The sequence below is a fragment of the Phoca vitulina genome, unplaced genomic scaffold, assembly GCF_004348235.1.
Source record: "Phoca vitulina isolate PV1807 unplaced genomic scaffold, GSC_HSeal_1.0 scaffold8, whole genome shotgun sequence".
Taxonomy (NCBI): domain Eukaryota; kingdom Metazoa; phylum Chordata; class Mammalia; order Carnivora; family Phocidae; genus Phoca; species Phoca vitulina.
Window position 1 is genome coordinate 63,330,796 of NW_022589711.1, and position 144,179 is coordinate 63,474,974.

The 144,179-nt window shown below is 36.6% G+C and overlaps 2 protein-coding genes across 3 annotated transcripts; one reads left to right on the forward strand and one right to left on the reverse strand.

Annotated features, from left to right (window-relative positions):
- The first annotated feature begins 21,131 nt into the window (after positions 1 to 21,131).
- KCNMB3 (potassium calcium-activated channel subfamily M regulatory beta subunit 3) lies at positions 21,132 to 28,457 on the forward strand. The gene is given in 3 exon segments (XM_032407164.1): positions 21,132 to 21,379; positions 25,182 to 25,380; positions 26,773 to 28,457. Coding segments are annotated over 3 exon segments (846 nt in total). The 3' UTR covers positions 27,172 to 28,457.
- Positions 28,458 to 35,243: 6,786 nt separating this feature from the next.
- PIK3CA (phosphatidylinositol-4,5-bisphosphate 3-kinase catalytic subunit alpha) lies at positions 35,244 to 119,934 on the reverse strand. Of its 2 annotated transcripts, XM_032407166.1 has the most exons (22): positions 119,462 to 119,934; positions 109,389 to 109,580; positions 72,167 to 72,594; positions 71,418 to 71,627; positions 69,817 to 70,067; positions 68,959 to 69,204; positions 68,148 to 68,233; positions 54,466 to 54,571; positions 53,794 to 53,946; positions 53,569 to 53,703; positions 49,770 to 49,894; positions 48,803 to 48,884; positions 48,327 to 48,491; positions 48,001 to 48,104; positions 46,427 to 46,598; positions 43,803 to 43,909; positions 43,162 to 43,283; positions 42,254 to 42,332; positions 38,263 to 38,433; positions 37,592 to 37,709; positions 37,332 to 37,483; positions 35,244 to 36,513 (listed from the first exon to the last, which is right to left on the reverse strand). In XM_032407166.1, exons 3-22 carry the CDS (start codon positions 72,516 to 72,518, stop codon positions 36,243 to 36,245), a joined length of 3,207 nt encoding a protein of 1,068 aa, XP_032263057.1. In that variant the 5' UTR covers positions 72,519 to 72,594; positions 109,389 to 109,580; positions 119,462 to 119,934; the 3' UTR covers positions 35,244 to 36,242. The 2 variants fall into 2 exon arrangements, with proteins under 2 accessions (XP_032263057.1, XP_032263058.1); XM_032407167.1 differs by lacking the exon at positions 109,389 to 109,580.
- Between the last annotated feature and the right edge of the window lie 24,245 nt (positions 119,935 to 144,179).

Consider the following 144,179-nt stretch of genomic DNA (forward strand, 5'->3'; position numbering starts at 1 on the left):
TTTGTAAGTTGTGGATGACATAGCAGGCCTTGTGCTAGAGGCTGAGGACAGGGATGAGTAAGATCAAGTCCTTGTCTTTGAGGAGCTGACAGTCTAAAGGGCAATTCAAGATAAGAGGGCAGATGATTTCAATCTGATTTGTGAGGGCCATAGTAGGGTAAAGTCTTGGGGGATGAACACAAGCTGGTCAGACGAAGGATAGGGGCAGGGAGGGAACAGCAAGAACAAAAAACAGGAAGGCATGGACACGGAGTGGCATGGGACCAAAGCAAAGCAGTCTCTGGGCCACATAAGGCTCTTGAATTTTAACCTACAGACTGAGTGTTTTCCGAAATATATTTTATTTATTTATTTTAAAAAATATTTTATTTATTAATTTTTAGAGAACGAGAGAATGCATAAGCTGGGGGGGGGAGGGGCAGAGGGGGAGAACCAGAGAGAGAGAGAGAGAGAATCCCAAACAGGTTCCACGCTCAGCTATGGAGCCTGACGTGGGGCTTGATCTCACGACCCTGAGATCGTGACCTGAGCTGAAATCAAGGGTCAGATGCTCAACTGACTGAGCCAACCAGGCATCCCTCCAAAATACATTTTAAAGGATACTTGTTTTGTGATGATAATGACTTTTGCATAGTAAAAGGGTTTTATGATTAGCTAATTTGGGGGAACACTGACTTAAAAGGCAGTATTAATACTGTCCAGTTGGTACCCATTTTTCCTGAGCTCTGTGCATCATCCTGTGATAGGCAGGGGGGGACACAGGGAGAACAAGACATACTGTCCCATGCTCATGGGGCTTGCAGGCCAACGAGGAAAGTAGGAATTAAACAAATAGCTACAAATGATATGTTAAGTATTTACAAGTGAGAGAAGTCCCAGAAAGAAGAATGTGTTATAGGATACAGATAGAATGGTTAATAAGAACAAGAATTAACACTCTTTTAGCCCATGCCATGAACCAGACATTGGGTTAAAGGCTTCACAAGCATTATTACATTTAAACGAAGCTAATTGGGACAATATGCTAATGTGTGTTTTGCATTTCCTAATGCTGGACTAGTAATAGGGCATTTCCCAAGCAGATTTGACCATGAGATGGTTTTTTCATAGAACAGCCTTTCAATTCTACGGCAGATTTGGCACGGGGAGCCATTGAGGTGTTCTCAACCACAGAGAGATATGGTCAGGTTTCATTTTCCAAATGGCAGAAAACATTTACTTTGTGATCTTGGTGACTTGGAAGGGGGCAGAAATTTTAGAAAAAAGTTTAGGAATTGTCAAACTTGCCAGTAAGACAGAATTACCTTCACTTTTCAAAATACTGACCTATTAAGTCTGAGTTTCCTAAAGCAGTCTGTATTTTGTAAAGGCTCCTGGGTACACAGGAAACTGGTAACATTTGTTGCCTCTGGGGAGAGGTCTGGGCAGCTGCATGACAGGGACAGGAGGAAGACTCCTTATTGCAAAGTGGTGAGCCACGGTTACATACTACTGTTACAGAATAAATGTGTGAATTAAAAAATCTTTATGGGTGATCCAGATGTAGACAGGATGGAGAACCACTGGTGGAATTAATTAGTGAATTCAAAATGAAATGATGTGAAACAAGTGATTAAAATTTCCTATTACAAGTAAGATGTGCTAGATAGGTTTGATTATTAACCTTAAATGACTAAAGAAAGCAACTTTCTATGAATGGGGAAGGGAAGTCAGAACATGAGGGGTTAAAGAGACAGAGAAAGGGGGAGTAGAGGCTAAAGACTAAAATTCTCTGGTGGGCAGAAACAGGTGGGCTATCGGAACTCTGACCCTTCTACTCACTAACTGATGAGCTGTGGGACTTGGGGGACTTGGGGACTCAGTCCCCGCCCCCCCATTCCTCACTGTAACATAGGAATAATATTAGCTGCCTTAGAGGGTGCTTGGAAAATCAAAGGAAACAATGAATGAAGGTTTTACACACACACACACACACACACACACACAAACACACACACACAGCATTTAGCATAGTGCCTGGCGCAAAGTGAGAAGAGAGGGTAGACCTGGACATTTTTGTAAGGAGAATGGAAGATGGAAGTTATAAAAGTGGAGACAGATCAAGATCTTGCAGGGGATAGAGAGGGAGGCGAGCGAAAGTGCAGGCTGAGAAGGTTTCTTAGAAAGGAGAACCCTCTTCCTCTGGGAGGGAAAGGAAGGAGAAGGTGGGCAGGTAAAGAGGTGGCAACAGAATTTTCAGGAGGGAGGAGGGAAGCTGAAGGAGATGAGGCAAAAAAATCTTACTCCTCATTTCTGCAAAGAAAGAGGCATGGTGGAAATTTCATAAGATGTTTCAAATACTCACAATATTTGATGCACAAAAGCCATGTTTTTTTGGTTAAAATAAATTGGCGCCAGTCTGCGTATCTGATGAAAATATAGGCAGCCTCCCTACTACGTCATCTCTCTGCTTCTTCTTTTTCAATGTGTTACCTCCAGCACAAATACCTTCAAAAGGCCATTTATTCATTCAAACCTTTTATTTTGAGCCTACTGTGTGGCAGGACCTGGAAGACCAGGGAGGTCCACACAACAAGGATAGTGCAGGGTGGTAGGGATGAGGAGGGGTGGGGAAGAAAAGCACAGCTTAGCTATTCTTATGTCCAGTGTGTGAACTTAGAAACTCAGAGAAGGCTGCGTGTTTGCAGTGCAGGAATTAGGTGGGTTTCTCTTCGTATAGCACATTGAAACTGACTTATTTCCCCAAATGAGCCAATTGACATAAGGTATAAATCCACTTGAGTAGACATGTTCCATGTGGCCCAAGAAAGATGCTGGCACACTGTACCAAAAACTGTGGAAAAGAGTATGCTGAATCAAGCTTAAAAAATAATTTCTGCCACCTAATTGTCCACTTTCTTAACAAGGACAACCGTAATGTTCAGTCCCTTCAGACCCAATGCCTCCTTCATAGCAGATAACTTTACTATTCTGAAATGAGATTCATAGAGGACATAACCTGCCAATACATTTAAAAAATAACATAATGCCCAAACTTTATTATATAGGAAAATTAAAGTTAAGTAACTTACCATTAAATATGTGATCCTCCATGTAAATACTTGAGCATGGCTACATCACTAGTACAAGGAAGGCCACAGAGAGTGACATCTATATGGACAATCACTGTGGATGTGGCACCTGCAAACATAGGCCAATTTGGGGATTTTATTGTATTGGTAACTCAAATACCAACTCAAACAGCTTTGCTGATGGTGATGTGATTTTCTAGAATGTGAAGAACTATTTTTTTAAAAAAAGATTTATTTATTTATTTGAGATAGATAGAGAGAACCGGGGGAGGGGCAGAGGGAGAGGGAGAGAGACAATCTTGAACAGACTCCCCACTGAGTGCAGAGCCTGATGCGGGGCTCAGTATCAGGACCCTGAGGTCAAGGCCCTGAGATCATGACCCTGAGATCATGACCTGAGCTGAAATCAAGAGTCAGAAGCTCAATCCACTGAGTCACCCAGGCACCCCTAAGATGTGAAGAACTTTTGATGAAGTTCTGAACAAAGCAAGTACATATTTCTCTTAATTTATAGAGTAGATGCATTTTTGGAAAATTCAGTGGATATTGAAAAAAATGCAAATATACTCAAACATAGATACTGTGTGTTTATATGTAAAATGAAGTTAGGTTTTAGCTCAGATCATTATAAACAGGCTTTTCATCTACATGAATGTCTAGTGGGACATGGAAAGTTCCATGGCACTCAGGGCAATTCTTTGTTGTGTGGGACTTTCCTGCAGAACTACAGGACATCAGCCACATCTGGCTGTTCACTCCAATCATGGGGACAACCAAGAAACATGCCACAGATTTCCAAAATGCCCACCAGGGGGTGGCACCGAACCACTGTGGTGGAATACGTGAATGTAGTTGAACTCTGCACTTAGGAGAGGCTCACTAAGTGCTTGTTGAATAGAATGATTACGAACCTTGCAGAGCCTCACAACCATCATTTTGTTTTTTGTTTTTTGCTTTTTTTTTTTTTTTTAAAGATTTTATTTATTTATTTGACAGAGAGAGACACAGCGAGAGAGGGGAACACAAGCAGGGGGAGTGGGTGAGGGAGAAGCAGGCTTCCTCCTGAGCAGGGAGCCTGATGCGGGGCTCGATCCCAGGACCCTGGGATCATAACCTGAGCCGAAGGCAGACACTTAATGACTGAGCCACCCAGGTGCCCCGACAACCATCATTTTGAACTTTAATTCACAATGTGGAGAGGCTGTAGCTATACATGGAAGATCTAGACAAGGAGAGCCAAATGTTCTTGTCTTTCAAGCCTACCCCAATGGGTTGGAAGTAGTTGCCCTCAATATCATATACAGAATAATTTTGGGGGTAGTGTCCAGCTTATTCAATTGTTTCAGCACTACTTACTGGGCATCTATGCTAGGCACTGTTCTAGGAGCTAGAGATACAGTAATGAATAAAACAGACACAGATTTGGGCCCTCATGGAGCTAACATTTTGAGCTCAGGAAGAGCTGACAGTAAAGGTGTCTGCCATGAGATCAGGAACCCACTAGCCACAAGTGTGTCTTACTTGAAACAGAAGAGTTACTGGAATCACTACTAATCCAGGAACTCTCCTGGAATTTTATTTTTAAAAAATTCAGTTTCTAATACTCGTTCATTTTCCTGTCATTTGTCTTTTTCTTCTCAGAAAGAGAAATAGAAACAAAACAAAACAACCCAAACAACTTCTAGTTAATTGATAATTCTGATTGAGTTCTCGTGAACACAGTTATTCTATAATTTGTAAGGTTGTATTAGAATTAATGAAGAGATATCACTTGCCAAGACATGGAGATTTGGTCAGGTTGGGAACAAGAATTGATTTGAAAGTAACTAGGACACCCCCAATACCTAGCAAAATTTGTGAATGCCCTCTCTGTGTGAAGACCTGGCCACCAACATTCTTGGGCAAACCTTAAGAATAAGACACATATCCCCAGCCACTGGGTGAGGACCCGCCCCATATTGCTGTGGTTTTGTGATTTGGGGGTTACTCGTCCTCTCTGAGCTCTGTGGCCTCACCTATAGGGATATGTGAAGTACTACCTCTTCGGGTCATGTGACTGAGCAAATAATGTTCCCAAAGCCCTGAGCATGATGCCTAGTGCAGGGTGATCATTACTCCCGGCAGATGCGGGGTGAGGGTGGGTGGTTGGTTCTCTTCTTTCTAGGTGAGTGGGGCTACTCATCAGCTCATGTGGGGACTTCTTACATTCTTGTAACTCCAGGAGAGGAGATCACATTTTCTTGCAAACAAACTTATGGTTTCATAGATTTCATTGAGTCTTAAAAGTAGAAAGTACATTAAATCATCAGCTCCAACCCCCACACTGTACTGAGGAATAAGCTGAGATCCAGGGAGGTTGTGTGATCTGGGACTAGACATAGTGTTTAGTTTTCTAAGGTCAGGCCTTCAAGACCTAATTAACCCATAATGTGATGTGGGGTTTTCCAAAGTATGAATGTAGGACCACCTGTATTAGAATCATATGAGGAGGGGCTCCTGGGTGGCCCAGTTGGTTGGGCATCTGCCTTTGGCTTGGGTCATGATCCCCAGGTCCTGGGATCCAGCCCCATGTTGGGGTCCCTGTTCAGCAGGGAGTCTGCTTCTCCCTCTGCCCCTCCCCCTGTTTGTGCTCTCTCTCTCTCTCATATAAATAAATTTTTAAAAATCTTAAAAAAAAAGAATCATATGAGGAGCTTTTTAATATGCAGTTCCTGGGTCCTACACCCAAACTATTTTATCAGAATCTCTAGAGATGGCACCTGGTAACCTGCATTTCATAGCAGGCCACACTTGAAGTCAAGTACCACTCATGTAATGATCAATATTGGTCATTTATGATATTATAAAGTATGCCCATACCCAGTGCCACCTGAAGACTTGGTCACAGTGGATTCGAAATAGGAACATAAACCTAGGGCTGTTGAACTATCTAACAATTTCAGCTATTATTTCTATTAGTTTCTGCTTCAATTATCCAGTGAGTTGTCTCTATGCCAGGATACGCTCAGTTCTGAGGCTCCTTGAAATCGCATAACTCAGTGTGGCTCTCTGCTCTTGCAAAAGCCCAAGAAATGACTCAATACATGTAAAGCCTTAGAACTGTGAGGGGCTCACACTAAGTGCTCAGTAAATGTTAATCATTAGTATTATTTCTCATTAGAGCAGGAAGAGCATCTGCAGAGAGGTGATGCTGGTTTCTCAGACATGAACTTCGATCATAGGATCAGTGTCCATTTGACTAGCAAAGATGGTTGGAGACAGTCATTAAGATAAAGGAAATGGAAGATCCCATCAAGACTCCCTAAGTGCATGGTACAGATCATACTGCCTTGTTGTTTTTACCTGTGAAGAGAATGTAAGATCAGATATGACTTTACTTTTGACAGTTTAAATTGTTGTGTGCATCAGCAGAAACTACTCATATTGGAATGATGGTTCAGTTAGGGATTTATTTATTCTCCTACACACAAATACACAGAGAACACACAAGTACATAGGCTGTTGTATACTTTTTAGGTTGTTGTAAATTATTTGTGCGTATCTCAATTTAAAAAGAGAGATACAGTGTTCATGAACACGGAGAATTTTAGCCATAAAAGAATTCTTAGCTGTCATAGGTAGTATGTAATTGAGAGAATGTGAAAAGAATGAAGAAGTAGTTTCTCCAGCATGATGAAAGAGGAAGGTGGTTCTTTTTTCCTTGAGCAAAGCATTTGTTAAATGCAAAAGAAAATTACTATGGACTCTGGAACCAGGAATCCATGATGCCAGCATTTTGCAATGACATCCTCTTTCATCTATAGATCTCACAACAGTTTATAGACACTAATTAAGTCTCACCGTACTAATACACTTCACACCGAGTTTTCTTTACTTCCTTTTTACTGAGGAAAACCAGGGCAGTGAATGTTTAAAGGGTTATTTGAAGTTACAAAGCTGGGATTTGAACCCAGTACCCAAAGCTTCTGGCCCAGAGAGGAAGGGGACCCACATGGTGGGTTTGACAGTTGACTCATATAGCTGATATTTTGTGGAGCAGGAAGTGATCTCTGGCAATTCTGAGAGGAAGGAAAAAGCTTGGAGCTCTGGGATGGTCTAGGGGACCAAGAGTGGGGACCAGAGATCCTGATGTACAGCAAAGGCACAGGTACTGATGCCTCTTACCACCACACTCCTTCTGCCTTACTTGCCATGCTCCTGAATAGACACAGTGGGATTGCAGTTCATACTGACTACTCTAGATTTTTGAGAGTGTGAGCCTTGAGGGAAGTATGTGTGTGCCAGGGGGGAGTGGCCTGGTATTGGTGGGCAGAGGTGAGTCACTTACCAAGTGAAGCCGCAGTAGGAGGGAAATCAAAGGGCAACAGGTTATGTTACTCCCTCTCACTTGTCATCTTGGCCCTCTTTAAAAAGGAAGAGAAAACAAAGCACAGGATAGGTCTGAGATCAGTCTCAGATGGCCAGGTATGACAGCTACACCTCAGACATATTCAGGCCCTGACTTGTCCAGGACCTAAAATAAATGTCTGGGTCTATCAGAACTCTTGAATGGAGACTAAAAATAATTTGAAATAATTCACTTTCTCTCTCACTACCCTCTCGAGATGAATGTTTAAAGATCATGCAGGAGTATTTTCACATAAATGGAATAAGCATCAGAAAAGGGGGATGACCAGAAAGCCCCAGGAAAGGCAGATGCAAGTGCTGGGAGCCAAGTAGGAATCTCACAGGCTCAAAGAGTATTATGTTTCTGAGACTGAATCAAATCTGCAAAAATAGTAGCAAATTATTTACCTCTTCGAGGAGAGTTACATACCAATTTGCAGGGGAATTTATTAGCACATCTAAATCTGAAAAAGAAAGGTTATAGATTTACAAGGCTAAGTTGCAAGTAGGGAGCAGAAGGGAAAAAAATTAGTTGCTATTAGTTTTTATTCCAAATTGCATCAGTTCCTCAGAAACAAATAGTTTATAAAGGGCTTAGTCCATAACTCTAATAGAAAAATAATACAAATCAGAAGTATATCTATATATATATATTTCAGTAAATAATATTAAAATAGCTATAAGTAGCAGTTAATCTGGCTATATAAACATGGATATTTACAGACAAGATTATGCTTACATTTTGCTCACACTGATGTTTTGGAAAATGGTAAGATGATATTATCTTTACTAAAACCATACAGCAAAAAAGGTCTATCTGACAATCTATTATCCAGTTTTAGTAAGCTACATTATAATGGTAATTGATGTTCATGATTTGAGGGTATTGAAAGATCTCCAAATGTCTTCTGGGTTATCAAAGAAAGATAAAATGTTATTTCATACAGTTCTTTAAAACTTTGATATAGTTTTAATGGTGAGTTATTTTATGGCCCTTGAAAATTTGGGAAATCACATATGGCATAAAAACGAATTCTCTTAATCGGAACATGCAATTAACTTTCCCTAAGCTTGCACTCTAAGAGACAATTTGTGAAAAAAGAAACGTGGTCAGGGTAAAACATTTCCTCTTATTATAAACCTTGAACTGGGTATGTCCCTCACCCATTACATAGGGTCCCTTGGGCCTCAACTTTCTGCAAGCAGTTGGGTCTCTATGGCAATGCACCGGGCTGCCGAAGCGGAACGCAGGGGACAAGGCGGAGGCAGGCGCTGGGCAACCATGGGGAAGTCTGGCTGCGCAAGGCTGTGCAGGGTCTTCTTGAGCGTCTGGGCTCGACTGCTCCGCCTTGCCAAGAACCTGCAGAAATCCTGGGCCCGCCTGCCTCGACTTCCCTCCTCTCCTGGTAAGCGGGCTCCGCACACCACCCCGTGGCGCCCTGGAGGCGAGGGTGCTTCTGATGCCTGCCTGCACTGGGACTGGTGGCTCCCGGTGGGACCCCACTTCCGTTGATGCGTCAGCTTCACCCTTCCTGCACCCTCAGAGGCGATGACTCAGGTGAAAGGAGTCCATTTTGCCCAGCCCGCTGGTCTCATGTAGCTGTTCAGCATCCCCGTTCAAATTACACTCCAGGGTGGCCGGCGGCGTCAGGGGAGGTAAGTCACCACTAGAATCTCTCTTGCTGAGTAAGTGGCTGAAGGGTGGCCATGACGAGTTGGCGGTTAGGTTTGGTCTTCATCCTCTGAGGGTGCCCACTTGCCCTGCCTCCCAGGGGACCCTGGGGGCATCTTCCCCAGAAGTCCTGACATCAGGGGGCTGCAACCTTTCTTGTTGGTTTCCTCCTCCATTTGGCTTGCAAATTCCTGAAGGCCAGGGACCTTTTTTTTAACTCACCTGTGGTTCCCTGGCACTAGAACATGGCCCAGAACAAGTTTGGTGCTCAGTAAATATCTCTTGGTTGAATGAAGGGTCGAGGACATTACCACCAACATTTGGTTCCCCTGGTGAAGCATGCTTGGGCCCTGGAATCACAAGCCTGGATTCAAATCTCAGTTCCACCCCTTAACTAGCTATATGACTGTGGGCAAGTCATATAATCTCTGTCTGCCTCATCCCCTTGTCCATAAAGTGGGGATAGTAATAGTCTCTACATACTTTCTATGTACTACTCTCTACACTATTCCATTACCCTCTCTATTTTAACCATTGTTATTAACCATCCATGTCTACGCCTTAAGGAAGTGAGATAGGCTATCTTAAGGACCTTAAGGACCTCCCCAGAGGAATGCAAAACAAGGGGACTGTGAGCCTTAAACAAAGCTACGGTCCTTCTGTCTGCTTCTGGGTTTGGGCCGGTGGAGTTGTCAGAACTGGATGCCAAAACTGAGAGAGGAGCCTTGCCTGAGGGTGTTTGAGGAATAGAATATTAAAAGCTTGCCAGGGGGGTACATTTCTCAGCCAAGTTCACACACTCTACCTGGAAATGTGGATGGTTTGTTAGTGGCTCAAGTGGAGTTGGGAGCTGAGTTGTGGAAAGAGTAAAGACCACAGTGGTCATCACAGTACCCACTTCCATCATCCTGTGATGACATGCGTGGGTATTCGAGAAACGAAGGAAAGTGAGATAGAGGGGTTTGGGCAGAGGTGAGGGTCGGAGGATGAAGACACAGACAGATCAAGGGGGAAAGAGAGGCAAAAATACTTCTCTCCTTGAAAGGCACTAAATGCTTTTCTGAAAAGACAATTAAAGCGAATTACTATATGGCAGAAGATCAAATGAACAGGCAAGGGAACAAGTTTTAATGCCCTGTTCATAACACAATTAACTAGATATTAGAGCAGTTGTGTTCTCCCCAAAGCAATTCAGTCTCCCATTTTCACTGGTGAGATGCACAATTTGGATTATTGCCCTTGCCTCTTGCTGAACTCAATGAACCATGCTGACTTTACTCAGCCTCGTTTGCTGTTTCAAAAGAAGTTGTTAAACAATTTTGTAATTAAAAAATAGGAGGATAAAAATAATTACCCACCTCTCCTCTGTAACACAAACAAATTACAGGGAAATATGAATTTAACATCCCAGTGCTTAGAAGTTACTTGCACGTGTGAAAGGAGTGCCAGACGAAGTACCAAGCTTTGATGAACAGCAGTGTCTTTCTAAGGAACACTCCTTGACAAGTTACAGTGTTGGAGGGAGAGGCTGCTGGTTTTGGCAGGGATCACAGCCAGAGAAGCATGTTCAAGCTTTTGAAATCATTTGCCTGAGGCTAAGCCAGAAGGTGCCTGGAGCGATGTGTGCGAAAGGGCTGGTGGGAAAGTCAGTTCTGTCTGCAGGGAAGCCGCCGAAGGGGGTGGGTACTGCCTAGACTGTGAATAAAACATCTCCAGGTAACACATTGGTTGGAAGTGGAAATATATTGCTGGCAATAAGGAATAAAAATGCTATTCACTCATCTCACTGGCTAGAGAGCAAAATTAGATCATTCTGAAACACTTTGAGGTCCTTGGATGAAAGGCGCTTGTAAATACCACAAAGTTAATTACAGGGATGTTTATGGTCTCAGAAAACTGGAAAAACCCCAATATTCAACAATAAAGAAATAGGTAAGGAATTTATGTCATATCCAATTGATGGAATATTATGCAGCCAATAGAAGGGTCACAAAGAATTGCTCATGATATAAGAAAGGGCTTATTATGTTAAGTGAAAAGAGAAGATTAAAAAAACCCCACTATATCCAGAATGATCTCATTCTATTTGAAACAATATAGAAGAGGGGGATAACTCAGTAAGTGAATAGAAATTATCTCTAAGTGGTAGAATTGTGGGTGATTTTTGTTCTCTTCTCTCGACTTTTCCACATCTTTCAAGTTTAATAACATGAGCATATAAAAAGTACGTTACTCTTGGGGCGCCTGGGTGGCTCAGTTGGTTAAGCGACTGCCTTCAGCTCAGGTCATGATCCTGGAGTCCCTGGATCGAGTCCCGCATCGGGCTCCCTGCTCGGCAGGGGGTCTGCTTCTCCCTCTGACCCTAACCCCTCTCATGCTCTCTGTCTCTCATTCTCTCTCTCTCAAATAAATAAAATTAAAAAAAAAAAAAAAAAGTACGTTACTCTTATGAATCCTTTGACATTTCTTGAGGCTTTCCTACGGCTCGGTTTGTGGTTAGGTCTCATAACTGTTCCTTATATGTTTGAGAAGAATATATATTCTGTAGGGGACAGTATTCTATATTACCATTTAGATAAAGCCCATTACTTATTTTGCTCAAATCTTTTCCTCACTGATTTATCTGGTTGAGCTATCAATTACTGAGGGAGTGTGCAAAAATTTCTCATTTGTCAGTGGATTTTGTCTATTTCTTCCTATAGTTCTTCAGTGAAGCAATGCTATTAGGTACGTATAAATTAGTATTGTTAGCTCTTCCAGGTGACTCTTTAATCAATAGCATTACCTTCTTTACTTCTAAGAGGCTTTTTAACTTGAAGGTTCACATCAGCTTGCTTTTCATTAGACTTTGCCTGACAAACTTCAGCCTTTCTACATCTGCGTGTCTCACGTGATTTCTCTCAGCATATTGACAATATTCCTGTCTTCTGGTTTCCATTCATGTTATGGAGAAGTGAGATCTCAGCTGGTCATTCCTTTGAGGTTGATCGTGGTTGCTTTTAAGATTTTCTATTGTGGGGTCTGTTCAATATCTCTGTGATGGGTCTAGGTGTGGGTTTCTTTTTATTTTATCCCACTGGGCTTCTGGAATCTGAGGACTGGGTTTTCATCAATTCTGAGATTTTATTATCTTTTTAAAATATTGCCTCTGACTTATTTCTCTTATTTCTGGAATTCTGAATAGACCTTACGTTAGATCTTTCCTATTTATTTTCCATGTTTCTTCACTTCTCTTTAGTATTTTCCATTACAGAAATTCTGTGTCTTATACTCTGGCTATATTGCAGGTCCATCTCTCTGTTTACTAATTATCTTTTTGGATGTTTCTAATCCACTGTTAAATCTGTCAATGGAGTTTTTATTTAAATTATTTTATTTTTCATTTCTAGAAATTATATTTGATTCTTTTAAATATTGGCCTGGTCATATTGCAGAGTCTTGCTCTTTTTGATACTTCTAATCCTTTCTTTATTTCTTTAAACATATCACAGATACACTTTTATATACTGTCCAAATACCTGAAGTTTTTTGTGGATCTGAACTGTTTTTTCTCACTCAAAGGCCCTTACTGTGTTTTATGACTTTTGAATGAGAACACATACTCCTTGAGACTTCATAGAATTCCTTTGGGGCCTAGATTCAGTAGATTGCCTTCTCATTTTATTGAAGGTTCCCTTTTCTGTGCAGAAAGCTTTTAGTTTGATGTAGTCATGTTTGTTTATTTTTGCTTTTGTTTTCCTGGCTTTTGGAGTTAGATCTAGAAAAATATCATTAAGACCGATACTAAAGAGCTTTCCACCTGTGGTTTCTTTTAGGAGTCTTATGGTTTCAGGTCTTACATTGAAGTTTTTAATCCATTTTGAGTTAATTTTTTGTATATGGTGTAAAATAGTGGTCCAGGTTTATTCTTTTGCGTGTATTTGTCCTGTTTCCCAACACCATTTACTGGGGAGACTGTCCTCTCCCCACTATATATTCTTGTCTCCTTTGTAATAAATTAATTGACCATATAAGCATGGGTTTATTTTTGGGCCCTCTAGTCTGTTCCATTTATTTATGTGTCTGTTTTTATGCTAATAACTTTAGGTTTGCAGCATAGTTTAAAAGCAAGCAGTGTGATAACTCTAGTTTTGTTCTTCTTTCTCAAGATTGTTTTAGTTATTCTGGATCATTTGTGGTTCCACACAAATTTTAGAATTATTTGTCCTATTTCTGTGAAATATGTCATTGGAATTTTGATAGGGGTTGTCCTGAATCTCATTGCTTTGGGTTTTTGTGGACATTTTAACCATACTAATTCTTCTAATCCATGAGCACAAAATATCTTTCCATTTATTTGTTTCTTCTTCAAGTTCTTTCGTCAATGTCTTACAGTTTTCAGAGTACAGGTCTTTCATCTCCTTCGTTAAATTTATTCCTAGGTATTTTATTCTTTTTGTTGTGATTGTAAATGGGATTGTTTTCTTGATTTCTCTTTCTGATAGTTTGTTACTAGTGTATAGAAACACAACAAATTTTTTTTTTATTTATTTTTATTTATTTTTATTTTTTTTAAAGATTTTATTTATTTATTTGACAGAGAGAGACACAGCGAGAGAGGGAATACAAGCAGGGGGAGTGGGAGAGGGAGAAGCAGGCTTCCCGCCGAGCAGGGAGCCCAATGCGGGGCTCGATCCCAGGACCTGGAATCATGACCTGAGCCGAAGGCAGACGCTTAACGACTGAGCCACCCAGGCGCCCCAAAACACAACAAATTTTTGTATATTAATTTTGTATCCTGTAACTTTATTGAATACATTTAATAGATCTAAGAGTTTTTTTCATGGTCTTTAGGGTTTTCTATATATACTATCATGTCATCTGCAAACAGTGACAGATTTACTTCTTCCTCTCCAATTTGTATGCCTCTTATTTCTCTTTCTTGCCTAGTTGCTGTAGCTAGGACTTCTAATATTATGTTGAGTAGAAGTGGGCATCCTTGTTTTGTTCCTGATCTTAGAGAAAAAGCTTTCAGCTTTTCGCCATTGAGTGTGATGTTGGCTGTGGGCTTGTTGTATATAGCCTTAATTATGTTGAGGTACTTTCCCTCCATATCTACTTTGTTGAGAGTTTTTATCATAAATGGATTTTAAATTTTGCTGAATGCTTTTTCTGTATCTATTGAGATGATCATATGGTTTTTACCCTTCGTTATTTAACGTGCTGTATCATATTGATTGATTTGCAGATGTAAAACCATCCTTGAATCCGTGGAATAAATCCCACTCAATCATGGTGCATCATCCTTCTAGTGTTTTGTTGAATTCAGTTTGCTAATGTTTTGTTGAGAATTTTTGCTTCTATGTTCATCAGGAATATTGGCCTATAATTTTCTTTTTTTGTGCCGTCCTTGTCTGGTTTTGGAATTAGGGTATTGCTGGCCTCATAAAATGAGTTTGAAAGTATTCCCTTCTCTTCAATGTTTTGGAAGAATTTGAGAAGGATAGGTATTAGATCCTTGAATGCGTCGTAGAATTCACCAGTGAAGCCCTCTGGCCCCAGACTTTTGTTTGCTGGGAGGGTTTTGATTGCTGTTTCAATCTCTTTATTAGTAATTGGTCTATTCAGATATTTTATTTCTTTATGATTCAGTCTTGGAAGATTGTCAGTGTTTAAAAATTAATCCATTTCTTCTAGGTTGTCCAATTTGATGGCCTCTAATTGCTCATAGTAGTCTCTTATGATCCTTTGTATTTCTGTAGAAACAGTTGTAACTTTTCTTCCATTTCTAATTTCATGTATTGGAGCCTTCTTTTTTTTTTTTTTTTTTGTAGCTAAAAGTTTGTCAATTTTGTTTATATTTTCAAAGAGCCAGCTCTTATTTTCATTTATCTTTTTTATTATCTTTTAAAAAAAGATTGATTGATTTATGTATTTATTTATTTATTTTAAAAGATTTTATTTATTTATTTGACAGAGAGAGACACAGCGAGAGAGGGGACACAAGCAGAGGGAGTGGGAGAGGGAGAAGCAGGCCTCCCGCTGAGCAGGGAGACTGATGCAGGGCTTGATCCCAGGACCCTGGGATCATGACCTGAGCTGAAGGCAGACGTTTAATGACTGAGCCACCCAGGTGCCCCTAGTTAATTTATTTTAGAAAGAGAGAGCACACGTAGTAGAGGAGGGTCAGAGGCAGAGGGAAAGAAATAATCTACAAGTAGACTCCCCGCTGAGCACAGAGCCCAATGCGGGGATGGATCCCAGGACCCTGAGATCATGACCCAAGCCAAAACCAAGAGTCTGCCGCTCAACTGACCGAGCCATCCAGGCGCCCCTTCTTTATTGTCTTTTTTGTCTCAATTTTATTCATTTCCACTCTGATCTTTTTTTATTTATTTATTTATTTATTTATTTATTTATTTGAGAGAGAGAGAATGAGAGAGAGCAAGCACATGAGAGGGGGGAGGGTCAGAGGGAGAAGCAGACTCCCTGCTGAGCAGGGAGCCCGATGCGGGACTCGATCCAGGGACTCCAGGATCATGACCTGAGCCGAAGGCAGTCGCTTAACCAACTGAGCCACCCAGGCGCCCTCCACTCTGATCTTTATTATTTCCTCCTTTTACAACTCTGGGCTTTGTTTGTCCTTCTTTTTCTATTTCCTTTAGGTATAAAATTAAATTGTTTGTTTCTTGTTTCTTGAGGTAGGCTGTATTTGCTATGAACTTCCATCTTAGAACTGCTTTGGCTGCATCCTGTTGATTTTGGTATGTCTTATTTCTGTTTTCATTTGTCTCTAGGTATTTTTTTTATTTTTCCTTTCATTTATTCTATGATCTAGTAGTTATTCAATAATGTGTTGTTTTATCTCCAAGTATTTGTAGTTATTTGTTTTCTTCTTTTATTAAATTCTAATTTCATACCATTGTGGTCAGAAAAGATGCTTGATATGATTTCAATCTTCTTGAATTTATTGAGACTTGTTTTGTGGCTTAACATGTGATCTATCCTAGAGAATGTTCCATGTGCACTTGAGAAGAATGTATATTCTACTGCTTTTGGATGGAATGTTCTATATATGTATCTATTAAGTCCATGTGGTCTGATGTGTGGTGTAAGGCCAGTGTTTCCCTACTGATCTTCTGTCTGGATGATCTAGCCATCAATGTAAGTGGGGTATTAAAGTCTTCTTTAAGTTAAGTTAAAGTTAAAGGCTTCTACTGTTATATCATTGCTGCCAATTTCCCCTTTTTAGGTCTATTAATATTTGCCTTGTTTTAGTGCTCCTATGTTAGATACATATGCATTTATAAATGTTGTATCTTCTTACTTGATTGACCCCTTTGTCATTATGTAGTGCTCCTTTCTGTCTTTCATTTAAGTCTTTGTTTTAAAGTTTACTTTGTCTGATATGAGTATAGCTACAACAGCTTTCTTTTTATTTCCATTTGCATGGAATATCTTTTTCTGCTCCCCAATTTCAGTCTGTGTGTGTCCTTACTTTTGAAGTGAGTCTCTTGTAGGCAGTATATAGATGTGTCTTGCTTTTTTTTTTTTTTTTTAATCCATACAGACACTCTGTATTGATTGGAGAATTTAGTATGTTTACACTTAAATTAATTATTGATAAGTGTGTACTTACTGCCATGCTGGTAATTGTTTTCTGGCTGTTTTTGTAGTTCTTCTCTGTTCCTTTCTTCTCTTTTTCTCTTCCTTTGTATTTTGATGATTTTCTTTAGTGTTGGGTTTAGATTCCTTTCTCTTTTGTGTGTGTGTGTGTGTGTTTACTATCAGTTTTTGCTTTGTGGTTACTATGAGGTTCACGTATAACATCTTATGTATATAAGTCAATTTTTAAAAAGATTTTATTTATTCATTTGACAGATTGAGAGAGAGAGCACAAACAAGGGGAGTGGCAGGCAGAGGGCAAGGGAGAAGCAGGCTCTCTGCTAAGCAGAGAGCCCAATGTGGGGCTCCATCCCAGGACACTGGGATCATGACCATGGCCAAAGGTAGAGGCTTAACTGACTGAGCCACCCGGGCACCCCTATAACAGTTGATTTTAAGCTGATTGCAACTTTAATTAAATTTGAACACATTCCAGAACTACTTTTTTACTCCCCTCTCCAGAGCTAGTTTATGTTTTTGATGTCACATTTTACATGTTTTTATTTTATGTATCTCTTAACTAATTATTATAGTTTTAGTTAATTTTACAACTTTATAAGTGGTTAATTCACTACCTTTACTATATATTTACCTGTTCCAGTGAGATTTTTTTATTTTGTATGTTTTCTTGTTATTAATTTGTGCCATTTCTTTTAAGCTTAAAGAAATCCCTGTAACATTTCTTGTAAGACCGGTTTAGGAGTGATGTACTTCTTTAGCTTTTGCTTATGTGGCAAAGTTTTTATCTCTCCTTCAATTCTGAATGATAACCTTGCTGGGTAGTATATTCTTGGTTGGAATTTTTTTTCTTTCAACATTTTGACTCCCTCCTGGCTTGCAGTTTCTGCTGAGAAATCTACTGATAGCCTTATGGGGTTTCCCCATGTACATAACAATTTGCTTTTCTCTTGCTGCTTTAAGATTTTCTCTTTACTTTGAACTTTGGACATTTTAATTATAATGTGTCTTGGTGTGGATCTCTTTGGGTTCATCTTACTTGGAACTCTCTCGACTTCCTAGAGCTGGATGTCTGTTTCCTTCCCTAGGGAGGTTTTTAGCTGTTATTTCTTCAAATAACTTTTCTGCCCCATTTTCTCTTTTTTCTCCTTTTGGGACCCCCCATAATGTGAATGTTACTCTACTTGATGTTGGTCTCTTAAGTTGTCTTCATTTTTTAAAATTCTTTTCTTCCTTTTGCTGCTCTGTCAGGGTGAGTTTTATTGCTTTGTCTTCCAGCTTGCTGATGTGTTCTGTTTCATCCAGTTTGCTGTTGATCTCCTTGAGTATATTCTTCAGTTCCATTATTATGTTCTTCAGTTCTGTGACTTCTGTTTGGTACTTTCTTATAATTTCTCTCTCTTTGTTGAAGTTCTCACTGTGTTCACTCATTCTTCTCGTTAATTTGTTGAGCATCTTTATGACCATTACTTTGAATTCTTTATCAGGTAGATTACTCATCTCTTTTTCTTTTTCTTTTTCTTTTTAAGATTCCACCTATTTATTTGACAGAGAGAGACACAGCGAGAGAGGGAACACAAGCAGGGGGAGTGGGAGAGGGAGAAGCAGGCTTCCCGCAGAGCAGGGAGCCCGATGCGGGGCTCGATCCCAGGACCCTGGGATCATGACCTGAGCCGAAAGCAGACGCTTAACGACTGAGCCACCCAGGCGCCCCACTCATCTCTTTTTCTGAGGTCTCATCTTGTTTTTTTTGTTTTTTTTTATTTGGAAGGTATTTCTTTGTTTCCTCATTTTGCTTGACTCTGTGTTGGATTCTATGTATTGGGCAAAATAGTTCCTTCTCTCAGTCTTGAAGGAATGGCCTTGGGTAGGCGATGAATCTTCTTGTTCACCCTTTCCCTAGCTCTTGGTTGTCTCTTTGTGGTTGTCTAAACTGCCCGATTTATTCTTTACGTGTCCCAGCTGTTGAGGGTATGTCAAGACCTGTTAGTGTTCCAAGGGGAGGAATTTCATTTAGCACTTAGCTTAAGGCTGATTGGAAGACCCTCAGACCCTCAGGCAGCAGCTGTAAAAGTATGCAAATATATACAGTCCCTTGGGGGCAATTGGAAAACTAGCTGACCTTTAGACTGGGTGATTTAGAGGTGTCTCCTAGTTGAGAGTTGCAAAAATTAGGGCTCCAGACAAGTGTATAAGCTCCTTTCTGGGAGGTCTTATTGAGCTATAGCAAGACCAAGAGGGTGTGCAAGGATTGTGTCTCCCTGCCTATGTTCCCTGGGAGTGCCTCTTAGCCTCTAGATGTATGGGAAACCTGAAGCCTGTACTTCAGCCTGAAGCTCCAGGCTAAGTAAATAGGCCTTTTTTACAGGAAGATTGTGTGTTTTTGTCTGCTATCTGTGCATTGCCCTGGGGTGGGGGTGGGAGGTGGCCTGCCAAGAACTCTTTCTAATTGTTACATTCTTGTGGAACTCAGGAACACCAGTGTCTTGGCCACCAGGGTCAGGTGATCAAAGGTTGTCCCCTGTGTGGATGCTGTCCATGCACACTGAAATTATGCCAGTTTTGCATATCAACAATTATACTTGGGTTTATTAAATCAATATATTGCAAGTGCCAAAGAGACCTCATAATAAGCCTCTTCATGCATGGATTGCATGAGTATCTTACAACCAACCTCCAGGATGACTTACAATATGAAGCAACTGAAGTCCAGTTTCAGAACATGAAGGAAAAGACAGGGTATTGGGTACTGGAAGCCTACAAAATATCCAAATCTTACTCCATGGGTAAAACTCTTCTCTTTATCATATTTGTTTATGAATTATAAATTGTACTGCCTCAAATTTCATTAAAAAAGTTGTTTTCCCTGCCCATTCTCTGAGGGTGGAAAGATAGAGGGTGAATAAAATATCAAAGGAGATTAAAAATCCTCAAACCACATCCTTGATTCCCAAAGTAATATTAACCCGGGAGTGCTGCCATCCTCTGAGGCTGGTGCTTCCCACTGCAGGCTCCTAGAACATCGTGGATTTCTTGACATTCCCCTCACTGTCTTTGAATTCTGAAGATGTTGCCAGGGAGAAAAGGAGCTAGGGAAAGGAAGGGGAAGGATGTGGGATAAAGTATAAAATATACTTTTGGAAGAAAACAACTAGCAATTTCCTTTACAAGGTTTTTGCTTGGCTTTAAATTTTAGTAAGCTTTTTATGCAGTTTGATGGTGTCTGAGTTTCTACCATTATAACTGCATTTGTTTGGCTTAAGATTTTGTTAAGACTCTTAAAGTGGAAATACCTCTGGGACTCATACGCCTACTGAGCAAGGAACTGCAAATCAATGACATTGACCACAGGAAGTGGTGGGACTATGGCAAATTGGAGAAGACATGCCAGTCCATAAGGACAGCCTCTGCTTAGCTTGGCCAGCTGTTCCTAGGCAGGAGTGTGGACCTTATGATTTTTTTCCAAAAGTTAGTAATCAGCATTTTTATGAGAAATTTCACAATTTTTAAAGTGTTAGCAACTAATCCCACATTAAAAAAACACACAGAGAAGGCCAACAAAACACATCTGTGGGCTGGATGCCGTCCATGGATCACCAGTTAGCAACCTTTGTTTTGGACTTGACTGTTCACTGGACCCCCACTGTGAAATAACTTATCACATCCTTTGCTGGTACAGAGCAGAAAGAGGGAGAGGAGACATGTAGGGCCATTCACACAGAGCTGTGAGGGAACAGAGAGGAGGAGAAGAGGGGTGAGGGGAGAGAAGACAGAAGTGAAACCTTCATTATTCTGAATGGACTGGCCATGGGCCACCAAGCCCCATGGTAGATAAGCTGCCTTTCCATAAAAAAGAACAATATAAAAGAACAAGTCAAATCCTACTATTTCTGGATGTTGTTAATTCTGAATCTGAACTTTTTGAGTCATTCTTTACATGTGGAACTCATAAAAGAATGTAAAAATTATTTTCAGGGGGAACGTGCAGTATCCCTGACAGATAAGCAAGTTCATAGCACTTATTTACATAACACAAATGAAAACTACTTATAGGTAATTGTTTTCTAGCCCTTGATTAAACAGATCTCTAAAGACTTCCTCGGGCTCCCTGCTCAGTGGGGAGCCTGCTTCTCCATCTCCCTCTGCCCTGCTGCTCCCCTGCTTGTGCTCTCTGTCAAATAAATACATAAAATCTTTAAAAAAAATAAAGACTTCCTTACTGTTGCGTTATATGTAAAAATATTATGTTAATTATATTTTATAACACATAATTTTAGCTTGTTTAGGTGGGCTTTTAATCAAGCTCTGAACATGGGATTTCATTTATTGTTCTGAACCTGATCACAACCCTCAGGTGGACGGCAAATGGGATCATCCTTCCACCCACCATGAGTTAGTAAATGTTCCCATTTCTCTATGAGCTTATTGAAATCTCTTCTTCCTACTTCCTCCAAAGGACAGCCTTTTCTGTCTCAGGGAGGAATAGAAATATAGACCACAATGATGGAGACCTCCCAGATGTGCACAAGAAGCTGCCCTCCAGTGCTGGAGAGGACCGAGCCATGCTGCTAGGGTTTGCAATGATGGGCTTCTCTGTCCTCATGTTCTTCTTGTTTGGAATCACCATCCTAAAGCCTTTCTTGCTCAGGTAAGAAGCAGAGAAAGGAGACCCAGAATTTTCAATTCAGATCAGACCAAGCACAAAGGTAGAGAAGAGGCTGGCTTTGGCTTCTTCAGCCCTCCTGATCATTGTCTAAGGGAAAATAGAATCACCTGTTTGTCTCTCAGTGCTGGCAGGAAGCGGGGTAAGAAAGCGAAGATATTCCTTGGCCACTCCCCCTCTTCAGTCTGAAAAATACTTTCGACAACTAATCCATACATTAGATATGCATGTAGGTAATAAATTCTTCCTTTAACAAGCAGATATCAGGGGCACCTGGATGGCTCAGTCGGTTGAGCGTCTACCTTCGGCTCAGGTCATGATCCCAGAGTCCTGGGATCAAGCCCCACATTGGGCTCCCTGCTCAGTGGGGAGTCTGCTTCTCCCTCTCCCTCTGCCTGCCACTCCCCTGCTTGTGCTCATGCTTTGTCTCTCCATCAAATAAATAAATAAAATCTTTAAAAAACCCGAACAAGCAGATATCACAGGGAATAGTTAATTTAAGTCTTTTACATGAGCACAACAAAAGTTATTTGAGTTTTTTGAGTTTGACAATGTCTAGCACATAGTAGTTGCTCAATAAATATTAGTTTCCTTCCTTTTGTTTTAATTGGTTTCCTTATTAAATACATCTAATAACAATTATCATTTATCAAACATATACTATATGCCAAAATATACTATATTTTATCCTATTTAAGTCTATAGCAAACCTATGATGGTACCATTATCATTTTAATTTTCATTTTATAAATAAGAAAGCTGAGACTCAGAAAGGCCAAGTAACTTGCCCAAGTTCACCTAGCCAGTAAAGAACTTGCCTGTCATTTTGATATAAGACTCCTTGCCTCCTAATACTTAAATGAAGTTTGCAGCAATAGGGAAGATGGGAGATTTCATTAGGGCAGGGGAGGAGCTGTATAATTTTGGAGGATGGCTTACACAACATGGGGTACTTTGAGGGAGGGCAGTACTGCATAGGGGAAAAGCAAGGGGCACTTTCCCTTTGGTTAGCCAAAGAATGATAGAAAGTTGGGAGAATGGGGAGAGGGAGGCCTAGGAGTTCAGTGAAGAAAAAGGGTCATAGGATAGGAAGTAGGTGGCCTGCTTTTGTTACTTATCGGATTCATCTCCTGCCATTCCTAAGTTACATTATTAGGGCAATAATGTGGAGGTCTCCATTGCTAGAGCACATAGCGCCACTATTAGAAGTGCCCAGGAGGTTTTTCCCTCTGCTATTAACACTGGGAGAATATGTTCTTCTTCTGATCAACCAGCTTTTATTCAGTGGACACCAGGAATCTTCTATGTAGTTGTATTTCCTTCATTGCTTTGGCTGCTAGGAAGCTCAGAGCCAAATTTGTGGCCCAGTTCTCATAACTTATGGTCTGCAGGATACATGATTGTACCTCACTCTTGATTTCTAGCTTTCTACTTCCCTTTCCTATTACTCCATCATATATATATATGGGGGGGAGATCTGTATCTATATCTACCTATCTATCTAGCTACATTACACATATCTATGTAAACTGAATAAAGTGTGTGTGTGTGTGTGTGTGTGCACATGCACACACACACACACACTTGTGTGCAGGTCCAGGTCAGATTATTTTTAAAATGTGATAATTTGGGAGATGGTTCAAGGATACCTTCCACAACCTGATGCCAAACTGTGGCTTATATTTACATTTTACTTTCCTAAGCATTTCTGGAAATTGTTTGCTTAAAGTAATTAAGTGGATGCTTAAGAGTGATGCATTCTCCTCTGTCTCTTGCCTTGTGATCTTGTGGCACCTCACAGACTGGTTTTGCTCCACAGAAGATGACCTGGATAGCTCGTACCTGTCCCCACTCCCTTAGACTCTCATCTCTCAATCCAATGATGGACTTTGCCTGCTTGTAGACGCAGACACACAGTGTTATTGAAAGAACACGCTCATGTTTTCAGCTCTAAATACATCCCTGGTTCTACTGGAGAGGACTGGCCCGGTCCTTGTGCATGGGAATTCAGAGAGCTTAAGTTCTAACACAGATAAACAGGCAACTCTGAAGTATGATTTTAAGATACTTAGTCTAAATAAGTACAGAATTTAATTTTGTGAAAAAGCAAGCTAGTGTTAAACCTGTGAAGAGAACCTTATTTTCCATATTTGTATTCTCACTCGCCCAATATTTTGTTCTTCTTAGGCTCCATCCAGTGGTTTTTTTATGCCCCGGCCTTGAGATTATTTTAAACGGCACCGTCTCCCGAGTTTATTAAAGAAAATGCTTCCTCATGACCAAAGATCTCAATGGGAGTGCAGTGTGAACCTAGTTTCAATGAGGGTTTTCAAACATTGACTTCAGAATTTGCTAATCTCACTTCTTGTGTTTAAGTCGCCAGGAAATAAACACAGGGACCCACCTACATGTGTGAGGGTGCATGAGGGGCTGGTCCTGTACATTCAATCAAGCATTTCCTCTCACGTTCATTTACCCTTAGATTTGTCCTCTAATCATTTCATACATATCTGTCTTTTCAACACCACCACAAAATCTTCATGGGCAGGAATTTTGTCTACCACTTCTCGTAGCACCTAGAACATTCCGTGTGTGTAGTACTTGTGCGAATTCTCAAAGGAACGTTTTCCAAGTAAAACTTAATTCAGTGTAACTTATTGAGCCTCTACTATGTGGGAGGCATGGTGCTTCATGCTTTGAGCAACATAAAGATGAATAGGATGTATCCCCTAACCTCAAGGAACTTACTGATAGTAAAAACATAGTAAGCTTTTTTTTTTTTTTAAGATTTTATTTATTTGACAGAGAGAGACACAGTGAGAGAGGGAATACAAGCAGGGGGAGTGGGAGAGGGAGAAGCAGGCTTCCTGCTGAGCAGGGAGCCCGATGTGGGGCTCGATCCCCGGACCCTGGGACCATGACCTGAGCCGAAGGCAGACGCTTAACGACTGAGCCACCCAGGTGCCCCAAAACATAGTAAACTTTTGAATGAGACATTCCTTCTGTGATTTCTATTTGCTCTTTGGAAGTAGAGAGAGTACATGGAATTATACATTGTTACTAGGCTATATTGACCAAGGGCCACATTGACTGTGGTTGGACCCCTTCCAAAGGCACATTTCCATCAGGACAATCTTGAGATGACGAGGCATGAAAGAGGATGAGATTTCTGAGTATGTGGTTACAGTAATATCTGTCAAAGCATGGCTTGCCAAATACCTGCATCTTAAATACGGCTAAATATAGATTCTTGGGCTTCAACTCAGATCAACTGAACCCAAATCTCTAGGAGTGAAGCCATAGAATCCACAAATTCTTCACTCTAACAAACTTGCTCAGGTGATTCTGAAGTTTGAAAACCATTGATCCAAGGGTTGGTGCAGTGAGAAATATGCCAACAGGGTCATAATTGAGATGAAACTTAGCAATTTGCTGTTTATCCCCTTTCTCAATGTTCTCCATGTTCCCTAACCCTTATGTACCTTCTGTAATGGTTCTACATTACCTTGAAATAGACTAATGCCTTGGGTTATCACATTAGAAATATAAAACTAGGGGCCCCTGGGTGGCTCAGTTGGTTGAGCATTTGACTTTGGATTTCGGCTCAGATCATGATCTCGGGGTCTTGAGATGGAGCCCTGTATTAGGTTCTGCTCTGGGCATGGAGTCGGCTTGAGATTCTCTCTCCCCCCTCTCCCTTTGCCCCTCTCTCCACTTGCTCTCTCTAAGAGAGAAATATAAAACTAAATTTATAGAGGGTGAAGATAATTTTTTTTTCCAACTGAAGCACTCAGAGAGAAGAATCAAACTGCACTATCATCCACACTCATATCATGGATGACTGGATGGACTGTGCTTTCACCTGTGGTATGGACTGCTGAGGCCAGGGCAAGTACCCATGTCTTCAGCTGTTTGTGAACCTCACGCATTCAGGTCAGAAAGCTCTCCTACATTATAATGAAGAAGCTGTCCAGATAAACTCCAAGGTAATGTAAAGTTCATGTAATTAAAGAGTTCTAATTATAGCCTTCCTTCCATGCCAGACTGTCCCCAGCGGAGTGCAGTCCCCAGGACCATCTCTGGGGATAAAGCTGTTTCCCTCCAGTGAACGCCTCTACGGTGGTCTAATCAGGATAAAGGAAGCTAAAAGCATTCTTGAGGAAAAAATGGGGTATATAGAATGGAAAGGAATTATTCCAATTTCACAAACTGGTGTCTAGAATTTACAGGCTGAGCCAGTGAAGAGAGTCATTTGTGGGCAGTCTTACTTTTGGAGGTCCCACTCTCCATCATATCAAAAATGTTAAAATGTACTCACAACCCACCTTAAATCAAGTAAACAATTTTTCGTATCAAAGAGATTTAAAGAATTATTATAATTTTGATTTTAATAGGTTACTAAATTGGTTCATATGTTTTTAGTGTATATTTACACCTAACTATGAAAATTAGGTTGTATTAGATTAGTTGACATGCTATACTTTGTTGTCTTTACTTAGGCACTAATCCATCTGATGATTTCTCTTTTCTGTTTTGGATGCAATAATTTTTAAGGTCTCAAACATTTCTGTAGGCCCTAAGCCCAGTGCCATGAATGCCTAGTGGATATGCTGAAAAACCTCAAGCTTTTTTTTTTTTTTTTAAAGATTTTTTTTTTTATTTATTTATTTGACAGAGAGAGACACAGCGAGAGAGGGAACACAAGCAGGGGGAGTGGGAGAGGGAGAAGCAGGCTTCCCGCTGAGCAGGGAGCCCGATGTGGGGCTCGATCCCAGGACCCTGGGATCATGACCAGAGCCGAAGGCAGACGCTTAACCATCTGAGCCACCCAGGCGCCCCAACCTCAAGCTTTTTTGAAAAAAAAAAAAATCACCAGCTGACAGATCCCTTCACTGGTTCTGCCTTCCAGGAACCAAAACCTATGTAGGACCCCTCTCTGTGGGCCTAGGGCAGAAGTCACAACATGCTACCCTTTAGGGAAAGATTTTACTATGGGAAATCAAGACAACTAGGCTAGAGGCATTCATAGGTGTTGAAAGCACATGGTGAGTTCAATAGATATTTGTTGAATGGACAAAGACCGAGTGCCTGTATGTGGAGGGAGCATTGTCCTTATGAAGCTGGTCACTGCCTCTTCAGCAATGTCTGTATTTTAAAGAATTCCTTCCCACATTTCTGCTTAGTGCCTGGAAATGGCCATTTCACTTGGTGCCCTCCTGCCCACCTTTCCCTATGAGCTCTGCAACAGTTTTCATCACCTGAGATTGAAACTCTCCACGAATAGCTTCAGTTTGAAGCTCTTTCAGAATTAAAACTGTTGTTTAAATGCTTGGTTTGGGGACAGCGTCCTCATCTTTCTTCCTCCTCCATATTCCTAGTGCGTTTACACACCCAAAGGCCACCGAGACAGGAATGATTTGCTCAACAGTGCTCTGGACATAAAGGAATTCTTCGATCACAAAAATGGGACACCCTTTTCATGTTTCTACAGCCCAGAGAGCCAATTGGAAGATGTCATTCTCATAAAAAAGTATGACCAAATGGTTATCTTCCACTGTTTATTCTGGCCAGTGCTGACTCTGCTAGGTGGTGCCCTGATTGTTGGCATGGTGAGATTAACACAGTACCTGTCTCTACTGTGTGAGAAATATAGCACTGCACACAGAGATGAGGTAGGTGGCAAAGTACCTTATATGGAACAGCATCAATTCAAACTGTGGAGTGTGGGGAGGAGCCAAGAAAGGGGCAGAGAAATCTCACGATGGTGGCCAGATTAATTGAGCACTTTTGGCCTTGGGATGCTTGGCAATTTTTGCGCCTGAGGACCTAATGGTGCCTGCTTGCAGACTAACCATGTAGAGGCAATTCAAATTAAGTATGATATTTCACATGGGAAACAACATTTTTAAAAAGCCTCATTATGTATTCCATCTATTCTATAAATACACACAAACTTTTCCTCTACCCCACATTTCTTTCCACGTGAGCCAAAGCAGCACTTTTGTTCCTTCACGGCAACATGGGCTCCAGGTAGCTGTGCTTGATCTAATTTCGGCTCTCGTGGAACCCGTCGGTGTGGAGTACATGATGAGGGCATCTACCTACTGACCACTGAACAACCAGCCTCGCTGTTGGCAACAGAGTTCACATCAAAGTATTTCTCAAAACAATCTTGGTGAAGAGCAAGTCATTCACTGTTCGGAAGAGAATAATCTGGTAACTTCAAAAAAATGTGGGCCTACCATTCTACCTCCCCATTCATGATAAAGGAAGAAAGCGGCTGCCTAGCAAATTCGCTAAGTTTAGAGCTATTCATACTTAACCTTGCCATGTACCATGTAATTTTGCTTTCAGCCACATTTTTCTAATTATGCTTTCCATAAGCTCATTTTATTCTTTGTGCACATTCTGGTGGGAGTGGGAGAGACGGCCAGAAATGTGAAGCAGGGAGAGGCTGTACTGGATGGAATTTAACATTCATGTCAGATGATCCGCATTGTAGACAAGTCCCACGTGGATAGTCAGCAAATGTCCGTACTTTAATTAATGACTCAACGTGGTTATTAACTAATGAATGTCACAAGGCTCTCCCAACAAGTGCTTTCCAGAGTAAGCTGAATAGGAGCTGAAAACAGAGTTTGTTCTGAAAACCTATGTGCCTTAAAGTATCTTTAAATTTTACTACGAAGTCATACATCACGGACAATAGAAAGAATGAGACTTTTGAAGCAACTTTTATATGCAGATGTAATCAAAACAGAAATTTTGCTTCTAAGTCAATTATTATGCCTTTCCGCAGTGAATTTCAAGTCACAAATGACTAAATAGACTGGATAATTAGAGCAATATTGACTTGACAAGTAATGAACAATTTTGGTGCTTTCTCCTCTTTCGAGTGTGGAATGGTAGAAAAAAACATGTCTCAGAGGATTTTATGTGAATTCGTAGGCCATAATTACAACTTTTCAGGTATGTATCCTTGGGCAATTCAGCTGAACCGAAATGAAGGTTCAAGCCTTTCTCTTCTCATTTAGAAAATGAGGATAATCTCTTCCTTCATGGGGTTAAGGAATAAACAAGGTAGAGTATGTAAAACACCTCGCTCAATTTCTGGCGTCTAGTAAAAGTGCTCAAAAATGTTAGTAGATAAAAAATTGTTTGCTAAGTTTCAATATTCAGCCAGCCTTATCCCTCTTTTGGGTATATACCCAAAGGAAATGAAATCAGTACCTCCAAGAGATAATCTGCACTCCCCAGTTCAGTGGAGCATCATTGACAATAGCCAAGATATGTGTCCATCAACAGATGAGTAAATTGTGATCTTACACACACACACACTGAACACACATATACATGAGGTATGTATCTACATACAATGGAATATTATTCAGACTTAAAAAAGGAGATCCTGCCATTTGCAATGACATGGACAAACCCAGAGGGCATTATGTTAAGTCAGACACAGAAAGGGAAAAAACCTGCATTTCCCTTATATGTGGAATCCAAAAATGTCAAATACATAGAAGCAGAGTAGGATACACATAGAGTAGGATGGTGATTACTGGGCGTTGGGGAAATGGGGAGATGTTAATTAAAGTGTACAAACTTTGTTATAAGATGAATAAGTCTAGAGATCTCATGTACAGCATGAAGACGATGGCAATAATACTACCTTGAGTACTGGAAATTTGCTACGAAAGTAGATTTCAGGTGGTCTCATCACACAGATATACACACACAAAAGGTAACTAGGTGAGGAGATGATACATTGATTAGTTTGACTATAATTATTCACTATACATGAATATCAAATCATACTGTACACCTTAAATATATACAATTCTTATTAAAAAATAAAATTCAGTCAGCCTTGGTACCTTTCATTGGACAGCTGGTTATAAGGGCTAGTGTAGGGAGCTGGAGAAGAGGATTCCTTCCCACCTTCTCTTGGCTAAATATAATATACATTTAAGGTCCAGAACATGCTGTTTAAGAGGTTGTGGTAAATTATTTTGTATACCAAAGACTTTCCTGAAATAAAATAGATGTATGCATACATATTTTAAATCATTTTGCAAATTGAGAGTCTATAGATTACTTAAGGGCACGTCTTAGTCCATTTCTTAGTTTGATACGCATCTAACAACATGCAATTCTTGGGATTTTTCTCCTAACAAATTCAAAATCACTGATTTAAAACCTAAAAAGTGAAAGTGTGAAACCTGAAATGTTTCAATTACTACAGTTTTCCACTCACAGAGTGCGGCTACTTGGTTCATCTAATCTCATCTCAGGAAAGAGAGACATTATGCTTGGAGAACAAAGTCAATTTAGAACAATGTTAATTCAAATTCATGCAAACCATTTGGCAAAGAAACAAAATTTAAGCTATTACTTGCTGTTAATTGCTTAGAAGTACAAAGTATCAATGTCCACATGTATTACTGGTTCAAGAAAAGCCCAGACTCCCCTTTTGCAAGGTTTATGATAACTGAAAGCAAAACCAGTTTGCTTCTAGCCTAACCTCACTTATAGGTTCTGGTCTTTAACTGACTTCTGTCTGCATATAGACAAACACATTCATACGTTTATGTGTATCCATATATTTTTGCTTGAAATACAAACACATAATTCCTTATACTTAAAGGAAGTTAAAATTCAAACAGATATTTCTCTCAATATTCATCACTTTACTGGGGCAGAAAAATTGGCTTTTAAGGCATAATAGTTTCAGGTTTTCAATCAACTATTCTTAGTCATTATTGGTAAGAACTCAAGTTCAGCTAAATTCTGATTATTAGCAACACCGGTTTGCTTTTAAGTATTCAAAAAAAGGCAAAATATAATTATCACATTTTTTTTTTTTTTTTTTTTTTGGTTTAAAATACATAGTACACTAAGGATTGTTTGGACACAAGTCATTTTTTTTTTTCTTTTTTTAATAAACAGCGTGAGGTTACAGACTGCAAAGTTAAAAGAAAAGCAGACATTGACAGTTTCTGATGAGCACAAACAGTAAGTGCAGTCACAGGCCAAACTTCTTGCTAGGAACAGCAAGACTGGGAAGCGGTCTTAAATTTAGTGACACTGTATTATTCTATATTCTCAGTACAATAACACATGCATCTTGCTGTGTCAAATACTTTCGGGGCCATCATTAAAAGAACATTTAAAAACATTTTTCTCCTAACGAATGCATTATACCATAGGACTTCAATTCATAGAATGACAAAATATAGAGAAATAGATTTGCTACAATAAAAGGGGCCAAAAAAGGGTGGTGGGGGCTTCTTCTGGAAGCTTCCAAAGTCAACATTTGATGTGTTAGTAGTCTTCTTTTGGTAGTGCCACATTCTCCAAGATATTAAAGTGTTAGGTTCCAAAAGGATATATTCTTTTAGATTTTATTCAACCCAATTAAGCCCGAGGACTAAGTCACATTGAAACTATTAATTGTATTTGAAACTTAAGTTCCATAGCCAAAAACATTTCTAGAAACCACATGAAGTCCAAGCCCTCCAACCACTCTTTGGAACAAAAATTAAAACTGATAAGGGGCTTTTTCTAATGAAATTGATAGATCATGACACATTTGGAAATTCATACTAGAATTAAGAAGTTTAGTCTTATTAAAGATATTTTGAGAAAATATAAAACAATGAAAGTTTTCTGTCTCCTTGCTTACTCAGAAGGAGGAACAAAAGTTAAGAATCACCTAAAAATATACATGGCTCTTAGCATAACCACAAAATTATTGTAGTGACAGATTAAATAAGGTTTCAGATAGATTTATAGACTTAACTGGCTTACAAAATGCATTTAAAAAAACCTTTCCATACTTACCAACGTGAAGAATGGAGTCTACTGCTGGTAGTGAAAATCAGTTACCTAAACTACACTAAACGTACAATGGACTGATTCCCACCCACCCCCCCAACCGCCCCCAACCCTCTACTAAAACTCATATGTAGTTGTGTAAAAATTAAGTCAGAAAATTTCCTTATGGCTCATAACTGTCACTTTATGCTAACTAGCATGGTTGTAATATTAACATGTCTAAAACTAAGGAAAAGGAATGGCGCTTCATGAATAAAAAGGAAGTGTGAAACCTTAATCAAGTGGAATACTCGGATGAAATAAGCTTATTTAAAAACTAACATCCCAACTTGGGAAACTCCTAATGAATTCTAAACACTTTTGAACTTTAGAACCTGATGTTTACACCTTTTATAAAAGATGCCTCTTGACTAGGGCTAGCAAGCAGTGTGTACACAAATAGAAATGTGTGCAAATATACACACACTAATTTCACTAATAATAAAGAAAAGAGAACACAACTAATTTCGAATGCCGAATTCAAGAACCTAGTACCATAAGCCTCCTGGCGCTATAGCCTTTTCCATGGCTGGAGCAATGATTAAATTTTAACTGAAAATTTTTCTCAAGTCTCCAATGCCATTAAAAATAAGGCATGCCAACTCTGACTTTTTGTAAGTCTAAACTACAGTGCTCTGGAAATTTCTGTAACGTAAGAGCCTGAAGCACTGAATTGTGACTCACTTACTTATTTTTTCTTATTAACCTTCTGAGGTAGAGTTACCAATCCAATTTTATCAGGACTGTAGTTATCTTGAGCTAAACCCCATAATCTTTTCAGAAAGTGAAAGTAGCTTTTGAAAGAAAAGAAAAAAAGGCTTCCCAGGCCATGGCACATAAAATACACTTATAATTTTAATGTAATAATTAAAAAATAAAAATGGTTTCTGTTTATATTTTAAAAAACAGCCCAGCTGTATTACTCTGTCACCAAGAATTGTTATCTAAAGATCCCGTCAGTGCTGAGTTTTATAGTTCAGCCTTCACAATCCCATCCCTGATGAAGAGTTAGTTCCCTCATGGTATGCACAATATACTCACAACTTTCGGCCTTCTCTTAGAAGGCTCCATCTAAGGCTTCCTTTAGAAGTGCCCCTTCTGAGCAGGATGGATATGAAGAATGTGATTCATTCAAACAACTCCTCCCTGTTCTGCTCCCTCCTTCAACATTCCCCTCTTCTCAAAAACATCTGAAGTATGAAGTTGTTTTTAAATAGTAGAAGCACCACAATCCATTAACACCACATATGGTCTTTAAACTGAAATATTTTAGGGATGTCTTGGACATCAAAATTGATTTTTAAGGTGGATTCTGAGTGTGTGGGTCCAGCCCAGGTCTGCAGTTTGTGCAGACACAGAAACAAAAGAAAGTTAAAACATTCAGAAAAAGTTAACCTGTTAGCTGGCTTTAAAATAATGCTGGAAATCCAATTTTTTCAAAGAGTTGGCAAGCATGGGCTATTGGTCAGAATATGAATTACATGGATTTACAAAATCATTAAGAAACAAATCCAAGTTTATATGCTGTGAAATTTCCATGGTTCCTTTAAAATAGATAGGCTGCTCGTAATTTTTTTTATAATGTTAAGTCTCTCAATTTTTGATGGAAAAAGAATACAGATGGACTGTGTTTTACCTATGTGAAAATCACCAATCCACTGAAAATAAAATCCAAGAGGGTATATACATTCTAATCAAGTCATTGATTATTTTCCTGATTAATAAGAACTACACTTTACACAAAATACTTTATCAGCAGCTGTTTTCATCAAAAAAACCAATATTCAGTTTCACAGTTGAAAAAATTACACATTAAAATATTTTACAATTCATTGTATATTCACCAGGTTTCCATTTCCTAAAGGGCTTGTAATATAAAGCAGATTAGAAGGGAAAACCTCAAAGTTGATTCCTTTGACACTGAGTTTTACAGAGGACACTAAGAACCACAGAAAGCTTAGGTTCTATCATAAAATAGTGACCAAATTCCATTCTTCTTTAAAAAATCCAATTAGAAACATCTTTTTTAAAAACCAAATTCTACAATATGATTAACAGATTTCAAATTAACAGCAGTCTAAAAATCTTCAAAATAAATGATTTTGTATACTGAGAATATGATAAAAAGTTAAAACATGATTTTCAGATTATATCTTAGTAGAATGTGTTTAAAATTAGGTTTTATTTTCTTTAAACCTGCTTGGTTTTTCTTTTTTTCCTCCAAAATAGTCATTGAAGGAACTATTTCTCAAGTGACCAAATAAAACCGTAAAGTCAAGTTAGTTACACCACATTCAATGATAAGGATGGTTGGCCACAGGAACTGACCAATCCATGGGAAGTGATAGGACACTGAAGTACCTGGAAACGGCTTACCACTGACTTGACAGCCTAGTCACCCCATGTAGCATTCAATTTTTGATTCTTTGCCTTCTGAGCACTACCTGAGCCTTTTTTCTTATTTTTAATGTTGTTTGCTTAAACTCTGCTTGGATTCATTTAAAATTTGCTTTGCTTTTAGCTATATCACTTAATCTACATTCTTTGTAAAATTTCTCTACACCTCTTCAAATAGAATTAACTTGGTTGTAATAACTGTTGAAAATAAATGTAAAAGATGAAATAAGCTATGGGGCTGTGTTTTAATTGTGGAGAGGTCCCAGGGGAAGAGGACTAGCTGGACTGATGTGAGACATGCAAAAATCATGTAAATTTTGTGCAAGGAAGCTCAAAGCTTTTTTGGCACTCGGGTAAAATGCTGTTCTCTCTTAAATCTTCAGTTTCCACCATCAGAGTTTCAGATTTGTACCATTTCATTAAGTTTTCCTGTAATTAATCCCTGATATAGAAAAGACTGGGATGTTAGTATGTATTAACTGAATATATCTAAAAGGCACAAAATGTTAAAGAAGTTTTAATAAGTTATGAAATCTACATCTGCAAAAGAATCTATTTGGCTTCCTGCTTAAAATGGGAGTTTAAATTCTTCTTAACTATTCCAAGACAGTTTACAGAAATAAGTTCCCCTAATCTTCAAATTTATTTTTCTTGTTGGCAATATTATATACATGCTTTAGTGAAGTACCTAAGTCTCCAATAATTAGGCCCTTTAAGGGCTCTAAAATAGCCAAATATTAAGAGTATTTGTATTAGAGTCCCTTGTTTACTATTCAAGACTTCTATTATAGGTAACTGATTTCATAAATGAATATCGTTTAAGTGATGCTGTTTTACTAGAGTATATAATGTGCACTTTTTATAGAGTTTTGTATTCCAATAATATGCCTAATCTAGAAAACTGTCAGTAAATTATTGCACTTTTTCTGGTGTGGCACCTGGACATTTGCTAAAGCTATTTCCTAGGGCATTAATCATTCATTTCAAATACTGAATAAAATATGAGATTCTAGAGTGGTGATTAGCATTAGCCCCTACACCTTCGGTTAATGTTTTCCAAAGTGTTTAAGAATGTATCCTGCACTCAAATGCAATTTAATAAAGTTGGACAGTGAGCCCTAATAGCTTGGAAATGGGACATGATCTTAAAATGGTTTAAGGTCCTACTTTTATTATCCAGATATTGCATAAATAGCCTAAAAAGGTAAAAAGTTCATGGTTTCTATTCCCCCATATTATAAAGTATTATTCATGAGCATACCTTGGTAGAGGGGTTGAAGCAATCAGGAAGATACTCTATATTGTGTTAATTTTGGTAACTAGTTTCCTGACTGAGGCATTATCGACTATAAAAGAAGATGGAAAATGGGGGAGTCATATGAAAACAGAAAGAAATAAAACTAAAGAGGATGAACTTTAATCTGTTTTCCTTATGCAGTTATACACTAGTCCCTGGTATAAATGGGATAGTGCCTGAGCCTCACCCACAGACCAAGAGGAAAGCTGACCATGCTGCTACGAACAATAAAAAATTTGGGGTGCAAACAATGCATGACTATGGGACAGATCATGTAAATAAAGAATATATATTAATGATAGTTTCTATAATATAAATAGCCTTTAATAAAAAAAATAATCTTTTTTAATAACATTAATACTCACTTCTATTTTCTGGAAACATGCATGAAAAATGTATTCAATTCAATTGCAAAAGGAGAAAAAAAAAATCAACCTACGGTGAATACTGTACAATTCTGGAGCAAGAACTAGTCCTGCTCATTCTTTCTCTCTGATGATTATTGTACTTTGTGGGAGCCCAGAATTTCCCTGGGAAATAAGAATCAGATTCTTGTAAATACTGTCCAGAAAAAAACCCAAAAACACCACCTTATAACAGGTCTCATTTGTGACTGCTTCTAAAACTTTGCAGATAAGACCCCAAATCGTCAAAAGGTTTGATTTATTAAAAAGGAAAAGTCTCTGGTGAAATCTCAAGAATCCCTTCCACCCCAAACATTTTTTCTTCATTAAACAAGGAGTCAAAAAACCCACTTCAAACTATAAATTGAACAGCAATGGAAAAATAAGAAATCTTCATTATTTTCTAATCTCAATGTAATTTAACACCAAACTTCAGTTTCCTTGGACCTAATGCAATAATAGACTTTGTTGTGTCCACAATTTCAAAACATAGAACATTTGCAAGACAAAAAAAGAACATCATTCTTTTTCCTTCTCCATCATTTCTATATATTTTGGGGTTTTTTTGTTTTGTTTTCTTTTTTAAAAAAAGATACAAACAATCTTCAAAGTTTACCTTTTTGGACTTAAGGCATAACATGAAATTGCGCATTATTCTAAAGCTTAATTTTGAAATGAACTAGTTTAGTGCTCTCAAACCCTGTTTGCGTTTACATTATTTAAATTATATAGTATTTTATTTCTGTTCTTGTGTAAATTCTAATGCTGTTCACGGATTGTGCAATTCCTATGCAATCAGTCTTTGCCTGTTGACAGTTATTAACAGTGCAGTATAGAATCCAGATAATGAGCTTTCGGTTTCTCAGTTATCATTTCAGTTCAAAGCATGCTGCTTAATTGTGTGGAAGATCCAATCCATTTTTGTTGTCCAGCCACCATGATGTGCATCATTCATTTGTTTCATGAAATATTCCAAAGCCTCTTGTTCAGTTTTATCTAAAGCTAGGGTCTTTCGAATGTATGCAATATCATCAAAAGATTGTAGTTCTGGCATTCCAGAGCCAAGCATCATTGAGAAAAGATTTATGAAGAGATTGGCATGCTGCCGAATAGCTAGATAAGCCTTGTAACACATCTCCTGAAACCTATAAGTAATAAGAATAGTTTGATCAGTATGGAGCGAATGGGGTTAATACCTTGAGGTCTCTGCTCAAATGTCACATCATTAGAGAGGCCTTCTTGGGCAAACCTATAAAAAACAGCCTTCCTCTCCCATTCCCCTTACCAACACTTTCTGTTCTCTTTACCCCACGCTAGAATGTAAACTCCGTTAGTCCATAAGGATTCCATTTACTGCTTTATCACCAGCACCTTAGGATAATGCCTGGTACATCAGCAGTTTACTGAGGATTTATTAAATATAAGAACTGGTCCATACTAAAGCCTTTAGGATTTAGGCTAGGGCCAGGACAGAGTTGCAGATAAAATGGAATTTTATACAAGGTTTCTGAACGTACTTTAAGGTTTAAGATAGACTGATTATATACCAGAAAGCGGTCAGAAAAATTATAAATAAATGTGGTAATTATAGCTGACTGATTTCCTCAAATTGTAGGACTAAAAAATATTGTCTTAAGCACTATACATTATTTATCAGTATACAGAAGGTGTAGTCCAATTATTTAAATAGTAGTAAATAAAAACCTTTAATATATTAAGAAGTTTAAGAATCACTTTCTTAGGCCTTAAATCATTTCAGGCCTTCATTAATAAATTGGTTTTTCTTTCCATTTTTCTTCATAGCATTAAAAATAAACACAATAAAACAAGAATAAATAAATACACTAAAATGCTCAGGCCAGAATGTTAATAAAACATATTTTAAATTGCTTGAAAAATATCAATTATTTTTGATAGAGCAGCAAGAATTTTGTACTTTGTATTTTTGATTTCTTGAACTTACCTCTCAAATTCTCTTGTCTTTGTGCATTCTTGGGCTCCTTTACTAATCACTATTAAGAAATCTTGTGTCAAAACAAATGGCACACGTTCCCGTTTATAACCAAATTTTTTCTTCTTGTGATCCAAAAAGTGTCCAAAATCTATATGAAACAGCTTTCAAAAATAAAGAATTATATTATAGCTTGACAAATGCAGAAGTACAATATCCTGAATTAATAAATTTAAGAATGTGAAAACATCTTAAAAAGAGGAAGCTATTACTTGTCCATCATCTTTAACCATGATGTTACTATTGTGACGATCTCCAATGCCCAGAATGAAGGTAGCAACACAATAACCAGCACATGAACGTGTGAACAGGTCAATGGCCGCATCGTATCTACAAAGAAGAAATAAACACTTAATGAGTAGTGTGGTAATATAGAGTAATCCAGTCCAAATGGGGAAAAGATGGTCAGTCTGTACTGAAGACTGAAAACAATCACTGACATTAAGAAGAGGAAGTAATTATGTCCAAAGATTTGAGGTAGAAAGGACATTTCTGGCTATCCTCTGACTAAAGCATAAGTCTTATGGTGAAAAAATACTGAAGGTGTCATGAAAAAAATTTTCTTTTAATCATTTTAACAATGAACTAGAAGTAAATTTTGAAATGTTCAATGTTGACCTTGAAAAAAAAGAATAAGGAGAAAAACACATTTTCGATACCTAAAATTGGATGTATAAGTTGGGTAAATAGGGATTCACCAAAATTTTAAGTAATTCTGATCATTCAAACACAAAATCTCAAATATTTCAAAAGGTAAGCATATTTTTTTTCCGAAGTAAGTACAAATGTTTTCTCTGGTCTCAAGAGAAATGTACGCAACCATTCAAAGACCCATTTAACAAAACCTTTGATTGACATAGGGAAAAAAAAGTAACAGACTCACATTTCTCCTTTGTTCTTGTCTTTGAGCCACTGATGGAGTGTGTGGCTGTTGAACTGCAGAGCGCCTTTCAGACCACCTTTGCACTGAATCTGCATAATCGTGTGAGAATTTCGCACCACCTCAATAAGTCCCACACAGTCACCAATTGACAGACAACCATAAGGTAACATTCTGAAAAGGATCAAGACATTTGCAATTAAGTGACGGAAATCTGAAACAACAAATATTTTAATAGGCTAATACCGGAATATTCTTTATGCAAAGTTGTCATGCATAACCTTTATTCCTTTAACTTTGGTTTTCTTTTAAAATTAGAAAAATACTAGAAAAATCCTCAAAATTATCTGCCATCATTTGTTATAACCTTCAACTGAGAAAGCACCTAATTGTATGAGAGAAAAGCACTAAGATTATTGTGGCAATTAAAATTTTATCAACATTTATGACTTAAAAAATATGGGTGAATTTCAGCTTGTTTAGCTGACATCTAAATAATACTTTAGGGCAGCAGTTCTCAAATTTTTGGTCTCAGGACTCCTCTATACTCTTAAAAATTACTGAGATCCCAAAGAGCTTTTATTTATGTGGGTTATATCTACTGATATTAGCAATTAAAATAGAGAAAAAATTAAAGTATTCATTTGAAAATAACAAACTAGGGGCGCCTGGGTGGCTCAGATGGTTAAGCGTCTGCCTTCAGCTCGGGTCATGATCCCGGAGTCCTGGGATCGAGCCCCGCATCGGGCTCCCTGCTCAAGTGGGGAGCCTGCTTCTCCCTCTCCCTCTGCCATTCTCTCCACTTGTGCTCTCTGGCTCTATCTCTCTGTCAAATAAATAAATAAAATCTTTAAAAAAAAAAAAAAAGAAAATAACAAACTATTATGTGGTAATATAAATAACATCTTTTATGAAACAAAGAACCTTATATTAAAAAAATATTCTTGGGGTCCCTGGGTGGCTCAGTCAGTTAAGCATCTGACTCCTGGTTTCAGGTCAGGTCATGATCTTGGGGTTGTGGGGCTCTGTGCTCAGCACTGAGTCTGCTTCAGATTCTCTCTCCCTCTTCCTCTGCTCTGCACTCTCTCTCAAATAAATAAATAAAATCTTTAAAAAAGAAATTCTTAGTAAGAAGAGTGACACTTTCCCATATTTTCAAATTTCTTTAATGTCTGGCTTCATAGTACTGAACTGGATTCTCACATATACTTCTGTATTCAATTTAATGCAATGTTTTAATTGAAGCATATGAGGAAAATCTGGCCTCATTCCATTATGTAGGTAGAAAAAGCAGGAGTACTGTAATACCCTTTTCAGATAATTGTAAATATTTTTCTTTGATACTATTCCAAAACTGGACAAAACGTAGTTTCTCAAGTTGCAATACGGAATGTGAAACCATACCAATAAACTCGTCATACTATGTTACATTAAAATCTGTCTATCTTGCCTCTGAATGGGACTTTTACCCACATGTGACTTGATCATATCTTGCACTGGTCATTTGGAAGATATTAGTTCACTGAGTTACAAAGATCTTTCAGATGGTGATACTTCTCATTGTACCAACTAAAAAAAATCACAATTGTTAATATTACCACTGATCTCATCAGAAAAGTCTTTACTTTGGGGGAGCTCTTATGGTGGTACATACAATTTTTTCCAAATTCTAATTTTTGCTTGAAAGCTCAAATTTGATCTTTGACAACAAATACCGTCAGTTGTTCACCTTGAAGAGATAGGCTCGTATCATTCATTTTCAAGAAAATGTCTGCCAAATACCCATGTCTCAATAATGAAAGCTTATCTATTAGTTATTCTTTAAGTAAAAATGGTTCCATGAAAAAAGCAGTTAGTATGGCTTGCAACTCCTTAATAACCCATAAATGCCTTTTCTTGATAAAACCATACTTGGGTATGCAGCAGAAGTGCTATATGGGTACCTCCTATTCATCACAGGGTAGTAAAAAGGACATGTAGTCAAGGGAGGTGTAAGCAGTTAAACACACAATGAGAAAAACATCCCAACTGGCACATAAGTACTAAAGTATGGTTTTTCTTGCTCTGATGCTCTCCTAAGCTACTGTCTATGCTTTCCATCTTTCTTTTACTTCTTTTTTTAAAAGATTTTATTTATTTATTTGAGAGAGAGAGAGTGACAGAGACAGCAAGATAGAGCACAAGCCAGGAGGAGAGGGAGAAGCAGGCTCCCACTGAGCAGGGAGCCCGATGTGGGGCTTGATCCCAGGACGCTGGGATCGTGACCTGAGCTGAAGGCAGCCACTTAACTGACTGAGCCACCCTCTTTTACTTCTTAAGTCACTAAAAGAGTAACAGTCTTCACTTATTTTCATTTTCTCAATTCCATGTAGCGTTAACTTCTATTGCCTACCACTCTACTGACTCAACTCTTCTTACAGTTAACCATGAATCATCAAATCTAAAGGTTTTTTCATAGTCCTTATGCTCTTACATTCCCTGAAGCACCTGATACTATAAACTGTGAATCTCTTCCCTTTTTTGGGTCCTGTGAATTACTTACTCGGGTCTACCTATCCCTTTGACCATTTCTTTTACGGAATCTTTCCTTCTACCTGCCCTGGTAAATGTAGGAATTTCTTAAGGTTGTACTCCTGCTCATTCTCTCTTACTTTACATTTTAATTTTATTAATGTTGAACATGCTCATAGTTTAAAGAGTCACACAGTCCTATAAGGCTTGTGACATAAAAAAACCAAACCAAACCAAAACAAAACAAGCAGAGAATCCAAGTTTTGGCAAGAATAAATAAAAATGCCCTGACTTTTTTAAAATAAATTTTTTATTTAAAATCAAACTTTAAATAAAAATTTTTGCTTAAATTACTAAAGTTAAAAAAATTTAGAAAATATTCTAAGACTTAAAAACTTCTTGAAGATCCAACTTACTTTCCAATGATCTAGCTTAACTTTAAATGCTTTTTAACACAGTCACTCATTTAAAATTAAATACTGTAATTACCAGAGTTATATAGTTAAATCCTTTACTCTGTCTAGTTCTGCATTCTCTTTTGTTTTATACTTCCCTGGGGGCAGTGGTAGTAATGGAATGTATATCTCTCAGACACAGACAATTATACCAAAAGAGGAAACTTGATTCATGTAACACTGTTTTTAAACAGGAAAGCAGAAGGGACGAAGCAAAGAATCAGGAGTTAAAAATTTGAAGTTGATGACCTAATTTTGTGCTTTAGCAAATTACTTGACATGTCCATTTTTTTTTCTTTGCAACAAGATGATTCTACTATGTGTCACTGATATATTTTTACATACTAGTTACCCTCAATCTTTAATAGGCATACAAATAAGCCCTAATCTGCTCTGCTGGTGCAGCTAGAGTTGACTCCTATGCCCACTTATGGACAAAAATTCTTTTGGAGAGAGTGGCCTTTGCTGGAATGACTCTAGATTGGCAAAGAGACGAGAAAGAGAAGGGAACACTGTGAGAGCAGAAATGACAAGGACAAGATGAAGCATGACTGAAAACTTAGACATAACTGCAGAAGGTCGGGCAGAAACCAACAGAATGGCAAAAGCTTTAAGATGAGTTCTTTTCATAAATTTTGTGTCAAACTGATTCAAGATTAAGAGGCTATATAAAGTTTTAAAATTAGAAAATTTATATTATGAAAGAAACTTTCTTTTAATCACTTCTGAATGAAAATAGGGGGCTTTTGTGCCTCCTATGTCCTGTCCTAAAAACTGACACTCTAGACACAGCTGCAGTCTTTGCCAACTTATGAGAGACAGCTCTTCTTGCCTAGCGGCATCTCTTAGCTATTCTATGCCAAGGAAGAGGAAGACAAATGAATGTAGTGTAATCAATTAGTATTAATTACTACTCCCTACATTTCTTCATAGATACATGCCCCTTTATGCTTTATAACTGATGTTTACTAATAGTTTACTTTTTCAGGATAACTTTCAACATATATGTTGCCTTACTGGTTACCTACCGAAGATCAAGACCTTGATTTTGCCAGATATTTTCCATAATGCGAATTATTTGAAGTGTTAGCATATCTTGCCGTAAATCTGCAATTCAAATAATATGTATCACCACTTAATGCCACAAATGCAAACCTGGGTGTTAGGTCATCACGTTGCTTTCAAAAGAAAATAAATACAGCTAAATTTACTTTTCAAATTAATCTGTAAAGAAGCAGTATTTTGATTCTCTAGCCCATTTCCAAGGTATCTGCATAACCCCATCTGTATAACAATGTAGATAAGCTAGCATGTATTTCATAAAAATTTTATATTTAAACATTTAAAGTACTTATTTTTTGAATCCTTAAATTTGAACCTGTTTATAAATATTGGGGTTAACAGAATTCAGTGCTGAAATGTCATTTCTCAATGGAAACCCATCCCTGATCCTCCCATTGCTTCCTGCCACAGCCTGTTTTCCAAGTACATTAGGACCTTCTTTTAGATTTCTTAGCAGACTACACCTTTCTTTTGTACTGTATTGTAATTTTATTTTTGTAATTATTTGTTTAATGTCTCTCTTCTCCCTGCTAGACTGTAAACTTTAAGAGAGCAGGGACTCTGTTTTGTTTATTCTTACAATTTGATGGCCTAGCACATCAAGTATTTATGGAATGAATGGATATTCACACAGCTAAGTAAATAATAGTTAGAAACTTATTTCAGGCCTTTCGATTCTAAATTTAGTACTTCTTTTCTTTTTAATAATTACATATACATTTTCTAGAGGTTAAGACATCCGTTTAATATTATATATTTTACCACATGCATATTCCTTAAATAGCTTTCGATAGTCTTCGTGATTCATAAATATCCTGTGTATAAAAAGATAGCTAAATTCATGCATCATAAGTTCATTAATACTCTTCCTTACCATCCCCATTTTTAAAGATGATCTCATTGTTCTGAAAGAGTAACTCTGACATGATGTCTGGGTTCTCCCAATTCAACCACAGTGGCCTTTTTGCAGAGGACATAATTCGACACTCTTCAAGCCTTTAAAATAGTTAAAAACTTTACTAGGCACCTTACTTTTTAAATTCTTTTTACCCTCAAATTTATTTTAAAATACACAGACAATATAGTTTTTTGAAGTGTTATAAAAACTTAAAACCTTCTCAATTTCATTTATGAATTCATTTCTAAGGGAGTATAAAAAAATAAATATTAAGCTTAAAACTTTCTTATATAATAGCATATGAATTTTCAGCAAATATAGGGATATGCCATTCGTTTTACAGACATTACATTTCATTTTTGAAATGAAACCAGAAATTCTGGCCAGAGAAAAGTTTTAAACTCTGTTATTAAAGTAATAAAAACTCATTCTGACTAAATGCAGTTCTGAACTTAAGAAATCTGAACAACTTATTTTGCAAGGTAGGACAATGGCAGAGGGAAGTATATATAATTGAACATTCTAATTATAATGGACATTTTAACTTTTCTTAAGATTTTCTCCAGGAAGGGTGCTTGTTTAAATATATCAATAAAACTTCCAATAAGGTACATTACCTGAGATTTCCTAGTTGATGAGCAGGATTTAGAGGAGACAGGAAACCTTGTAGAGCATCCATGAAATCTGGTCGCCGCATCTGCTCAACTAAAAACTTCATCTGCACCTGATAAATGAGCATAATCATGTTTCAAAACTGATTTCGTGAAAGGTGAAACTAGCTGCTAATCTCTTTTATATGTTGGAACCTCAGTATTGTATAGTGTATGAATCCGTATCGTGTATTCTGATTAGAAAGGTTTCTCGGACACAGAGCAACACACCACAGGCAGCGGCAGGAGGGGCAGCTGTGTCCTGTCCTGTAAGAACTCTGCACGCTGACACAGGCATTGTTTTGGCTCTAGAGCAGGGCTTGGTCAACTACGGCAGTTTTTGTAAATCAAACTGCACTGGATATAGCCATGCCCATTCATTTAGATACTGGCTGCTTTCACACTAGAATAGCAGAGTTGAGTCATTACAACAGAGACTGCATGGCCTGTGAAGTCTAAAATATTTACTATCTGGCCTTTCAAGAAAAAGTTTGCTGACCTTTGTTATAGAGAAAAAACTATGGAGATATCAGGTTAGCTTAGCAACTTTACTTTTAAGCTTTGCTTTAGAAAACACCATTTCATTTCCTCTCTGTTGGGTAAAAAAGGTCTAGCGAGGTTAAAGGCAATTGTTTGGAAAAGGACTTATAAAAACATTTGTTACATCGAGTCGCACACTATACTCAGGTTCCGGTATATATGCAGAAACATCTCTTTAATCAACTGAAACCAGAGCCCAGACTGCTGAGCTATATCATGCAATAACTGCCATTTCATTTTAGGAAATCTTCATCTAAGATATAAAAGGTAAGTGGGGGACAAAAGAGGTTAGAAGCTAGGAATTCATAATAAATTAATTTTCATGCTGTAATTTTAGTAATAAAGTTTTTTTTTTTCCTTTTTCACTGTGGCTAAGTGAGTAGCTGGAAAATCTAGTTATCACTGACTAGAGCAGCTCTTGCTCATGTAAAGGCATTTCTTTTTCTATCACTATCAACCCTAATGTTAGCACACTGCTTCCAATGCTTTATCACTATTATGATAAAGCATGAAACCACCCAAAGAAACTGTTCTTGTTCCTATGGCATTTTCAGTTTCCTATCACAATCCCATTTAAACCAATAATAATGTGAATAATGACTTTCACATTCCCAATTAATCCACTGTATCAGAGCCAAGCTGTGATATGAAAATTCCAGCTAAAAGAAATGCCTATATTTGCAAAATAACTGATATCTAGTTTCTTTTTTCTTATCTGTTACAATATAAATATAGTAAGTTTTATTCTTTCAAAGCAGTCTAGTCCCCTCTGGCTCATGATTCCAGCATCAGAAACAGTGTAATAATAATTATTATTTTTAAATTTTTTTTTAGAGAGCACGTGTGAGCAAGGGCGGGGGCAGAGGGAAAGAGAGAATCTTAAGCAGGCTCCACGCCCAGCATGGAGCCCAGTGCCAGGCTTGATCTCATTACCCTGAGATCATGACCTGAGCCAAAATCAAGAGTTAGATACTTAACCAACTGAGCCACCCAGGCGCCCCCACAATTCTTTTCTTTTTTTTTTTTTTTTTAAGATTTATTTATTTATTTGTGAGAGCGAGAATGAAAGAGAGAGTGTACATGAGGGGGGGAGGGTCAGAGGGAGAAGCAGACTCCCCGCTGAGCGGGGAGCCCGATGCGGGACTCGATCCCGGGACTCCAGGATCATGACCTGAGCCGAAGGCAGTCGCTTAACCAACTGAGCCACCCAGGCGCCCCCCCCCCACAATTATTTTCTAATATCATTATTTGAACTTATATTCCCCAAGTTCAATAAAATCAACTCAGTTACTCACTCTATGACATTTAGATTAATACAGTAACTTCCTTTAAAATTTTTTTCATGCAGTATCAATGAAGATGTTGGAAAAATTCATTCAGTACTGCTAATTTACATTCTTTGTGCTTGGGGACTAATATACTGGGATTTTTTTTTCCCATTTCATTAGAGGTGAGGAATGATCTCACTTTTTACTACAGGATGTGGTAGATTGAAAAAAGGACAGAGAGGAGGAAGAGGTCATGAAAACATATTCCTCAGTTACACTAGGCTAGATTACAGATCACCAGTGTGTGATAATGTTCACTGCATGACTAAGAGTCCATTTTAAACTTAGAAATGTACAAATTAATTTCTTTACACTTATTTTCAGGGTCATTACTGAAAGATAATAAATGACACAAAATAAGGAAAAATAATTTTAAAAGTCAGGGCTGTGTAAAAGAGAAGGAAGGGAAAGAAGAAAGGACTAACATTTACTGGGCACTGCCTGCGTTCTGGGGACTGTGATATGTACTTCAGTGCATCTCATGTAATTTAATTCTCACAACTACACTATGTAGAAAGTATCACTGCCATTTATAAAGGACGAAAATGGATCTCAAAGACTAAATAATGTGTCTAACATTACACAGTTGAGAGGCGGTGGCACTTGGATCCAAATCCTGATATGCTTGATTCTAATGCCCACAATCTGCATCTACACCGGGCTCTCAAATTACCCTGCCCCACCGCAATGAAGAGTTTCAAAAACAAACTAAGATTCACATACCTTTTGTGTTTCATCCTTCTTCTCTTGTTTGAGAATGTCAGTTAAGTTAATGAGCTTTTCCATAGCCTCAACTTGCCTATTTAGGTGCTTCAAATACATCCCACATGCACGACAATAGGACTCCAAAAGAAGGCCAAACCTCTGACTAACAGTTTTATTGTGCATCTCAGATCTAAAAGAGCAGCATAAGATTAAAAAAAAAAAAAAAGACCCACATACACGCACGCACGCACGCACGCACACACTGCATTACATATATGGTCTTAAATAAGTATACGTATATAGTCTTTTTTTCTAATGTTATAATCATACTAACAATAAAATGATTTAAAATCTATCATTTGGAAGCAAAATAATCAAGAATTTAAGATAGTTCCTGGAAGTGTAAATTTAATAAACTAGCCTATAGGCCTATTTCAACTACTTTTCATTTACTAATCTTAGCACAAGCTATATTAACTATAGAGAACAAACTGATGGTTACTGGAGGGGAGGTGGTTGGGGGCTGGGTGAAATAGGTGATGGGGATTAAGGCGTGCACTTGCTTTAATGATGAGCACTGGGTGTTGTATGGAAGTGTTTAATCATTATATCGTACATATTGTAATACTAATATGTAATACTAATATTATACTGCATGTTAACTAACTGGAATTTAAATAAGAACTTAAAAGGAAAGATATATAAACACGAAACAAGTAAATTCAGGACAAAAGTAATAAAATGAATAGGGAGGGAGTGAAGAGCGAGTGAGTACTATTTGACTCTTGTGGCATACATGTCCCTTTTCTATACTGTCTTTGAATTTAAGTTATTTTAAACCTAGCTTTGAGATTCCATTTCGATTCATTTTAACATTTAAAAAATCAAGTTAATTATTAAAAAAGTCAAATTAATTATAAATCTTTCTAAATTTAGAAAACAGTGTATGGCTTATGATCTCACTTTGAGTATTAGATCATATTCTACAAAATACTTTTAATTCTTTTATTTATTTATTTGAGAGAGAGAGTAAGAGAGAGCATAAGAGGGGAAAGGGGGGAGGGTGAGGGAGAAGCAGACTCCCCACTGAGCAGGGAGCCTGATGCGGGACTCAGGGATCATGACCTGAGCTGAAGGCAGTTGCTTAACCAACTGAGCCACCCAGGTGCCCAAATACTTTTAATTCTTAATTAGCTTGTTTTCTGAAACTTGGGATTTTTGTCATTATTGTTCTGAATTCCAAGGCAGGATTTTTTTCTTCCCCTTTATTTTGGGTATTTTAATCCACATATAAGTGAAACCAACTGCAATATTAACCAATATTAATCTAGCATATTTTGCTTTGCTTAAAGTAAAATCAAAGTCTTTAAAAATATTTCAGCTCTCATTTTTGTATAAAATTCAGCTTTGAATTTTACTGCTTATTTAATATTAAAGAGAAAAAGTTGAAAGGAAGCTTACCACTGGTACAATATACTTTCATTATGGCAAACTCTTTCAGACAAAAACAACAGTATATAATATTTATAGATCTGTTAAGAAAGCAAGTAATATATATCTAAAGAATTTACTGGGAAAATAATGTGACTTACTTTAAATGCCAAAAGAAAAAGTGCCCAATCCTTTGATTAGTCAATGCTTTCTTGAGTAAAAATCTCACAAGCAGGTTATCCAAATACTGTTCATATTTTAGGACCTATGTGATTAAACACAAAGATAAAAACAACGTTGCATCAATCAGGGTCAATTTTTGCATGGTTGGATTTAAAGAAAATTTTTTAGAAAGTAAGTAGGTACTAATGGTAATAAAACTGATTTTAAAAAAGGCATAAAACCAGTGTAGATAAAGACCCACAGTTTGGATAAAGTTGCATGGATTTAGAATAGAACATTATTTTTCTATTTTACATTATTTTACCTGTACTAGCTGAATTAGGTACTGAGAAAGCTTGTCATCTGTTAAGTATTTTTCCAAGCACCGAACAGCAAAACCTCGAACCATAGGATCTGGGTAATTACAGTCCAGAAGCTCCATAGCCTGTTCAGGTTTGATTGGAGGCCAGTCTTTTACTAAGCAGTACATCTGTTACAGGAAAGACAAATCATATTTAAAAAGGAAAGGCAATTGTGAGTGAACTCTCTAAGACATTGTCTTAATTTATTATTTTAAAATTAGTTAAGAGCTCTCCTTATGAACTTGGTGTTTAAAATGTTCAATTCTAATTAATTTTTCAGTGGAAGTGTTGTGAATGATATTTTTCTCCACTATATTATCATTACTAATATAAAACATAGTCTCTTTCACCTCTTATGCAGACTTTCTGAGAGAAAACAATTTGAGCTACACACCAATTGTATACAACAGTTATTCTGTAATCTCAAACATGCATTTACCTGCGCTACTTCATCTCTAGAATTCCATTTAACGGACAGAAGCAGTTTGGGTAGAATTTCAGGGATAGTTACACAATAGTGTCTGTATGGAAAAGACAAAACAAAACAGAAAACATTCTTGCATGTTATTCAAAAGGCCTAGATATCTAAATTTTCAACTATGTAATCTTTCCAAACACTTTCAACACTTACCATTACTAGCCTTCTTTAAAATCAAAAGAAATCAGCATTTAACACTATAGTTGCATATTTATGCACATATACACTTAGTTATAATGTCAAGAAAGACAAAAGAAAAATCCAAATGGAAGACAGATACTTTGAACAAATTATGAACTTATTTCATAACACTATAGAGCTCCTTTTATGTACCTACTTACCCCATAGAAACCATGAGAAGAGTCGCCACTTCTACTGTAGTCACTGGACAAAATTTATGTTTCAATGGACTTTCTGTAGAAATGCACTGCAACTGCTTTATTTAAATAAATCAGTATATAATTCCCAAGTAGTGGGGTAATTTCTTCATAAGTGAAAATAAAGCACTGCACTATCACTTTGAGGAAGTGTAAGAAAAAAATGGAAGGAACGCCTAAAAACTGAAATATCTAGACCAACTACATCACAACTAAATTGATCTAAAGCTGTAGGGTATTTTTTTTTTCAGATCTTGAATTTCATTTAAAAAAGCTCCCAAAATAAAATATTAAAAAAAGTCACATCAGGGATTTAGAATTTTAAAAAAGCCTTCAAGGCTTGAAGGTGGAAGGTTAGCACCAATGCAGCATGATTTTCTAGAAATACTGATCTTTATCCACAGTTTAAAAAAGAATAATGTTTATAATAAAAAGTCACGTAAATTATGCTTTATGTACTTTAATAGGTATGGTAGAACCTGCAAGATAAGCCAAGATCTGTTGTTCCTTCTGTAACAGAAGAAACAGGGAATCTCCATCTTAATATTTACCTGTGGCTCCACAGAAAATCTTTCTCTTGCTCAGTGATTTCAGATAGAGGATCTCGGGTACAAATTGCTCGGAGCTGTTCTTTATCATTTTCTCTTAATTCATTGTCTCTAGCTAGTCTGTTACTCTGCAAAATAAAGTAATATCTTATATGATTTCCTTTGCCATATTTTTTCCTGGATTCATGAGTGATCTACAAAAAAAGACAATGGCCAACAACTCTATATTGCTTATTAACTGTTGTGAAACAGTTTATTCTCATCATAAGCCTTTATTTTCAGGGATAGGGGAGAATCAACTTAAGGCAGTATTTGCAGAACAAATCCAGTATCTTAGTTAACATTACCACCAGCCACAGAACAGTAACTACCAAAGTGAGTCAGGGATAAGACCAGACTGGGATACTTGGGGGTAGAAGTGAGTAACTGATTTCTCTTCCTGATGAGGCCCCTTCCTAGTATTCTATTAACTAATCTGCTCATGTTTCTGGAATAATACGAAATAGTAAAATAATAAAATAAAAATGTAAATTCTTTCATAATCTTTGCTCGAATACATTCTTATAATCACTGCAAGGCTTTCCAACTTAAAAAGTAAAAGTAAGTAAGAGAAAAAAGGAAAAGAAATACCCCCATTAAAACACTGGACATTAAATGTTTGGAAACTAAAATGAAAACACCATAACCTTTGGTATAATTCCAAGATTCCAAGTAACATATTTATTCCCTTTAAATACAGACATATTAACTGCATAATGAGTAATTATCAATGTATATTAATATATTATGAAAACAAGTATACATCCCTTGGAATGGGTTACACATATTCCCAATGGCTAAAAATGAAAGCAGGCATCCATGCCACTTGGTTTTTATTAACATTTTTAAACATTTTATTAACATTCAAATATTAATTTATCCAATAATATAAATAAATATTATTGGCACATGTCCATCAACAAATATTTATTAAAACATGTAGCGTGTGCCTTGTTTTATTCCTACTGCTGGGGGTCTTAAATAGTAAAAGAACCTGCACTAATAGGGTCCCCATTATAGTGAAAAATTAAATGAACAAATAAAAAAAATTGGCAAGTTGATACAAATACTTTGGGTGATGTAATGGAGAATGACTGAGTGGCTATACTTTACACTGGGTGTTTGGAAATGGCCTCTGAGAAGGGAATATTTAATCAGTGATCCAAATGACAAGACAGAACCACCCACACTAAGATCAGGAAAAAGACCACTGCAGATGGAGGAAACAGTGAAAGTGACCCAAGGAGAGAATGAGTTTGGAGTGAGGGAGGAACAGGAAGAAGACCTGTGAGCCTGAAGCCCAGTGGATGAGGGGAGCAGTGATGGGAGGTCAGAGCACGTAAAATTTGCAAGTCAGGGTAAAAGGTTTGGATTTTATTTTTAGTGAAAGCTATTTAAGGGATGATTTGATTTATGTTTTACAAAGATTATTCTAGCTGTTTTGTAGAATGAGGAAGACCATTTAGGAGGCTATTGTAATACTCCAGGTAAGAGATAACAAATACTTAACCCTTGATTCACCAGGAAAAGCAGTCATTATCATTTCTCATCTTGGTCCAAGTGACTCTTAATATTATTGGCTTATTTTTAGTTGTTTTCATTTTTAACACAAAATAAATGTGAAAAAATTTTGTGAAAAACAATTGTGAAAAACAACTTTATTAGACATCTTATTAAGAATTTAAACACGGGCGCCTGGGTGGCTCAGTCGTTAAGCGTCTGCCTTCGGCTCAGGTCATGATCCCAGGTTCCTGGGATCGAGTCCCACATCGGGCTCCCTGCTCGGCAGGAAGCCTGCTTCTCCCTCTCCCACTCCCCCTGCTTGTGTCCCTGCTCTCGCTCTCGCTCTCTGTCAAATAAATAAATAAAATCTTAAAAAAAAAAAAAAAGAATTTAAACACAGCAGAACCAAATTCATAATCCAAAATGGGCAACATCCTTTGAATGCCATTAACTGCTTGCTCATCAACTGCCATGCATGAGCCTGGAACATACACATCTTATAGATACTGATTCCTGACTTCAAATGCATATCTAAAAAGTTCTAGCTTATCATTACTCCTGGTTTTTCTTCTTGTACTTGAACTGTCAAAATGTAATACTTTTGAGAACTTTTATAGTAATCCAAGCAATTTTGTATTTCTACATCACCTTTTTCCTTCCACTCATCTTTTCATACACACCTGCCTGTGATGTTTATCCACTTAAAAAGTATATCAAGTAAATTTTGGTGTACAGCAGCATTAAAACTGGAAAGAAAGATGAGGTGTGGTCCAAGTTCTCATCAAAAAATGTGTGATGAAGTTATTCCTGTTGAATGACTAACTGAATGTGAATACCATATTCCTTTTTGTCCTTGGAAATACATTGTTCACTCATTATATCTTGAGTTTGAGAAAATTCATCTAAGATATTATTTGATGTTTTCCCTATACAATCAATTTGACTATCATCACTAGAGTCTGGAGTAATGATTCTCAAGTGGCGTAATTTTGTCCCCTCTACCTCCCAGGACCTTTTATATTGTTTGTATCTTAGATTTATAAAAGTTTATAAAAATAAATAATTTTTTTTCTTTAAAGAAAAAATTCTAAGAAAAAAAGTCATAAAATATCAATCCTTACAAAGAGTTAGAACTGCTCAAAAAAGAAACTCAAAGCTAATTGAGACAGACTCTGATGGTAAAGTGAATGTATGAATAAAAACAGGAGATAAATGAGTCTTAAAGTAATGATTTTAAATTAGTTCATACTTATCCAAATACCTGCTACATATCTCTGAAAGTATACTGGCAGGAAGGTTATGATTATTACTAATCAGTTTACAAAAGGGATTTGATTTGTAAACTCCTTACTGAGAACACAGCTATAAACTAATAAAGTTCCTCAGTGCAGCATTCCAGCTGCCCCAGGGAGGCATATTTCAGACCTCCTGGCCCCATACTCATTGGTTGGTCTAGCTATAATGTATCACCAGGCCAAAGAAAAAGTGATAAATTGGAAACTAGGGAAAGAGACAACAAAGAACAAAAATACCTTCTTCTCTTAGCACTGACACCATTGCCCTTGAGAAATAAGAGAGTTAATTGTCCTTGAACCCAGTTATACTGTGGTTCCAAAGTAATGGCCAAGATCAGACAACTTGATCCATATTTAAACTCCCATTTTATATGTAATCTTTTCTAGGGGATTTGGAGTATGGTGGTAACAAAGCTCTCCTCTACTTCCAAGCTCAACTAACAACATACTCACACTTCCGTTTCAACTTTAAGGTTACTATCTCAGAGAATTAAGAAGTTCTTTCTTGAACCCAGTATATATCAGCTTTTCACCCCAACCCTCTGTAATCATTCTTGGCACACTACTGGTTTTTCCATCCTGGCACCTACCATGATTTATAATCTTACATTTCTTTTACCACTTTAATGTCTATTTTCACATTAGACTGTATACACAATGGAGGTCTCTTTAGGTCACAACTTTATTACCTAGTACCTCTCATACAATAAATACAAACATAGTTGACATTCAATAAATATTTGTTAAATGAAGGCAGGCTAGGGCTCTGAATAAACTAAGAAGAGGCAGAACTGCAGTAACAATATTAGCGTATGGAGAATGTGATTCTATCGCAACTCTGTCCAGAGCCCATAGGAGCTATGCCAGTGTAACTAAAACACATGAACCCTTCTTCAAACAAAGAGGATAAACCCAAATCCACCGATTATGATTGATACTTAAGAAAACTCAGTGATCTGCCTTACCAGTCCTGCATGGGAATAACTAAATCCTGCTTCCCGAGACACCGACCAGTTGGCATGCTCTTCAATCACTGACATATCTGGGAACTTTACCACACTGCTGAACCAGTCAAACTCCAACTCTAAGCATGGGGTTTCCTAAGAGATGGAATAAAAGTTATCATATATATTGTGTTTAACTGTCATAAAAAAGGAAAAAATTCTAATTTATGATAATAAAAAGCTTACTTTATTTGGATTTGACCCAGTAACACCAATAGGGTTCAGCAAATCTTCTAATCCATGAGGTACTGGCCAAAGATTCAGAGCCATTTTTCCAGATACTAGAGTATCTGTGTAATCAAACAAGTTTATATTTCCCCAGGCCAATGGACAGTGTTCCTTCAAAAACGAACAGAAAAATATTCACTACTCTGTGGATTAAATTACAAAATGCATTTCAAAACACTTTTCTTCCCCAGAAAGAATTCAATAACTGTCGCTACAATGATTATCTATAATAAGCCACATCAATTTTTTTTTTTTTTTAAGATACAAGCACTTTCTGTTTTCCTATTTGAAATTACATGAACTTGTCTTTAATTATAAATAGGAAATATGAACCAAAGCAAGCCAGGCAGATATTGGCATGTAGTCACCTAACAGATATTTGTGGGTAGTCACTCTGCATGTTTAAAAAATTGTGTCAATGCAAACTCAGGAGATACTCATTGTAAATAAACTCAGGAAGCTCTCCTGAGGTATTCTTCTTTGACACATTTATTTATTAAAAATTTAAAAATATTTGACTAATTTTTTTAGATAAAGAAAAAAATCCATTTCTTGATAAAAATTCAAATCAGCAGTATAATTAAGAGTTTTTTAGAAGTAAATATAATTATTCCTTCTGAAATACTTTACCTCTTTAGCACCCTTTCGGCCTTTAACAGAACAAATGGAAAGGCAAAGTCGAGCAGCACGAGGAAGATCAGGAATGTATATATCATAATTTAGCCATTCATTCCACCTATGTAAGATTTTAAAGAAAAAAAGAATTTACCAAAAAAAGGCTTTATCCAGAGTACATAAACAACTCCTACAAATCATCAAGAAAACAAAAAATCAAATAAAAACAGGCCAGAGATCAACTGGAATAGACATACTTCACAAGATCATATCCAAATGGCCAATAAACATAAAAATGTAGTCATTATTATTTGTCATCCAGAAAATGCAAAATAAAATCTCATGGAAATATTACTATACAAGAGATTGGCTAAAACTATAGAGGCTGATGATACCAATGATGATACCAAGGGAGGGTAAGGAGCTGTAGTAACAGGAAATCTCACACATTGCTAGTGATTAGTATTTGTAAATATCCCCCAAGTGTTAACAAACCAAATGTCCAAAAGTAGAATATATTGCAGTATATTTGTATAATGGAATACTATACAGTAATGGAAATAAACATGTTACTTACAATATGGATGAAATCTTACAAACATGAGTGAAAGAAACTAGACATAAAAGAGTATCTATTCCTTGAGTACATTTATATAAAATTCAAGAACAGTTCAAACTGAAAAATAATGTTAGATGTCAGGACAGTTGTTGCCTTTGGGGAGGTGAGAAGGTTAATGGGAAGTGGCAATGTCGTATTTCTGGTAAATGTTCTATTTCGTAACCAGCATAGTGGTTATATAGGTATTAACTTTGTGATAATTCACTGAACTTTATGATTACAACTTATATACTTTTTTTATTATTATGTTATGTTAATCACCATACATCACATCATTAGTTTTTGATGTAGTGTTCCATGATTCATTGTTTGCGTATAACACCCAGTGCTCCATGCAGAACGTGCCCTCTTTAATACCCATCACCAGGCTAACCCATCCCCCCACCCCCTCCCCTCTAGAACCCTCAGTTTGTTTCTCAGAGTCCATAGTCTCTCATGGTTCGTCTCCCCTCCGATTCCCCCCCCTTCATTCTTCCCTTCCTGCTATCTTCTTCTTCTTCTTTTTTTTAAACATATAACATATTATTTGTTTCAGAGGTACAGGTCTGTAATTCAACAGTCTTACGATTTATATAATTTTAATGCATTTGTGCTATACTTCAGTAAAAAAAATAATTAAAAACAAACTAGCTTATAGAAAAGGCACAGGAAAGAAGGAAACTAAACAAGAAGAGTGCGATTTCCTATTATTATTACAATTATATTTACTTTTACATATGGTGTAGGTTTATTCAGAAGAACCCGTTAAGTATGTAAGTAAAATGAAGGATATGTAAGCAGAAAGTATTTGAAGTTGAGAATAACTACTTCACAAGAGATAACAGTTAACATTCATAATAAGGAAAGAATAGAAAGTTGCTCTAGAGAGTGATGACAAATATTTATGATAAATTCCTTTCAATTTACTGGATATTGTATGTGAAATTATATCTACATTTGGTGGACATATTTGTAAAGAGCCAATTAACAATACATTGTTGTTTTTTTTTTAAAGATTTTATTTATTCATTTGAGAGAAAGTACAAGCAGCAGGAGGGGCAGAGGGAGAGGGAGAAGCAGGCTCCCCACTGAGCAGGGAGCCCAAGGTGGGGCTTGATCCCAGAACCTGAGATCATGACCTGAGCTGAAGGCAGTTGCTTAACTGACTGAGCCACCCAGGTGCCCCACAACACATTGTTTTGTCTTGTTTTGAAACATTATAGCAACAGTTACCAGTATAGTCAGAAGTCAGACTACCTAGAGTAGATTCCTGCTCCTACTATTTTATTAAATGTGTGACCCTTTGTGATGTGATGAGCACTGGGTGTTATCTGCAACTAATGAATCACTGAATAGTACATCAAAAACTAATGATGTACTACTATATGTTGAATTTAAATTAAAAAAATGTGTGACCCTTGCTTTTGTCTGTTTTCTCATCTTTGAAATAAGACTAATAATAGTACTTACTCCATAAGGCTGTTGTGAAGATTAAATGAGATAACACAAGTAAAGGGGTGCCTGGCTGGCTTGGTCAGATAACACAAGTAAAGTGATTAGAATAGTAACTGGTCCACAGCAAAAGTTCAAGTGCTAGATATTAATCTAGAAAATCTCTTCAAAAGGCTTTTTCATAATTCTATTTTTTATTATAAATAAGACCTAACAATAAAATGGCATAAAGTTCTATTTTTAATTAGCCAAACTAAGGTATGAACTTTATCAGTAAAATAAGTTCTACTTATGGACAGAGATAAAAAAAAATATGGTCCTTTGATGCAGAGAATGCTTACATTTAAGTGGGAGGACTTAGTAATAAGAAATTCTAAAGGGGAAAGAAACAATAAATGCAAGTAGAAGAAATACTGTGGGATCAGATAAGGCCACAATAATTTAAGAAAAACTAAAGATACACATACTCACATGTACCCAAGAGTTTTATTACTTCTAAAACTTTAGAATTGCTTATAATTAATGAGAAATATTCTATACACTTTCTAAGAAAGCTATGTCCTATAAATGTAGTTGTTCAATACTATGCTAATTGACAAAAACATGTTTCTCTCTTCCTCTAAAGTCCATACAGACACATGCGTGCACACACATCAATTAAATTATTTTTAGGCAACGGTTTGATATATATATTCCAAATTTATTCTGATTTTGGGAGAAGACTGGTAACATCTATGAAGAAATCATTAAGTGGCTGCTTTACCTAGCATATGGGAAGTACGGATATGGAATAATCACTTAATCTCAGTAAGAATTTTTTTTAAATCAACTTTTCTACCTTTCTAATAACTTCATATTCTTTTATCCTTGATTTTAATTTTGTGAATACAGAAAAGTTAAAAAATCTACTTAAATCCTCATACTATTACCATAGGGATTTTACCCTTTAACTAGAGATTTCTTTTTTATTAAGTATTTTAATTTTAATTCCAATATAAACATACAGTTATATTAGTTTCAGGTGTACAATATAGTGATTCAACAATTCTATACAGTACTCATCATAAGTGTACTCGTAATCCCCATCACCTACTTTTCCTATGCCCCCCATAACCTCCCCTCTGATGACCCTCTGTTTGTTCTCTATAGTTAAGAGTTTCTTGGTTTATTTTTTTCCCCCTTTGTTCATGTGTTTTGTTTCTTAAATTCCACATGACTGAAATCATATGGTATGGTACTTGTCTTTCTCTGACTCATTTTGCTTAGTATTATAACTCTCTAGCTTCATCCATGTTGCTGCAAATGGCAAGATTTTTTTATGGCTGAATAATATTCCACTGTGTGTGTCTGTGTGTGTGTGTGTGTACAGCTCTTTAGCCATCCATCTAGCAATGGACACTTGGGATGCTTCCATAATTTGGCTATTGTAAATAATGCTGCTATAAACTATAGGAGTGCATGTAGCTTTTCAAATTAGTGTTCCGTATTCTTTGGGTAAATACCCAGTAGCAGGATTACTGGATCATAGGGTAGTCCTTTTTTAATTTTTTTGAGGAACCTCCTTACTGATTTCCATAGTGACTGCACCAGTTTACATTACCAGCAACAGTGCACGAGGGTTCCTTTTTCTCCACAAACTCACCAATACTGTTGTTTCTTCTGTTTTTGATTTTAGTCACTCTGACAGGTGCGAGGTAGTATCTCCTTGTAGTTTTGATTTGCATTTCCCTGATGATGAGTGATGTTGAGCATCTTTGTTTGTTTGTTTTTTAAATTTTTTATTGTTATGTTAATCACCATACATTACATCATTAGTTTTAGATGTAGTGTTCAATGATTCATTGTTTGTGCATAACACCCAGTGCTCCATGCAGAACGTGCCCTCTTTAATACCCATCACCAGGCTAACCCATCCTCCCACCCCCCTCCCCTCTAGAACCCTCAGTTTGTTTTTCAGAGTCCATCGTCTCTCATGGTTCGTATCCCCCTCCGATTTACCCCCTTCATTCTTCCCCTCCTGCTATCTTCTTTTTTTTTATTTCCTTAACATATATTGCATTATTTGTTTCAGAGGTGCAGATCTGAGATTCAACAGTCTTGCACAATTCACAGCGTTCACCAGAGCACATACCCTCCCCAGTGTCCATCACCCAGTCCCCCCATCCCTCCCACCCTACTCCCCACTCCAGCAACCCTCAGTTTGTTTCCTGAGATTAAGAATTCCTCATATCTGTGAGGTCATATGATACATGTCTTTCTCTGATTGACTTATTTCGCTCAGCATAATACCCTCCAGTTCCATCCACGTCGTTGCAAATGGCAAGATCTCATTCCTTTTGATGGCTGCATAATATTCCATTGTATATATATACCACTTCTTCTTTATCCATTCATCTGTCGATGGACATCTTGGCTCTTTCCACAGTTTGGCTATTGTGGACATTGCTGCTATAAACACTGGGGTGCATGTACCCCTTCGGATCCCTACATTTGTATCTTTGGGGTAAATACCCAGTAGTGCAATTGCTGGGTCGTATGGTAGCTCTATTTTCAACTTTTTGAGGAACCTCCATACTGTTTTCCAGAGTGGTTGCACCAGCTTGCATTCCCACCAACAGTGTAGGAGGGTTCCCCTTTCTCCACATCCCCACCAACATGTGTCATTTCCTGACTTGTTAATTTTAGCCATTCTGACTGGTGTGAGGTGGTATCTCATTGAGGTTTTGATTTGGATTTCCCTGATGCCAAGCGATGTTGAGCACTTTTTCATGTGTCTGTTGGCCATTTGGATGTCTTCTTTGGAAAAATGTCTGTTCATGTCTTCTGCCCATTTCTTGATTGGATTCTTTGTTCTTTGGGTGTTGACTTTGATAAGTTCTTTATAGATTTTGGATACTAGCCCTTTATCTGATATGTCATTTGCAAATATCTTCTCCCATTCTTTCGGTTGTCTTTTGGTTTTGTTGACTGTTTCTTTTGCTGTGCAAAAGCTTTTTATCTTGATGAAGTCCCAATAGTTCATTTTTGCCCTTGCTTCCCTTGCCTCTGGCGATGTTTCTAGGAAGAAGTTGCTGCGGCTGAGGTCGAAGAGGTTGCTGCCTGTGTTCTCCTTTAGGATTTTGATGGACTCTTGTCTCACATTGAGGTCTTTCAACCATTTTGAGTCTATTTTTGTATGTGGTGTAAGGAAATGGTCCAGTTTCATTCTTCTGCATGTGGCTGTCCAATTTTCCCAACACCATTTGTTGAAGAGACTGTCTTTTTTCCATTGGACATTCTTTCCTGCTTTGTGGAAGATTAGTTGACCACAGAGTTGAGGGTCCATTTCTGGGCTCTGTATTCTGTTCCACTGATCTATGTGTCTGTTTTTGTGCCAGTACCATACTGCCTTGATGATGACAGCTTTGTAAGAGAGCTGGAAGTCCAGAATTGTGATGCCACCAGCTTTGCTTTTCTTTTTCAACATTCCTCTGGCTATTCGGGGTCTTTTCTGGTTCCATACAAATTTTAGGATTATTTGTTCCATTTCTTTGAAAAAAGTGGATGGTATTTTGATAGGGATTGCACTGAATGTGTAGATTGCTCTAGGTAGCATTGACATCTTCACCATATTTGTTCTTCCAATCCATGAGCATGGAACGTTTTTCCATTTCTTGGTGTCTTCCTCAATTTCTTTCATGAGCATTTTATAGTTTTCTGAGTACAGATCCTTTGCCTCTTTGGTTAGATTTATTCCTAGGTATCTGATGGTTTTGGGTGCAATTGTAAATGGGATTGACTCCTTAATTTCTCTTTCTTCTGTCTTGTTGTTGGTGTATAGGAATGCCACTGATTTCTGTGCATTGATTTTATATCCTGCCACTTTACTGAATTCCTTATGAGTTCTAGCAGTTTTGGGGTGGAGTCTTTTGGGTTTTCCACATAAAATTTCATATCATCTGCAAAGAGTGAGAGTTTGACTTCTTCTTTGCCAATTTGGATGCCTTTTATTTCTTTTTGTTGTCTGATTGCTGTGGGTAGGACTACTAATACTATGTTGAATAGCAGTGGTGATAGTGGACATCCCTGCTGCGTTCCTGACCTTAGAGGGAAAGCTCTCAGTTTTTCCCCATTGGGAATGATATTTGCTGTAGGTTTTTCATAGATGGCTTTTATGATATTGAGGTATGTACCCTCTATCCCTATACTCTGAAGAGTTTTGATCAAGAAAGGATGCTATACCTTGTCAAATGCTTTTTCTGCATCTATTGAGAGGATCATATGGTTCTTGTTCTTTCTTTCATTAATGTATTGTATCACGTTGACTGATTTGCGGATGTTGAACCAACCTTGCACCCAGGGATAAATCCCACTTGGTCGTGGTGAATAATCCTTTTAATGTATTGTTGGATCCTATTGGATAGTATTTTGGTGAGAATTTTTGCATCCATGTTCATCAAGGATATTGGTCTGTAATTCTCCTTTTTGATGGGGTCTTTGTCTGGTTTTGGGATCAAGGTAATGGTGGCCTCATAAAATGAGTTTGGAAGTTTTCCTTCCATTTCTATTTTTTGGAATAGTTTCAGAAGAATAGGTATTAATTATTCTTTAAATGTTTGGTAGAATTCCCCTGGGAAGCCATCTGGCCCTGGGCTTTTGTTTCTTGGGAGATTTTTGATGACTGCTTCAATTTCCTTAGTGGTTATAGGTCTGTTCAGGTTTTCTATTTCTTCCTGGTTCAGGTTTGGTAGTTGATACATCTCTAGGAATGCATCCATTTCTTCCAGATTATCTAATTTGCTGGCATAGAGTTGCTCATAATATGTTCTTATAATTATTTGTATTTCTTTGGTGTTGGTTGTGATCTTTCCTCTTTCATTCATGATTTTGTTGATTTGGGTCATTTCTCTTTTCTTTTTGATAAGTCTGGCCAGGGGTTTATCAATCTTGTTAATTCTTTCAAAGAACCAGCTCCTAGTTTTGTTGATCTGTTCTACTGTTCTTTTGGTTTCTATTTCATTGATTTCTGCTCTCATCTTTCTTATTTCTCTTCTCCTGCTGGGTTTAGGCTTTATTTGCTGTTCTTTCTCCAGCTCCTTTAGGTGTAGGGTTAGGTTGTGTACTTGAGACCTTTCTTGTTTCTTGAGAAAGGCTTGTATTGCTATATACTTGCCTCTTAGGACTGCCTTTGCTGCATCCCAAAGATTTTGAACAGTTGTGTTTTCATTTTCATTGGTTTCCATGAATTTTTTTTAATTCTTCTTTAATTTCCTGGTTGACCCATTCATTCTTTAGTAGGATGCTCTTTAGCCTCCATGTATTTGAGTTCTTTCCGACTTTCCTCTTGTGATTGAGTTCTAGTTTCAAAGCATTGTGGTCTGAAAATAGGCAGGGAATGATCCCAAACTTTCGGTACCGGTTGAGACCTGATTTATGACCTAGGATGTGATCTATTCTGGAGAATGTTCCATGGGCACTAGAGAAGAATGTGTATTCTGTTGCTTTGGGATGGAATGTTCTGAATATATCTGTGAAGTCCATTTGGTCCAGTGTGTCATTAAAGTCTTTATTTCCTTGTTGATCTTTTGCTTAGATGATCTGTCCATTTCAGTGAGGGGGGTGTTAAAGTCCCCCACTATTATCGTATTGTTGTTGATGTGTTTCTTTGCTTTTGTTATTAATTGCCTTATATAATTGGCTGCTCCCATGTTAGGGGCATAGATATTTACAGTTGTTAGATCTTCTTGTTGGATAGACCCTTTAAGTAGGATATAGTGTCCTTCCTCATCTCTTATTACAGTCTTTGGTTTAAAATCTAATTTGTCTGATATAAGGATTGCCACCCCAGCTTTCTTTTGGTGTCCATTAGCATGGTAAATGGTTTTCCACCCCCTCACTTTCAATCTGGGGGTGTCTTTGGGTCTAAAATGAGTCTCTTGCAGACAGCATATTGATGGGTCTTGTTTTTTAATCCAATCTGATAGCCTATGTCTTTTGATTGGGGCATTTAGCCCATTTACATTCAGGGTAACTATCGAAAGATATGAATTTAGTGCCATTGTATTGCCTGTAAGGTGACTGTTACTGTATATTGTCTGTGTTCCTTTCTGTTCTATGTTGCTTTTAGGCTCTCTCTTTGCTTAGAGGACCCCTTTCAATATTTCTTGTAGGGCTGGTTTCGTGTTTGCAAATTCCTTTAGTTTTTGTTTGTCCTGGAAGCTTTTTATCTCTCCTTCTATTTTCAATGACAGCCTAGCTGGATATAGTATTCTTGGCTGCATTATTTTTCTCATTTAGTGCTCTGAATATATCCTGCCAGTCCTTTCTGGCCTGCCAGGTCTCTGTGGATAGGTCTGTTGCCAATCTAATGTTTCTACCATTGTAGGTTACAGATCTCTTCTCCCGAGCTGCTTTCAGGATTTTCTCTTTGTCTCTGAGACTCGTAAGTTTTACTATTAGATGTTGGGGTGTTGACCTATTTTTATTGATTTTGAGAGGGGTTCTCTGTGCTTCCTGGATTTTGATGCCTGTTTCCTTCCCCAAATTAGGGAAGTTCTCTGCTATAATTTGCTCCAATATACCTTCTGCCCCTCTCTCTCTCTCTCTTCTTCTTCTGGGATCCCAATTATTCTAATGTTGTTTCGTCTTATGGTATCGCTTATCTCTCGAATTCTGCCCTCGTGATCCAGTAGTTGTTTATCTCTCTTTTTCTCAGCTTCTTTATTTTCCATCATTTGGTCTTCTATATCACTGATTCTCTCTTCTGCCTCATTTATCCTAGCAGTTAGTGCCCCCATTTTGGATTACACCTCATTAATAGCCTTTTTGATTTCGACTTGGTTAGATTTTAGTTCTTTTATTTCTCCAGAAAGGGTTTCTCTAATAACTTCCATGCTTTTTTCAAGCCCAGCTAGTATCTTTAAAGTGATGATTCTGAACTCTAGATCCGACATTGTACTAATGTCCATATTGAGTAGGTCCCTGGCAGTCGGTACTACCTCTTGTTCTTTTTGTTGAGGTGATTTTTTCCGTCTTGTCATTTTGTCCAGAGGAGAATAGATTAATGAGAGAACAAAATGCTAACAGGGTAACAACATCCCCAGAAAATATACTCTAAACAAATCAGAAAAGACCTGAGGCAGGGGGAAAAGAAAGGGAAAGAGAGAAAAAAGAAAAAGATAAAGATAAAAACAAACAAAAACAGAACAAAACAAAAAAAAACAGAATATGATCAAATATGATCAGGCTGGTACATAGATCAGTGCCACACACTAGATTTTGGGTGTATTTTGGTCTGTTAGAAGAAAGTGCCTCTCAAAATTTTAAAGAAAGAAAAACCTATATATGTACAAAAATAAGGGTTGATATGATGAAGGGATGGAATATGACTGTAAAGATGAAAATTATAAAAAATTTTCTAAAAGGAATTGATAAGTTGTTTGAAAAAAGAAAGAAGAGGATTTAAAAAAAAAAAAAGAAAAAAAAGGGAGAGAATGTGATCAGGCAGGAGAGTAGAAAAAAGCACACACTAGAGATTTAGGGTATATTTTGATCTGTTAGAAGAAACTATCTCAAAATTTTAAAGAGAGAACAACTTATATATATATGCCAAAAATACGGGTAACTACTGTGAAGGGACAGAATATGACTCTAAAAATGAAAAATAAAAATGTTTTTTAAAAAAGGGACTGATAAGATGTTGGTTGAAAAAGGGAAAAAGAAAAATTCAAAAAAAAAAAAAAAAGACCATTAAAAAAAAAATTAACTTTGAGAGACTAAAGAATCATGGTAAAAAAGCCATGGATTCTATTTGCATTATTCCCCTAGCACTGGAGTTCTGCCGTTCTCATTGATCGGTAAACCTGGTCTTGGCTGGCTGTTCTTGCTGATCTTCTGGGGGAGGGGCCTGTTGCCATGGTTCCCAAATGTCTTTGCCGGAGGCAGAATTGCCCCGCCCTTGCCGGGTCCGGGCTAAGTCATCTGCTCGGGTTTGCTCTGGGGAGCTTTTGTTCCCTGCAAGCTTTCCGTAAAGATTTGGAGGCGGAGAGTGAAAATGGCAGCCTCCCTATCTCCGCCCCAGAGGAGCCGAAAACTTGGGGCCCCGCTCCTCAGTGAGCCCCCAGAGAAAAGCAGTAAGTCACTCCCGTCTTCCCGGTCTCCGGCCGCACTCCGTGCTCACCCGGCCTGTGACCAAGCGTCTCTATCTCTGGCACCCGACCCCGTGTGCAGTCTCCAAACCCAGCAGATCCCTGCGGTGCGCTCCCACGCCGCTCCTCCCGGGGCAGGAAGGGGAGTCTCCCCGGATCTGCCTCTTGTTGGGTCCCTGCTGGAGGAGCAGTGGCCCGACTGTGCCACCGATCAGTTTATGGCAACCCCAAGCTGAGAGCCCGCTCCTCGGCTCCGTCTCTGCAGCCGGCTTCCCTGCTCCGATCCCTGGGAGCTCTGCCGCACTCAGGCACCCCCGGTCTTCCTGTGACCCGAGGGTCCTGAGACCACACTGTCCCGCGAGGGTTCCACCCCCCGTTTAACCACTGGAGCGACGTCCCTCAGCGGAGCCGACTTCTAAAAGTTCCGACTTTGTGCTCTGCGGCTCTATCACTTGCCAGAAGGGCCGGTGACGGAGGCCCCCTCCCCCGCCCTCTATCCTCCCGAATATCGCCTCAGATTCACTTCTCTGCACGTCCTACTTTCCAGAAAGTGGTCGCTTTTCTGTTCAGAGTGTTGTTGCTATTCTTTTCTTCGATCTCCTGTTGAATTTGTAGGTGTTCAGAATGGTTTGATCCCTATCCAGCTGAATTCCTGAGACCAAACGAAATCCAGGTCTCCTACTCCTCTGCCATCTTGCTCCACCCCGATGTTGAGCATCTTTTCATGTGTCTATTGGCCATCTGGATGTCTGACTTCTTTGGATATGTCTGTTCATGTCTTCTGCCCATGTTTTAATTGGGTTATTTGGTTTTTGGGTGTTGAGTTTTTTAAGTTCTTTATATATTTTGGATACTAACCCTTTATTGGGTATGTCATTTGTTGTCATTCAGTAGGCTGTCTTTTAGTTTTGTTGTTTCCTTTTCCATGCAGAAGTTTTTTATTTTGATGTAGTCCCAATAGTTCACTTTTGTTTCTGTTTCCCTTGCCTTTGAAAACATGTCTAGCAAGAAGTTGCTGCCTGTGTTCTCTTCTAGGATTTTGATGGATTCCTGTCTCACATTTAGGTCCTTCATCCATTTTTAGTTTATTTTTGTGTATGGTGTAGAAAAAGTGGTCCAGTTTCATTCTTCTGCATGTGGCTGTCCAATTTTCCCAAAACTGTTTATTGAAGAGACTGTCTATTCTTTCTTGTTTTGTTGAAGATTAGATGACCATAGAGTTGAGGGTCCATTTCTAGGTTCTCTATTCTGTTCCATTGATCTATGTGTCTGTTTTTGTGCCAGTACCATACTGTCTTGATGTTACAGCTTGAGGTCTGGAATTGTGATGCTTCCAGCTTTGTTTTTCTTTTTCAACATTGAGTCTTTAGGATTTTCTTTTTATTTTATTTTATTATGTTAATCACCATACATTACATCATTAGTTTTTTATGTAGTGTTCCATGATTCATTGTTTGCGTATAACACCCAGTGCTCCATTCAATACGTGCCCTCTTTAATACCCATCACCAGGCTAACCCATCCCTCCACCCCCTCCCCTCTAGAACCCTCAGTTTGTTTCTCAGAGTCCATAGTCTCATGGTTCGTCTCCCCTCCGATTTCCCCCCTTCATTTTTCCCTTCCTACTATCTTCTTCTTTTTTTTTTTTTTTTTTAACATATAATGTATTATTTGTTTCAGAGAGTCTTTAGGATTTTCTAATAGAGTATCATGTCATCTGCAAATAGTGGAAGTTTTACTTCTTCCTTACCAATTTGGATGCTTTTATTCCTTTTTCTTGTCTGATTGCTGTGGCTAGGACTTCCAGTACTATGTTGAATAAAAGTGGTGAGAGTGGACATCCTTGTCCTGTTCCTGATCTTAAGGGGAAAGACTCCAATTTTTCACCATTGAATATGATGTTAGCTGTGGGTTTTTCATAGATGGCCTTTATTATGTTGAGAGTTTTTATCATGAATGGATGTTGTACTTTGTCAAATGATTTTTCTGCACCTATTGAAATGATCATATGGTTTTATTCTTTCCCTTATTGATGTAGGATATCATGTTGACTGATCTACAACTACTGCCACCCTTGCATCCCAGGAATAAATCCCACTTGATTGTGGTGAATGATTTTTTTAATGTATGGCTGGATTTGGTTTGCTAATATTTTGTTGAGAATTTTTGCGGCATGTTCATCAGAGATACTGGCCTGTAGTTCTAAACTAGAGAATTCTTGAAGAAAAGATAATCAAATTTAAGTCTTCTCTAAATAGCTAATTTACTAAAATTTTGAGCTTTTAATCTTATATTATTAAACAAATTTACATTTTGCTTTTATAAAACTAGTTTACTTTTGGTACTTGAAACAACTAGGATATATCTACCCAATATTATTTTGGGGTCTTTGGTTGGGGCTTGTTGAACTCCTTAGAATGTTTATAGTTTTCAACAAATTTGGCAAATTTTTGTCCAGTATTTCCTCAAATATTGTTTTTCTGTTTCTCACACAAACACCCCACCCAATCTGTGATAGACATGCAGTATGGGTGGGAAATAAACTTTTCCTGTTACAACAAAAATTTAAAAAGATCCTGTAGTTGTTTGTTTCACAGTGTAACTTCTAATTTAAATAATGTACCTTCTGACTGACAATAGTTCCGATAGGGTAAGGAACTATTTTACTATTTACTATTTTACTCCTGGTAGAGAAGGCTGTCTCACCTCTTTGAACTTCACCTAGGCTCTAGAATGGTGGCCATATCTAGCAACTTAATTACAAGACCAGAACTTTTTCTTGACTCTTCCAGAACTCAGTCTAAATTCATTATAAAATTTACTTCTGGATATTTTACTAGTTGTCTCTATTGCTAGTCTACAAAATCCATCTTTAATTTTTAGTAACAATTCGAGTGCTCTTAAAATATTTCTATTATGTTCAGGGTAAATTCTTAATTCCCAAATGATTCTATAAAGAGCCAAAGAAATAGCAGGATGGCAAACTGTTGGATTATATTACCTTTTTCTTCTTCATTGTATTTCTAGGCAGTAATCATTTAAAATGTTCCCCCAAACTCCCTCTCAGAAACTGATTTGTTCCCAGAGACTCTTTATTTGAATGTCATAAAGATCTACTCTTGTGAGTGATGGGAGTGCCTCATAGTCTGGCTCTGAAGTTGTTTGCCAACTCTCATTCCTTAATGTAAGTGTAAATGGAGGTAAGAATAAAATACTAGGTTAATGGATCTAATGTGGGGAATCATCAGCACAAAATGCAACTATATTCTGTTCTCTACTTGATATAATGGAAAGAGAGAATCAGAAAAACCCTTCGGATAAAATTTTACAAAGAATTAACAAAATGATCCTGTGATAGATACTCATTTGCCTGAAAGTCCTTAGGGTCTATATGTAAATGTTTGGTAATTTAAATTACTTGTATAAAACTAAGGATGCAAAAAAAAATTTAATACTTTTATTGATTACATTGCTAAATACTAACATGGCTTTTGGAAATATAAATCCATACACTTCCTTACCTGGGATTGGAACAAGGTACTCTTTGAGTGTTCACATTATCGCATAAGGGTTCTCCTCCATGATAGATACCTGTTCGAACATAGATCTTAAAAAAGAAAAAGAAAGTTTGTGTATATAAAGACATAACAAATACACACACACACACTACAGAACCAATATTAAACAATATTAAAATAATGTAACTGATATGAATGACAGAATCCATTAAAAGTTTCTGTTCAGATGTAGCTTTTCTGTTCTTCCTTCACATATATAATAAGTTAATACTGATGCAGATTCTTCACCAAACAAAATGTGTTGCTGCCTTTAGGGGGACATCACACTATAAAAAAAATCAATATAGACTCACAATCCCTTTAGGCCAGGTATGTAATTCAGAGTTTTTCATATTTTAGAAAGATAAATTGGTACATATACTAAATATTACTTCATATTCTTAGCTGCTGGAACAGCACCCCATAAAGACATTAATATTTCTGCAACAAAACACATGCATATTTACACTAAATGGGATATATAGAGACTATAAAAATTCCCGCTTCAGGTTAGGTCAGGTTTTGCTGCCACATGAATTCTGTAAAACTCATGGTTTTAAGAACTTAGATATATGGAAATTAGAATTATGAGAATATTAGAATTATGGATATTAGCATTACAGACAAAGAACTGTAAGCCGTGCAACATCTGAGGGAGAGGAGTGGTTTTCTAGCTATCTGAAAACAGTGCAGGTCAACAGATTATTATACATAGTTCAATAAAAAAGTCAATGTAAAATAATTTATATAAATAAGCGTCAACACTTGACTTTACCTTGTCAATGTCTCGAATATTTACATTCACATAGGTCGCACAAAGGATTTTTATTCTGAGTGCACTATTTATAACCCAAAGGGATTTTGTAGATGTTTCTCCATTCATATATGGTGTAGCTGTGGAGATGCGTCTGGAATATGAAGGCATTGTGAAACAGTCCATCGGCAGTTGGGAGTAAAGGCTTTCTTTAGCCATCAGCATCAAATTGGGCATCCTCCCAAGCATTATACAGCTTCTTATGTACTGTAAAAGATTAAGAGGGGAGGGAAAAAGCCATTTCTTATAAGGTGTTTCATTTTAAAAGCAACAAACATGTAAGCAAAAAAAAAAAAAAAAAGGAACAAAGGAATTAAAAACAATGACTAGAGGATACTCATTATGAAAACACTGTTTATATCTGAACAATGTTAATCAGCTTATCCATATATCTACGGTCAGGCCCCAAATATTAAATATATAAAATCTAAAGGGAAAAAAAGCATCTGTTCTCTCAAATTCAATTCATCATGAATCTCTCAAATTAAATACAGTATATATTTTTTTAAACTTTAAAAAATTTATTTATTTGAGAGAGAGCGGGAGAGAGAGAGCATAAGCAGAAGGAGAGGGAGAAGCAGGCTCCCCACTGAGCAAGGAGCCCTACGCAGGGCTTGATCCCAGGACCCTGAGATGATGATCTGAGCCGAAGGCAGATGCTTAACCACCCAGGTGCCCCAAACAGAGTATTAAAAATAAACTTATGAAGCTATTCACTAATATTAATCACTGAATTTTCAAAAAGTATGTCCTAAAAATACAGATACTTGTCCCCAACTTTTACATTTCCTATTAATATTTTTGAAGCTTGTTACTCACCTTATACTGACTTAGAGGATATTTTTCAAGGAAGTATTCATCACATCCACACACTTTTAAAATATACTTGCCCTGATATTCTAAAACACAGAGTTTTAGTTGTTCAGATGATAGCAACATGCTTCTAGTTTTTTTCCTGATTGCTTCAGCAATTACTTGTTCTGGCACACAGTCATGGTTGATTTTCAGAGTATACTTCTGCTTGTCATTATTTGGAGAAACTATTACCCAAATCACCACTATTATTTGCCCTATAATAGGAAAACATTATTAGATGCAATCACCATATATATTTCATTTTTCAAGAGACAAATTTCAAAAAGTATGTACTACCATTATTCTAACCATAATCAGAAATGACTTATAATCAAACTAATTAAATATAGGTAAATATCAGGTAGAAACCACAAATCTTCAAATATGATAGGGCTGCCAGGCCATGCCCAAATCTCGTGTTTTATGGCAAGCACGCAAAACTGTGACGAGAGTCACAATACCTGAGGCCAAGCTAATTTCCATTCTAAACTGCATCACATACTTCATGAGTACAACTCCTGTGAAGAGCGACTCATGATGGTATCAAAGGTTCAACAGTACCTAAAGTAGAAGAGTTTTTGGTAACTATGGGAAAGAATCATGGAGACTTAATGAAAATGCTGAATCAGAAGGAGAGAAAAGATGGTGGAAGAAGGGAAAGAATATGAACTTTTAAATGTTTTCCTTTTAAGATCAATTAAGCTGGGAGGAGGGGTGAAGATGATGAAAATGGAAAGATTAAAACTATGGTAGGGTGGTCCAGGTGTTCACAGTACAATTCTTTCAACTTTTCTGTAGGGAAATTTTCATAAAGAATGTTGGCCGAAAATGAAAAGAGACTTTCATTTTAAAAGGTATGCTAGAGTAGAAAAGAATTTCAAATGAAGATTTTATGTTATACTGCATTAAACTAGTGTGAATAATATGAGTGAAATAGTAACAAGATGTCTTAACTTATTCTACCAACAGAATTTTAAATTTAAGAGTGTGTGAAAGCTAACTTACTCTAAAACTTCAAATTGAAACCTTCACTTTGCTATGTTGAAAAATACAGATACTCATCTGATACAATGATATTTTCATTTCCTAAACAACAGAGTGTATAAATTTCCATGTTCACTTAATTCTAGAAATTGATACAGTAAGTGTCAAAAGTCATTCTATATATTATCACTCATGATAAGATTTAATTGTTCCATTTATTAAGAAATTTATTTTTCTTCGTATATGTATAACAAAAAAGTTTTCCCAAAATTTCATAAAGTATTTCTATTTATACTTTTTTTATTTGTAAAAAGATAATCAGCTATAACTGTATAATAATGAATTTCAAACTCAAAGTTCTTTAGTTTTATTTTAAGATACACAATTCACCGGGATCAGCACTGTATGTGCACAATTCATTCAATCAATAATTTATTACATGCATATATATTTGGCACTCAGCTACATCTTGTCAGTATAAGCAGTCCCTGTCTTCCAGAAGCTTATCATGTAGCTGGGATAAAAAGAGATCGAAATTTTTACTACAGTAACCAATTATGGTAGATTGACAATTTTCTTACCTTTATCTAATTTATTATATATGTGCTTTGGCAGTTCTGGTGAAGATTCTACATTTGGAGGATAGACATACATTGCTCTACTATGAGGTGAGTTAAGATCCCGAAGATCCACAGCTTCTTTACAAACATTCAGAATATTTCGTCGGAAGTCCTGTACTTCCGGATCTTTAACCATATCAAATTCACACACTGGCATGCCAATAGCAAAACCTTAAAAAAATTATATAAAGAATATAACATTCTATTAAACATATAGTATGAACATGTCTCTTACAAATGGGGAACTTGACACATTTGGAAGTTCACAATAAAGAAGTGTCTCTGTGTTTAAAGAAATTTTGATGAATACATAAAGTAAGAGTTGACAAAGACTCAAATATTTTTAACATATAATATATAATATATTCAGCAACTTGGAGGAAAGGCAGCAAACATCCATGTAATTTTTTTTTTTAAAGAGTAACAAAACAAAACTGGGATATAACAAATCTAAGTCAACCCTACAAATGATATTTCTTAAAGAAAAATTTATAGGATACTACCAAAGTGTTAAAAATAGTTCCTTAGCCAGGTTAGTCAAAAAATACTTTCAATTTGTAATGGTTTTTATTTCAAAATCTATTTATTTAAGGTTACAAAGGTAGTTAACTGATTCAGACAGAAATATTTTAGTAATGAGAAAATAGTTAAGTTTCATGGTTATTTGCTTTTAGAACGACAATGCCATTTAGTCAAAAACTGAGTCATACCAATTTCTCGATTGAGGATCTTTTCTTCTCGGTTGCCTACTGGCTCAATTACTTTTAAAAAGGGTTGAAAAAGCCGAAGGTCACAAAGTCGTCTTGTTTCATCAAAAAATTCTTCCCTTTCTGCTTCTTGGGTAACACTTACGAAAATGTAAGAAGATTCATCTTGAAGAAGTTGATGGAGAGGGTACTTTCTTGCTTCTTTAAATAATTCATGCTTTATAGTTATTAATGTAGCCTCACGGAGGCATTCTAACGTCACTATCATTCCATTTGGTAGTAAACATTCAACTAGGATTCTTGGGGGCATCAAGTGGATGCCCCACAGTTCACCTGATGATGGTCTTGGAGGCATTGTTCTGATCCTTTACAAGTTTTACATATAAAACTATTTTAAGGAATTAGATGTGTGGCTGTCCCAAAGCAGAAATCTAAACCAAAGGGGAAAAAAACATATGTTAAAAGAAAAACTACAGAAGAATATATTTATGGCATTACTAAATGTAAAAACTCATTTTCTGTAGTTTGAATTGATTAGGGTATTAATAATTTATCTTAAATATTTTGATGGAGACTCTTGCTCCAAATTAGGCTGAAAGAATTGATTCCAAAGCAGGAATTAGAAAAAACACTTGGACTGGAAAGGATCTTTTAGATCATGGGTCCATCGCTCTCATTTTAAAGGTGAGTAAAGGTGAGAGAAGTCAAATCTTCCTTTTCACTCCCTACCACTACCCTGTGGTAATGAGAAATTACATGGCTTGGTCTTTTTCTTAAATTAATCTTTGTGATTTCCTTCTTTGTATTGATTATTGTCTACGTGACATCTTAGACCATTCTGCTTCTAAAGTATAATTTACGTATATATTCACTATAATATAAAGTGTCATCAATACATCCTTGAAATATGATGATGAATTTGAATGATCCATCTACTTTATCAAATAACCCAACCCTAATAATTCTGATTGAAATGATCTACACACAAATGAGACCCACTGACTCTCTTTGTTAGTAAAATATTCCAACAGTGTTAAGTACTTGTAATATTTTTTAAAATACAAAGTATTATTATGATTTGAAGCCCTCATTTTTAAAGATGTCAAAAATCTCCAGGATTCTTTAGAAGATACTGCAAAATCCACAAAGGCACAGGTTTATTTTTTGCTATTTATATTTATATTTTCTTTTATTCAGCAAGCTACACTGTAAAGGCATAAAAAAAGGTAAGGTGAGAGACATTATAAAAAAGAAATGAAAGTTAAGCTAGAGAAATGAATCAAAAGGGCCCAGATAACTTACTATATTTGATTATTCTATCGGGCACTGTGGACAATAGTCATAAATGACACTTTGTTTATTCACTAAAAATGTACTGGAGCTAAAAAAAAAATGTACTGGGGCTTTTCCACAGGACCATGTTAGGTCCTGGGAATATGATAATGAAGAAGACAGGCATGGCCCTTGCCCTTACAAGGCAAAGTCAAGAGTGTGAAGATTATGGGTTTGTTGGGTATAGGATAATTAAATTCACAGGTAATTAAATCCAGAAACCTATCTTCTCTGACTCCTGTATGTCATACCCATCAACATCTAATCCATCAACAAACTTTGTTAATTCTATCTCCCGAATCTGTATACTCCACTACCACTCTTAGTACCTTGGGGTCAGGCCACTACTATTTCTTGTCTGGACCACTGCTAAAGCCTAAATGGTCTCCCTGGATCTAGGTTTGCCCCCTACGATCCATCTTTCACTTTACAGCCAGTGTGAGCTAGACAGGGCAATAGGGTCTACTTTGAGCAGACATTTTTGCTATCTTACTTGCAAACAAGTACTTATAGTATGCTTCAGAGTTCTAATACATGAAGGAGGGGAGAAATAGAAATAGCAAAAATTTCAAGCCCTCCCCCATCTCTAGAAATATAGAAGTCAGTTGGAAGACAATAGAGAATGTAAAACAATTTTTAATAGTTGAAAATCTTTCTTCAAATTTATAAGAGACCCACTGAAGTTATAGGATTTAAAATATAATTATTCTATTTCCTACACTTCTAAATGAAAATTCATTGGTTAGTAAAAAGACCAGATGGATCAATCCGTGTGCATAATTATAGAAGTGACTTAAGCTAAGCTTTTTAAAACATACAAAAATTTGAAGAATGCAAGGGAAATGCCAAATGACTACTTTTAAATGATGATCTGACTGCATAAAAAAGTTCAAATAAAAACCAAACCAAACCACAAGCCACACCAAAACAGCAGCTGTGTTTATAGTTTTCTTTGTTGAATGGCGCTAAGAGGTCCACGTTATGGAGTCATAGGGGCAACTATATAATAAATAACATCTCAAGAGTCTCATATGTCCCCTAAGAATTAGCAAAAGAGAAGTCTAGTATAGTAGAGAGATCACTGGTTCTAATCTTTATCCTACTATAGTATATTTATGGTCAGTTAACAATTATTAAATACTCAAGACACACGTTCTCATTAAGAGAATAAATGTGATCATAGCCATAAAACACTTGGGAGATCCTGGAAGGCAGGCACTGGTTGACACTGTGGTAGTACTAAATAGAAGAGAGAGGATGCTAACTTTCTTATATTTCTTCTTATGTCAGGCCCTACTCTGTACAAACCATTACCTCAGAGCTCACATGAACAGAAGCGTAGAAGAGGGGAATGGAACTAACATTGCTAGTCAGTATATATCATGCACTCAGGTGGCAATAACCCTTTCAGGATAGAATTTACCATTTTACATATGAGGAAACTGAAGGTCAGAAAAGTGAAGTTATTTGCCACCAGTAAATGTTAGATAACGGATTTTGAATCCAGGGCTAGATAATTTCAAAGTGCACACTGTAACCATGCTGCTCTTTGGGCTTCAGTTATGGCCAGGTAATACTCATTGGTGGTGAATAAGAAAATGGGCTCTAAAGTTACACTGGATTCAAATTCTCACTGCCTTAGTAAATAGCTGCCTTGAGCAGTTTAATTCATCTCATTGAACTTCATTCTCCCCATCCCATTTTGTTAAGTTGGGATAATGGCAGAAAATTCATCAGATTGCTGTATTAGATGAGGTAATATATGAAAAACATGTAAGCAAAGAGATTGGCATACAGTAAGCATTCAGTAAATGTTAAATATTAATAAACCTGTAAAGTACACCCACACTACCTTTTCAAGCTATTATGAATTATCCAGGGCTGGCACCAGATAGGGATGGGAAAAAGAGGTTTGAGTTCTTTTACAGAGGGAGGCAAGTAAATAAGGAGTCTTATAAAGGAGTGCTAGTTTTAAAAGCTGAACTTTGAAGGTAGCACTGGTAATGCAAGGCTCACAGCTGCCTCTAGTTCCCTGGACTCCTAATATTCCTATTTAAATGGTACAGCTATCTACAGCTTAAATAAGGAATCCCTTGCTAACCCCCTCCACCTTTTTTTGGAGAAATATCTACTTGTGCTGGGCTCTGAGCTAAATATGCTATGAAAACTAAGGTAAATAAAATGCTTTCTCTTCGGTTGTTGAGGGACTCATAGTTCATTGGGGAATGAAAGCCAAGAACAACTTTGACAATGGAAAATTGTAGGACAGAATATGAACTTTAGTAAAGTCACAGGAAATCTCCAACTGCTTGAGGAGGTTAGGGAAGGCATCAGAGAAGTAAAATTTAAGTAGAATATTATAGATTAGTAGGGATCTTGCAGGGAAGGTAAGGGGTAGCTTGGACATGGGGGAGCTAGATGAGGAAAGTGTTTTAGATTGCCACAAGAGTATGTGTGCAAAGTCACAGACCATGAGAGAACGCAGCCTGTTACCAGCAATACAAGTTGTTTTTTATTACTTGAGTCTGAAGTGCATGGGAATAGGTAGGGTGTGTGGCAAGGAGGGAGAGGGGAGAAGTAGGCAGGGGCCAGAAAGGTGGGCAGACTCCTTATTAAGGAGTTTGAATTTTATGTAGTATGCTGTAAGTAAAGGGGGTCTTCTAAAGTATTTTGAGCGAAAGAATGACATGACATTTTTTTCATGATTTTAAATTTCATATTAAAAACTATTTCTCTTCAAATACAGGATATAATCAAATAAGCATTAAACCAAGGTGTAAAAATGGTATCTTCTCAATTCCTCTAATTTGGGGGGAAAAAATCCCTAAAGTTAAGAAATCAGCATATATACATGTAACATTTTAAATAAAAGGGCCTTTACACTATAGAAGAAATTAAATGCTGATAAAGAAGGTGGAATTACCCAAATGTAAGTGCATAATCTATTTACAAAGGAACTTATTTGAAAAGCAATAGAGGGGGAGAAATCACCATAAAGTTAATATTTAAAATAAGAATCTCTGCAATTTGGCAGTCTGAAGTCACAAATATGTATTTACTAAAAATAAAATACTTTAAGAGTAAGGAACTACTCTATTGTTTTTTTCTTTTCTTTTCTTTTTACAAACCCTTGTGTTGAGAGCTGACTTCCCATAGACTGCAGCAAGCTATATTCCCCTGCTATGTGGGAAACCCAGACCCAGAAACAGGGTCTGCCAATTGGTTAGCACCAGCTTCCCCATGAATGTGTACTCAGTGACCTGTGAGGGGCAGCCCGCTTTCTGGCTGTGCCCCATTTTCTGGGACAAGGGGCTCTGCACGGGACCCTGGTCTTGACACTGCTGGCCTTTTGAGTTCAGAATGCCAGGACTAAATATTCATATACTGAAAAATCACAATTATTCAGGATTCTTAGGAAATAAATCGGTTTTACTTATCCTAACTTTTTATATATCTAATGATAAGTTATTTCAATTGGGGTGTTCCTGCTTTCTTAAAAAGTATATATAACTCACAATTTCCCCTTTTCTTGATGAATTACAGTCCTCATTATAAAACCAATTACTTTGCTATTCTGAAACACAATACAGCAAAGCACTTCAGTATTATTGAAGAGTCTGAGTGTATTTTTGGCCCTATCCCCAGTGACCCCAGGTTGGAGATGATGCTTTTTAAAATGGCCCCCCCATCTCCTTGTTTTCCAGTAGTCAATGGTCACTTTTCAGCTGTGGCCCCCTGCCTGCGATAGTAGCCTCCTCTTCTTCAGTTACTCATTTCTATAAGCATCAACACTGACTACCATTTTATAATAATCTCTAGACTAGAGACCAACAGACCAAATGGTGACTGTATATGTACAGGAGCACAACATATGTAACAGATACCTTACTGGTCAGAGATTTTGTTTACTTCCTTGTTCTGGTGTTAACATTACTGTTAAAAACTGTGTTTGGGCAGGAGACACTGAAAGTCTTTAGTGCTTAGAAGGCCTGAACCCCCATTCGTTTCTTGGTTAGGGCTGGATCTGCATTAGCAGTCCAAGTGAGGGCAATGGTATTGCTCAGTTGGAGTAAAGACAACTTTAAGCACAAAATAAGCAGCAGAAATGAACAGTAGAAAACAGTCTCAGACTCGCCATTGTCATTTGACTTTTGTAAGTTGAGGGTTTCTTAATTCATTGGACAATTTAATTTAAACATCTAATGTGTGCTCTTTCAGCCCAAGAAGACAATGACATTTTGACAATTTGTTTTTTAACTCCTAAATTCAAAGCCTTTCCTTGCCCACATGCCAAATCCAGCTCACCACCCGCTTCTGTTAAATAAATTTAAATGGGAATCCCACCAATAAATTGTGTTCATATATTGTCAACGATGCTTTCCCACTACAACAACAGAGTTGAACAGATGCTATAGAGACGTGGGGCTTAAAACATTTAATATCTGGTCCTTTACAGAAAAAGTTTGCTGGCCTCTGATAAGGTATCAGAATTACCCAATAAATCAACCCGAGAATTTTCTTTCTTTTTTTAAGATTCACTTATTTATTTGAGAGAGAAAGAGCATGTGCGTGAGGGGAGAGACAGGGAGACGGAGAGAGTCTCAAGCAGATTCCCTGCTGAGCACGGAGCCCAGTGTGGGGCTCAATCTCAGGACCCTGAGATCATGATCTGAGCTGAAATCAAGAGTCAGATGCTTAACAACTAAGCCACTGAGGTGCCCTCACTGGAAAATTTTCTAAATGGACATCACTTAATAAATCATCCCTAACCCTGCCTTTTGGACCACAATCCTACACTTTCACTCGAAGTCCTTCAGGGCTGAGGTGGAGAGGAAGCATTAATTTTAAGCCAGTGAAGTCAAAATCCTGAAATAGGAAAGTATCTCAGAAGTCACTATACTGAATATTTTCAGTGTTGGGAGATCACTATCTGATATAGAAGTTTTTGTGGAGCACTTCTAAAGTTATCCCGAAACATTATTTCTAAACTTCTTCATTCCATCATTTCTGCCTTTTCTATCTCTTCACATGCTTGTCAGCTATTAGAATTTTCTCTGGGTCTTTTTACCCCCAATTCCTTTAACCATAATTCAAGAGATAGTTTACCATCATCTTTGCCATCACTTAAAGTGTTCTTCTGCTAATTAATATTCATCTCAAAATGCAGCAACCAAAATCTAGTATGTACCTATGAATTATGAGTCTCTATAAATACATCCTAAGACTGCAGAAACCTTTTCTAACTTGATTACTTTAAAATATAATGTATACTTTAGATATTTTAATTCAGGTTTCAATTTCGAAAGTGTATTATATTTAAAAGTTATTTGTTTTTAAAGTAATCAATATTACATCTGCATCAGAAAGTCATTAAAATAAGAAAGCTATTTTGAAGTGTACGCTTGGAAATTTAGGGGGGATATCTAGACTGATTCCACTGGCAGCTTACTCACCTCAGACAGCCTTAATCTGTTAAAATAAGCAGCTTGTGTTTTCTAGATATCTGTGTTCCACAAATATAGAAACTTCGTAAGTATTTACTGAATGAACAAAAGTTTTACAAATACTTATTTCTTATTTAACTGATACATTCAACCAACGTTATTTGAGTTAATGGACACATTACTAAAGGAGTATATTTAGATATATGTTGACAAGGTATTTTCCACCCTCATTCTCAGAGAGGTCAACGGGAAAACATTAACATGTAGTTTTGTTGCTAATCAGTTGCACCTTTTTATTTGCTCATTAACTAGAAAATATACTTTCCTGTTTTTTTAAATTACCAAATGAATCCTTACTTTATTCTGATTTAGAACAAAATAAAAAATTTGCCTCTATACTTGCTAAAGAAATAACATGATAAAAATCTGGATTAATAATTCTATGATCTGGTTACTTTCTTTAAAAGTTATTTTAAATATTTCCAGTTAATTACTCTTTCTTAATGTTGCCTCTTAACATATATGTCTTTGATTGTACCTTAATACATTCTTGTTAAAATTATCTATTTCCATATTTGACTTCCTACTAGACTATGAACTTTTTCCGGATAGGATCTTTTTGGGGTCACTACAGTCCTACAGCATAAGAAGTAGGAAATCTAAGTTGTAAAGTTATCCCAGGGAAAGTCCCAGGGCCTGAAACAAAGAGAAGTAGCAATAGTAATAGAAGAAAGAGATGGACGAAGACAGCTTATAAAGGGAAATCAAAAGCACTGAGAGACTAACTGGGTTTGAAGGATAAGAAGCATAATTTTAAACAAATTTCACTGCAGTGGAAATGCATGGGAAGCAAGTGTTTTTCGGTACAATTTTTCATGAGCCCCAGTTAGGGCCTCTAAAATTCTCTTCCTCCAAGAGTCACTGAGCTGTTGTTGGAGTGAGTCCAAAGGGACAGCTGTAATATACACTAGTGCTGGAAGGATGCATTTTATCCACTTCTTTCAAAACGCTGTCCTTCACTGACCTTTACAAGCTGACCATGAGAAAACAGATTTAACTCATTCTCTTAGTTATTCAGAGAGAAACCTTAACAACTTCAGGGTGGAAAATCAAGTTCTCATGACCAGTATGTAGAAAATTAAAATTCCTTTAGAAGGGGATATAATTTATTTTCACTATTAAATTCACAGTGCTGTGAAATACACTTCAGAGATTTAAAAATACATTTCAGAGATTTAATGATTTATTTAAAACAAGGGTTCCCAAATATGAGGTTCATAGATGAGCTTAGGAAGGGTCTGTGCTACTGGATTTTTAAAAAAATGACAAACAATTAAGGTCTAAGTCAGTAATGTCTATGCCAATGTAGACTTTTTTTTAAAGACTTTATTTATTGATTGATTGATTGATTTTGAGAGAGAGAGAGAGTGCACGCATGAGTGGCTGGGGGAGGAGGGGGGCGGCAGAGGGAGAGGGAGAAGCAGACTCCTGGCTGAGCAGGGAGCGCAACGCAGGGCTCGATCCCAGGACCTCGAGATCATGACCTGAGTCGAAGGCAGACGCTTAACTGACTAAGCCACCCAGGTGCTCCTGTGGACTTCTGATTATCAATAAATTCGTGAACAAGGACTTTATTTAGGTGGGTTAAAAGAATCCATTGTGGGGGCGCCTGGGTGGCTCAGACAGTTAAGCGTCTGCCTTCAGCTCAGGTCATGATCCCAGGGTCCTGAGATCGAGCTCCGCATCGGGCTCCCTGCTCAGCAGGAAGCCTGCTTCTCCCTCTCCTACTCCCCCTGCTTGTGTTCCCTCTCTCTCTCTGTCTCTAGGTCAAATAAATAAAATTAAAAAAAAAAAAAGAATCCAGTGTGACTAGCAGAACTGAATGGGATAAATAAGCATAAGAGTCACTAATGAAGTATAGATTAATAAATACCTGATCTTAGATTATTAAATAATGAATTTAAATTCTGTTTTATATAGATATAAAGAAACCTTACCAAATCTCAAAATATGTAGTCACTAATTTCCCCAATTTGAACTTCAAAAATTCAAATTTTAGTGTGTGATAAAATTTCTTAAAATTTAAGCTCAAAAAGAGACTAAATATTAATAGATAGAGGTGATAGAAATATAGACAGGATTATGAGGAAAAGCAAACATAGTTAAACAATGTAGAAAATACAACAAAAGATATTTCATAATATAAAACAATTTAATAAGACAAATGACTCCACAGTGACATAGAGTTTTCCAGAAAATATTTCTTTTCTCTTTGTGAGGGAGTCAAGGCAGGATTATCATAGTTTCACATAAAACAAGCAGCAGGCAGTCAAAAGTCAATAGTAAATTAGGCAACTCTAGAAACCCCATTTATTTTTTAGATCCAGATGGCAGTATTTGGTAAGTTATGATTTCAAAATATAGAACTGAAAGAATGACTAGTACTTCAAATGAAAAATACATTAATATTTTGCCTTATTTTTCTACTAGTAGAATACTTTTGCTCTAACTCTTTGATTCCTCCTTATTAACCAGCCCACCTTGTGACTGATGGCATGTATTGATAAGACAGGTGGACAGAATTAAGGGTGCCTCTTTCTGCCCAAAGAAAAGGACAAAGCTAATGATTCCATAAGGAAAATCTAACCAGTGACTTGAGCTTTAACATCTTAATACCTGGAACAAATAATCAACGGAGCTGAAAACATTTTAGAAACCTCTACATTTTTTTTCAACTATGGTATTATTCAGTGTTTAGTAGCAAAGAAAACAACATATATGAACCCAGTCTAGTTCTAGGGGTAGAGCAGAAATGGTTTAACCAGTGTTTTTGCTTTTGTTCAGATCACTCCTCCATCATCTTCAGCTCTACTGACCCTATGGAGAACTCTGCAATTCTTTTTTTTTTTTTTAAGATTTTATTTATTTATTTGAGAGAGAGCAGGGTGAGGGGTGGAAGGGACATAAGGATAGTGAGAAAGAGTCCTAAGCAACTCTGCCCTAAGTGTGGAGCCCAACGTGGGGCTGGATCTCACAATGCTGAGACCACAACCTGAGCCGAAAGCAAGAGTCCGTCGCCTGACTGCCCCATGCAGGTGCCCCAAGAGAACTCTGAAATTCTTTTTTTTTTTTTTTTAAGATTTTATTTATTTATTTGACAGAGAGAGATTCAGCGAGAGAGGGAACACAAGCAGGGGCAGAGGGAGAGGGAGAAGAAGGTTTCCCATGGAGCAGGGAGCCCAATGTGGGGCTTGATCCCAGAACCCTGGGATTATAACTTGAGCCGAAGGCAGACGCTTAACGACTGAGCCACTCAGGTGCCCCGGGAACTCTGCAATTCTTTAGACTTCTCCAAGAGTTTCCTTATTTCCACAAAGTGAATAAAAATAGTTATTACCTCATAATGATTGAAAAGAGTTAAGTGAAACAATACATGTAAAATCCTAGCATACAGTGCCTGGAGCATGGAAATTCAATAAAGGTTCCCTCTCTTATCTATTGGATCCATGCTATCTAGATCCATGGGTCCAGAAAGGAGCCAGAACTTTAGCGTTTCAGGATTATTTTATAATTATTAAAAAATATTTTGATGCAGAATATTTTACTTACATCTTTGAAATCTGTACAAATGTCTCTGTCCTCATCTTTATATTTGTTTCTGTATTCTTATTGAACTGCAAAATTCCTAAAGGATGAAACCTTTATCTGTTGTTTTTTTTTTTTCAAGATTTTATTCATTTATTTGAGAGAGAGAGCGAGCACATGAGCAGGGGAAGGGGCAGAGGGAGAGGGAAAGCAGACTCCTGGCTGAGCGTGGAGCCCTACTGGGCTTGATCCCAGGACCCTGAGATCATGACCTGAGCCAAAGTCAGATGCTTACCTGACTGAGCCACCCAGGCGCCCCTGAGGCCTGTCTCTGTTTAAATCAGTTTATACACTCTCAGTAGAGCATAAGCATTAAATGGACATTTGATATATTTCAATGATAAAACATAAAAACAATCAAATACAAGTCAACACGAGACATAAGAAAATAGCAGAAGAAATATATACAAAAATTCTTCTTTTAGAATTATGCTACACGTAATTGGCAAAATCTACTTCTTTACATGTATACATGAGATTATATTGATTTTTTTATTTAAAGAAAAAGAGGGAAAATGCAATGAATGTTAGAGATAAAAATGCAAAGTCATAGTAACAAATATTTTTGGTTCTTGGACTGAAAAAAAAATGACGACCAGTTAGGAAAAGAGAGAAGTGAAAGGGTATTACATAGACCATACCACTGATTTTCTCTTCATATTAAATAAATGCCTTTTAATCATATTTGGTTTGATTGAAAATAAGCAGGAATGATTTTTTTTGGGCTAAAACCAACAACACAGCTCATCTCCTACATTAAGTAATATACTATCTGGTTCACTGAAGCAATACTTAAAGGAGATTTGGTATAATGTGGAGAGTAACTTTTTAATGAGAGAAAAAAAAACTTTCTTTATAAATCATTACAAACTAGTCTCTTTTATATATAGAGAGAAGTAACCCTAAAGTATTTGAATTTTACAGCTGTATCTGCATCTTGAAGGGCCAAAAGTATACTTCAACAAAACAGGGAAAATAGAACCCCAATTATGTATCTGGTTGTCTCCATGAAAATTTAACCAATATGAGATCATTGAAGAGACCAGCCCAGCAAGAAAGGAAGGAAATGCAAAATATGGAGGGGATTCTTGAAATGTTACTATTTTCTGCTAAACAAACATCTTAGTTCCCAGGGAACATAAAGAGAAAAGACCTGAAAGCTTAACCTTTTACAAGTAAGTTTATAACCAAACTTATTACTGATGATAACTAAAATATGGGGCTCATAGTCCTTTGTAATTTTCCTTTACAAATGACACTCAGGTACCATATACTTCAGGAACAAAAGCAATTTATTATTTGGTATTGCACAGATGGTGCCAGCCACACATTGTTTCTTTCTTGATTTATGGGTTAAGAAAAAAAGTATAAAAAGGATCTACTTTTCAGCTTAAAATCAATATGAAAACTAACTCTCCCTGTTTTTCTTTCAAAAGCCTGGGGGCTTCACCAAAAAAAACTTCATTCTTTCTTGCCCTAAAGAAGCTAACACCATCCTGGACTTGGTTGATTTGTAAAATTGTTATTTCCTGGCTGCTAATGATAGAGAAAGAAGAGACAAAAAGTACATCATCCAGGTCCTAGCTAGATAAATTCATTGGGAAGCTTAAGAATATCTAGATTAAACATCTTAAATAAGAACATCTAGAAAAAGGTAACCGTAGCAATGTGTCTTCCAGCTCACTTGACTATTCTTTTAAAGACCTGTAACAAACTGAAGGCAAGATGTTTCCATAAGCCACCAGGAATAAGAACTTACTTCTCTTAAGTTTATCAAATGACTTTTTCTTTTTTCTTTACGTTTTTTCTTGTATAGTGCAAATGCCTTTGTAAGCCTTTCCATGTCTTTGAATACCTCAATAATCTTCTTCCAAGTCTTCCTGCCAGTATGGGTTAGGGTGGATGAACTTCTGGAAAACACTTGCTTCACACTATTCCCTTTTGTTTTCTCTATTCATCAAGAATGAACAGCTACCTTATTTCCTTATATCGTGGAATGAAGACATAGTTTAATTTCTACCGGGGCTTCTAGTCAAGTACTATTCCTTCTGGTGGTAGCTCTCTAGTGTCTAGATGCATTAAAACTTATTTGCACTCCACTACTGATTAACCTTATGGTTTTTCTTGACAATGATGAAAAAATGAGTCTTGTATACCAACCTTCTACTGCCATTATAAAGTGAAACTTGGGTTAGCTACAGATTTCTCAGTAGATCCAGTTGTTCTCTCTTCCTTGTACAGAACAGGTAGTTTGTGTCCACAAAGAGAAAAGAATCCCAAAATGATAAAATAGTAAATGTTCAGTCTAGTCCAGTCCAATAAAGACAGCTACCTTTGACTGGCGGTACTAGCAGACAATAGATTCACCTAATTGAATCCAGACATATTTCACAGAAAGTCTCTTTGCTTTGGAGTATTATTTTCATTTTTGACCAACTCAACATTCTAAACTCAAAATCTGCCATCTGCTCCATTTTCTGACAATAACAGAATAGTTTAGTATTTAATAGTAATGGTGAAAAAACTCCACTGCAAGTAATTATTGACCAACTTTAATAGTGATTTATCATCCTTCAATATTTGATCTCTGATAAAGGGGCTACTTCACTAAAGCAAAATTTGAAGTAATGCTGAACAGCTGTTTGGCAAGCCAAGGACACAGATCTCCCAGAAGTGCAATGAGAGAGAGAGGAGCTTATTTTCAGCACAAGCACCACCTAGCTAAGATGTGAACAGGAGAGTTCTATGAGTGATAGCAACAGCAATGTGGAGGCATGTAAACACAAATATTTTAAAAATCAATTTTTTGGGGGGGCCTGGGTGGCTCAGTTGTTAAGTGTCTGCCTTCAGCTCAGGTCATGATCCCAGGGTCCTGGGATCAAGCCCCACGTCTGGCTCCCTGCTCATTGGGAAACCTGCTTCTTCCTCTCCCACTCCCCCTGCTTATGTTCCCTCTCTCTCTGTCTCTCTCTCTGTCAAAAAATAAAATCTTTAAAAAAATAAAAATAAAAATCAATTTTTTTAAGCCACTACAATATGGGCAACGGTACTTCAGAATCCACTTAATGATGAGAGAGAAATAGTAGATGGTCTTCACTTTGCCTCTTTAAACATTTACTGTTCACTTATACTTAACATGGTGTAATATACCACATATCTGAAAAGCTATAGTTATATACCTTAAAATGATAGCAATGAGAATGACAAATCGAAATGGGAGTAACTGTGTAAAAATAGCAACATAAGTTATCAGTAAGTAGAATATTTCTATTTTATTCACTGATGTTCAATATGTCATCTGTTGACCACTTAAGGCATATTATTAAACAATAAATTACCTTATAATAACTCAATAAGTTAAAGTGCTTCCTTAAAAATGTATCACCTGACAAAAACTTATAAACCAGTTATTTAACCTAAGTCATTAAACTATTATCCCAACAATTGCTTCATACATTACAGTTTATTATATAATCTTGCTGAAATTAAAATAAAGGCACAGAGTGAGATGTAAGAAAGTTTGAAACAGAGAACTTAAAGGAGCTAAAGTTCTAAACCTTCACTACAGAGTAATAACTCAAGAAAGGGAATGAATGTAAAGATTGAAGTGAAGAGAGAAGGGAATGTTCTGGAGTTGGAGAGAGATCTCGTGGAGGACAATAATGGAGACTTTTTGAGTCTGTGCTCAATAATGGAGAATGCTGATGTGAAAATGTGGAAAGCATCTATTATGGTACATAAAGAGTACATTCAAAGCTCTATTTCTTAAATGGCAAGGTTAAGGTTAAACTAAAACTAGACCATAAACTTTTACTTACTTATTTATTTTAAAAAGATTGATTTATTTAAGAGAAAGCAAGTGAGCATGGGGAGGGGGGAGGGGGCAGAGAGAGAAGCAGACTCCCTGGGAGCAGGGAGCCCAATGCGGGACTCCATCCCAGGACCCTGGGATCATGACCTGAGCCAAAGGCAGATGCTTAACTGAATGAGCCACCCAGGTGCCCCTAGACTATAAACTTTTAGCTTCATCTAGTCAATACTAATAATTTCTATTACTTGATAGTTGCCTGATGGTCTAAGGAATCACAATCCAATAATCTCATACCAATTTGGTGGGGAATAAGAAAAAAAGGCACAGCAAAAATTCTTTAAAGTATTCCCACTGTCAATACTGAAAGTCAGAAATTCACCTTTTGTCACAAAGACCTCAAAATGATAAAGTTTTTTTCAAAGATAAAAGTATGGGTTCTATATTTATAGCGTAATTAACAAAACCAAAATAATTAGCTTACTAGTTTAAAAAATCTACTTTCACATCTCTAGGAATCAGCTAATTAAAACCTGTGCTTGGTTCCTTTGTTCCAATTGGCTTTACAATACTAGTGTTCTTACCCATCACTAGTCTACTCACAATGGTATCATTAGCACTAAGATCCAAATAACAGTGCTGTATTTATGACTGCACTTTAGTTTACACAAAAGCAAAATTCTGAGAAGAGCATGAGTCATTATCCCCAGGGTAAAAAAATAATGTTTCTTTGGTCAGAATATGAAACTTATTACTGAAACCAGTAATTTAGCCTAGAAATTCCTTTTCTGAATAAATGGAACAGAATGTTTCTTTTCTCTATTTGAACACTCCAAAACTAGCAGAACTGTCCATCTGTCTGCTTTTACTACTCTACATATCTGGTGTGTGGTGACAGAAAAACAACCTTTAGTCTAACTATTTTCAGTACTGCTCTTTTGTTTTGTCCTGTCAGAATGTCATCTTCCCAGGACAAAATACAGAGAGACACAAAGACACACACACACAAACACACACCCCTCTCCCTCACTATTTGGGTAATCTATTACTAAGTCACTGTAAAATATGTAGAGAACATTCTAAAAGTGGATATTTATTTCCATAATGTTAAATGTTAGAAAGTTCTCAGGTTCATATTTTATATCTCACCTTAAAATACCTTCATAAATAAAAGGTAAAAGTTACAAAGATAAGGAATTATTGGGGTGCTTGGGTAGCTCAGTTGATTAAGCATCTGCCTTTGGCTCATGTCATGGTCCTGTGGTCCTGGGATTGAGCCCATGTTGGGCTCCCTGCTCAGTGGGGAGTCTGCTTCTCCCTCTGTCTGCTGCTCCCCCTGCTTGTGCTCTCTCTCTCACTCTCTGTCTCTAATAAATAAAGTCTTTAAAAAAAAGATAAGCAACTATTGATGTTTTAAATGATTTAAAGTTTTCCCCCAAATTTTCCCAAAAACAAGTCAAAATAATCTTTCTAGGATATTTTTCTGGCCACCTTCAATTGTTTCTTTTGTTGGTACCTCTTACTTTGTTTATTCATATCACCACTCTCTCAATCTCTAAGGTTGGACACTTTGGAGATCTCAACTCCTTTTGCATGATATCACTTCCCCCATTAAACCACCCACAAACTCATCACTTTTGGGGGGAGCATCTTCTCTATCACTACTAAACTCTAAAGAGTTCTCATATGGAACAATGATAGGTCTCTTATTCAACAAGCATTTGTAAAGCCACTGCTATCTATAAGACACTGACAAAGTGAAGAGGGGAAAAAAACCATTCACATGTGTATATAAGTGAAGATGAAAACCTTTATTACCTTACAATCTACAAGGCAGAATACAGTAATTATAGGAGAAAGTGTACATATGTGCTTGTTTAAGGGAAAGAAGCTTAATGACTGGTAGGATTTCTGATAGGTACAAAATGAAGAGCAGGTTAAGTGTGCAGTAAGAGCTAAGGCAAAAAGCCCTGAAAACACAGTATTCAATCCCCTCCCCCAATTGCCTATCCAGTGTCACTAAAACTGGCTACCTAAAACATGTATCTAATCACATCACTACTCAATTAAAATAATATGGTGAGTTTCTGTTATCTAGAATATACTTCAAACTCAAAGCCTCATCAACCATTACAACTATGCTCTGTCCTTATGCTTTTTCCCCACACTCCAAGCTCTAATCTTTCTAGATCAATCTTTTTCCTTTACAGTTTTCTTTGCCTTTGTAAGGGTCCATGATCTTTCTTCTACATCTATTCCCATTCACTGCCATTTCAATCATACCTTTCCTTTAAATTCAGCCCAATGCTTTCCCTTCTGTCCCTTCACAGTCTCACTAAACTTGGTTTATAATTCCAGATTAACTTTAGAATCATTTTGTGAAATTCAAAAACAAAGATCAAAGCAAGCTTGTTTGTATTTTGATTGAGAAACTATGATTTGTACTAATTTAGGGAGAACTGACATTTTTACAAGCTATCTTTCCTATCCAAGGATGTACTTACACTTATCTGTTTTTCAATGTTCCTTAGTAGTTACTTTTTAATTGTACTATAATTAACATACAGTGAACTGCACAAGCACTTTTTATATCCATGTAACCACCATACAAAACAAGATATAGGACATACTATTAACCTGGAACATTACCTCATGCTCTTTTCCAATTCATTTCTCTCTCTGCCCCTAGATTACTGCATTTTGATTTCTGTAATCATAGGTTACTTTTACAGGTTCTTGACTTCATATAAACTGAATCACAGTGTATACTCTTATGTGTTTGGCTTCTTGCTTAACATGTTGTATCTGAGATTTATCCACGTTGTTAATGTATCAGTAATCAATTCTTTTAAGTTGCCATGTAGCAGTCCAAAATATATTTCAACTCGTTTACCCATTCTCCAGTTGTTGAATATATGGGCTGTTTTGGCTTTGGCCATGAACATTCTTATATTAGTTTTTTTGTTTTTGTTTTAGTGGACATATACTTTTATCTCTTTTGGTAAATACTTAGGAGTAAAATTCTGGGTTATATGGTATGCAGACTGACTACTTATCCTTAAGAAGGCCTGCTTGCAAGGTTGGCCCCTGGTTGGTGTCTGGGAACTTGGATCATGGATTTTGAAAGACTTTCCACCCCCTACGTGATAAAAGTGGCTCACTGTGCCTGAATTATTTATGAAAACAATATGTTTTATGTTAAATACCTGCTTGCCTTCTGGAATTTGGGTATGTGCTGGGCAGAGGGATCAGGCTCCAAGTATTTGTGTACTGAATCTAACAAGCTTCCCTGGTTGTCTATGTTTCATACATGTTGTCTCAACTTCTTGCTGGGGAAATTAAGTGTATCTTGTGACTCCATTGCAAGAGGACCCTTGGAACCCTGCACCTAATCTACCCTGAATTTCTCCCCATGCACCTTTTCCTTTTGCTGACTGTGGTTTGTATCCTTTTGCTGTAATAAACCGTGGTCATAAGCATGATTACACAGAGTCCTATGAGTCCTCTTAGTAAACCATCGAACCTGGCGGTGGTCTTGGTGACCTCCCAAATACATAAGGTAAATGTTATGTTTAACTTTGTAAGAAACTGCCTACCAGTTCTCCAAAGTGACTGCCCATTTTGCATTCCCACCAGCAATAAATGAGAATTCCAGTTACTCTCTATCCTCATAACTAGTTAGTGGTATCAGTTTTTCTATTTTAGCTATTCTAGTGGGTATGTAGTGGTGTATAAAAACACTATGGTTTTAATTTGCATTTACTGATGACTAATGATGTTGAAATTTTTTCATGTGCTTATTGGCCATTTGTTTATCTTCTGTGAAATGTCTGTTTGAGTCTTCACACATTTTTATATTAGGTAGTTGATTTTTTTTAAATGTTGACTTCAGAGGTTCTTTATATATTCTGGATATAACTTTTGTCACTTATAAGTACCGAGAATATTTTTTCCCATTCTGTGGCATATCTATTCATTATAATGTTGTCTTTTGATGAGCACAAATTTTTAATTTTAATAAAGTCTTATTTATCTCATTTTCTTTTATGATCAGCGCTTCTTATGTCTTGTCCAAGAAATCTTTGCCTTCGTAAGTCTTAAAAGATATCTTCATGTAAATTCTGCTACGCCTTACTAAGTTTCTTAGATAAGTGATCTTTTTGTTAATTTTATAAATTAGTTCTTCTCTTCCATTATATAACTGGTTATTGTTCATATAAGGGAAAACTATGGTTTATTTATATATTAACATTATAATACCAAGAAGACATACAGGAAAAGGTGGATAAATATGACTAAAAGTAAAAAATCTGGTTTGGCAAAACTACCACAAACCAAATGGAAAGACCACTGGCAAACTGGTAATGATATATTTGTAATACATAGGACAAAAGGCTAATTTTTTGGGGTAATTTACAAATAGCTCAGACAAGTCAATTAGAAAAATATGAGTAAGAAAACAGTATAAATACAGTTTGCAGAAAAGGAAATTTAAATGGGATAAGCTTAAGAAAATAATTTAAAAATACAAATAAAACAATGATATATTTCCATTTTTTACTTATCAGATTGAAAAACATTAAGCTTATTAAGTGTTAAGTGTCTGCCTTCAGCTCAGGTCATGATTCCAGGGTCCAAGGATGGAGTCCCACATTGGGCTCTTTGCTCAGCAGGGGACCTGCTTCTCCCTCTGCCTGCTGCTCCCCCTGCTTGTATTCTCTCTCTCTCACCCCTCTCTCTTTGGCAAATAAATCAATAAAATCTTAAAAAAAAAAAAAAGAAAGGAAAACATTTGAGCTTGATGAAACCCATTACTACAAAGATAGTACTCTTAGAAAGTTGGTGGAAATGTAAACTTTCTAGAAGACAATTTTGACAAAATGATTCAAAATTTAAAATGTACATATTCTTAGACTAGGCAATCCCACCACTAGGAATTTGTTATATGGCTATGTTTGTAAAAAATTCACCAAAAAGTAGGTTAAAGAATATTTAATGAGGCAATGTTCATGAAAGCAAAAGCCAGAAATAACCTATCAACAGGGGAATGGTTATGTAAATTATAGTAGTGCATTTCATGAAATACTATGCAGCTATTAAGATGAATGATATAGAACTGTATGTACTGATATGAAATGATCACCAAAATACAGTAAGGAGTCAAGGAAGAGCAACAGAGCAGTGTGTTTATAAAAAGGGAGGGAACAGACTTTTGATTTCAAAATATCAATGTAAAGACCTTTGTGCCCCAACTCACTCCTAAATAAGGAGAGTAAGAAAAACACCTTCTTTGATAAAGCTAGAAAATTGTCACCTTAAACCATAATATATAGACAGGGTTAAAAAAAAAAGAATGATAAATGAGATGAAGAATATTAAATTAAGTGCCTATAGATAAAAAGGAAGCCAATTGTCACAGAACCTCAGAAAGGTTTGGGACTAGGAGATACTTGGAACTATTAGCATTCCAGGTCTCTAACTCCACCTAGTACAGTCAATGACTTCCCAATCCTTCAGAAATCAGAAGGTGTAGTTTCTGGAAAACTTAAACCCAACCGACTTTGGATTTAAATAGACACAGAAGTAGATAAGGGTAAAGCTGTGACTAAAACCAGAAAATTACATGAAGTCTAATGAGACTCAAAGCCCCTTTCTTCAATATAGCTCTAGAACACAAGCAGGTCTACATAGGAGGTGGTAAATTTTCCCCAGAAAAGGATCCAAAACTGATTAACCTAGAGAAAGATCATGACATTTAGGGATTTCCTGCAGCACAGTCCACCAACAGACAAGAGTTCTGCCCTCAAACTCCACTTTCCACCAGCTTTTAATGATGTTTAAATATAAATGACATGTCGTCAAGGCCTTTTATGCATTTCAGGAAAGTCTCCAATATTAAGGACAGAGACTAAAACATCATGGGAGTGCTGAGAAACAGAATGATGAAACAAAAAAATATCAAGGAAACTAAAATAGTCTAAGAGAAACTATTGTATATCACTAACCAGATGAAGAACCAATAAGAAAAGAACAATCAGACAATAAAAGCTGAAAAGAAGTTCAATAAAAGTTTGAAGTTATAGTCAAGGCAATTTTCCAGAAGGCAGAATAAAAAGATGAGTAAAAGGAGGGCAAGGTAAAAATATAGAAAAAGAAATCCAGGAAGTTTAATACCTGATTTGTAGGAATTCCAGAAAGAACAATGAAAACAGAGGTGAGAAAAATATCAAAAAAGTAAGGCAAGAAAATTTCCAAGAACTGAAGGATGTTAAGTCTGCAGAAAGCAAGGACCTATTTAGCGCACAGCACAATAAATGAAAAATACAATACCTTAAAACTTCAGAACACTAGGCACAAAGAGAAGATAATAAATACTTCCAAAGAGAAAAATAACTAAAAGATCAGGAGCCAGAATGGCACTGGACTACTAAACAGCACAACTGGAAGTCAGAAGGCATTCTAACATTCAACATTGCAAAAATTCTGAGTAAAAATGATTTTCAATCTAGAATTCTACACTCACCTAAAATATCACGTGTAGGAGTAGAAAATAACATATTCAGGCATGTAAAATCTCAAAAAATTTACCTCTCAGTTATCCCTTTTCAGGAAGCCATTAGAGGATATGCTCCTGTAAATGAGGGAATAAACCATGAAGGTATGGGGCACAGGAAATCAAGGCTCCAACACAGGAAGCAGGTGTAGGGAATTTCCAGGATGAGAGCAAAGAGAAGTCTTATGATAACAGCTGTGAAAGAGACCTAGGGAGCAGTCAAGATTAAATCAGAAAAACTGAAGGCTCTAGGAAGGATATCTTAGGAAAATAACCAAACTAATTATCTCACAGGTGAAAGATATTACAAAGATGGATTGAAGTGTGTGGGAAGAAACTCAGATAACAATGGTAAGTAAGCAAATTTTTTTAAAATGAGGTAATTAATAAAAATAAAAACCAGAAAAGATATAACCACATGCACTATTTGCTTCATTACTGAATAATATTTATATGGTCATAATAATGAAAACACTAAGTGTGTATTTAACCAGTAATAACTAAATATATTAGGATATGAGATAAGGCAAAATAAGGCATAAAAAGGGTTAAAATCATGTTACAAGAAGAAATGAATGTCAAATATTGGTGGACCAAGAGATAGTGCCATACCCCATTATTATAAGCTAGAAAATATGAGCTGAAATAGTTGAAAGTGGTTTTCCTGAAGAATTACATAAGGCAAGACAAGTTCAGAGGAGAGGATGGGAAGAAGTAGTAGCAGCAAACTTTTAAATTAATCTTTCAGTAGTAATTTAAAATCACATGATTATATTTTTATTTCAGTTTATTTGAGGTAATTTAAAATTCCATTCAATGTGTCTTGGTAAGTGTGTAACAGTTGTGAAAATTACACCATAATCAAGTTAAAAACAGTCAATTATCTATCCCTAAAAATTTTCTCCCTTTGTAGTCAATCCTCAATCCCCATTCTTACCCCTAGGTAAGGTCCTAGGTAACTACTAATCTGGTTTTTGTCACTGTATATTTTTCTAATTCTGGCATTTCATATAACTGAAATCATTCAGTATGTAATCTTTTGTGTCTAGTTTCTTTCACTTAGCATGATGTTTTCATTTTTAGCATTTATGTTTAGGTCTGGATCCATTTTGAATCAATTTTGGGGTTTGGTGTGAAGACCTTGTTAAGGATCTTTTTTTAAATTCCTCCAAATGGACATCTAGTCATTCTAGAACCATTTTTTGAAAAGATTCTTTCCCCCTTGAATTACATTAGCATCTTTGTAAAAAAATCAATTATCCTATTAAGTATGGTTCTATTTCTAGACTCCAAATTTCTTCCATTCATCTATATGTCTCTAAGGCTAATACTGAACCATTTTGACTACTGTCCCTTCATAGCAAGTCTAAACATCAGGTACTGTAAGTCCTCAGATTTTGTGCTTAAAATTTTTTTCTGCTACTTTATGCCTTTGCATTTCCACATAAATTTTAGAATCATATTGTCAATTTCTATGAAAAAGACTAGCAAGATTTTGACTGGGATTGTACTGACTCTATAGATCAAATTTTTTGAGAATTGCCATCCTTAAAACATTTAGTCTTCCAATTCAAAAACATGGTATATCTCTCAATTAATCTAGGTCTTAATTTCTGTCAGCAATACTTTGCAGTTTTCAGTGTACAGCTTTTGCATATCTTTTGTTGAATTCATTTCAAGGTAATTATATAATGCTACTGTGGTTTTGTTTTTGTTTTTTAATTTCATTTTTGGATAGTTCATTTCTAGTATATAGAAATACAATTAGTTCTTATTTATTATCTTGTATTCTACAGCCTTGCTAAATTCACATCATTAGTTCTATTAGTTTTTACTTTTCTTGCAGATTCCTTACAACTTTCTATATACATGTCACCTGACAATAATAGTTTTACTTCATCCTTTCTATTCTGTAAGTCTTTTCATTTCTTTTTCTTGTCTTAATGCATTAGCTAGGACTCCAGTGTAATGGTGAATAAAGGTGGTGAGAGTAAACGTCCTTGCCTTGGTCTTGATCTTAAATGGAAATGCATAAAATCATTCACCATGAAGTATTTTCCTTTCTTTTTTTTTGAGAGAGAGCGCAAGCAAACGTGGGGGGGGGGGTGGAAGGGGAGAGGGAGAGAGAGGATCTTTTTTTTTTTAAAGATTTATTTATTTTAGAGGGAGAGCAAGCGAGCGTGCGCACGCGCCAGGGAGGGGCAGAGGGACAGAGGGAAAGAGAATCTCAAGCAGGCTGCCTACTGGGCACAGAGCCCCACTCGGGGCTTGATATCACAACCCCGAGATCATGACCTGACCTGAAATCAAGAGTCAGACGCTTAACCAACTAAGCCACCCAGGCGCCCCAGTATATTGTTTTTTCTTAAGCATCCTTTATTAGGTTAAGGAGGTTGCCTTTAATTCCTACTTTGCTGAGGGTTTTTGAGTTTGTATTGAATTTTGTCAAATACTTTTCTGCATCTACTGAGATGGTCATACGGTTTTTCAACTTTATCTTAGTAGCATGGTATATTACAATGAATTGATTTTTGGAAGTTAAACCAACCTTGCATTGCTAGGATAAATCCCACGTAATTATGATGTATTATCCTTTTTATACATTACTAGATTTAATATGCTAATATTTTGTTAAGGATTTTTGTGTCTGTGTTCATGAGGAATATTGTCTGCTCGTTTTTTTTTTTTTTCTCGCAATGTCTTTATTTAGCTGTGGTATCTGGGTAATACTGGCCTCAAAAAATGAGTTGTGACATTTTCTACTCCTGTATTTTCTGAAAATCTGGGTAGGACTGTTATTTTTAATTCCTCCGTTGCTTGCCAGAATTACTAGCTATGCCTTTGGGGGCTGGATTTGTTGTTGTTGTTGGAAGGTGTTAAATTACTAATTGAATTTCTTTATAGAAGTCTATTTAGATTTTGGTTTTTCCTTCCTTTTTTAAAAAAAAGATTTATTTATTTATTTTAGAGAGAGAATGTGAGTGAGTGTTGGGGCGAGGGGCAGAGGGAGAAGAGAATCCCAAGCTGACTCCATGCTAAGCACAGAGCCCAATGTGGGGCTGGATCCCAGGACCCCCAGATCACGACCTGAGCTAAAACCAACAGCTGGACGCTTAACCAACTGCACCACCCAGGTACCCCAGATTTTCTATTTCTTCTTGAGTCCATTTTGGTCATTTGTATTTTTCACGGAATTTGTCCACTTCATCTAAGTTGTCATATTGGTTACCGTACAGTTGTTCATGATATTCTTTTAAGTATCTATAGTATCTTTAATACTATCCGTTCTTTCATTTTTAATATTGTTAATTTGCATCTTTTTTCCTGATCATTCTAGTTAAAGGTTTACCAATTTTATTGAATTTTTTAAAGAACCAGCTTTTCATTTCATTGATTTTCTTTCTATTATCTATTTCCTTGATTTCTGCTATGATATTTATTATTTCCATTCTTCTATTTACCTTGGGTTTAATTTATTTTTTCTTTTTTAGCTTCTTAAAGCAGCAGGTTAGATATTGATTTTAGACCTTTCTTCTTAGAAGTAGATCTTTAAAGCTGTGTCTTAGCACTGTTTTAGCTATATACTGAATATTTTCATGTTGTATTATTTTCATTCAGTAAAAGTATTTTCTGATTTGCCCTGTGAATTCTTCTTTCACCTATGGGTTACTGAGAAATATGTTATTTATTTTCTACATATTTGGGGATTTTCCTTATTTCTTTCTATCCTGATTTTTTTTTTGGCATTGATTTTTAATTTAATTCCTTGTGGTTGCAGAACACACTGCATAATTTCAATTTCCTCATATTTATTAATACATTTTGCTTGTGGGTCAGTATATGGCTCATCTTGATGAATGTTTCAAGTCCACTTTGAATGTGTTGTTGGGTATAGTTTACTGTAGATGTCAATTACATTGACTTGCCTTACTCAAGTCTTCTTTATCTTGTTTTTCTGCCTACTTATTCTATCAACTGTTGAGAGAAGGTTACTAAAAGCTCCAACTCTAAATGTAGAATTATCTATTGCTCCTTTCAGTTTTTGTTAGCTTTTGCTTCATGTATTTTGTGTTTCTCTTACATTTATATATACTTAGAATTTTTATACTTTCCTGCTGTATTCATTTCTTTATAATTATGAAATGTCCTTCTGTGTATCTAGTATCACTCTTTGTTTTACAATATATCTTCACTGATATTATTATATACTCTAACATTCTTGTGCCTGTTTTTTTTTTAATTTTTTTATTGTTATGTTAATCCCCATACATTACATCATTAGTTTTAGATATAGTGTTCCATGATTCATTGTTTGTGCATAACACCCAGTGCTCCATGCAGAACGTGCTCTCCTCAATACCCATCACCAGGCTAACCCATCCTCCCACCCCCCTCCCCTCTAGAACCCTCAGTTTGTTTTTCAGGGTCCATCTTCTCTCATGGTTCTTCTCCCCCTCTGATTTCCCCCCCTTCATTCTTCCCCTCCTGCTATATTCTTCTTCTTTTTTCTTTCTTAACATATATTGCATTATTTGTTTCTGAGGTACAGATCTGAGATTCAACAGTCTTGCACAATTCACAGCGCTTACCAGAGCACATACCCTCCCCAGTGTCCATCACCCAGTCACCCCATCCCTCCCACCCCACCCCCCACTCCAGCAACCCTCAGTTTGTTTCCTGAGATTAAGAATTCCTCATATCAGTGAGGTCATATGATACGTCTTTCTCTGTTTGACTTATTTCGCTCAGCATAATACCCTCCAGTTCCATCCACGTCGTTGCAAATGGCAAGATCTCATTCCTTTTGATGGCTGCATAATATTCCATTGTATATATATACCACATCTTCTTTATCCATTCATCTGTCGATGGACATCTTGGCTCTTTCCACAGTTTGGCTATTGTGGACATTGCTGCTATAAACATTGGGGTGCACGTACCCTTTCGGATCCCTACTTTTGTTATCTTTGGGGTAAATACCCAGTAGTGCAATTGCTGGGTCGTATGGTAGCTCTATTTTCAACTTTTTGAGGAACCTCCATACTGTTTTCCAGAGTGTTGTGCCTGTTTTCTATGGAGGAGAATCACCCAACCTCATCATGCTGTCATTAATGGAAGATCCAATTATTTTAATGATGAAAATTAAATACAAATTTAAAAAGGGAATATAATGGTAGACTCAGAATATATTTTTAAAAAGAAAATGTTGATTATAATTCTATACTAATAAAAATATGGATTAAAAATATATGTAAATATACTTTCCTTTATCCTCTTCTATTTTCCCCCCTAGAATTAGTCACATGCTCTTAACACTGGCTGTACTTTGGAGGGTAGGATATGATTGGGAAGTTAGGAGATGGAAATGGATATACAAAATGGAAACCGAAATTTGCAAATAATGATTTTCTCCTCCTTTATTATACTCATTTTCTTTCCCTTGTTTAACTCCATTAGTATTGTACACCAACACAAATGAGAAGAGTTATTGATTGTTCCTTGTTATTCATAACATGAATGGAGTGTGAATCTTTGATTATTAAGCCCGACTGAAGTTTCTGGTTTGGGATATATATCATTTAGTATGCCAAGGAATAGCTTTCTATTCATATTTTACTAAGGTTGTGTGTTTTTGTGGGAGAGAATGTGTGTGTAAATGTGTGTTACTGATATCCTAAAGTTAAAATGATCCACTGTATTTCTAGCATAAATGCCATTTGATTGTGGAGTGTGCATGTGTATGTTTTCACGAACTACTGAATCCATTAGCTAATAATTTAAGATAAATAATACCTGAAGTGAGGCAGGTCTGTAGTTTTCTTTGTGTGTGTATGAGATAGAGCCTTTAATATAGTGTTAAGAAGTTTTATAATAGCTTTTTTTTTTTAAAGATTTTATTTATTTGACAGAGAGAGATACAGCGAGAGAGGGAACACAAGCAGAGGGAGTGGGAGAGGGAGAAGCAGGCCTCCTGCCGAGCAGGGAGCCCGATGTGGGGCTCGATCCCAGGATCCTGGGATCATGACCTGAGCCGAAGGCAGACGCTTAACGACTGAGCCACCCAGGCGCCCCATAATAGCTTTTAATATACTGAATGTTTAAAAGAATAATGAGGGGACACTAGCCTTAACAGACATTAAAGCTTCAGTTAAAAAAACCAGTATATATAATATTGGCTGATGCAGATCCAGGGAACAGAACTGACTACAGAAATGAACCCAAGTAGTTGCTGCAATTTTGTATGGGAAAAAAACCAGTATCTCTAAGTAAAGTAATAGGATGTATTCTTTAATAGATGATCCTGGTAGAAGTGACTAGCCACTTGGAGGGGGGGAAAAGTTTAATTTTTACTGCTTTAAGATAAAGAAAACTTTAAAATGTTCCTGTATAACATAAACAACTTGAAGGAATGGAAAAACATATCATATTCTTGGATAGCAAGACTTAAGTTCATAAAGATGTCCATTCTCCCTTAAATAATTTATACATTTAACATGATATCAATTAATACTAGTATGATTTGTATGTGCAGAATTTATCATGCTGACTCTAATGTTCAAAAATAAAAATAGAAATAACAGCAGAAAATCCAGGAGAAATTAGGGGAGGGGGGAAAAAGAAAGGAGAGAAAAGGGTCTAGTCCTACTAGATATTAAAATATATTATAAAAGCACAATAATTACAATAGTAAGATATAGCTCATAACAGGTCACACCAATAGAACAGAAAATTTAAAAATAGACACAGAATGTATTATATAATAAGAGTGTCATTTCAAATCAATAGGGAAAAGACCATTTGGAACAACTAGCTGGACACTTAAAGAAAAGAGTGGGCTCCCTATTTACACCTTACATTGAAAGAAATTCTCCTTAGAATAATAATCACAATGTAAGGATAAAACATAAAAGTACTATAAGAAAACATGAGATGATCTTTTTTCATATATGTGAGGAAGTCTTTCCTAAGTGAAATTAAGATGCCATAAAAAGATGAATAAATCCAACTACACAAGAAACAAAAATTACTTCATGTAGGGGAAAACTACCATAGGCAAAGACAAAAGATAAACTACTAAAAATTATCTGCTACTCATATAACTGACGATGGGAGAAATCCCTACAGTATAAATAGGAACAACCCAATAAAAAACGGACAAAAGCATATGAACTGAGAGTTCATAGAAAAAGAAATGTAAGTGACCAAAAAACAGATGATAATTACACATCTTTATTCATAATAAAAGGTAAATTAAGTGATATATTTCACCTACTGGATTTTAACTAAAAAAAAAAACTGCTAAAACACAGAGCAAAAAGAAATATATTGAAAATTAAACAGATATATAAGATGAGTCAGAGGTCCAACAACCAAACATTTATTATTCCAGAAGAAATAAGAGAAAAATGGAGAAAGAAAATTAAAGAAATAAAAAGCATCTGAGCTGGAGAGACTTTCATGTTTAGATTAAAAGAGACAACTGAGCGGATTAATGTAAAAAAAAAAAAAACAACCAACCAAAACCCTCCATACTAGACAAAAAAGATAAAGATAAAAGCCTAAAAGCATTCACAGGGGAAAATAGGTAATATGTAAAGGAACAATTATCTGACTGGCAACACTCTTCTCATCAATAGTAACAGTAGTGAATACTGTACACCTCAAACTAATATAACACTGTATGTTAACTACACTGGAATTAAACTAAAAAATAATCAGTAGTGAAAAACTCTGCAGTAATTAAAGTCTGTTGGAAAATAATTTGACCAGGATTTCTATACTCAGCAAATATCATGTGTAAAGAAAAAATAAAGGTATTTCCATGGGTTTTACTTCCATGAACTGATTCCGAGGCACCTGATTTATTACTCTAGCCAACCAAAGATGGAGGTCAAGAAAGAGGAAAATATCCTATACAGAAATGGTGGAACTGACCCAGTGACCAAACAATATAAATAATAAGAAAAAGTAATTCTAGAGTAAAGTTTTATCAATTGTAAGAAGTAATAAACCCAAGCTAGCAGATGAAATCTATATGGCCCAAGTAAAAAATATTCAGGACAAAGAATACAACTGGCTCTAAGCAGCAGATAAAGGAATTGAGAAGTTACGTAGTATTAAAGACACATATATGAAGAATGTATATGATTATTTTCACAATAGAAAAAAAGGCAACTGGAAACTTTAGGGAAAAGCCCCCCAAATATACAATAAAATCGTGCTCAAAATGTGAAACAAAACAGCACAATTTTGAGCAATTTGTAGAGCGTATGAAAAGAGGAACCATGTGACTGAAATGCTAAAAATATTCTTTGTATGGTTCATGATGTTGAACACAGAGAAAGAAATCTAATCCTAGTGTTCTACTTAGTTGTGGCATAAAACATTTTTACATAATCATATTCATGTAAATAGTATTTGTTTCAACTATTAAAATCTACCTATAGTCAAAACATAAGCGGGTTAAAGCATGGTTATAATACAGAATATAAATGTTACCATTACTTGACAATGTAAAAATTATATAGTATGTGGTGAAAGGGTAGAAGACTTGAAAGGAAAAATGGAGTAGTATCATTGTCTAACATTGTGTGGAATCAGGACTATTACTGAAAGTTGATGTGATAGAAAATGGAGATTTGAGTATGTTCAAAGTAGAAAGATGACAAAAGCTAAAGAAAGAATGGAAGGATACTGTGATGCTGATTAAACATGGTAACAAAATTAAGAAACAACAAAATTTCAAAGTGAAATTAAAATGCTCAAATTTACTTTAATTATCTTCAAGTCCAGTGGCTATTCAGAGGGAATTTTTCAATTCTCAAATGCTCCTATTATTTACCAATGCATATTTCAGCTTAATATTGGGGTTATTATAGATATTTGTTTTTTATAAATATCTTTGAGACACTGACTGAGGAACTCTATTTGAAAATCTTTATAAGATATAACAGTTTTTCAAGTGTTTAATGTATTTCAAAGTATGGTACCCTAATTTCCATTTTCTTGATTTCAGTTCCAGAAATATTGGCAGAAAGAGTAAAAAGCTGACAGCTGGGTATAAGGATATTACAAGATGACTCTAATTATCTAAAATGTTTCCTTTAAAAGAACAGTTGCTACTAAGTATTTCATTGCTAACATTTGGTTCAAGCCATAGATACATGTATTCTATGGCATACTGGATCTGAACTTTGCAGCTGGTGGTTGATTTCCATCAACACCTTAAGACTGAAGTCTATAGTAAGGCTAAACACATTTAAACTATGAAAATGGAGCTTTAAAAAATATGCTGGAAACCTACTTGAATACTTAGACATATATAGCTTTTTGTCTTAACTGTTACAGAATAAAATGTTACCTGCATAAATGTCAGCTGAATTTAATTAAACCAGCATTTGTGGAAACCCCATTATGTACTATAATATGGTTTCTGCAAGGGATACAAGTAAGCATTACAAAGTAGAGCACAGGAGGTTGGATGTGAAACTGAAAGACAAACAGTTTAATATCTAGTAATCAGTTCTTGCTCTGGAGGAATAGGTTTTATTTTATAAAGAACGAATATGATGAGAAAGTTTATTAAAACGCCTTCTGCCCCAAACATAATCAACTGATAAATGAGTGGAGGGAGCTAAAAAGGGGGTGTGTTTGTGTGTAATTTTACTGTGACAGTCTACCTTAACTGTAAGGACCAAAACAGAAAAGAAGCCAGGTATCTTGGGTGTGTGAATCTCAAGTCTATACTTACAAGCTGGGTAACAGTAAGCAAACACTTAACTTTTTAAGACCTCATTTTCCTCACTGAAAAATGGGACTAATCACTCCTTCCCTGTCTTCTTCATTGGATTGTTAATTATATGACACACATTTATTAAGCAGTTATTATGGACCAGGCTTATGCTAGAGGTACAAGATAAATAAAATGACATCCCTGACTTCAAAAGGCTTATAATCTATGAAGGAAGACAGATGTGCAAATAAGCAAGAAAAACTTAGTACAGTGTGTATGTGCTGTAAGAAACAGAGGCTATGAAAAACAGAGGAGGGAGAGATTGACTCTGGTTTAGGAGAGTGGGTCCAGGAATACTTAATGCAGATTACACAGAAGCTCAAGACAGTGGGTCAGGTCACGAAGTTATTGGGTAGGAGCAGCCACCGCGATAGGGGCTCTGAGCAGCAGAAACAGCACAAGCATGGTGAGCACAGAAGTTCAGAAAGGCCTAGGTGGGTTTGAGGCAGTTCACAATGGCTAGATTGCAAAGTGTTCAGTGAGGGAAAGTATAGAAACTCCATACAGGAAAGTAGGCTGGTGCCAAACTGTGATAATGATTGTAAATTAATGAGATAGCACTTTATTCCAAGATCATTGTTCCTCAAAATTCTGTCCTGGGATCACATGTAAAGGACCAAGAGTAGGAAGCCTTGTTAAAATGCATGTTCTCAGGCCCACAAAGGCACTGAATCAGATTTTTTAGAGTCTGAGATAATTTACATTGTAACAAATCCCCCTGATGACACCCAAAGCTTGAGAAGCAGCAATGTAGGCCACAAGGAATTACCAAGCTTTAAGCAGATCAATTTTGTATTTTAGGATGAGTGATATTTTGGCAACAGTGTGGAAGCAGTGTCAATCTCTCCCCTGTTCTCTTCCACAGAATCTATTTATTATAGCACATTCATGAAATTCTGCTAGTTATTTACATGTCTGATAATTTTGGCAGCAGTGTGGAAAGTAAAAGAAAAGTGGAGAGACTAGTCAGGGTACTTCAGTGAAACACGAAAGAACTAAAATAAGGCAGTGACTATGAGAAGAGGTGAAAATGAAATCAAAAGACATTTCTCCAATAAAGAAATACCCAAGATTTGGTGATTAGTCAATTTGGTAGTTCAGGCAGGATAGAATAAAGGTTAACAGAAATTTCTAACTTAGCAAGTAATGATATTATTAAAAGGATCATATGAAATAGAATTGTGAAAACATTTTGAAAACTGGAAATCTAAGTGTAAGATATTATTAATCAGGTTCCCTTCTAGAGCACTTCCCACACTTCTCCTTTTCTTAACTTAGATGTGGATTGTTTTCATATTTCTTTTAATGTAAAAGTAACTCATGCTTATTATAGAAATTCATTCACTTAAATACTGACTGAAGTGTCTATTAAGATCCAGGACTGTGCTCTGTGCCTACTTAAAATGCAACAGTGTATGGATGAACAAAGAAAACAAAACAGTGAAAAACACATCTGAGACAACCATTGCTACCCTTTATGATGTTCTCTCTTACGGCTTTTTTTCTACGAATATTTTAGTTTGTTTCTTTGGTTTATATAGTTGTGCTCATATAGTATAATGATTTTTTTTTTTTTAAGATTTTATTTATTTATTTGACAGAGAGACACAGCGAGAGAGGGAACACAAGCAGGGGGAGTGGGAGAAGAAGAAGCAGGCTTCCCACGGAGCAGAGAGCTTGATGCGGGGCTCGATCCCAGGACGCTTAATGACTGAGCCACCCAGGCGCCCCTATAGTATAATGATTTTTATCTTGCTTTCACTTCAAAAACATTTCCTCAAACTACTGTAAATTCTTCATAAACAATAGTGTTCTATACCACCTATTTCTATGGGAGATATAGCAGTTTACTTATAGAATACTTAAGCTGTTTTAAATTTTTCATTGTTATATATAATGCTGCAAATGAAATTATGGGATCACAAGGTATGTTAATTTTAAAGGCACAAAAATTCCTGACTTGCTTTCCAAAAGGGTTCTATCAGTTTAGACTGCCAATAAGAAATATATGAACGAGCACATTTCATGGTACCTTCATCAGCAACAAAACCATTAGAAAAAATTTCTTGCTAACTCAAAAAGTAAAAATATATCACTACTTCTTAAAGTTTCCCTTCTTTGATTATCTGTCAGGGAGAAACATTTTCCCATTTGCTTTTATTTTCACTTTAGTAAATGAACCTGTTTTCTCAAGTTCTTTGCTCATTCATGTACAACGACTTGGTGCTTTTGAAAGCATTTGTAGAAAGACCTTAAAATTTAAAGATAAACATTTCGCTTTCTGCAACTGTGAAGCTGGGGAGATCTCAGCCTGGCCCAGTGCATGAGATCTCATTGGTCTCCCAGCCCCTCAACCCTTCCTTCCCTGAAGCCCCCCAATAAAATGGTTTGATCCAAATAAATAAACTAGAGAAAACCTCTCTGCTACATATTTACAAATTTCTAATCCTGCTCTGCACATCTTCAGTTTGTTCATTAGTACTGGGGGAAGGGGGGTGGGAGAAAAGGACATAATAAATGTCAATGTTCTGAGTCAAATGTAATCAACTTCCCTTCATGAGTCCTTCATGCGGCAGGCAGTTCTTTAAAGTTTGGAAGGTATTCCCCCATCCACATAAGTATCTTATGAGACTAGCATAAGGATATTTACTCTATTTCATTTAACTCTTCAATTTACCTGGAATTTATTTTGGTATATAAGATGACATAAAGATTCAAACTTATTTTGAACACTATTTAACACTCTCAAAAACATGCACTGAATGTCTTCCTTTTTCTACTAATTTCCGAGAATTCCTTTATTATATTTAGCATATCTATTTTTGAGATCTCGACTCTTTTACCAACTTTACTATCAATGCTATGTCAGTATCCAACTCTTTTGTTTATTATAGTTTTATAGTATGTTCTGTTATCTATTAGGGCTATAGCGGTTAGTTCTCTGTCACTGTTCTTGGTTTTTCACTTATCTCACTTTTTTCCTCTTTAGTCTCTTGGACAAAACTAAGAATCATATTAATTTCTCAAACACATTTTTAAAAAATCAGAATTCTGCTGAAGCTGTAAGTTAACTTGAGAAAAATGGGTATTTGTAATAGTTGGGACTTCCCATTCAGGCACACGATATTCTTCTCCCTGCACAGCCCCCCCGCCCCGCCTGTATCCCAGTAGTTTTCAGTTTCTTCTTTTTTAAAAGATTTTATTTATTTATTTGTCAGAGAGAGAGAGAGTGAGCACAAGCAGGGGGAGCTGCAGCAGGCAGAGGGAGCACCAGGTTCCCTGTGGAGCAAGGAGCCTGATGCGGGACTCAACCCCCGGACTCTGAGCCACCCAGGCGCCCCTCTACCATACTTTCTAAATGACTACTGCTATTATAAAAGTGAACTACTGAATTTAAAGTATTTGCCTTAAATCTAGTTACTCTATATTCTTATTAGTTGTAATAACTTCTCAGTTGACTCTTGGTTTTCCTGGAATGTAATCATACCACACCAAAAATGGGATTGTGCAGTTTTTCAGTATTTAGTCCTCTTTGTTCTAATTCATGTCTTACTATATTGGTCAGAACTTCCTGAAAAATGTTAATATAATAATGTAGTGATAATGGGTTTCTGAGTTTTTAATAGTCGTTGCTTCTCTAGTGTTTCACCATCAATTATTATTTTAGCTTTTATTTTGATATGTTTTGTTAGGGAAATTTCTCTTCATTCCTGGCTTTTAAAGAGACAAAAGGAAATTATTAATTTCTTTTCCATGTTTGCTGATATGTTTATTTTCCTTATCAGATTCATTGACCTATGCATTATAAAATTTCATATTTAGCCATCTTTGCATTCTTAGATGCTTGATAATTGTAAAGAAGACTTAATGTACTGTTGAATTATTTTTATTTCTATCTTATTCATAGCTGCTATTTGAGTTCTACATTCTTAAAGTTTGCACAAGCTCACTTCTGGGACACAGCACCCTGGAAATATCTCTTTTAGTCACTAGCCATCTAGTGACAACTCTCCAGGCTCATAAAACCTAAGTGGCTTGTTCAGGGTCACGTGGTTGGCAGACAGGTTAGATATTCTGGTTCTGATCTAGAATTATAAGCAAATGTCCCATTTCACTGCGCCAACCCTTTCTTCTCCCCCAGTGTGAGAGAGATCATGTCTTCTTGGCCCAGTAGTCTTATCTTCTGGCCAGCTAGAAAGATTGGCACATGGCAGCGCAGGTTACACTCTTCTCTTTCCAAGGCTCTAGGGGAAGTTCTACCTTCCTGCACAGATCAGACAGGACATTCAAAAAGTGGGTGTCTGTACAAAGGGAATGAGTATTACATAAGGAGGTTAGAGTAACATGTAGATCTGTCCCCTTATTTATATGTCCTATCTTTTAGTTTTTCCATTTCTCTAGGTTCAAGAGTTAGCAGAAACCTACTCAGAGTTTTCATAAAATAATTCTGCATAGTATGGCTGAGTTTCCTTTAGTAAATCCATCCATATACATATAAAAGAAGGGATGGGAGAAAGGAAAGAAACATAACGCTAAGTCCAGTGGTCACATCAGGACCAGATGTTGTGAGATAGCTGTAATTTCTAATATTCTATTTCCATACTGTTCTAAAATGACTTAAGACTAATTCATCTGGGGTATGAAGCAGATTTTTCAAAAGCTTCAAAATTTGAGCTGAGAAAATATGATCACTGCATGTATATTTATATATAAAAAATAAGTAGCTAAGTATTAAAGATTTTTTTCCCAGTGATGCAATAAACTTGTGCTTAGCAGTGTGCTAGACCCTGGGTATTTAGTGGCAAACAATACACAGTCTGGATGTACAGAGTCAAAATTTTCCTTGAAAAATCTCTTAAATCACCCATAAATTACAATGGACACATTTTTTGTATACCACCTTGTACAGAAACATTTTGCATAAAGATAAAATATATTTACAGCAATCTAGAACATGTAATAAAATTATATGTGCAATATATAAAATATGTATTTAAAAGGGTGTGGGTTTATGCATGTACCAGAGAGGTACCAGATGAGGTATGTATGTTCCAGAGAGGATGCACATGTATAGGTGGTGGTTTGCTGTGGCCATATCTGCAGGTCATCTTGCAAATCAACACAATTGCTCAGCAAGTCTAAAACAGCAGTTTCTCTTCCAGCACTGGAATAAATTGCTGTTTCTTTGGTTAAGCACTAAAGGTTTGGCATTAGAAGCCATGTTGTATGAACATTACATATGACTAACAGAATCACACTCAACACTGTGAGATGTTCACTACCCACTGAGATCAGTTGAGGTGACAGAGATTCACATCTTTAATCTCATGTCTATTCTGAAACAAAAGCTCAGTAGTGGGATGTGACTGCATATTTAAATGATTACTTTTGTCATGATTTTACTTTTGGCTGAGTGTACATAGTTGAATTCATGTAAATTAAGTGTGATGAGACTCCACTGTACTGATTAGATGTGGAACTTTAGTTTCCTACTGTGTGTAGTGGAGAGATTACACGTGTACGGAAGTGCTGTTGTGAGGACTAAGGGAGATAACATATACAAAGTCCATAATATTCCTCTTTCCCAGATTCATGATGTTAAAGTTTGGGTCTGAGGTAACTCCAAGTATACATTTAGGAAATCAAGGAAATTTTCTCACGCAGGTTGTCAGCTATGACTCTCCATGATGCCATTTTAAAATAAGTAGTTAATTCTTAACTTCAATGCCTAGGTTAATCATAACCATATAGCACGGCAATAAACTCTTGGTCAGTACTAGAGCAGTCCACTGCCGTGTTTTATTTAGTTTTTGTTTTTTTCATTGCACATACCATTCCTTAAAAGAGATTAAATTCTATAGAGTTTTACAAGTATAAAAAAGGTTTAGAAGTATGCTTAATGATTCTTTAAAAAGTAAAAATGAAAATTTTGAATAACTGTGCCCAAACTATAGATCCTTTCTAAAGCAATCTCCATATAAATTAATAATAATAATGATATATATATAGTTTTAAAAAGTACATGGATTTTATTGTTACTATCAATCTGGTATGAGAGATACAGGTGATGGGGTCATCAGATTGAGAAGAATAAGTTACGGTGTGGGACCATCAAGAGAAGTCTAAATTGCTAAAAAGTAGGAGGTGAGAAAACAAACACTTATATTTACCAAAAATTTAAATATGAACTACCAGTCTGTCTCATTTATGTAAGGTGCCAACGAGATGCTGCTGCAAAAACTTGTATCAATGATGCTATATAGGTAACTTAGTAATTAAAGGCAAAGAATTAGAGACTAAACTCATGGAAAAATCAAAACACATGGTTGCCTTCCTTATTTTCACATAAATGACTTCTAGTTTTATACAATTTCCAATGAGTGTAAACTGGGTATCAAAATCATATACAAAAGAGTATATTACATACAGTATTTACTCTTTTTGTGTAGATTTTGATACACATAACAAGTGTAATGGGTGAGATACAAGCAGCTTTAAAACATGACGAGACTTCTATAAAAGCCATGTAACATAGGGAATATGTGACAATATGACACAACTATGGTCTTTAGTACATCGAGGACAGGGAAAAGAAATGCCTAGTAGCTTGAAACAAGTACTGCTTCAATGGCAGAGTGCTATTAAGATACCTGCTGGGGATTCTGAGATTCCAGGAATTCACAGGGAAAAATAATCCATAAGAAGATCAGACTAGATGTGAAAAATGTACATCCATTTACTTGGTAGCTTCCGTCCATCAAAACCTCATTCGTCTCAAGCTAAATCTCCATAGGCTGACTTCTCTTAGGAGTAGGTATGAAACAGAATTCAGGTTCCTAGAGCTAGAATGAAATTTTAAGAGTTGTAACAGAACAAAAAGCAAGCAGTGATCAAGAAACTTGTTAGAAGGCAACCTTTATTGTTCACTCTCCAGAGACTGAATCCATTAGTAAATCCTCAGAATGGACAAAATTCAATTCACTACATAATGTTAAAGCCCCCAAATAAATTGATGAATATGACATAGTTTGTGCTCTCAAGGAGCCTATAAATATTTACTGAGTGCTTACTACATGCTAGGCACTGTTCTAAATGCTTTAACGTATTAGTCACTTAATCCTCATTACAATGTTATGATGTAGGTACTGTTATCATCCCTCTTTTACAAACAAGGAAATGTGTATTAACCCAGAGAATATTTAACCCAGACAGGTTAAATAACTTGCCCTAAGCTACAAAACTACTAATCTCAATAGTATGGCTCCATAGCACATGTTCTTAACCATTATGACATATATTTTGGAGAAAGAAAAGAAAATTAAAGAAGCCTAAGTACACTGACCATATTTTGTGGATATTCTAAGACTGTCCTAACTTCAAATACTCTGTCCTACTGTCAAATTACTTACCCTCATTTTGGTTGGGAAAAAGATTATTTGCAAGAGAAATGTACTAATTTATATGCCTGATTTTTATACTCAACAAAAAAGATCACAGCATGATATGTTTGCTGTGCTTTAGTAGTTGTACATTAGTAGATACATTTAGCTACACATTAATAGTGCCTGTGAACATAACATGGCTGTAAAAAATGTTGCCTTTTATTGCAAAGAATTAGTCAAAATTATTCAAAGTGATTTTGAAGAAATCTGGAGCCCCATAATATCACTAAGAAACTTGAAATTTGGTCATTTTTAGTGAAGAGAAAACAACCAACCAGTCTCCACACTAATTTTATAGTGTTACTAAATTACTAATATTCCAAACTACTTTGAGTGTCACTACCATTATAATTATCAAGTATAGAAGCTGCTTTGGAAAAGTCATGTTCAACTTTTACAACTGCTATATAGTTAGAGAAAAAATACAAATATCTCTTTCATAAATATATTAAGATGCTGCCTATTGGAGTCTCAAATGCAAATAACAGCCATTAGATTTTAAGAAAATGTTCATATGGAAAATAACTTTAAAATGATGTTACTATTAATATTTATGATAAGTAAAAAATGACAGTATGAAACACAGTTCTGTCATATATGGTTTGATTTCAGATTGGCCTTTAGTAGTCCTAATTTCAATCTTTTCCCCCACAATTTTTCCCATTAATGATGCTTTATATTTGATGATGTGCTCTACAAATCTATATTCACAGAATAGTAGCTTATTTAGCAAAAAACTCCAAGATTTTAATTTTTGCACCTGCCAAGAAGCTAACCTCCTAAAGAAAACACACACACACACACTCTTCACTCACTTTTAAGCTAGAGGCAATTAATTGTTTCAAAATGCAATAGTACTTTCAGGTCTAGACCTGAAATAAGTCCATCAGAAAAGTACTTGGAAAAGTACGATCTCTAAAGAAAGATAAGCCACAGAAATGCGCTTAGCTTTGTTGAAAAATGAGTACATACTCACAATAACTCTCAATAGGGGCACCTGGGTGGCTCAGTCAGTTAAGTGTCTGCCTTCGGCTCAGGTCATGATCTCAGGGTCCTGGGATCGAGCCCGCATCAGGCTCCCTACCCAGCGTAGAGTCTGCTTTTCCCTCTCCCTCTGCCCCGCTCGTGCTTTCTCTAACAAATAAATAAAAATCTTTAAAAAAAACAAAACACTAATATCTCATAATTTGAACAGTTTGCCGGTTAAAAAATATTCAAACCCTATAGGTGAGTAATTTGAATATTTACAGAAACAACAAATCAGTAGCATAAATACCAATGCTTCCCAATCAAGAACAATGATTTTTGTCATCTTTCCTTATATTTGTCTGCACAAAAAGGATAGATCTAAAAAAAAAGAGGCTTACTGTGCCTCTGGAATTATATTCCTAAAATCAGAACACATTTTCTGAAAACCATCTAGTGGGATGGGTCACCAAAGGAAATTGTGGAACATACTTTCCTAGAAGTCTTTAACAAGTAAGGATGGTGACCAGTGGCTATTAAGGGTGCTGTGACAGGTTTGCTGGCCTTCATAACCCTGGCAACTGGTGTGCAAATGGATGACCTACTCTCAATGCTTGTTGTCATGAATGTCACTGAATTGTCAGTCATTCAACTGTTCTCAGTGCCAGTAACCAAAATGGCCATGCAGGCAGTAAGTTTGATTCTCCAAAGTCACTGATGGTTTCAGAAAGAAAAAAAAAATCTTTCCAGTCCATTCTTTTCTGATGGCAGCTTGTCTATGCCACAGAATTTCACACAAGGGACTTCAAATATGTAAAAATTTATAAACAGGCAGACAAAAAGATTTTAGTTTCTGAAAATACAACAAACTGATACAGACTGTCTTCACTTTTTAGGGAATGGCTTACTTACTTTTCCCTGAAATAAAAAATAGACTTCATTTTATTTTTTTAAAGATTTTATTTTTTATTTATTTGAGAGAGAGTGAGAGAGAGTGCGTGCACAAGCTGGGGGAGAGGCAGAGGGAGAGAGAGAGAGAGAAGCAGGCTCCCCGCTGAGCAGGACCCTGGGAATCATGACTGAGCCTAAGGCAGATGCTTAACCAACTGAGCCGCCCAGGCGGTTAAGCCAAGTTACCAGTTTGGTACTAAAACCAAACAGTTAATAGTTTAATGTGGAATTCAGATTTTAGATTTCTAATCCAATGTTCTTTTCACCATAGCACACAGCCTCTCCTTAACCTATTAATCTTTGTTAAAAATATCTCCAAATAGCAATAGAAATATGCAACTAGTTAACAAGTTAACAACTTACAGAAAAGTGTTTCTGATATACTTCAGGTCTGTACTCAATAAATGATCAACTAAGATTGGCCCAGAGCAATTTACCTACTTTTCAGATAGTTTAAAGTATATAGCTACACACTGATAAAAGATAAGAAAATTATTTTGATTCTCAATTATGATTCTACTGCAAAAGTATCAACGCATATTGGCCACTTACTTTTAGGCACTATGCTAGGTACTGAAGATAACAAGAATGAACATGGTTTCTTCCTGTTAAAAAATTTATGCTTAAAATTATCTTTATAATATTGTTTTAAATTTCTATAGAACTTTGTAAGATGCATCTCCCCATTGAGTCTTACTAACTCCTGAGTTAGTATTGAGTTTGGCAAGAGAAATTATGATCAGAGTATATGATTCTATCCTGTTGCAGCTTTTTTTCAAATCACAACACTGACTTTTTTGACTTCCACTACACAAATATTTAAAATCTGGGGGCACCTGGGTGGCTCAGTTGTTAAGCGTCTGCCTTCAGCTTAGGCCATGATCCCAGGGTCCTGGGATCGAGCCCCGCATCCAGCTCCCTGCTCAGCAGGAAGCCTCCTTCTTCTCCCACTCCCCCTGCTTGTGTTCCCTCTCTCGCTGTCTCTCTCTGTGTCAAATAAATAAATAAAATAAAATAAAATCTGAACTGTACCAGTTAGGTAGGATCTGTAAGAATTCTCACTATTTTTTTTAATCCCACCTTTATTTCAAATGGTAATGCTGGCTTTGATACAAAGACTCCTTCGTAACAATTGCAAGTATATGGTAAGAGTTACTAAAAATTTCTAATAAATGACAATTTTGATAAATTATCAAGATAGCTACTAAAATAATATAGAAGAAATGAGTAATTGTTAGGCTAAATATGAAATATGTTATTCTTGTAGTAGATATAAACTTAGAATAATGATTAGTATGAATATATTCTTCCTTATTAATTTTATGTAATTTGGGATCACTTAAATTATCTCATTCATCATATAAGTTACTTAGCAAGCAACATAATACAATTCCTGTCCTATCAATGAAGAGAAAAGAGGCAAAAATTTGATACATCTGCCTCTTCTTCCCCATACACAAACACAAAGTAGCAGTTTGGGACTGGAATTTAGTCCCTTAGCCCTCTATATCAGAGGTCTATAACAGCTTCACCTTAAGAAATATTAAACTTGAAAAAGCTCTAAGCTACCATATTTATTAAAAACTTACAAATTCTTTATTGGCACATTTTAACTTTAAACTCCCCAAACTATGTATTTGGGGAGAGGGAGAAAGAGCACCTAAAAATTCCTTAACAAGGATCAATCAGTTCACAGTATTACTTAATAAAGTATTAAATGTGAATAAGATAGAACTATAAAACATTATTGATATATCTAAGGTTTAATAACTTTCCCAGTGATGGAAATCTCAAGCCTTCAAGTCGAATCCTCAGACTTCACTCTGTGAAGTATTAAGTATTAGTATTTCTTTTTTATGCCCTAACATTTTAGTTTCTCCTCTCCAATTTTTAATTTTTATCATAGGATTTTTCCCCAATATAGTTGGTAATAAAATTCACTTTATTTTTTTAATTTTTTAAAGATTCTATTTATTTCTTTGAGAGAGAGAGAGCATGAGCAAGGGGGAGGGGCAAAGGGAGAGAGAGAAGCAGACTCCCCGTTGATCAGGGAACCCCATGTGGGACTCAATCCCAGGATCCTGGGATCATGACCTAAGCCGAAGGCAGACGCTTAACTGACTGAGCTACCCAGGTGCCTTAAAATTCACTTTAAACATAAACTTAAGGGAAAACTCAGGCACACCAATTTGATTTATATAAAAATAAAATTGGTATCAAGGAACTTCAGCAAAGAGGGGCGCCTGGGTGGCTCGGTCATTAAGCGTCTGCCTTCGGCTCAGGTCATGATCCCAGGGTCCTGGGATCAAGCCCCACATTGGGCTCCCTGCTCAGCAGGAAGCCTGCTTTCCCTCTCCCACTCCCCCTGCTTGTGTTCCCTCTTTCATTGTCAAATAAATAAATAAAATCTTAAAAAAAAAAAAAAAGAAACTTCAGCAAAGAGGTATTATTACACTGCATGTAAGGTTACTCTCTATTACTAAATAAAGGCTAAGATAACTACATATTTAAAAACATGGCTCCCAAATAGAGAAAAATATCAATAATTTCAGTCTGTTGATATCTGAAATTGCTATCTGACATCAAGAGCAATTTTATCTTATGGATTTGGTCCTGACCAAAGGTATATTTTCTGTATCTCCTAGAAATACCTAAATAATGATCCCTGAATTTTAAGCTTTGGTGAACAGAGAGTTCACCAAAATTTCTGGGTCTTCTTTTATAAATCACCCTTAGTTTTAATTTGTCTCCTTTTGGAATGGTCAGGTCTGATTTCACTTATCTTTGGAGATGGTATAAGGTTTCCAGACTCTCGCCTCCTTCATTTTATTTACTATAGATGTATTGATAGCTTGGCACTTGATATTCTGTCATGGTTGAAACTTCTAGGCACAATTACTTCCCAAGTAGGCTAACACCTGGGTGTTTGACAGTGCAATGGGGTTCTAAAAAAATGAAACTAAAAGCCAGTGTGGTTTTGGTCCCTAGTTACACCTGTGATGCTAGGAGTTAGCAAAGTGGCAAACAGGATTACATTAACTATGTCTTTCTGTTATCTCAGATAAGTCCACTCATGAGATCTAACACCTCCTAAGGGGAAAGGAAATGAACATTTATTAAGTAATACAGGACAAAAACTCTCTTGGATCTATATTTCATTTAATTCCAACAATAACAACTCTACTGAATAGTAATTACTCCCATTATGCAGATTAGGAAATCTGTCCAAAGTAATCCTGCCAGTAACTGTAAGAGCCAGGTACTGAACCAAGGAGCTTCAGATTCCAAAGCCAGTATTTTTAGTACTCATAAGATTTATTTTTTTTTTTAAAGATTTTATTTATTTATTTTACAGAGAGAGACACAGCAAGAGAGGGAACACAAGCAGGAGTGGGAGAGGGAGAAGCAGGCTTCCCGCGGAGCAGGGAGCCCGATGCAGGGCTCGATCCCAGGACCCTGGGATCATGACCTGAGCCGAAGGCAGATGCTTAACGACTGAGCCACCCAGGCGCCCCACTACTCATAAGATTTTAAGGCTAGACCACTGAGGAGCATGTAGAGCACCTGGTACAATCTCTCTGTGTTACAGAAGAGGAAACAGAGGCCCAAAAAGATTGAGACTTGCCTAAGGACCTAATGCTTCTGGTGAAACTGGGATTTGAATTCAAGTCTCCTGATTTTCAGTGCAGTTCTGTGCATAATAATGATCCTTATTTTTGCTTGTGTGTGTGTTTGGGGTTGAGTCATGCTTGGTATAATTTATACATAATTTATAATGTCTTGACCCTCCAAATGAAATTATATACGTGTCAAGTTCAGAGATATACGTTTTTAGTGACCAAAGATATTAAATGTATTTGGCAGGAATAAAAACTTAATTGGTATTTGTAAATTATTACATGTTGTAAAGAAATCTGTTGCCAATATACTTATTTATTCAGTTAATAAGTGCCTATTATGTACTGGCTACTGTGCTTGGCAATAAGAATACAACTGTGTATAAAATAGAAGGATTCCCTATCCTTCTCATGGAATGTATATCCTGGTGGAGGATACAAACAAATAAATAGGCAATTACAATGCAGTGAGTCAATGCTATGACAGTGGGAATACAAGATGCTATGGGAACAGGAAGCAGGGATACCTAACCCAGACTAGACTTTTCGAAGGAGGCGGTATGAAAGACGAGTAGGAGTCAGCTAGTTAAGGAAGAGGTATGGAGTGCGCAAATATTTCAGGAAGAGCACTTGCACAAGACATTAGGGAAAGGCCAAGGAAGCTGTGGGAGGAGAAATGAACCTAGAGAGACAAGCAAGGACCAAATCATACAGGTCCTTGAAAGAAAGGGCTTTATAATCTTATCTATTACTATTACCTGGGGAACTTTAAAACAAACAAACAAATCACAGATGTCTGGGTCCTATCTCAGACCAATTACATCAGAATCTCTGGGAATGAGACCCTGGTACTGGTACTTAAAAAAAAAGCTAACTAGATGATTCTAATGTGTAGCCAGGATTGAAAACTACTGTTTAAGCTATATAGGGAATTTAAAATATATACTTATTACTGGAAATAAAGAAAAAGGTGATCTTAAGTAATTAACTTCTCTGGCCCTTAGGATGAAGCAGGTTAGAGGTAGCTTGATATAGTAAAATGAGTCAGAAAACACTGGTTTTGTCAATGAGTCTGTCACCTAACACCTGTGACCTTAGATTAAAATGTCATTTCTCAGAGATAGTAATACTGCCTGCCTACAGGAGTGCTGTAACTCAAGACAACACTTAAGAAAACAGCTTGATAACTGCTAATAAAATATGAACCACAATATTCCATGATTTATGCTGCTAAAAGTGCACAATTTTAAAGATCATAAATATTTTTACCAAAGATGAGATCTTTTATGATGCTTAAGGAACACATTTCACTTAAAGAATCACACCTATCTTGGAATTCAAGATATTAAAATAATAAAATAGAGAACTGATCCTTTTAATGCTACTCTACTTACTAAAGAGATCAACTGGGATTAAGTTAGCTCTTTTCAAATAAACAGATCAACAGAGCAAATGCCCTTTAATGGTAACAACAAATGTTAAAACTCTTTGTTCAGTAAAGGGCTCTAATCAGGAAAGTTACACACAAACTGTTTTAGGAAAAATGTTATTATGATCTATCTTCTTAGCAAGTATTTTACTTATAAACCTAGGTGTTTTGTTTTGTTTTTAAGGGACTACTTATTTGGGATGGAGAGGATCTTATCCTGACAGGAAGGAAGCTCTGCCTCCAGAAGGACTGTTCCATACACAGAGCCAGGCAAAGTCACTGTTCTTTCAGTCTCCCTTTTACATATATCCAGCCCCATGAGAATATACACATTCATGCAGTAATCTTCCAGTTCAAGTACAGTATTGTATCGAGTGACATCTCTTTCATGCTATATCCAATTTATTTAAAATTTAAAAACTTTATATAAAAACACTGTTCTGCATTTACATGTGGTTCATTTTTAATTCTTCAAATAAAACTGAGAGAAATGCCTTTCAAACTTTATACTCGCAGTCAATTGGATATTAAGTTAATATTCATTTACTTTCTTGCTATTTCCTCCACGGAGCTATTACTATTATGATGTGCTATCATTTCTTTCAATCACCTATCTTGTGAAGAAATTTTATAAAGATAAAAAATGCACAAGAAACTTTTGAAAAAAGTTATGGATGACATTTTGATTTCATTGCAAAACACGAGACAAGAAAACTTAAAAAACAAAACAAGCACCAACACACACACACACACACATACACTCTCTCTCTCTCTCTTTCTCTCTACTGGGCCCTCTTCAGATAATTTTGGTTGATGACACTGCAGAACAGTTAATCTGATAATTGAAATTTTCCATAACATGTGATGTTTAGCTAGAGATCTATGCTGTCAACCAGAATTCAACACTTCAGTTAAAAAATCTTAAAACTTAAATACACAGACATACTAACAAATTCTTACACTGCAGTTGCTTCAAGGGCCTCTTAATAAAGACATAAAGTATTCCGATTTATCTAAATTAAATTAGCAACATGGTATCTTAAGTATTTTTCAGGTCTTTTCTCAACATCATCACACAATCCAGCATAAAAGCAAATTTGTAAACAAATACCTCCGAGAATCTATTATCTAAGGAGGAAAGCATGCGACCAATACTGCCTGCAGTGGTTCAAATGTGGCCACTGAAATCATCCGACTTGAGTTACCAGGAGTTTATCTACCCAAGTTTTCGAGGGGTTCATCCCAGGCCCCACAAACTAGATTCAAAACATCATCTCGAAAACCCATGTACCGAATGTGCACAAAGGCGCTGGAATGAGGAAGCTTTTCTAAAACGAAATCACAACTCTTATCATTAAAGAATATGCGGGCTGTTTTCCTCAAAGCCCCCCTTGTTGCGCTCCCTTATCCTTCGTATAGCTATGTAAACAGTTCCCTAGTTATTGACATCTAAGAAAATGGCTTTCAATTCCTAAGTCTGGGAACTAGCCACCATCACCACTATTCCTTTAGCATCCTAAAATAAACCCCTCAAGCCGCGGTCAAAACACAGGCTGAACGTCTGGTGTTTACATAGTCCAATCCTGGGCGTACCCTACCTTTCTGAACCACTTAGGAGCTATGAAACGGGCATCACATAATAGACTTAGTAAAGACACAAATCACGAGACAATGTCTCAGGTCTATGAATGAAGATCCAATAGGTTTGATTGTCTCGGTTAAAAGGAAAAAAACAACCTCGAGAGGAAGGGTGGGAGGGGAACTGCGGGGTGGGGAGAGCGGTTTTCCTTCCCTGCCCCAGCCGGGCGATTTAAACTCAGCGTGAGGCAAACGCAGGGTCGCCGGGCTGGCGGGGCCGGAGTCCTGGGGCATGACAGCCCCTACGGAACAGCTCGCGGCTCCGCCAGGGTCCCTCACGCCGCGCTGCTCGCGGCAGCCCCGCCACCCGCGGGCCCGGTGGGCGTGCAAGGGTGAGGGGGACCGAGCTACCGCGACCGGGGCGGCGGCCCTGGGTGCACTTCCTCAGATTCCAGCCGCCCCATCCCAAAAAACGAGAGAGGAAGGAAACCTGGAGCGAGGCGGCAGCCAGGGGAGAAAGGAGAGTAAGCGGCGAGCCCTCGCCTCTGCATCTGGGTGAGGCCAGCGGCAGGCGGGGAACAGGGAGCGGCGATCACAGGCGAACTCCGCCGCGGGCCGACGCTGAGAGACAACCCGTGGGTAGCCCCCGCCCAATACCACGGGCGCGCCGGAGAGGCCCCCACACCGACCCGTTCCCATCCCGGCCGCGCCCGCTCCCGGCAGTTCCGCGCTCTACTCACGCTCGGGGCTCCTCCAGGCTCCGCGGCTCTAACCGCATCGGGTCCCAGCCCCGCGGGCGGCGGCGGCGGCGGCGGCGGCGCCGAGGGAGAGGAGAGCGGGCGGCACGGCCCCCGCCTCCCGGCCCCTCTCCCCCGCCGCTCCGGAGCTGCCCGGCCGGGCCCGAGCCCTGCCTCGCCGGCGGCCCCAGCCCCAGCGGCCGCGGCAGCAGCAGCCCAAGACCTCAGCGGCCGCAGCGGCGGCACCGGAACTGCCGCTTTCTCCTTCTAGCTCCCTCTCCTCTCTAGCCCCCGCCACACGCCCCCGCCCCCGTCTCCTTTCTCTGTCACCCTGTTTTTTTTCCTTTTGTTTCCAGAATAAACTTTATTGGTCTCTTTTTCCGCTCACATCGTGTAAACAAACAACGAACTCTTCCCCACCCCCTCGACTCCCCCCCTCCTCGGGCAGAGGAGGGTTAGAGCTGAGGAGGGGCTGAGCCTACAATACCCCGGAAGCAGATGTGCAAAGGAGGGGAAGTGAAATTGCTGAGACCGGGAGGGGGAAGTGGGCAAATCGGGTAACAGTGTGCCAGTGCGCCTGCGCCTTGCTTTTCCGCCCGAAGTTCGGGTGGTGGAGGGGTGCTTTTCTGTGGAGCTTGGGTTTATGCCCCGTCTTTTGCAGCAGTGAGACTGTTGTGTCATCCTAGGACGGCATATGTGTTGTGTATCTGTTTCCACGGGAACTAGGCAGGCTAAGGTAGAGATATAGGAGTATTGGGATCGAGTGAGTTGCTTCACTTTCACTCCCGTAGAGGAAATGAGATTTCCTCTTGTTTGGGGGCGAGAGAAGGGGCCCCGGTGGTTCACCGCCGCTGTCAGTGGCTAACCCAAACTGGTTATGGAACTAGAAAGGAGGCATTTTAGGAATAGTTGCTGCGCGTCCTTCTGCCGATGTAAAGTTAAGTTACAGCCCAAATCGGAAGAGGAATACACTGCCATTGCCCTCTGCCATCCTTTGACTCACTCCGAGGAGACCTTTTGCAATGCTTTTTAATTCAGATTTGAATCAGCTTGTAGGATTCAATTCTGACTTGAGAAGAAGAGCTTTTTTCGTGTAGTGCCCGAAGTGCACGGAGACTTCAGAAAAGCCATCTTAGCTGTAGATTAGATTCAAGTTTTGGTGCTGCGTGCCACAGAAGCCCACTCCTCCACCCCTTTCTTTGAGAGTAATGGGATCTGTTGCCTTTTGAGATCCCGGCTAGTAAGGATCCAGTGTTTTGAGTGTTTCTCCCCCTGGTGGTTTTTCATTGTATTGAAAAGACACAGGAGCGTGATTGGAAGTCTGCAATACAAGTCCTCAAACATCCGTTCTTGAATTTTTAGGTAGAGGACTTGGAAGTGATCCACCCTAGAGAGGTTACAGTGTCATTTGTCATCCAAGAGCAAAAACCTGACCAATAAGCAATTTTTGCTCGAACACCACACGTCCGTACGCAATCGTAAATGAGATTCATTCCTTTATATTGTCAAAGTTTCATTTGACTATTTCTTGTTTTCTTTCTTTCTTTTCTTAAGCTCTGGTTTTCATTTCACATTCCAGGGGTCTATGTTTCTAAATATTTTTTTCCGGCAGTTTCAGGACACAATGTTACTTACTCCAGAGCAGGGAATTTAAGGGCGGGGGGTAGGGGGGGAGAGGGAGCAAATAACATTGAATCAGGAGTCAAAGTAAACCTTAAGGCTCCATTTCGAAAACTATGTTTCCATTCCAGGCACAGAGTTTTGTGAGATATTAATAGGTAGTCTTTGCTAGGTATATTTTTCCTTCTAAAATTTATTTTTAAACAAGAAAATGCTAATTACATTGTATAATTTTTGTTATGTGATGATAGGCACTTAAGAAATCGTATCATAGCAGAAAATGCCATACCTGGTACTTGAATGCATGATTATTCACTTTGCAGTAATACCATTTATTGCCCAATTCTCAGTTGATGCATTTGGTTTATTTGGTGACCATTGATCTATCATGTGTTTTATCTTGCTTTCAAAGGTGTTTGCACTATTATGCAGGTATACAGTATGTTAGACATCTATATGACAAAACTCATTGCTCATGTGTCCTGTAGCTATAGGAAGAATTTTTTTTTAAAAGATTGGATTGATTGATTTGACAGAAAGAAACACAGCGAGAGAGGGAACACAAGCAAGGGGAGTGGGAGAGGGAAAGCAGGCTTCCCGCTGAGCAGGGAGCCCAATGCCGGCTCCATCCCAGAACCCTGGGACCATGACCTGAGCCCAAGGCAGACGCTTAACATTGAGCCACCCAGGCGCCCCTGTAGGAAGAATGTTTTAAAGGAAAAGTTGAAGTAGCAATTCTCAGACTGTCAATCAAACGAAAAATGGAATACTTCAGAATTTAAGAATTCCATTCTAAGTTTTTCAAAGTTAGAAGGTGAAATGTCCAAGATGAAACAATTATTTTATTCTAACATATAGAAAATATGATAACAGCTACTTGCCTTTTGGATTTATTTCCATTGAAAATAAAGATAACTGATACTCAGAAGTGCACCAAAACATTCTCTAACAGCGCTTAAGTCATTGCTGAGCTTTGAAGTCACTTGAAAACAAGAATCAGTTTGGTTGTGTAGCAATGTACTCTGGATGTATAAAATTGCCAAGTTCAACAGTGAAAACGCACCAAGGGATTACAAAGTGAGCTACTGTATAGCACTTTTTGATTCAGTTATGGTCAGAAAACATAAAATTTAAGTTCTTTTCAATTTGTTAAGTTTGTTTTGCCCCCAAATATCTTACTGAATGTGCCATTTGCACTTACAAAAGATCATTTTATGTGCATTGTTGGGTGGAATGTTCTATAAATGTCAATTATATCAGGTTGGTTTATAATGCTGTTAGGTCTTCTATATGCTTACTGGTTTTCTCTACCAGTTCTATCAATTTCTGGGAGAGGAGCATTATGTCTCCAGCCATAATTGTGGATTTGTCTATTTCTCCTTTCACTTCTATGTATTTTTGCTATATATTGTATATTTTGAAGCTCTGCTGTTAGGTGCACACACATTTAGAATTATGTGTTTTTGATGAATTGACTCTTTTTAACATTATGTACTGTATCTCTTTGTCCCTCATAATAGCCTTGTTCTGAAATCTATTTTGTCTGATATTAATATAGTCACTCCAGCTTTCTTTTGATTAGTGTTCCCATGATATATGTTGGTCTCTCTTTTTATTCATCTATGTTGTTATATTTAAAATGGGTAACTTGTAGACAACACATAGTTGGGGCTTTTTTTTTTTTATTTATTCCAATCTGAAAATATCTTTTTATAATTGCTATGGTTAGATGATTTACATTTAATATAATTGTTGATATGGTTGGATTTTGGCCTACCATTTTATTGTTTGTTTTCTGTTTGTTCCTTATGTTTTTTCTGTTTCTACTTTGCTGCATTCTTCTGAATTATTTGAATATTTTTAATTTTATATTTTAATTTATATGGTGTCTTTTTGGACATCATTCTCTCTTTTGTATTTGCTCTGTGGCTTACCATATATGTGCATAAACTTTCACAGTCTACTGAGTGTTAGTATTCCATCACTTCAAGTAAATTGTAGAAAGATACTTTGTAGCCATATAGGTCCTCTCCCCTGAATCATTGACTTTTATGTTATAGTTGGTATATCAATTATATTTATATATATGGAAACCCCTCCAGATAATTTTATAATATTTGCTTTCAACAGTTATACATATTTTAGAGAATTTAAGCAGAAAAGCAGTCTTTTATATTTACTCACCCATTTCTATTTCTTTTCTTTCATTCCTAAAATTCCATGTTTCCTTCTGGTATCATTTCCCTTTAGCCTGAAGATCTTCCTTTAGTGTTTCCCTTAGAATAGGTCTACCGGTGACAAATTCTCTTAGCTTCCCTTCCTTTGAGGATATGTTTATTTTGTTTTTGTTCCTAAGGGATATGTTAGCTGGTTATAGAATTCTGGGTTAACAGGTTTTTTTGCCCCTATGATTTTAGAGGTGCTTTTCTACTCTCCTTTGGCTCCACCTGCAGTTGTTCAAATAGTTTTCCCCCATATGTAATTTTTCATTTTTCTCTAGATTATTTCCATATTTAACATTTTTTCTTTCAGTGATTTATGATGTGTCTAGGTGTTTTTTTCTGAGTTTATTCTACCTGGGTTTGCTGAGTCCTTGAATTTGAAAATTTATATATTTTGCTAAATTTGGGAAGTTTTCAACAATTATTTCTTCAAATATTTTCCTACCCCAATTTCTTTCTCCTCTTCTGGGAATCCAAAGACAAGAATGTCAGACATTTTGATATTGTCCTACCTGTCTTTAAGGCTCTGTCCATTGTTTTCAATCTTATCTATCTCTCATATTGGATAATTTCTATTGATCTGTCTTCTAGTTCACTTACTTTTGTCTCTGTTATATCCATTTCTGCTCTTGAGCCCACCCAGGAAATTTTAAAATTTCAGATATTATATTTTTCAATTCTTAATTTTCTAACTGGCTATGGTTTCTATATCTCTGCTAAGAACCTGTATTTTTCCATTCATAAATTTGTTTGTCCTTACCTCAGGGAGCATAGTTAGTAATACCTTGCAGACATTTTTATGAGGTTCAGTGGGAGAAATAGCCCTTAAGGGAAGAATAGCCAATTTTACTGTCTTTAAAAAAATCCAACATTGCTAAGAAAACAAATTTTGCACCTTGACCACAACAGAGAACAATTTTCTTATACTCAATAGCTATGGTTAAAATTAATTCTGTAGTTGCTAAAGATATTTTCAATGCCATTGTATAGTCTAAGGATTTGCACACCACTCTGCTAAAATATTTTTACCTAGGAAACAACAAGAATATGTGTATTTATGCTACCCTTGTAGTTAGTCAAACCAGTTGTGTAGGAAGGATAGGATTGTGAGGTTCTGATAGAAGGGCCATTTCAATGTCAGGTAAAACAAATCTTTTAATTTAACCAAGTAATTTTTAGTGTTCCTTAACTCATACATACCTGAATATTGAAAAACCGGCAGTTTATTTTCTTCTTCCCTTTGGTGAAACATTCTCATGTGAAACAGAATTTTTACATTATGTGACAATAAAAGCAAATTGTAGAGATGAACTCGAGATTGCAATGAGTAAGAGTGTCCACTTCAACAAACATCATTCCTGGCAGTTAGTAGGTTATATGATAATAAGGCAGAAACCTCTATTCTTATTAAAATGTTGGGTTTTGACAAATGTAGTTTTATAAGAGCTTCCTCACTCAAATGTTATTTTTATTTCTTTAAAAATAATACATAACAATAAAGAAATGTTTAAAGAGAAAAAAGGTATTCCTAAAAGATAAAAAATGGTTATTTTTACTTCTGTGTGCATCTTCCTAGTCTTTTTTTCCCAATGTATACCCACGAAAATTATTTTGCAAAATAAGTAACCAAAAATTACAACCAACTTAAATAGTAATCAGCAGTAAAAAGGAGCAAACTACTGATACATACAACAATTTGGATGGATCTCCAGAGATTCACCTTTTGTAAATGATTTATTGTGCCTCTTTGCCATTTTCCTGGTCTCTTCATTTATTTGAAGTGCTGTATTTTTCATGTAATAAATTCCTATATGTATCTGAATCTGTTTCTGGATTTACTGTGTTCCATTAATCTCTGTCTATGCTAGCATGGCAGTATTTGAATTATGGTAGCTTTATTATTCATTTTGATATCTGATAGGTCAATTCGGTTCTCACTATTCTCTTAAAAAATGTATTGACTAACATTTTGAGAAATTTTAAATTCAGTAAACTACAAAAAAAATAATATAACAACACCCATTTTCCTGCTACCCAGAATTAACAATTGTTTAACAGTCTGTTATACTTGAGTGAAATTAATTGTTTTACATCCAAGAAATAAAACATTGCAATAAAGCTGAAGTATCATTTGACCCCTACCCAAGTTCCATTCCAATTTCTCTTCCCCAGAACCAAACACTATTTTTAATTTGGTATTTTTCCTTCTTAGTTTTACCTGTATTTTTCATACTTTTGCCTACTTATATCTAGGAACAAGAAATAGTATTATCATGTGGTACTTTTACAGCTTTTTTTACTCAACATTATCTTTTTTTTTAAAGATTTTATTTATTTATTTGACAGAGAGAGACACAGTGAGAGAGGGAACACAAGCAGGGGGAGTGGGAGAGGGAGAAGCAGGCTTCCCGCCGAGTGGGAGCCCAATGCGGGGCTCGATCCCAGGACCCTGGGATCATGACCTGAGCCGAAGGCAGATGCTTAACCACTGAGCCACCCAGGCACCCCTCAACATTATCTTTTTGACATATATGTTGATCTAGTTTACCTATTTTAAAGGCCTGGTACACTTATCTCCTCACCCTCAACTCCTATATTCTCTTGGCTTGCTCACTTATTTTTTTCAAGTCTTTATTCCAAATGTCAGTATGGATTTCCCTGTCCATCCTTTGAAACATTATACACACACTCTTTCCCAGGGCTCCTGTTATCCCTTCCCAGCCTTGCTCTATCGCTCATATTACCATCTAAAATATTATTTACTTCTTAATTTATCATGTCTCCCATGAGCATGTAAGCTGCATAAAGGCAAGGATTTTTGTCTGTATTATTAACTGCTGTTTCCAGTTTTCAGAACAGTGCTTGACGCATAGCAGCCGTTCTGTAAATATTTGTTGAATGAACAAATGAATTTTAGTGATATGCCAATCAGTAGACAATTAAGTTATTTTCAATTTCCATATTATTTAAAAATTTCCATATTACAAGCAATGCTAGGTAGCTATCCTTCTATGTCTCATGTATGAATGTAAATTTCTAGGTGGTAGTGTGTGCACATTTTCAATTTTACTAGATTGCTAAATTGCTTTCCATAGTCACTACACAAATTTACTATTCTATCAGTTGTGAATTTCCCCTTATCTTTCCTAACTATTGATAATGTTAGAGTTTTAAACTTTTGCTAATTATTGAGTAAAAACTGACATCCCATCACCAATTTGTTTTCTTTTAACATTATTGCTGTTGAGTTTCCTTCTGTTCTTTTTTTAAAAAAACTTTTAATGCAGTTACACATGCACATAGTTGAAAAGAATATAATACAAAAAAGATTATATAAAAAAACAGTAGTTCCCCATAACTTCTATTTTATTTTTGAAGACAAATCAATTAAACTTTTCAGTTATTCCAGAAATTCATATTATAGAACTATTTTGCAATTTCTTGTTTTAGCTCCTTTGAGTAGACACAAATATACTCTTCCCTTATCCTATACTCTCAGTATAATTATAATTTTCAGTTAAAAATTAATATTTACACTATGACTATATTAATATTGTTAACTTCATAGCTAAGTAGTACATGTTTTTCTGTCTTGATACGCCTTTAATTTTCTTGAAGGACATAATTGCATCATTTATCATATGTATAACTTTTCTATATAGCTATTCTTATGTTTTTTCCCCCCACTTACACAACAATTATGTCATATGCCTAGTACTAGTTCTCTTCCTCATTGCTCAGATATATCAGATAATACATCAATTCCACTTGGTCCGAGACCTCTTCCTGGAGCCCTTCATCCTCTCGCTCCAGTCTGGACTGGTTACTTCCTAAGCTCCTGCTGTCATCTGGGACTGCCCTTTGCTATTTCCTATTTTACTGTCTTTGTTTCCTGAGTCCTGTGTTTTCCTCTTTCTCACTACTTCCTCGTTTCAGAGGAGTACTCCTCTAGTAGCTTCTTGAGAAAGGGTGAATTGGAAGTAAATTCTTTGAGACTTCGGATATCTGAAAAGGTTTTTATTCTATTCCAGTGGTTTTCAACACTGGTGAATATTAGAATTACAAGGGAGAGCCTTAAAAACAAAAACAAAAAAACCTTCTCAGGCTCTGCCTCAGACCAACTAAATGAGGAGTCTGATATTAGGATCTAATAGTTTTTGAGGAGGCTCTAATATGATACCAGAGTTGAGAAACAGATTGCCTCAAACTTGAAATGAAGGTTTGGTTGGATGTGATAAGCAGAATTCTAAGATGGCCCTCAAGATTTCTTCTCCTTGGGGCGCCTGGGTGGCCCAGTCGTTAAGCGCCTGCCTTTGGCTTGGGTCATGTGGGATCGAACCCCGACGTTGGACTCCCTGCTCCGCGGGAAGCCTGCTTCTCCCTCTCCCACTCCCCCTGCTTGTGTTCCCTCTCGCTGTGTCTCTCTCTGTCAAATAAATAATAAAATCTTAAAAAAAAAAAAAAAAGATTTCTTCTCCTTGATGTACATGACTTGCATAATACCCTTCAATTGAGTGTGGGTGATACTAGTACATATAATGGGATATTATTCCATGAATAAGTTGCTAATCAGTTGAGAGATTATCCTGGTTGAGTCTACCTAATTAGGTGAGTCTTCCAAGAGAGGAGTTTATTTATATTTTTCAAGAATCCATTTAACGTCATTTTAATTTTTTTTAATGTTTTTTAAAAAAGATTTTATTTATTTGAGAGAGAGAGAGCGCGAGCGAGCGAGAAAGTACAAGCGGAAGGAGGGGCAGGGGGAGAAGCGGGCTCCTCGCTGATCAGGGAGCCAGACACTATGGCAGCGGCTGGCCCCATGTCAGGACTCCAGGATCATGACCTGAGCCAAAGACAGACGCTTAACTGAGTCACCCAGGTGCCCCGATTTAAAGTCATTTTTAGATGGGAATTTGGAGGGAGAGGAATTAAACTTCTATAGTCAATGTGCCAGCTGCTTCTATTTCAATGTATTATTCTTCTTGATAGGAATTTATAATCAGTTTTCTATGTTATTCTAACTGACCTACCCATCTACAGACATGGGATTTTATTTAGAATTGCATTAAATCTATAGGTTAATTTGAGAGGAACTGATATCTTTATAATACTAAGTCTTTTGTTCTGGCATTATTTATTTATTCAAATGTTTTTTGATTTAGTTCAGTAAATTACCACCAGCTTCCTCATATAGAGCTTGTATATGTCCTGTAATCTTGATAGATATTTCATCTTTTTTTTTTTTTGCTCTAGGGGATAGAACCTTACTCAAACCTCCCCATTACATTTTTTAAACTGATTATAGAAAAGATTTATATATTTATTTTTTATCTGATCACCTTAATAAACTACTGCAAGTTCTAAAAAATATAGTTGATTGTTTTATTTAAATATGTATAAACCTAATTTGTAAATGTGTATCATGTTTTATAATAAAAATTTGAGATGAAAGCTATTTTACTAAGCTTGATAAATTTTGTTAATAAATATTATTTCTTTGTTTTCTTGGAGCAATTATTCTGTGAAAATTTTTTTTCTATTTCCCTTTTATGAAAGTAAGCATTATACATTGGAAGTTCCTCTTGATGGAGATATATTCACATACCTTCATTTGAGAAATATTCTGTAATCAAATAAATTTGAAAAATGCTGTCTTGAAATACTCAACACCTAATACAGTGCCAGGCACTTAGCAGTAGCTCAAAAAGAACTTATTGTATAAATGAATGTATTCAGACTCCTAACCATCTTTCCTTCAGGCTTATTCTCCAAACTCAGACAGATGGGATATGTTTTCTAAAAACTCTCCAAGGTGAAAATTTTATAACATCCCTAGATCCTATGTTAGTGTTTAACAAACCTCAATGTCAGGAAACTTCCTTACCCTAGGTCTATTTTGCTGTAGTTTAAGTCATTTCCTTTTATTCTTCCTTTAGTGCTGTTAGAGAACAGGTTACCAATCCTTGTGTATAAATCTCAGAAGAATGTTACATGGAACTAAAATTTAGTTTAAGATGTGCTTTAAAAATTCTTTTCTCCTCCCTCCACCATGACTCTATAAAATGAGGAAAATTCTGCCATATATTTTAAAAAGTGGATTAATTTATAGCAGAATATTAGAAAAATATGTCCAATTTTAGAGAAAGGAGATACTTAAATATGAAGATGTTTATCTCATTCTCCTCAAAACTCTTTAAATCAATGATTCTAAGCTTGGCTAATCTTTAAAAATGCCTGAGGAACTTAATAGATATAAAGATTTTTAGTCCCCTTTGCAAACATACTGAATTTGAATACCAGATGGGTGGTGCTTGGAAACTTGTAATTAAAAAAAAAAAAAATCTATTCTAGAAGCTTTCAGTATCTCTTCTTTATTTCTAGTGTTACCATGTTTTCGTTTGGGTCATTTTTTATACTTTGTACTGGCAGTAAGGAAGCCCTTTTATAAAGTTGGAGATTTGTATCTTTTGAGTCTGGGAAAATTTTGTCTTTAATTATTTTCCCCCTTTTGTTTTCTTTGTTTTCTCTTTCTGAAATTCCAACTAGTTGGGAATTTGAGCTTCTGGATTAAAGCTCTATTTTTCATCCCATTTTTCATATGGTAGCCATCTCTGATTTTTGTCAATTTTTCTCAACTTTACCTTTTAATGCTTCTATTGAATTTTTATTTTGATGGTCATACTTTGGTCATATTTAATTTCCTGGAGCTATTCTTCTTCTTGTGTGGTGATTTAAAGTATGTCCACAAATTCTTTGATGCTCCCCTCAGAAAATAGAGCCAAATAATACTACCTGTGAATGTGGGCTGGACTTAGTGACCTGCTTCTAGTGAGTAGAAAAAAAGTACAAGTGATAGTGTGTGACTTTTGGATACCAGGTCATAAGGACACTATGGCTTTCTTATTGTTCTTTTCTGGATTACTTTCTCTGGGGGAATCCAGTTGCTATGTTGTAAGAACACACATGGTGTTGTGGAAAGTTTCATGTAGTGAGGAACTGAGGTATTCTGCCAACAGCCATATAGTGAGCCATCTTAAAGAGGATCCTCTAGCCCCTGTCAAGGTCTCAGAGAATTGCAGTCCCAGTTGACAGCTTGACTACAATCTCACGAGGGACCCTGAGCCAGAACCATCTGCTAAATTGCTTCCAGATTTTTGATCCACAGAAACTGTGAGATAGTAAATGTTTGTTGCAAGTTGCTAAGTTTTGGAGTAATTTGTCATGCAGCAATAGATAAGTAACATATCTTGCCTCTAAGTGTTCCTTTTTATAGCATCCTATTCTTGTTTCATAAATGCTTATCTTCTATAATTTTGCAGCACATTAATAATTTTTATTTGTTTATTTTAAATTTCTTTTCCTCACTTCATTGTCTCTTTTTTCCTCCAAGTTTTTGTTTAAATTCCAGTTAGTTAACATACAGTGTAATATTAGCTTCAGGTGTAGAATTTACTGATTCAACACTTACATACATCACCCAGTGCTCATCATGGCAAGTGCACTCATTAATATCCATCACCCATTTAACCCATCCCCCTACCACCTCCCCTCTGGTAACCATTAATTTGTTCTCTATAATTAAGAGCCTGTTTCTTGGTTTCTCTCTCTCTCTCTTTCTCCTCTTTTTCTCTTTGCTCATTTGTTTTGTTTCTTAAATTCCACATGTGAGTGAAATCTATGGTATTTGGCTTTCTCTGACTGACTTATTTCACTTAGCATAATATTCTCTAGCTCCATCCATGTTGTTGCAAATGGCAAGATTTCATTCTTTTTTAAGGCTGAGTACTATTCCACTGTGCACATATATATACATATATATATATATATATATATACATATATATATGTATATATATATACACACATACACACACACACACACCACCTCTTCTTTATCCATTCATCGATTGATGGACATTTGGAGTCTTTCCATAATTTGGCTATTGTTGATAAAGCTGCTATAAACATTGAGGTGCATATATCTGTTCAAATTAGTATTTTTGTATCCTTTGGGTAACTACCTAGTAGTGCAATTGCTGGGTTGTAGGGTAATACTATTTTTAACTTTTTGAGGAAACGCCATACCGTTTTCCAGAGTGGCTGCCCCAGTTTGCATTCCCACCAACAGTGTAAGAGGGTTCCCCTTTCTCTGCATCCTCGCCAACACCTGTTTTTTTCCTGTGTTGTTAATTTTATTATTTATTTTTAAAAGATTTTATTCATTTAAGAGAGAGCAAGTGCAGGGGGAGGGGCAGAGGGAGAGAGAATCTCAAGCAGATTCCACACTGAGCACGGACCCCGAGGCAGGGCTCTATCCCAAGACCCCAAGATTGTGACCTGAACCGAAATCAAGAGTCTGAGACTCAACTGACTGAACCACCCTAGTGCCCCTCCTGTGTTGTTCATTTTAGCCATCTGACAGGTGTGAGGCGATATCTCATTGGAGTTTTGATTTGTATTTCCCTGAGATGAGTGATGTTGAGCATCTTTTTGTGTATCTGTTGGCCATCTGGATATCTTCTTTGGAGAAATGTCTATTCATGTCTTCTGCCCATTTTTTAACTGGATTATTTGTTTGGGTGCTGAGTTTGATAAGTTCTTTATGGATTTTGGATACTATGTCCTCTCCCATTCCGTAGATTGCCTTTTAGTTCTGTTGATCGTTTCCTTTGCTGTGCAGACGCTTTTTATCTGGATGAAGTCCCAATCTTTGCTTTTGTTTTCCTTGCCTCAGGAGACATATCTAGTAAGAAGTTGTTCCAGCTGGTGTCAAAGAGGTTACTTGCCTGTGTTCTCCTCTAGGATTTTAATGGTTTTCTATCTCACATTTAGGTCCTTAATCCATTTTGAATTTATTTTTGTGTATGGTGTAAGAAAGTGGTTCAGTTTCATTCTTCTGCATGTTGCTGTCCAGTTTTCCCAACACCATTTGTTGAAGAGACTGTCTTTTTCCCATTGGATATTCTTTCCTGCTTTGTTGAAGATTAGTTGACCATATACTTGAAGGGCCATTTTTGGGTTTTCTATTCTGTTCCATTGATCTATGTGTCTGTTTTTGTGCCAGTACCATACTGCCTTGATCACTGCAGTTTTGTAATATAGCCGTAAGTCTGGAATTGTGATGCCTCCAGCCTTGCTTTTCTTTTTCAAGACTGCTTTGTCTATTCAGGGTCTTTTGTGGTTCCCTACAAATTTTAGGATTGTTTATTCTAGCTCTGTGAAAAATGCTGGTGGTATTTTGATAGGGATTGCATTAAATGTGTAGATTGCTTTGGGTAGGATAGACATTTTAACAATATTTGTTCTTAAAATCCGTCAGCATGAATGTTTTTCCATTTCTTTGTGTCATCTTCAATTTCCTTCATCAGTGTTTTATAGTTTTCAGAGTACAGATCTTTTACCTATTTGGTTAGGTTTATTCCTAGGTAACTTATATTTTTTGGTGCAACTGTAAATGGGATCGATCCCTTGATTTCTCTTTCTGCTGCTTCCTTACTGGGGTATAGAAAACTGCAATGTCTCTAATTCCTTTGAGATTTATTTTTTTTTAAATTCAAGATAGTTGACAAAAAGCCAAAGAAATGGAAGGGGATACAGATTCTGGGAGTGAAGTAGGTGGGGGGTGGGGGGTGGAGAGGAGGCAAACAAATGGCAAGTGTCTTCTACAGGAATCAAGAAAAGTAAAGTTGGAGGAAAAGATTGAATATCCTATAAGAGAAAGAGATATATGAATATATTCTAGAAGCTTTTTTGTCTGTTTGTTTTGCTCATAATTTCATCACCTATCACTGCATTCAAATTCCATAATCCACACCATCTTTGGCAAAGATTTTTATTATAGTGTAAGTTAGAAGTACTTAATGGTGATTTTACACTATTTTACTTGAATTTCCCTGTTCCTAAAGCTGTATGATTGAAAAACCAAGAAGTTACATGGCTCTGTTAAGAAAACCTACATGTTATTTGTATAATAGATCGGGTGTTGAATTAGTATGACAGTGGTTTCCAGACAAAGCTAAAGGTCAGTGGAATCACTGGAGACCCCATCACTGTCTATGAGTTTGAGTAAGTTTCCCAAATTTTAAGAGACTCTTTTGTAATATGGGAATATTAATGGTATCTACCTTAGGGGTGTTATAAAGATTTAATCAAGTAAGATCCTTAGAATCGTGTCTGGCACAGTGTTCTGGGCCTGTCTGTTTCCCTCTTCTCCTTTTGCTTCCCCTGACTCTCTTCTTTCTTTTCCTCCTATTCTCATTCTTCTTCTCTGTTTCTGCTTTTCTTCCTTGACCTCATATCTCTCTTCAGTATTAATATTATAAAACAATGTATTCTTATGAAACTTGAATCTGTCTTGCAGGCACTTCTGGCTTTTTGGCCACTTTCACAAGTCTTATCCATATGTTACCACATCACATTATAAAATATTGGTACCTATTTGTAAGTTATAATCAGACCTCTAACATAGAAACTTGATTTCCTGTAACACACCCAAATCTCTTAACAAAATTTTACAGAAGGCCTACTCTGTGAAAGAGACTGTGCTGGATAGCGGCTATATAAAAACACTGCTCATAGTCTAGTGGAGGAGACAGTCAGCTATAACACAGAACTCTCCACGATTACAGGCATTCTCAGAATTCTGTGACAACATGGAAGAGGGACCTCTGCTTTGCTTGTGATGGTCATTGAAGCCTTGGCAAAGAGAAACCACTCGAAAGGGGTGATAGTGGAGTGTGTATGTGGGGCATTGGACATAATTCCAGATATAGAACATCATATACAAACTACAGAGGTATGAACTCTCGTGTTGTGATTGGAAACTAGCAAGTAACTGAGTGTGAAATCTGAGGACCTACTATATATCAGTTATCTAGTAAACAGGGAGTATTCAAAGACCAAAACATTGTTCTCGCTTGTAAAGAGCAACAAGTAGTCCTCATATGCTGTTTGAGGATTATAAAATCAGCATGAAGTACTCCCATTGCCCTTTGTAATAGTCAAAGTATTTGTTAGTGTTTTTTTTGAGTGAAGGAATAAATAAATGGTAAATCCTAGAGAATGTTCAGGAGTCAAGTAGAAGTTTTATTTTTCTTTCTCAAATATTATCATTATTTCTTTATTTACTCCCATGCTTCAACATTTATGTGATACTCAAATGTTTTCTTTTATTTGGTCCTTCTAATTACTTGCTGCCACCTAGTGTAATAAAATTGATGTTGTCATTTTTTTCCAGTTTTACTGAAAAATAATTGACATACATCATTGTATAAGTTTAAGGCATACAGCAAGATGGTTTGATTTACATATATCGTGAAATGATTACCATTGGTTCAGCTAACATCCATCTTCCCATATAGATGCAATAAAAAGAAAAGAAAAAAAGGGAAAAAATGTTCTCCTTTTGGTGAGAACTCATAGGACTTGCTCTTTTAACAACTTTTCTATGTATCATACATCAGTGTTCACTATAGTCATCATGTTGTACATTACATCCCTGGTACTTATTTATCATATAACCACAAGTTTGTACCTTTTGACCACCTTCCTTTATTCCCCTCCCCCACTCTGCCTCTGGGAACTACAAGTCTGATTTTTTTCTATGAATTTCTTTCTTTTTTTTTTTTTTTTAGGTTCCACACATAAGTGAGATTATACAGTATTTGTCTTTCTCTGATTTATTTCCCTTAGAATGATGCCTTCAAGTTCCACCCATGTTGTCCCCAATATTAGGATTTCCTTCTTATTTTTTATGGCTGAATAGTATTTCACTGTGTGTGTGTGTACAATTTCTTCATTAATCCATCAGTGGACACTTTAGGTTATTTCCTTGTCTTGGTTATTATAAATAATATTGCTAAGAACATAGGGGTGCAAACATCTTTTTTAGTGTTTTTGTTTCCTTTGGGTATATTCTCAGAAGTGGAATTGCTGGCTTATATGGTAGTTCTATTTTTAATTTTTTGAGTATCTTCTATACTGTTTTCCATTGTGGCTGCACTAATTTACAATCCCACCAAGAGTGCACAAGGGTTTTCTTTTCTCCATATCCACGCCAACACTTTCTTGTCTTTTTGATGATGATCATTCTAACAGGTGTGAGCTGATATCTCATTGTTGTTTTAATTTGCATTTCTCTAATGACTGGTGATGTTGAACATCTTTTCATGTACTTGTTGGCCTTTTGTATATCTTGTTTGTAATGTTGTTTTTAATCAACATGATTCTCTGTTGGTTTTTGAGAAGTACTGCCCTTCATAACTCATTTTAAAATTTAAGCCCTAATTAAAATTTTTAAAAAAGTAGGAAAGTGTCATAAATGATGGTGTTTTTTGATAGTGTGTAATGATGAGTTTTCAGATTAGAGGCTATGTATTAAAGCTAAGTCAGTAAAAGAATTTGATATAAAATTCAAGGGATGGTAGATACAGAAAAACTAATATAATTTAAAAAATTAAGAACACTCTAAAGTAATATAATGGAATTTGATGCAATTTGGAGTAACCTTCTGTCCTGTGTTGCTGTCCCCTTGGTTCCTGTACTCTGTCTGTTCAAAGTTTGTTAATGTTTTCCTAATGATAATTTTTAATGTTTTTATTTGTTTGTTTTTAGAGAGAGAGAGAACATGAGCAGGGAGGGGCAGAAGGAAAAGGAGAGAGAATCCCAAGCAGGCTCCACACTCAGTCCAGAGCCTGAGGCAGGGCTCAATCTCACGACACTGAGATCAGGACATGAGCCGTAATCGAGAGTTGGATGCTGAACCGACTGAGTCACCCAGGTGCCCTGATCATTTTTAATGTTTAAAAATTAGGTAGATCATGTAATTTTTTTGATAATTGAAAATCCTAAGTAAATTAAGGTCAGAAAAGACCATTTAATTTATTCCCTGGCTTTAATTGTTATATATCTATCACACTGTTATTTTCTATTTCTCCCTCCATCCCCTCTCCTTTCCTTTTGCATTCTGTGCGAAGGAAAATACTGTTTTGGTTTTTATCTCACTTTTAGAAAACTTGTGGCCCTGAAGGAAATGTTGGCTGGGTAGGTCTGCCATGACATCATTATTAGACTTTCAAGAAAAGTGTAAAATTAAGTTGTTTTGAAGCCATCACTTGCTCTGATGGAAGAGACTCAGGAAGGAGGACTTCCTGCCCTTCCAGACTTAGGGCCCCTCAGAGTTTCCTCTCAGAGGTACCAAATTAGAATGGGAATGCTTTATTCGAATATTTCATCTTCCTTCTTTTTCCCAATTCTCTCTTCAGTTGTACCATTAACCTCATGGATTCCTACACAGGAGAAACTCTTAAGTTGATGCCAGGAGACCTGGAATTCTAATCCTGGCTCCTGTAGTGAGTGGTGGTAAGACATTAGTTAAGACACATGGGCTACTCTGGGCCCCACTTTCCTCTTTTAGAAATTCAAGTAATTAGTTTAGACTTTTTTTTTTTGGTCCTTTCCATCTTCAAGATGCAGTGATTTTTCTTACCATTTACTAAACTTTATTTATTTTCCAGACTTGAAAGGAATGCAAACCGTGATTAGAAAACAATTCCTGAAGAGGAGGGATCAGCAGTGGAAGAGCTGCTGGAGAAATAAGGAACGTTAACTGGTTGTCATTCCTCTCTTAGGTCCATCTGTTAAAAGGTAGCAGAAGAGTTTTAGACATCCTCTCACGATTTAAAAGCCTGGTTGGATGAAGTCTGAACATGCATTTCTGTTAGTAGAAGGATACAATATGCAGTGTTGGGAAAGGTGTGAGTTCACACTATGCAGTTTATCACAGAGAGCCTAGTGCTCAAGTGAGATAAAATGGAATGGAAGGCACAGGACAGTCCTGGAGGCATGCTGAAACATTCAAAACTCCATAGGAGACGGAGAATATCCTGACTCCTCACTGATAAGTTGCAGGCTGTAACCATCTACTTGTATTACTTGTGGAAACTGGAGCTCTTTTTTATGAAGTAATTACTGATTTTCTGGAGTGGTTTATGAAAATTGGTCTTATTATCGGCTCATAAATAGGATATTAGACTTAATGAACACTTTCTTCAGATTATCTGAGAACAGAAAGAATTTCACCTTTAAAAGTGAGGCAATTTTACTTCATTTGGAGATAGCAGCATGGAACCACTTGACCTTATAAAGAAAATAAAGAATTATGTGTCAGACTGAGAGTCTATCACTGTTAAGAACCTTTCCTAGGAGCTTGTATTATGGAAAAGAAGATTCAAGCCCTTCACTCTTTCTTTTCTATTTTCTTCTTTTTGGCTTCTATAATCTATCCAAAAACATTTATTTAGCACAAGTGGTTCCCCATTATTTCAAGGGCCCCTTTTAAAAACCACTAAAACAGGGGCGCCTGGGTGGCTCAGTTGGTTAAGCGGCTGCCTTCGGCTCAGGTCATGACCCAGGGTCCTGGGATCGAGCCCTGCATTGAGCCCCACATTGGGCTCCCTGCTCGGTGGGAAGCCTGCTTCTCCCTTTCCCACTCCCCCTGCTTGTGTTCCCTCTCTCGCTGTCTCTCTCTCTGTCAAATAAATAAATAAAATCTTAAAAAAAAAATAAAATAAATTAAAACCATTAAAACAATTATAAGATGAGGGCGCCTGAGTGGCTCAGTTGGTTAAGTGTCTACCTTCAGCTCAGGTCATGATCTCAGGGTCCTGGGACAGAGCCCTGAGTCGGGCTCTCTGCTCAGCAGGGAGTCTGCTTCTTCCCCTCCCTCTGTGCTCTCTCTCTCTCAAATAAATAAAATATTTTTAAAAGCCTCTAAAACAATTATGAGATGTTCCTCTCATAGTAATGATATTTTTGTATCTAGTAATTAGAAGATGACACAATATGTAAAAACCTGCCATGAATTTAGACCACTTTAATGGAATTTGATTAATTATGCCTTCTGATTCTACACATTTGAAACATAGTGTATATGTTACCTGGAGATACTCTTCAGACTATAGATCATGTTAAGTGAGCAGAAGGATTGGATAATCTCTTGTATTGTTTCTAAGGTCCAAAGTTAGGAACCTGTCTACTGCTTTGAAACAATGAAACTCAACCAGGTTGGGGAGGGGAAGCCCTGAGTTGCAAGTTGGTTGAGATTTTGCTTCTGTAGTTTGTGTTATGAAAACAAAGGTTGTATTGAAAGTATGTATGTTCTTCCCCCTCAGACATTCCTGAGACAATAAAGCAGAGATTTGTGCACTGCTTTTCCAACTCCCTCACCATCCCTCAATACTTCTCTAGGAACCCAGGTTCCTGCAGAGCGGTTTCATACACTGGGAACATTTAATAAGACAAAACCAAACAAAACCACATAAGTGCTAGGAGAAATGAGAAAATGGTATGATTAAGAATATTAAAAAAAAAAAAACAACAACCCATACTACAATACACTATCATTATATTTTAAAAGAAGATGCATTAAGATTATAAAGAACATAATCTTGGGGCGCCGAGGTGGCTCAGTGGATTAAGCTTCTGCCTTCCACTCAGGTCATGATCCCAGAGTTCTGGGATTGAGTCCCACATCGGGCTCCCTGCTCAGCGGGGAGCCTGTTTCTCCCTCTTCTCCCTGCTCATGCTCTCTTTTGATATCTCTGTCGCTATCTCTGTCTCTCTCTCTCAAATAAATAAATAAAATCTTAAAAAAAAGAACATAATCTCAACATAAACAAGTTTATTTTTTTCAAGTTTTTATTTAAATTCCACCTAGTTAACCAACAGTGTAATATTAATTTCAGGTGTAGAACTTAGTGATTTATCACTTACATACAATACCCAGTGATCATCACAAGTGCCCTCCTTAATCCCCATCACCCATTTAACCCATTCCCCTACTCACTTAACCTCCAGTAACCATCAGTTTATTGTCTATAGTTAAGAGTCTGTTTTCTGGTTTGCTCTCTCTCTTTTTCCCTATGTTCATCTGTTTTGTTTCTTAAATTCCACATATGAGTGAAATAATATAGTATTTGTCTTTCTCTGGTTGACTTATTTTGCTTAGCATAATACTCTCTAGCTCAATCCACATCACTGTAAATGGCAAGATTTCATTCTTTTTATGGCCGAATAATATTCCATATATATATATACACCTCTTCTTTATCCATTCATCAGTCGATGGACATTTGGGCTCTTTCCATAATTTAGCTATTGTTGATAATGCTGTTATAAACGTTGGGGTGCATGTGCCCCTTCGAGTCAGTATTTTTGTATCCTTTGGGTAAATACCTAGTAGTGCAATAGCTGGATTGTAGGGTAGTTCTATTTTTAACTTTTTGAGGAAACTCCATACTATTTTCCAGAGTGGCTGCCCCAGTTTGCATTCCCACCAACAGTGTAAGAGGGTTCCCCTTTCTCTGCATCCTCGCCAATACCTGTTGTTTCCTGTGTTGTTAATTTTAGCCCTTCTGACAGGTGTAAGGTGATATCTCACTGTAGTTTTGAATTGTATTTCCCTGATGATGAGTGATGTTGAGCGTGTTTTCATGTATCTGTTGGCCATCTGGATGTCTTCTTTGGAAAAATGTCTGTTTATCAACATAAACAAATTTAAATTGAATAAATTTAATTTAATGGAAAATGACTGTATTGCCCTCATTTTTCTTGTTTTCTAGCGGACTGGTGAAAATATCTCTTATAGACTGGTTATTTGGAATCATTATGCAGAGGATAAAAATATAATCTTTGTTTCAAATAACTTATAATTTGTGAATATTTTTATTTTTTCCTAGAACTTATATTCAAATCCTTTAAGAAAGACTCAGATAATAACTTTGTTGCTTCCATGTTGAAAAAAGCTTCAAGCTTGGGTCTAGCTGCAATGTTTATTTATTTGTTTGTTTATGTATTTATTTATTTATTTTTCCTTATTCTGTTAACTTCCCCTGGTTATAGTTCTTCATTTCGTCATAAAAAATACTTTGCTTAATTCCTAAAATACTATTTGAAGTGGCTTATATCATATATTGTAATACAATTAAATAAATAGAAGAGGAAATTGAAATAAGTGAAAAATGAAAATAAGGAAATAATATCAAAACACAAAAATATATGTTGAGAGTCCTGTAGAAATTTCAGAGGTGAGCCTCATATTTGAATTTAGGATTCCTAACAGACAAAAAGAGAAGCAGATTGATAAACTATTATTGTATAACAGATTACCTCAAAATTTATCTGCTTAAAAAATTTTTTTTGTTACCTCTGAAATCCAGGAGTGGTATAGCTGGAGGGTTCTGGCTCAGGTTTTTCATGAAGCTGAAGTTAAGATGAGAGATGGGGATGCAATTGTTTGAAGGCTTGACTGGGGCTGCAGGATCTACTTCCAAGATAGCTCATCACATGGCTGTTGGCTGAGATTGATGGCCTCAGTTGCTCAATGGCTGCTAGCAGAAGGCATTAATTCCTCACCACATCTCTCTCCACAGGGTTGCCTAGGTGCCTTTACAACATGGAACTGGATTTTCCAGAGTGAGTGATTCAAGAAAGAAGTCAGGAGACATATTGCCTTTAATGATTTAGTATTGGAAATGACATACTATTACTTCTATGGTATTCTGTTTGGTGACACAGACCAACTCTATTACATTGTGGGATGCAACTGCATGAGAATGTATCAGGAGATTGGGATCATTGGGGTTATCTTGGTGGATGGCTCCACAGTTATCAAATTAAAGGATTCAATGTTACTAATTTAAGAAACAAAGCAGTTTTGTGGGAAAAAGTTGTCCCCTGAGATATAAAAGAAATTTATTTCATGGAACTACATAAAGGGGACGTTATGTGAAATTATAAAAGATGGTCTCAACAATCTAAAAGAGCTCTAGTGTGAGTTGCATATGAATGTTTTTTATGGGAACTGAAAGATTTCGTTCTCCCAAAATGCATATGTTAAAATTCTAACCCCCAGTGTGATGATATTAGGAGGTGGGGCTTTGAGGAGGTAACTAGGTTTAGAGGAGATCATAGGGATGGGCTCCTCATAATGGGAATTGTGCCCTCATGAGAAGAGACCAGAGAGCACTCTCTATCAGCCAAGTGAGGATACAGCAAGAAGATGGCTATCTGCCAACTGGGAAAGGGGCTCTCACCACACATTGAGTCTGCTGGAATCTGGATCTTGGATTTCTCAGCCTCTAGAACTGTCAGAAATAAATTTCTGTTATTTAAGTCACCCAATCTACGGTATTCTGTTAAAGCAGCCTGAACTAAGACAGCCCTTAGTGTAAACAAAGTATCACTAAGTGAAAGCACTGATATGAGAAATCTATACAATCAGTCAAGACTCAAAGTGTTCAAACACATAATACAAGGACAATCTTTAGGTAAACTAGAGTGATGCTTCTCAAATTGGGGTAATTTTATCCTGAAAATCATACATACCGGTGTGTTGAGGATACTTGAAACCAAAGAATTAACATGTCCCGTCTTCCTGAAGTATTAAATTTACATAAATATTACAGAGAAAAATTGTGAATATTTTTTATTAAAACATTTTGTCACATAAATCTACAAGAAAGATCAGCAGTTTATCTTGTTTTATGTTTTTACGTGTGTGTATTTTATCAATATTGTTTTACATGTATTCAATTTTTGTGTGTTTTAATATATTTACGTACCAGGAATTACTGGGAAATTTGGACTTTTGTGTCATTAAAGAAATCTGGTTTATTTGTTCCTTCCCTCCTCCCAGTTGGGTGCATTATGACTGTGAGCCCACCTCCTCCCTGTTATCCACCCTCTGGCTCTTCCTCCAAAGTAGTGCTTAGAACAGGACCATGTGATTTTTCAGCCTGTGAAGGTTCACACATTAAGGGTTTTTGTTTTTTTTTTTAAGATTTTATTTATTTATTTGAGAGAGAGAGAGAGAGAGAGTACGAGGGTGGGGGGAGGAGCAGAGGGAGAGGGACAAGTAGACTCCATGCTAAGCGTGAAGCCCAATCCTGGGATCCATCCCACCACCCTGAGATCATGACCTGAGCCAAAATCAAGAGTTGGACGATAATAGACTGAGACATCCAGGAGCCCCCACACATTAAGTATTTTGAAGAACAAGGTGGCCTCTTTTTAAACCCCTACATGTATTTGTGTATTTATTTATTTCTGATTTTAATCATAGAAAATAATTTTCTTACAAATCAGCTCAACTTCCTTACACAATTTCCCGTAATCAAGTCTTTGTTTACAAATATAAAACTTCACTTAATGTTACTTCCCATGGGAGTGAGTTACTTTGTAATACAAATATACCTGAAATTCTGCTTTAAAATGACTGTAATGCCTCTCTTTGTCTTCTTAAAAAATGTAATATTTAAAACTGTATTCAATTTCAATTCAATTTCCAATTGAATTGAAACTATTCGTGGTGGCAAATGAAAATTTTGATGATTAAGCTTAAAACCTATGGCTATGTAAACTGTTTATACTCAAATAAAGAAAGTAATGGAAATGATCAAAGCTTGTGAGCAAGTGGCATTTTCCTTAAAGACTCCCTCATTGGCAGAAAAAATAAAGCATTACTCCAATCATAGTAGTGAGTCAGCTGCAGTAAGAAGCAGCAGTTAATAAAAAATGTAGAATATATTCGGAAGCTAGGTTATATGTGGTAGCAAATTAACCTCAAAATCTTATGGACTTAACAGACTTAACAGTGGCTATTTATCACTTGATCCCAGCCCAAAACTAGTCACACAGGCTTACCTACCTGCAAATGTATCAGGAAATGTGGATGAGAACATGTATATTTGGTGAGCAGTATATGTCTCTGTCATGGATGCATCTCTATGCATGAGTATTACTATTATGGAGATACAAAATAGCTTGAACCTTAGTATGACTTACAGGGATAATTTTTTTTTTTTTTTTTTTTTTGAGTACATAAAGCCACCCATCTTTCAGGGGCTTTTAAAAACAAACTGCATTAATCATGAAGAAAAAAATCACTAAAAAAGTTAAACAAGAACAAAATATAAAATCAGTTTCAGAATTCTTGTTGGCAATGAAACTGCCAAATAGAAAATTTGGTGAAGATTTGGTCAAAATGTTTTGCTTCAAAAATTGGTATCCAAGCTGAAACAATGGAATTTTTTTAACTATACCATCAAAAGACAGACTTTGATATGCTTAAAACATGTAGTCCAACAAACATAACACTATTATGTTGAAGACAAGTTATTGATCTACTTTTCATTGATTTTTCTTTACTATTGTTTGCCATGAGAATATTTGTGAAATCATCTTTATTTGCCAAGGGCAAACAAATATTTTCAACAAGATATGTGAATTTTAAGTGAATAGAGGGGCAACTGAAAAAAATGAATAAATGGATATCACACATAAAGCTGTAGGAGTGCTTATTTCCTGAATTTATTAACTAATCCTGCATTATTTACTGAGAACATTTCATCTGAAAAAATTTGCCTCTCTACTTAGCATGTTTAACAGGATGGCAGAAATGACAGGCTGTGAACATTTTTATCAAAAACAGTAGCATTGCTTCAATGAAAAATGATTTTTGAGAGTATGTGAAGAAAGTTGATCTTGAGGATCATGAACCATTTGAGACTTAAATTTACATGTGATAAAAATTATAGATTTAATGGTAAAAGCTCACTTTCTTCATTGAAAATATCTTTTGACAATTAATCCCAAAATTGTAAAAGGTACTGACCCTGGATTAAGTCTTTCTTATGTCACTAGGAACATGTTCTCATAGGATGCTTGACATTAGCCTGGATTTCTGCTTGCATCCTATTATCTTGGTAGCTGCGTTCTGAGTGTTTCCTCTTGATGATTTCCCTTCATAGCTTGTGATGTAGTAAAAACAAACATACAAATAAACATTTTGTCAGGCTCTGTCCACAGATTTATGGGATTCTA

Bases quoted from the DNA above. Each gene is read 5' to 3' on its own strand.
- PIK3CA (XM_032407167.1), bottom strand. From the start codon at position 72,518: ATGCCTCCAAGACCATCATCAGGTGAACTGTGGGGCATCCACTTGATG. The intron at 43,284-43,802 runs GTAATGTACCTT...ACTATTTTAAAG, and splicing joins CATCAACTAGGAAATCTCAG to GCTTGAAGAGTGTCGAATTA. The intron at 38,434-42,253 runs GTAGGTAACCAG...GATCCTTTTCAG, and splicing joins AATCAAGGTCTTGATCTTCG to AATGTTACCTTATGGTTGTC.